Raw genomic sequence first — 144,179 nt, 5'->3', positions numbered from 1 at the left:
ATTCTGGCCAAATTTCTAAGATCATCCGATAAAGATCTCGTGTTACACATGGCGAGGAGTAAAGGAAGGATTTCTTGGAAGAACCACAACATTTTCTTATTCCCAGACTTTGTGAATTCGACAAGAGAGAAACATGATTGATTCAAGGAATGTAAGAAACTCTTACATCAACGGAAGGTCACTTTTGCACTGAAGTTTCCGGCCAAATTGCGAATAGAGACTAAGCAAGCATTGTTCTTCATAGAGACAATAGTAACAGCCAATTGGACCTGACTCACTGAACATTCACTTGACTGTCTGAGGAAGCTGGGTGCCTTTTTGTTTCTTGTTGTGTTGGTTTCGCCTAGCGGCTGGAGTTTGTTTTGTGGAATAAAACTCCTTCAAGAAACGTTTGCATTGACGGAATGCCAGAATCTCTTACATCAATGGAAGATCGCTTTTGCACTGATGTTCATGGCCAAATTGAGAATAGATTCTAAGGATGGCTGCAAAATATTACATAAAATATACATGCCCACAACAAGCAATGTCTTTCATAAAATCAATGGACTGAGGAAGTCATGGTGTGTTTCTCTTGTTGCAGCCAAGTGAGCTTGACTCAACGTACATTCACTTGACCGCACGAGGAAACTGGGCACCTGTTTTGTTTCTATTTGTGCTGGTTCCGCCAAGCGGTTTGAGTTTGTTTGTGGAATAACACTCCTTCATGGAATAACAGTCGTGGATGAATCTGCATGTTACTTGTGTTCATGCCTCCAAATGGCTGGAATTTGTTTTGTGGAGTATTTTTTTGCAGGACATTGTAATGATTAGGTAATCTGTTGGACTCATTAACAGCCAGCTCACTGTACATTCATTTGACTGTCCGAGGAAACTGAATACCTTCTTTTTGTCCTGTTCTGAAGGAGGCTGGAGTTTAATTTGTGGAGGAACAAACCTTCGAGATTGTGAATGAATCTACATGTACTTTATGTTTATTCTGCCTATTGGCTGGAGTTTGTTTTATAGATTGTTTCTGTTATGTAATTCTGTCTCACAAAATTTGTATAGAAACAACGGACTTGAGCAATCCGATGGCAAGTTTGTCACGGGGGCTCTCGTAGGCTGCATAGACTGTTTGAGTTTGGAGGGATGGATGAAATTTGGCACTGTCGTGCACAGGGTTAATGCGCACGTTTTTCTTTTTTCTGTTTGTTTGGTTCGGGGGAAGTTTGGGGTTTGACTGTTGGAGTAATGTTGTCTTATAATCATGCCAATAAAGTACTTTTAAATTGAAATTGAAAATTGAGAGTGAGAGAGAGAGAGAGGGAGAGGGAGAGGGAGAGGGAGAGGGAGAGAGAGCTCCTAACGGTAACAATTTACCACTTTTTACAGTGTTGAGATAGAGGGACACATTTTCATTTATAGATAAAGACCATTTTTAGAGAAATTATGTAGCTCGCTAATGCCTACTACCATGTTTTCCTTTGTCATGTACCGTCATGATGATGGTATGTCAAGATGTTACTGCTATCTGAATACTGTACCGAAGAATAGATGGAAACCCAGTTTTCTCAAGGTTGACCAGCCTTTGACACTGTCTGTAAATCATAAGTGCTGCATTAAGTGCTGTAGTGACATAAGACAATACAAAACCTGAAAGCATCTCTGTTTATACTAGTACTTTGTGGTCAACATTCTTTCACCCACAAAGGCCAAGATATTTATAAATACTGTATATTGTGTAGATTAAGACATGGTGGCCGCAAACAAGAAATCCTTTGCCTGAAAAAAAAAAATAATACACTCAATTAAGCATTTGTCATAAATGAGTGTACTTGAACGATTTATGGATTATCTTGGAACAGGTTTATATGTAAACTGATTGCATAAGTAAGCAGGTCATCGCTCATTACAGTAATCCCTGATCTTTGTTTGAGTCAGACAGAAACAAACAGGTTCAGCCAATCCAACTACTAATTTACAGGCTAAATATAGGTCAAAGGCCACCAACATCTAATTGGATACAGCATAGTGAACTACAGCAATCCGTAGACCACTTTCCAATAGGCAATAACTGACAATTAAGCTAATGTATTTTTCGTACAAGCACTTGATCCAAGACACAAATCCCTACTGGGCATTTCCATGACCACTTTAGCCCCATCTGTTCATCCAGCAAACCTCAGTCACGCAATTCTGCTTGATGTCTGCATGGGCTGTCCAAGGGCTGTTCACACGTACAAATAGTTTAAACATACATATCTGAGCACCGACCTCACATACCCAACACATTTGGATATGCACTCATAAATAGTTGTGATTTAAAGATTTTTGCATGTGAATTGGTTTCAATGTACAGTATATATGCCCAGATGTGAATTACTGTTCCCATTGAAATTTGCAGACATGGATTGTTCTGCATCTGTGTTATGAGTGCGAACAGAAGGCCAGACCTATAGGCACATTTGTCAAATTTTTTAAAGAAGAAAGTAGCAGTAAAAAGAGAGTGGTCCAGCCACTTAAGAGAGAGCTTGTATGCTTAAAATATAATGCTTTGAATACAAATACACTATATTATAATGAATTGTGAATAAAATATATTGAAGCATCTCTTTCATTTGGTCTTTAAAGACCTTACATCTGTCAGAATTGCACATATTTTGTGACTAAAAGCGTTAAGATTAGGTGTCAAACCAAAGCACCCGTATCTGAAATAAAGAGTTGATGAAGACATATGCAAGGTTAGGTACACAGCGCCCCCTTGCAGACAATGCTAAAGCATGGACTTAGATGCCTCATTACTGGAGAAGGCGATAGCTGCAGGCATTGCTCCAAAAAGGGGCGTGAGCTCCAAATCGCCATTAAAGATTATAGGGAGCCACTAACCCAACCCTTTCCCTAACCTTGACCGTGAATGGAAGTGACGCCCCCTTTTGAAGTTAGAGCAACTCACTTTTGGAGTATACGCCCTATTAGAACAACCCCGCCCCCACTTGGAGGTCTCCGGCCTGCAGCTGTACCTACTTGCGTTAGGCCTACTGAGCCTTTCTCCTCAAAATATGCACACACAAAACATCAAATGAGCAAAATACATTCTGACTCTCATGAACAATTTTGCATAAACATATAACGAATATTACATTTTTAAATGTATAAAGTTCATTCTAAAGTTAATTCTGTAAGTAGCCTATTTACTCATCCACACATTAAGGCATGGTTGTAAACACTCCATAAGATTTGTGGTCAGTTGTTATAATATATACATATATTTATGTTATATTCTTGAAGGAATTTCCCAGGTTTAATACAAGTTAACCTAAATCGACAGCATTTGTGGCATAATATTACTACATTACTTTATACATTTATTTTCACCTTTTATTTTCCCCAAAAAAAAAAAAAAAAAAAGAAGAAGCAAAAATTTGGGTTCCAGTGAAGAATTTATAATGGGAGTGAATGGGGTCAATCCGTAAACATAAAAATACTCACTATTAAAAGTAAAGTATAGTGACAAGATGTAAAAAATATTCACGTTCACAAGATTTATAACCTTTAATAACTTTAATAACACATACTAACCTTTTCTGTGTAAAGTTATAACCAATTTTACAACTTTGTTGCCAACACTAAAACCCTAAAATGACTGTAAAAATGACAATTTAATCAACTTTACAGCTCAAATAATACATGAGTTTTAACAGAAGAATTAATGTTAGTACTTTTATTAAATTTTGAAAGCTTGACATTTCTTACTTTAAACCCTTAAAATATTAGCCCCATTCACTTCCATTGTAAATGCCTCACTGTAACTTCAAATTTTTGCTTATTTTAAAGAAAAGATAATTTTGTGGTAATCAACATTATGCCACAAATGCGGTCGATTAAGCTCAACTTGTATTGAACCCGGAATATTCCTTTAAGCTCAGCAGTTGTGGCATGTTGATTAGCCTAACACAAAACATTTTCAACTCGTTCCTTTTTTATTTAAAAACAAGCAAAAAGACTACAATAAGGCACTAACAAAGAAAGAGAATGTGGCCAGTCCATAAACATTGAAATACACACTTTTTATTTACAAAACGTAAACATTTTAAGTGTTAACATGATTTTGAAGTGATAAAATCACTTACTATAAGTAAGTGTAAAGTTATATCCAATATTACAGTTTCGTCATGACGACACTGCTGGTGTCACATCTTGAGTAGGCTACTGGAACAATTCGATCAATAATGTAACCACTTTTTTATTTTTTTTTATTACGAGGACGAGTCTAAATTTGGAGTGGTAATCAACATAAAGCCACAAATGCTGTCGAGGGACATTCCTTAAAGTTATACAATTTTATTATTATTATTATTATTATTATTACTATTATTATTATTATTATCATCATCACAACGTTTCACAATCGTTTAAAATGTCAATGATGTCGGGGAATACTAATTATTTAATAAATTATAAAATAAATAAATAAATAAATGTATTGTTTCCTATGAAGTGTTTCTATCGGCTAATCTCATGCAATGTCTCATCACGCCTGTAGATGGCGGTGCTCAATAAAGTTTCATGTGATAACCCCTTTCTGAGAGCTCTGTCTTGACTTCAGTCTGTGTCTGCAGGAGAAACCTAATTATACCCATTCCTTTTGAAACCACAGCTCTTGACACGTTAATGTATCATCAAAACATTTTTCGCTCATTAATATGACTTGTTTGTGCTACTGCTTACTACTATCTTGTGTGGTTAACATACCTATTAGACAAGGCATTTGGATTAAGTCTGATTTTACATAAGGCAAAACTCACTTGCCAATTAGGTGGTGACTGCATAGGTGTTTTTGACAATTAAAAACAGCTTAACAAACAAACACTGCTGTGGCATGTGAGGCCAATGTAGAACAAACTCGTACGAGTAGGACTAATTCTTTTACAAACACGAGTTTGAGCAGATTGACTGTTTATGTGTGGAAAGGGTGAAATCAATGTTTATGAGGAGACATTTTAGTGGGGAACTCTAAGGAACTCAGAATTGCATCCTAAATGAGTTTTTGTTATTGTCTTCGCTCTTATTGTGTCACACCAATGGCGACCTAGTGCCTTTAGGCCGATTAACAGAAGATGGAAAAAGAAAGACACAAAGAAAGAGAAAAAAATAAGAAAAAGCGAAGTGTGAGGAGGGTAGGAACCATGTGGGAGAAAAAAAAGCTTGATCCAGATTGGAAAAGGTTTGTGAACAAACTGTAGAAAAAAAAAAAAAAAAAAAAAATATATATATATATATATATTTTTTTTTTTGTCATATAACCTGAAAATGTGCTACATGTGGTAACATCTAATTTACTGGTTTTATTCAAGTCAAATTTGTCTAAATCAACCTGAATACATTAAGTAACACAAATTAAAGTCATTTTTAAGTGTCAAATCTGGTAGAAATAGCTCCTTAAACTAATCGCTGCCTGCATTCACTTTTTAGAGTGCAGGCTGATAAGAATAATTTCAAATATATTTGATAGTTGACTTTCAGAGATATTTTAAATTCAGCATGATGTGTAAGATTCATACTCCTTTTTTTCACAGTTATTTTATGGTTGAATGGGACATTAGCTTTGACAATTATTTTGTTCTTGGTCGTTATCAAGTTGAAAACTGAAAAGACTCATGGGCCTACACATTTGATTGGTTACCTGCATGACTAAAGCATCATTCCACTGTCCTCAGGGGTCAGGATGTATTTTGTTAAAATGAGCATTATAGATAATTATAATTTTTATATGGATTAAGATAAAGCTATAGACCTTTTATTGCATGTCAAAGGAACCATCACCATGGTAACATTGCAAAACATCCTCAAATGTTGTCTACAAGATGCCTAACAGAGATGATGATTGCACAAGCACATACACACCTTCCTGTAAAGGTTTGTTCCTGTCAAGATTTGTTGTTGATCCTGTCTTGTGTTGTTTGGCAGTGGCACATTTTACGGCATTGTTTGTCTGACTCATTGTCTTCATCATGCTCATAGTTGTTGCAGTGTGTTTGTGTGTGTGGATCAGTGCGAGTGTGTTTTATTTGTGGGATTTAAAATGTTGTCTGAGCACTCTGAAAAAAAGTGTGATTTGATGGACAGTTGTTTGTCCACATTAGAAAACAACACTGCTTGTTTTACATGATCTCCCCCATCATTTTAAACAGCCACCTTCATTCCAACTAGCACAAAGGGAAAAACAACAGTCTCTCAAGAACATGTAACAATTCATAAGAGATGTTGATATTGTAAGATATTGCATTACTTGGCTCATATGAAAATGTACAACTTTAATTCCCACAGAGACCAACCAATCAACAAATAGAATTTTAATTCGATGTAATAGAGGCATCATATTCCAGCAAGCCACCGATCACAACACTTTTAAGAAAAGAAACATCTGTGATCCCATTTGGTTACTTATTCCATATTTCTTTATGCAATATCAGTTATGATTAGGTTTAGAGTTTGGGTAAGGAGTTAGGATTGGTTAAGTGTTACATTTAGGAAATAACGTAATAACATTGTTCGTTGGTTTGTATATTTTTCTCTGTGGGACGAAAAGCTGTACATTTTTGTCCAAGCCAATTTGTACGATTATTACCAGAGAATGCCGATAACATCGAAAGTAATTACGTCTTGTGACCAAACGTCAAGACGTCATGTTGTAAGAGATACTACAGCTTTGATGTTCTTGACATAACTCCCGTACCTGATTTAAATGCTTTGATCGTTTGAATGATTTGATTAAATTCTGTTCTGTTAATGACACAAAGTGATCATATGCCTTCTGGAGACTTGGAATATAATGAGTCGTATCAATTACTTTAACTGTGGTTTTATGGTCATTTTTTGTCCTTTTTCAAGCTTGACAGATTGGAAAAATCACCTTTTGTGTTGCACTTTGAAGCAAAATTAGGGTGAATAAATAATGACAACATTGACATTTTTAGATTAACTGATTCTTTAAGAAATTTTCATCATGTCATGTGGAAACATCTAAAGTTAGTTATTTTATTCTAGTTAAACTTATACTTTAAAATGATTGAATCAACCTGACTTTATTAGGTTACACCAATTAAAGTAATTTTTAGTGGTTAGATGAAGTAAAAAAAAAACTTCAAATGTGCAACTGCACATTTTTATAGTGAGAACTGATTTCTGAAGACTACTTGTTATGATGTTTCTTTCAAACTACACTTTTTAGAAATGTCCAGAAAGATTGATGTAAGGCACTGTGTATTTACAGCAGAACCAGTGTATATTTGTGTGTATGTGTATGTGTGTGTGTGCTGTGGTGGAACAGATTTCCCACTGTGCTAAATGACCTGTGACTGAAGCCTTCCATGTCAACCCTATGATTCACACTGAGCCCCCACGTCACTGTGCACACACATGCTCAAATGAAGTCGGCTTCCTACTGAAGCCATAACCCGGCCTATGAAAGCGTACACACATATCAGAAATATTGTGATTCCATGATGTAGCTCGCAGACATTTCCCTCAATGCATTCTGCACAATTCAATTTCAGCACAGACGTTTGAGAAAGAAGCCCTGCAATGCGTTGATCGAAATGATTACTATTTTGTGTCGCACCTCCAGTGTTTTGTTGTATTGGTACAGAAAGTGAAGGCGGACTCCAAACAAACAAACAGCAAAAGATTAAAGAAAAAAGATTAGCGTGCCAACGAGCCTCCAAGTGAGAAATGAGACATGTGACTGGTTCATTCTCAGTGACACAACAATCCGTAATAAATTCACAACATCAGATATTTTTTGTCCCCTCATTTACATCGAACAGAATCTTCTTCTTTTGGCTGCTCCCGTTAGGGATCGCCACAGTGGACCATCAGTGATATTTACATCAAACAGAATAATGTTGCCAATTCTGCTTTATTAAACTACACTCCACTTCTACATTAAACAGCAACATGTTTTTTTTTATTCAGTACCCTTTCCTCCTCTCTCACCATCTGTTAAATCATGGGGGAAGGGGGGGTGGGGGAGTTGGAAATTAACAAGTTTCCACATGTTGCAGGTGAAAGTGGCACAATTTTTAATTATACCTGGACTCGACTAATTCCAAATGCTTAATATAATAAATGGCAAATCAGCTCCTGGCTGCTCCCTGGATAATTGGGACTCACTGTACTCTGAGTTTCTTTAGCGTCTGCTACATTAATTAATGCTGCAATAAACCCAGCCACAATATGTTCTGTGTTTGTTCAAATTGATTCCCCTGGTAGTGTCTGTGAAAGGTGGGAAAGCACAGGATGATGAGGCTCCAACCTGAGCTTCATTAATTCAGCTCACAACCCACTCAGCCTGCCACTACTCCCGTTGAGCTCGCTGCCTTGCTTATATGTTTGTGCTGGGCGGTACAGTGATGTATAGAGCCAGCAATAGATCAGAGGATTAAGTGACAGAGCTAATGCCCTGGTTAAAGTGATGGCAAGTGCTTTGGATTAAGGAGTTACTTTTGCTCTCTGTGACAAGTATAACAGGAAACATATAAATTGTAACCTAGGCAGATTTGTCAGATGTCATTTCAATATGTTCCATCCAATGAAATCATACAGTGTAAGATTCCATAATGAATTACATGCAGAGTAGTGTATTAAAATAAAAAAAATGTAACCCTCTTTTGTGGTAAAAGCCAAAATACTTGCTCAATTTTTTTCTTAATATAGTCACATAAAAAAAATACCTTTGGAGATAACTATCAGCAGGTGGGAAAAATAAGATTTGTTACTGGACAATTCAGTGGAACTTAAAGCTTTTTTAGTGGAAAAGTTATTTATATATATTATATAAGTTGTGAAAAACAGGATCTGTGATGGAAATGAACAAAAAATGTCAAAGATGTCCTGTGGTTTTAAAATGGATAGTTCACCAAAAATGAATATTCTGTCATCATTTATTATCATCCATGTTGTTCCAAACCTGTATGACTTTCTTTCTTCCATGGAACATAAAAGGAGATGTTGGGCAGAAAGAATGATATGACCATTTACTTTAATTGTATGGAAAAATTATGCAATGAAAGTGAATGGGGACTGACGCTAATGGAAGTCCTGGAAGTTCGCACTTACGAGGTTGGAAATCGAAAATATGATTTGATGTGCATTCAAGTGATTTTACTCTGAAAGAACACACCCATTTTGCAATTTAATATTTCTTTCTCTCTTTTTTACTTACTACTGAAGGCAGGAAGCTTTTTTTTGCACCAATGCAACAAGATGAAGAGCAAAGCCACGCATTAATTGTGTAATAAATGCATTATCTACCTATTTTATCATTCTTGTGTGGCCATATATAATGATAAGAAATTTAGTTTTGTTGCAAATGATTAATGCTGCATAAACAAGCTAAACGGGTCTTATTCTCTGGCAAGTTTTATCGTTATCCTTCATTAACAATTCAAAAATTGTAAACAAACTGAACTGCACAGTCAAAAATCCTCAAGTAAAACTGAATTATTACAAATAACAACTGGCTTCCACCATGATTCCTAAATCAACACAAAGTCGTGGTTGCAAAGAAAACCCAGAGATTCCTATTCTTAATTACGACTTTTTGTCATAATGGTATTCATGTGCGTTCAACTCATAAATACGATCATTCCGACACGACTTGAATGCACCATATCATGTTTTTCATATGTTTGTAATAACATCAGGGTGAGTTAATGATGACAAAATAAACATTTTTGGATGATGCATTCCTTTAAATTACATTCTTGATAACATCTACATGATTTTATTACTGTTTGATTTTCAAGCCAGCAAAATTAAACAGTTTGTTGGATATTAACCATCCCCCTTTTCTTTTTCCTCTCTTTTTCTCACTCCCTTTCTTAATCAAGCAATTTTATCATCCCTCCTTCTCCCTCTCCCTCTCCCTCTCCCTCTCTCACACGCACGCACACTACACACACACACACACACACACACACACACACACACACACACACACACACACACAGACACACACACACACACACACACACACACACAGAGTTGTGTTTCCATGTTTTATGGGGACTTTCCATAGACACAATGGTTTTTATACTGTACAAACTTTATATTCTATCCCCTAAACCTAACCCTACCCCTAAACCTAACCCTCACAGAAAACTTTCTGCATTTTTACATTTTCAAAAAACATAATTTAGTATGATTTATAAGCTGTTTTCCTCATGGGGACCGACAAAATGTCCCCACAAGGTCAAAAATTTAGGGTTTTACTATCCTTATGGGGACATTTGGTACCCACAAAGTGATAAATACACACACACACACACACACACACACACACACACACACACACACACACACACACACACACACACACACCTAGAATAATGATTCAGATCTGTGGTAGAGTGTGTCCTTCTGTCTACCAGCAATATCTGCATTAATGGCCTCTCTTTCCCCTTCTCTTGTGTCTCTACCTCTTTTGGATCAATTTCAGCTCACCATTTTTTCTGGTTCTCTCTCTAAAGAAGACTGCACAGAGAAGCCTGTTGTACGCCCACACACAAAATCTCCTGTCTCTGCCCTTATGTGTTACAATAACAGATAATGGTTTAGAGAAGGGATTTCGAAAATGAATGGCTTTACATTCCATAAACATAAAAACGAGTTCTCTTTGTGTTTGTGTGTGTGTCTGTGTCTGTATGGGGAAATATGACGAAAGGGTATGTTAAACAGAAAACAGAGGGTGAGAGGGAGGGAAAGCAAGATGAGCTACTTTGTGTCAGAGTATATTATTAAGGTTTACCAATCTGATTTTCTTTCTTGCCCAAAATATCTCCAAATGCAACCAGCAGTCTTGTACTTCTTTAATTCCTGTTAATTTATCTTGTTATTTATCCACATTTTTTGGCACACCATAATAACACTGATGCCTCAGATCATCATTACATCTCTTTGTGATAATATCAGGAATTATGAGATAGTCTTCAAGATATTTTAGCAGCACGTTTACAGTCTTCTAAAAAGATTTCTTTCAGTGGATTTCCAAACACCATTATTGCATCAGTAGCAACAATGGTTGGAAACAACGAGCACATAATGGACTAAACACTATATAGGACTCAGTAAATTATTGTAATGTTAATATGTTACATGCTGATTAAATGAGAGATATCTGATTGATATGCAGCAAAAATTAGTGAGTTCCCCACTTTGTTTTGTTCTATTTTGTCCATATCAGAAAACCACTAGCTTAAAAAAACTTTTGTAGTGATGGAGCTAATGTCAGTTAATCAAATGTTATACAATTTAATCAAATGATATGCTTATTTGCTTTTATACACACATTTGCATAGTTAACAATAATCTGTGGGTTGTTTACAACTTACGAAATTCACATAACAGACTCAAAATGTATCATGATGTGGGATTAATAAATCAATAAATGTAGAAAGGGTTATGATTGAATTTCCTGATATTCTCTTCACATGCTGTATCATGCGAGATATTGACAACACATAAATGTTTCTCACAGCTTTATATATACACTCACTGAGCACTTTATTAGGAACACCTGTACTTATTCATGCTATTATCTAATAAGCCAATTGTGTGGAAGCAGTGCAATGCATAAAATCATGCAGATATGGATCAGGAGCTTCAGCTAAGGTTCACATCAACCATCAATGGGGAAAAATGTGATCTCATTGATTTAGACCATGGCATGATTGTTGGTGGCAGACTGGCTGGTTTAAGTAACTCCTGAACTCCAGGGATTTTCACACACAATAGTCTCAAGAGTTTACTCAGAATGGTGCCAAAACAAAAAACGTCCAGCGAGTTCAGAAATGCCTTGTTGATGAGAGATGTCAATGGAGAATGGCTTTAGAAACAGTTACTGGAAATTCAGAAAAGTTTTATGCAAAATTAGAGAAAATGGTTCACTTTCAGCAGTTAATTCTTTGGGACAGAATTAATATCTTCTGTTCCCTATCTGTCACTCACTCGAAGTTGTGTTGATGTAGTGATACTAGGGGTTGCTCTTGGGAGCTCCAAACTCCTCTGATCTTTGAGAAAAGGCCAATGGGAATTGGCGAGTGGAATTTGCATGCCACTCCCCCGGACATACGGGTATAATAGGAGCTGGCTTTCGTTGGTTTACCAACAGGGAAACTGTACCGTGGAAGATACATCACATGGGGTTACTCAAGGGCAACCAGTGCATGTGGAGCACCTACCACAGTACAGGGACTACTAGCACACGTACTGGGCCAGCATCACATTTCTCAGCTGAATTCGCCTGTAACAGGGCTAAGGAGGAAGGACATCCAGGGTCCATGGTCTCGTGAACTTGACTGGGGGGAAAAAGTATGCAAGTGGTACACCCTGCATACTTACCTGTTCGTACCTGACAACAAATGTGATGAAACCGGCTCAAAACGGAGATTGTAGAATGTCGGGAAGAACACCACTTAGGAAATAAACACCACTTCAAGGAATACAGGGGCCTCTTAGAGGGAGCCCTGGCCTGAGTGATTATGTCTACCACCAGTGGTAGACATACGGGTATAAAAGGAGCTGGTTCGCAACCACTCACTCAGATTTTTTCTTCAGAGCTGAGCGGTTGATTCACAAAGAGCTGAATTCCACTGCCGGTCCCTTCACCTCTGCTTGCTGTTGGATTCACGGCACATAACAGTGGTTTCTTCCCCTCATGCAATGATTGAGGGCTGTGCCCATGCTGATGCAGCATTCCTGGATGGATCATTCTCTCACTGCAAGAACATGACAGAACATGACCATGGCAACGTTTTGGTCATGGCTTTCCTTCTTCCGAGGGAAAGCCACTCCAGCTGCTCCCTGCCCGGTCATTCTACCTACGGGTATGAGGCCGCGTCGGTTAGCATTGGGAGCGATTTGGGGACCCCAATGGGAGTGGTTCAATCAGGTAATCCCCCACGGTCCTCCCATTCACTAGTATGCTTGTTTGCCCCAGTCGAGTTCTGGGATAAGACAGGCAACTCGCCCCACGGCTAGCTTGATGTCTCACTCCCCATCTCCCAGGTTGGCCTATTTGGTGACACCATCGAGGACTTTGCCCAGCAGTTCTCGGCGGACAAGAAGCAGACGGAGGCCAACCAACACATCCTGCCCCATCGCAGATCAAAGTCCAGGACCCTGTCTGCTTGTCGCCAGGGGCGTCCTCCTGCAGTGCCGACACCGGCACCGCTGAAGCCCGGGCCAGGTGTAAAGTTCCCACAGGAAGCTGACGCCTCCCATCTCACGGTTTGCCACCAAGAACCCTAGAAAGTCTACAAAGTGCTGCTGAGATGGGCAACCCAGGGACATGGAGACCCGCTACAAGTTTGGAGGTGGTGAACAGACCATTCCATCCCCCGGTGGAGGGCCGGGAGGAGAATCCTTTGTTTCTTTTGATTTCACCGCATGGCAGAGTGGCTGCGGTTCACACATTTTCAAAGAAAGTACGGTTTTCTCATTCTCTGGGTCACACATCCTGAGTTTACATCCATCGTTGTTATGATCGCAGGACACTGCAAATTCACGGCAGGCACGTCCAGCTGCAGCACACCCACCCCCAGGCGGTTGTGATGAGTCAAGAGGACAGTCTACCTCCTCCCCCGTCACTGTATGCAGAGCAAGGTATGTGCTTCTATGTTCCCCTCAGCACAGTCAAGAGCTCGGGAGGTGAGGCTCCTTGACGTGGCATCTCCTGTTCTGCCCCGCCGTGAGGCCACACCTGCAGACATGTCAGATGTGATTGTCCCCTTGGTACCCCTCACCTAGAGCTTGGAGGCATGGCTAGCATTCTCCAACCCGTCTTGATGGCTGGCCAGGACCATCAGACTGGGCTATGTACTTCTGTTCACACCCGCCCAGGTTCAGCGTCATCCACTTCACCTCAGGTGAAGGGCAAGAACGCCGCTGCCCTGAGTTCGCAGATCGTGACCCTTCTACAGAAGAATGCGATAGAACATGTCCCTCCATCTAGGATGAAGAAAGGGTTCTACAGCCCCTACTTCATCGTGCTAAAGAAAGGTGGTGGGTTGCGGCCAATCTTGGACCTACGAGTAATGAACCGGGATTTGCACAGTCTCCCGTTCAAGATGATTGGTGTGCGTCTGACATCAAGATTGGTTCACAGCAGTAGACCTGAAGGACATATACTTCCGCGTTTTGGTTTTACCTCGGCACAGGCCCTTTCTGTGATTCGCTTTCGAGGGCCAGGTGTACCAGGACAAGGTCCTCCCCTTCGGTCTGTCCCTGTCACCTCACGTCTTCATGAAAGTCACAGAGGCAGACCTTGCCCCGTTAAGGGAAGTGGGCATTCGCATCCCCAATTAGGCGGCTTACACTCGCGTTGCATGTAGCAACTTGCCTGCCGTCTCCTCTGGAGTCAGCAGCGACTCAAGTCGTTGCAAGCCACTCACATCCTGGTCGACCTCAACAGCGCAGCGGACACCCTGTCGTGGCAGGTCACGCTAAGGGGAGAGTGGAGGCTCCACACCAGGTGGTCCAGCTAATTTGGAGTTGAATCCTCCCACTGCACGCTCTGGCTGGCCGGGGGTGGTAGACATGATCACTCAGGCCAGGGCTCCCTCTACTAGGCCCCTGTATGCCTTGAAGTGGCGTTTGTTCGCTAAGTGGTGTTCTTCCCAATATTCTACAATCTCCGGGTTGAGCCGGTTTTGTCCCATGTGTTGTCAGGTGCGAACAGGTAAGTATACAGGGCAACTGGCCGGGTGTACCGCTTGTGTACAGCACCTTTCCCTTCCTGGAGGGAAGACGTGTGCTTTTTTCCCCCCAGTCGAGTTCATGAGACTGTGGACCCTGGATGTCCTTCCTCCTTTGCCCTCTGGCAGGCGAATTCGGCAGAGAAGACAGAGCCCAGTATGTGTGCTAGTAGTCCCTGTACTGGGGTAGGTGCTCCACATGCACTGGTTGACCTTGAGTAACGCAGTGTGATGTACCTTCCACAATACGGTTTCCCTGTTGGTAAACCTGTGTCTTTCTTGGGTAGAATTCCCTCTGCAACCTGTTTCCCTGTTTGTAGAGCTCTGTCTCTCCGGGTAGGACCTACTATGGGGACTCCCTCCAAATGAGATACTGCCGGTTGGTAAGTTCATGTGACGTATTTCCACACAATTACCTCCCCTACAGGCAGGGTGTGGTCTCTCCGGTGAACAACCCTGAGAGGCAGGGGACCGTACAACGCTTGTGGAGCATTGGGGGAGGTTACGTGAGGGCCGAGTGAACTTGCCTGCACCACCAATCCACGAAACACAGCTGAGCTAGTTGTGGCATTTTTTATAGGGAACCCTAGTGTCACTACATCGACACAACGTCGAGTGAGTGACAGATAGGGAACGTCTTGGTTACTGTCTTAACCTTCGTTCCCTAATGGAGAGAATGAAAACAACACTGAACTACCCGCTGAAATGGCCGGGACCCTGTCTGGGAAACCTGAATGAGTGGTTGTGAGCCAGCTCCTATTATACCTGTATGTCCGGGAGAGTGGCATGCAAATTCCACTCGTCAATTCCCATTGGCCTTTTCTCAAAAATCAGAGGTGTTGTCGACAACATTTGTGCCATAATGTTTATTACTATGAAAATGTATTTTGACTTATCCCTCCTTTTCTTAAGAAAATAAAATAAATCATGGTTGCACTTACAATGGATTGAATGCGGTCGATTCGTAAACATCAAAACACATACTGTTATACAAAAGTATAGCCACAAGACATAAACAACATGTGTGTTAACATGATTTTAGTGTGATAAAATAACTTACTAACTGTGGCAGCGGGAGCGTGGTCAGGCGCCCGTCCGGGAGGGACAGCGGTAAGGGCCCCTCCTCTTCTCAGGGAATTCCCTGAGGGGGATTTCCCTTTGGAGCAGTCACGGGACGAAACCCTTAAGCACGCCTTTGACCAAGTGAGAGCAATCGATGGTCAACAACTCCGGCCGGGCATCGCCCTTCCATACCCTTATTTCGCCATTATAAAAGATCGGTTATATAGAGTGACGCAGGATGCTCAAACAAAAGAAAATGTGACACTCTTTGATTCCACGGAGTTGCCGGGAAATGGTATTCCAGGCAGCTCATTATAATCCCATGGCGGGTCACCTAGGAGAAAGAAAGACACCACTCCATCTAATAGCCCATTTTTATTGGCCGGGCATTGGCGGCGACGTCCACAGGTGGTGTGCGGCGTGCCGCTAATGTCAGCTGGAAAAACCCACCGGCCACCCCATTGCGCCCCCTTCCCCTGATCGAGGTCCCCTTGGAAAAAATTGGGATGGACCTCGTCGGGCCATTAGAACGGACAGCACGCAGACATCGCTTTGTATTAGTCCTAGTGGATTATGCAATGCGATATCCGGAAGTAATGCCTCTGAGCAACATCTCAGCACGTAGTGTTGCAGGGGCACTCTTGAAAATAATCTCCCGGGTGGGGATTCCGAAAAAAATCCTCACCGATCAGGGCACAGCTGGGGGCCGTACTCTCGCAGGTGGTGGAGGGGGAGGAACGCCCGGTGCTGTACATCAGCCGTAAGCTCTCCTTGAGGGAAACAAAGTACAGCACCATGGAGAAGGAATGTCTGGCCATCAAGTGGGCAGTCCTCACGCTCCGATACTACCTGCTGGGGCGGGCCTTTACTCTCTGCTCAGATCACGCCCCACTCCAATGGCTCCACCGCATGAAGGACACTAACGCCAGGATCACCCGTTGGAATCTGGCCCTCCAGCCCTTTAAGTTCAAGGTGGTCCACAGACCGGGGTGCAGATGGCTGTCACTGACTTCTTCTCTAGAAATGGGGGGGGGGGGAGTGGTAGACAGGCCGGATGGCGCCCCGGCCTGAGTTGGGCGGTGGGGGTATGTGGCAGCGGGGGTGTGGTCAGGCGCCTGTCCGGGAGGGAAAGTGGTAAGTGCGCTTGCACCTGATCCCTTACACTAACCTTTTGTAACGGTGTTGCTGAAACAGGCAGAGACGATGATAACGAAGTGAAGATGAACCCAAGTGCAGTTTATTCTTAAAATGTGAAACCAGTATCCCTAACTATCAGTGTGAAAGGAAACAAAACAAGAAACCAAGGACCTAACTAATAATGACAAAACTAGACTAGACACACCATGAAATAACTATGACTAAGGCTAAGGCTAAGGCTAGACTGGACTGGAACAAAACTGCATGGTACATGTATACTGACTGGACTAAACTATGGCTTGACAACAAGGTTACATGTACACAGGCTAGACTAAACTATGGATGAACAACAAGGTTACACGTACAATACCTGACAAATGACACAGGCAAACATGAGGGTTTAAATACACAAGACATGGGTAACAAAGGCCAATAAACAAACAGAACTCTAAAACAAGATAACAAGACAATTAACTAAAACCAATGACAAACTAGAACTGAATCAAAACAATGAACCAATGAAAACAAGACACATGAACAAGAAGGGAAAACAGGAAATGACAAGACTAGGATACAGGAACTTAACAGGAAATTTCAAAATAAAAGTACACAAACTAAAAGTCAACTGAGAATATCACACCTTTTCTGTATAAATTTAGCTCCAATTAAACAACTTTGCTGCCATGACAATGTTTTAACAGAAGAATTAATGTAAGTGCTTTGTATAAAATTTCAAACCCTTCAAACCCTCCAAAATTGGCCCCATTCCTTTCCATTTTAAGTGCATCACTGTAACCTCAAATTTATTTTTATGCCACAATTGCTGTCGATTAAGTTTAACTTGTATTGAACTCGGAATATTCCTTTAAGGTAAATGTCATGTTTGTTCTTCAAAACTATTTTTTTCCACTGATTGCTAATGTAGACCTAGCATGCTAGCCCTTGACCAGAACTTTTGATGGATGTACCCAAATATTAAAGAATGTAAAGCCTGGTAAAATGTCACCAATGTACAAATTTACCTTCCCAGAAATATGGAAGTGCCCCAATAATGAACACTCATTAAAGCCACAACAATCAGTGGGACTTGAATCCTCCCGGACTGTGTCAGTGCATTTTTATACATGAATATATGTAAAGGCATCTGGAAGAGCCGAGAATATATGCGTGAAAGTGTTTGAGTGGTACTTGGGTGTGTGTGAGAGCTCGACAGAAGATAGAAATTTAATATGACTGAAAAACACTATTCAATGTGTTCCATTTGATTCCGCCTCTCTCAATCACACACGCAGTTTCACCCAGTTGTAAGGGTGCGTTTCTGGTGACATACAGTATGTGTGAAGCATATGTTACACAAACATTGTCAGTGTACCACCATTTTATCGGTAAACAACAAAGCTCAGTTTGGTCAATAAATGATCAGTGGGCGTGCCACAAAACTCAGGAAAGCCGCAGCGAGTCCCTCAGGAGTGCCCTGCTGCTTTTGAGGCTTTTGTTCAAGAAATTCTTCAATAAATAACTACTCTTTAATGAGCCTCATTTTTGGTGGTGATGCATTTCCAGACATTTGCAGCCAAATGTCTTTTGTTATTTACAGCAGCTATTTTCTTGCGTGCCTTGCGACGTCGATGTAAAATAACAGTAATTGCTGGATCGTTTGCAGGTTGTTTAGCTTGTGTACCGAGCCAGATGAGAACAGTTAATGAGCACAGCTTCCAGCGGCAATTAGTGAAGCAGTCGTGTACATCACAGATGATTTGCAATTAGCTAGCTACATATTATATACACTATGCCAGGAGTGTGTTAGGCGATTTTGGTGTGTTTTTGTTGGGGTGGGGGTGGTCGATTGGCAGGGGAGAAAGCAGAATGAAGGGGGCATAAGACGAGATGGTAGTGAATATTCACACCTATTTCTCAGGAGAGAATTGTGCTTGAGGGGATTAGGTCCCTCCTTCTTTATTCAATTTTACATTATGTTAATTGACATAATGTTGCATTTCAGAGACAAATATTATCCTTAGATTTGTTGCAATGTAAAGGCTATGAATATATAACAGTATTGCAGAGAATATGAATGTGTTCTGTAGTATCAAGCACTAATAATGTAGTTCTTATAGTTGGACCATTATAATAGCAATCTTTCAGTATCAAGGAAAATGCCTTCAAAGGGGTTAGATAATAACACTATCCTTTTTATTTCTGTGGCAGATTAGTGACACTTATTGTACATGGACATAATGTGTACTATTATGCAGTCCTATTCGAAGGCAAGTTGCTAAGTGATAAAGCATGGAGATGTATTCAGTCTCCTATAGAAAGGGCATATATGTAAAGAGAGCCAGTGTGTTCACGGTTTATAATAGTGCCATGCATAGGAGGGGGCGGGAAATCACTTTGGATGCTGTTTCTTGTGTGACATCATACAGCACACTCTGTGATATCTGGTAAGACTGTCAGGTCCTCTGACAGACACGCCAGATGGCTATGTATGTATTTAATGGCGTGGGTGTATGTGTGTGGGGATTATTTTATTGTTGCCACACTCCAGGATAGCAGCAACATTGACACCTTTTAGCTGCTAAAGTTCTAACCTTAAAGCATGTACATATTAGGAAGAATACAGCCGCAAAGATTTACATTTATCTTCTATATATGTGTATTTGTAACTACAAGCACACAGCTTATCTTTTCTGTGTTATCACATATCATTGAGGCACACAGCGAATTGCCATTGCCATGTTTATACCACAATCTGCTGTGATCTCAACTCATAACGTTTCATTATTTATCAGCTAAAATGGAACATTCAACATATACTGAGCACTCTGTGCAATTAATTTCTTATACGTATTTCATTACTTATATACTATATATCCCAGGAGCTTGCAGAGACACTGAGAGGAATATAATATTAAGGTCAGAAATATATATATTTTTTTACACTACATGGCAACTACGTATGTTAAGTTGGAAAGCATTATTGTACTGTATGTTGCCTACAGTATTACCATTAATTACCAAGACAGGCTCAGTGATTTCAAGCTAGGATTCTATTCCATTTTCTGACAGAAAACACATTGCTGTTTATTTGCCTGCTGGGTGCAGAGAAGGGTAGAAAGTGAAACTTGTGGAGTGTGTCAGGCATGTAAATACAGTTTCATATCTTTGTGACAGGACCTGTCAAAATGGCCACTGGCTGATAGGCTCTGGCACATTTCTGCCTTTTGTAGATTAATTAGACCACCAAATATGACATTGTAAGATGCTTACTGCGGAACCATGATGGAGAGCTTAACACATTTTATAATGGGATTTAATAAAGCTGTAAAGACGTGTTAGCTAATATACTACCAAAGAAAACATCATTAGTGTTTAAGATGACCTGACTTCTACAGTAGATCTTAGTTCTCCTGAACATACATTGCTCTCCATAAGGTTTCATAGAGCTTAAGCATGAGCAGTTCATTTATATTACAAGTTTATAAAATATGAGTGATTTGTTTAAATTTTAAGGGGTCACGACGTGCCTTTGTAAAATGATTATTAATATGCTCCATGAGGTTCACTTATTAACGTTTTTGGCACAAAAAACAGTCGTATGTAGAACATGATCATTTTCCACCATTATTCTAACACTCAGTCAGAAATTCTCGGTTTTGGTGCTGCTTCCCTTTAAGACTTGACAATAAATGCCCAATGTTGTGATTGGCTCTCTGTTCTTGACTGACCTGCTCTCTCTCTACTTGACATCTCACTGCTCACCACTACTGGCAGGCTATAGAAGTAATAATGTATATTAGGAATTAATATGTTGTTGTGGAGGTGGTCAGATGCAAATGTCTACCACTGTGTGATATCACAATGTGGAGGAAGTAAAGAACAAATTGATTTGGCAGCTTGGTTTCAACAAATGCTTGTTTTGAAGTGAGGGGAAAGTTTTCAGTTAGTTTTTATAGTACAATGACCTCTTATATGTCAATAGATCAAGGTAAATTTGATTCCTCATGTCATGACCCCTTCAATTGTGAGATGATCAAGAGTAAAGAGAGAAGGGACATTATCTTCATATTCGAATGTCTTATTAAAGACAGTGCACCAGATTATTTTTTGTCATACACATACAGTAAACTTTAAAAGTATTCATACTGATTCTTCCTAGTCTGAAATGTTTTTAGCAATATTTTTCATTCCTATACTCTAGAAAAAAAAAATTACATAATTATTTTTTCTGGACAAAACCCCCACCAGGGATCATTAAAGACAAAAGGGCATTCCAAAGAAGTTAGAGTTGCAAACTCTTTAAATAGAAGATTTGTGAGAGAAGCGATGAAGGAGCAGAGTTCAGTACTTAAGCATGGAGTAAAGGTGTATTAGTCAACAACTTCAAGGGCTCTGCATAACACTGGCCTGTATGGGAGTGTTCCACAAAAGAAGCCATTACTCAAAAAGACACATCCGAAGGCACAAATGCATAATGCTGACCAAGTTGAGAAGTGGGGAAAGAGTTTTTGGTTAGATGAGACTAAGATAATATTCTAACCGAGATGTGTGGAGCAAACACACCTCTAAAAAGCATCTTACCAGTCATGTGATGCCATGTGAGGTTCGGACATGTGAACGGCAAGCTCTGTGCACTTTGCTAGTTTTAACACTATTATTGTCATAAACCGGTAAGACAGTTCTAAGAAGACAATATTTCAAAGAATTAAAAATCCTCTGGAGACATTAAAAGACACTTACATGCTCAAACTGACGCCCCTGACAAGACCACGGACCAGGGAGCAGATTTGGTCTGTGAAGTGTGGGAAATAATGCGAGAATTGTTGAAATTGTAGGCAATGCTGACGAGGGTTGTTGCTGACTTGGAGGATCTTGCTGCAATATGTCAATTCATCACAGCCATGGAGACGAGATTCACTGAGGTAGTTACAAGAGTGGGGGACGTCGAGAAACGGATAGATTATCTTGAGTCATAGGAGAGGAAACTAGCGACCAAGGCTGGAGGATATGGAGAATCGTAGTCGGCAAAATAATGACCATATTTTTGGAATTCCTGAGGGAGCAGAGGGTCAGAATATGGTGGAATTCATGGTTGGGCTGTTTCCGAGTCTGCTCGACATAACAGGTATCCAGCTCAACGATCCGCTGAGGGAGACAGGCCCCGATCAATTCTGGACAAATTTCTGAGATCATCCGATAAAGATCTTGTGTTATGCTAGGTGAGGAGTAAAGGAAGGCTGTCTTGGAAAAACCAAAGTATTTTCTTGTTCCCAGACTTTGTGAATTTGACAAGAGAGAAACATGATCGATTCAAGGAATGCAAGAAACTCTTTTGCACTGATGTTCCTGACCAAATTGAGAACAGATACTATACTAAGAATGGCAGTAAAACATTTACATGCCCACAACAAGCATTGTCCTTCATAAAGTCAATGGAGTGAGTAAGTTATTTTTTGGTACTCACGTTGCAGCCAAGTGGGCCTGACCTACTGAACATTCACTTGACTGTTCGAGGAAATGAGCGCCTTTTTTGGTGTCTTTTTTTTGCTTATGCCTTCTACTGGCAGGAGTTTGTTTTGTGGAGTATTTCTTTCAGAACATTGGAGGGATTAGGTCTTTTACTGCACTAATGTAGCAGTTGAATGGGCCAGCTCACTGAACATTTTGTTTGACTGTTTGTTTTGTTCGGTGGGAAGTTCAGGGTTGGATTGTTGCTCTAATGTTGGAATGTGGTCTTTATCATTTTATTTTTGACATCTATTTTTCTCATATGTCAAAATGTCAAATGTTAATATGAGTGGATTGTCTCTCTCCACGTGGAATGTGAATGGGTTGGGGCACCCCATAAATAGAAGGAAGGCTATTTCTCGTCTTAAGCGTAAGAAATATGATATAGTGTTTCTTCAAGAAACACATCTTTCTCCACAGGAAGCTGAAATATTTGGGAAGATATGGGGTGGACAGTTTTTTTTTGTGCTGGCTCAAGTAAGAGCAGGGGAGTCATTTACACATTAATCATTGCTATTCACAATCACAAAAGTGACCGATTATGCTTTCAAAATGGCAAATTTCTCCAAAAGGTGAGGAGTTTGGATGCCTGAAATATATTTTGTTGAATTTTATAATATTCCACGACACACCTGACAATCTTTCACGGCACACTAGTGTGCCGCATCACAGTGGTTAGGAAACACTGCCCTAGAGCAACATTTACGTTTCAGGGGATGCTGTAAAAATCTTGGTCTTACAGATATTTGGAGACTTTTGAGCCCATCTGGTAGGGACTATAACATTTTCAGTCCATAAAATTTATTCTAGAATAGGGATGCACCGATACCACTTTTTCTCTTCCGATCCGATTAATATGTAAAGAAACACAAACCTCTAACTACACATTATTTCAAAATAAATGTATAGTTTATTAAGAAACACTTTATTATTAACTAGTAACTAGTAATTCCAGTATAAGTCATCAGTAAAAATAAGCTATTTTTGGTTTTGTTAAATTTTTTCAACTTGTATCTGGACATTAAAGGATTCAGATCACTTTTTTGTTCAAATTAGTTGTAATTTGACAACTCACTTTTCATTCACACAGTTTTTTTTGGAACCCATTCAACTTAAATATTATTATCATTTGTAAACAAATAATAATATATTATAATAGTAAACCATCACGCTTTTATTTTTGACATTCTAAACTCTTCAGGAAGTCCTGTAAGTGTGTCTGTTTGTAGGCTTGGTCTTAAAGACACACCCACCTGCTGGTGATGTCAAATGGAATGTGTTATGCCAGTTCAAAGAATGACCAAGTCATTTCCTAAACAAACAACTCCATTCACTTGCACTAATTTGCACAGTTTGTAGGGGGGCATAGGTGCAGAGCATAGGTGTTCAAACCCATGTGTTTTGGTGGTGTGTTAAGCTCAAAGAGTTTTGGTTGAAGGTTAAGTTTTATGCATGATGTATTGGACAATCAAATTTCGTTCTGCTCCAGAATCTGTGTTTTGGGCAAATGTCATCAATATGGAGAATAGGCATATAAAGAGTTGGGTCCTAACCAGCATCTTGATCGCCAGACTAATAGTTTTAAGGGGATGGAAGTCTGTTGGAGTGCCCCCATTTCAGGAGTGTTACTTGGAGATGGGGAGGATGGCGGATTTTGAGCAAAGTACAGCTAGAAGACTGGGGAATTTTTATTGTTTGTGGTGAAATGGGTTATGTATATGATTATTATATGTTTTATGTCTTGTTTTTGCTTTTTTGCGTGTCTATACTTGTGTGTGACCACGGTGGTGTTGTTGGGGATTGGGAAATGGGGGGTGGGGGGTGCTTAATAGTGGGGGTTAAGTATTGATTCTGTTTGTTCTTCTTTTCTTTGTTTAATATATGAATCAATATCAATGTTAATCACAAAAAAGCATCTTGCATCATGAAAAAAGCTGGCAGCATCATGCTGTGGTTACTTTCCGATAGTAGGGAATGGACATCTTGTTGTAATAGAAGGAAGAATTAAAGGTGAAAAATAAAGGGAAATACAGCAAATTAACCTGTTTAAGTCTGATGCTTGGTAGAATCGGGTTTCTCCCTGTTGCAATCCTACAAATAGTGCCAAATTAACATCAAGTTAAGAATGAAAAGTAATTGTCCTAGCAGGTTAATGCCCGGATTACAATCTATTTGAAAATCTTTCACTATTGGAAAACTAACCTACACAACTGGACTCAACTCAAACTGGAAGAATTGACCAAAATAACATTCAAACAGTGTTTGAAGCTGCTACATATCTCCAACAGACTTAAAGATAAATAAATAATTCTGAATTATAGTGCTTTGAAAAAGAATATTATAAAGGTAAAACTGTTCAATCTAGGATTTAAAATTCAGTAAAATGAGAGAATTGTACTTTGCAGGGCACTATATGTGGCTTATAGACATTCCTTGACATAATATTGTGACAGAAAGTCCTCTGGAGAGCTGGTACAAATGAAACACCATTTTCAAATATGCTTCTATTATATTCATGCATTTTTATTAGGGGCCCTTGCGAGTTATCTGCTAAACGTCTGAATACTTTTCCAAAGCAATGTATAATTATAAAATCTAAGGTCTAAACGTTTAATACAGTCAGCAGAGTTAATGTGTTATGCCAGTTCAAAGAATGACCAACTTCTTTCCTAAACAAGCAACTCCATTCACTTGCACTAAAGGGAACAGTTTGGTTGGGGGGGGGGGGGTTGGGACCTAGAGAAAGGCCAGAGCATGGGTGTTCAATTTACAGGTTTGAAACTGTAGGTTAATGCAGTCTCTCGGGAGTCTATTATCAAGTGTACTCACACATGCAACACTGACCACCATCCGCCCTAAATCCAGCCACACCCTGTACCCAATTAAGCCTGTCCCTGGCGACTGGGCAAGTGGAGGGCCTGCTAAGGTTGGCCCTGTGCTAACGAGATGGGTGACAAGCGAGTCATTAGCGGCTTGTGACTGTAGAACTAGTGATGTGAGCCATTAGGGGACAGTATCTGTCCCCTTCAAGTCCCAACTGAACACAGGCTATGCTTTCAAATTCCCTGCCTGCCTCCACAAGCCAATTAAAGTTGTTATTGGGAGACACAAAATAATTAAAGGTGCACTTTGTTGTTTTTTATTTGGGGTGCAGAGGGACTGGCCCCGGCAGTGTTGCAATATGTTTTCTGGTGTTTGCTTTTCAATTTCCCAGTTAAGTATCAAAAATAAGCCCTGGCCAGCATAACGAAGAGGCAATTTCTCATGCGAGGGTGTTGTAATCATATGAAGTATTTACATACTGCCACACTCATGTTTCGTCGTAATGTTATAAACACTAAACATAGGATTGTTAATAAATAGCCTTGTAAAAAGGAGGTGTAAGGTATATGTTCTGTCTAAGGCTCTTTCTTTGAAAACAAGTATGCACAGATTAACCCACTGAGAATAGAAATCAGATTTAATAGTTGTATTACACACCTTCGTGTGTATTGATTTAAAAAAGATGAAATGTTACATTGAGAAGTTGTTGACATACTGTATATACATATATATATAAAAAGCGTGGGCGGACTGGCCATAGAGTGAACTGGTACGTTTCCCAGTTGGTTGGCCCAAAACGGGGGCCAAGTAGCCAAACATATATAATTTATATTTATGTATATATATGTAAATGTCTTAGAGACTTCTCAATAGAACATTTCATCATTTAAAATCAGTTAGAAGCATGCTGTGTGCTTGTATCTAGATACATGCTTATGATACATTCAATACAAGCAGACCATTGCAATATTTATATGACTATAATAATAAAAAAGAAGGAAATTTAGAAGGAAAAAGATCTGTTGCAATAAAAAATATTTCTATATTCATGGAGCCAGAATGATGTTTATGTTGAGATCATATGACCACCCAAATACAACTTATTGTATATCAGTAACTCACCTATTAACGGACATGTTACCTAAAGGAATAAATAAATGATGGCAATGCCTACAATGCCATTGATAACGGAAAACGATTGCTTTTGAATGGTGCTGCATCCAAGTCCAAGAGAGCTGCCATATTGGGAAGTGCAACATAAAAAAATACAGACTGCAACTTTAAAGAAAGAAATTGCTTTTGTATTTGTAATCACAAGCAACATGACAGTTATTGAACTAATCCAGATAATGGCTACTTGTGAATAATGCATAGTGTTCAATCAAACTAAAATAATGGCATCACCATAGCCAGGGTTGGGAGGGTTATTTTTGAAATGTATTCCACTATAAACTACAGATTACAGAATGCTGTAAAATGTAATTTGTAATGTATTTCGTTAGATTACTGAAGGTCAGTACTGTAATCTAAATACTTTGGATTAATTCTTCAGCACTGGTAGATTTTTTCACTTGTTTTGACTATAAAAACTCTGCCAGTACAGTAAGACAAAATAGGCTACACATGTTAAAAATACATTCTCTGAAAAACTAAATATCTTATGCAGTGTTGTTTCTAAAACACAATAAATCAAATAGATCTTGTTTTAAGGATTTTTAGATATTTTTACAGGAAAAAAATGCAAAACTTATCACCAAGAATATGATTTTTGCCCTAATATCAAAGGTCTTACAAGAAAAAAGAAATTATGATCTAACGTGAATTTTCTTGCTAAAAAATATGATCGTGTCTGGTAACATTTGCATGTAAAATGTCTAGAAATAGCATTTTAGTTTAGCGTAAAGCTGACAATTTACACAAGATTTATTTCTATTTCTTCTGCTCCAAACTTACTTCAAACCTTCTTCTCTGTCTGCTCGTATGAATCATAAGAACAGTGTTTCACCACTGTTCAAATGCACTTTTGAACACATCATTTATATGTATAAATGTTTTCCATCTGAAAGGTCTAAATATTAAATGAAACAAATGACAATAAAATGCAAAGTAATCTCTTCAGTATCAAAATACTTTTTGAATGTAACTGTATTATAATTACCAATGATTCAAATTGTAACTGTAGTGGAAAACTGTATAAGTGTAGAGTTACTTATATTTTGTATTTTAAATACGTAATCCCACTACATGTATTCTGTTACTCCCCAATCCTGACCATAACAAAGTCACACATTTCCGCCACCAGGATATGCTTTTCACCAATCAATATGATTCAGTGACAGTACATGCTGCAGACACAATACTCAATAGAAAATATATGCAGACCCAACTCAAAACACTTTACTTCACACATCTATTGGGGTATTGGCATTTACATACCCTGTTATATATGATACCTATTGTTATTTGAATTTCACCCAGCAGAACTACAACATTCAGGACCTTTTTGCAGAGTCTTCAGAAGTGTCATTACAGAAAAGGCGCCGTCGCTGTGGGGATTTAAAATCGCTGCCAAAGTCACAATCACAATGAGTATAAAACAAACAGTATCAGCCAAAAAAATGAAGACTTTTTGCTCAAGTAGAATCTCCAGATATTTAATATGTGTCCCAGCTGACCACATACTAAATAAACAAGCTCTGTGCAAGAAAGTTTGTTTTGGAACAAGTTGTCAGTGCCAATCTCACTCAAAATAGCCACCCAAAAATGTTAACATAAATAAAAATGGTAGGAAATGAACCTTTTGCATTACCCAGCAAATAGTGCACAGTTTCATAGAAAATCATGCACCAAATTGCAAATCATTTAAATTGTAAGAGTTATGTTAGTTTTGATAATGTCTGCAGAAAAGATAATGAATGTTAACAAAAGGTCAGTGAATGAATGGCTAAATAAGATTGCGCATGCAGAGAGGGTGCACTGGCTGAAGAGGCCCACAAAAGATTGATGAGTGGCTCTTGTGAAACAAAGGTTTCACATCAGACATGCTTATTCTCCTTTGATGCACCCGCTTTAACCCTTTGATAGCCATAACAAGTTTATCTCAGATCTGTGTGCACCATTTATCTACAGCGTATTAGATGACAGGTGATATTCCACTGTATGTAACAGAGATAAACATTTGTTCTGAGATTCCACAAAGACAGACAGCCTGGTCATGTGATCAAAGCAGCAAGAGTAAACCTGATTCTAAAAGAAATCCAATACTTGTTATTTATTTATTTATTTATTTTTATTTTTTAAGGTTTGTGCATGGCCTGATATGAACTGAATATTTCCATTTGATTAACACATTTCTTCTGTGGAACACAAAAGGAGATTTTAGGCAGTATGTTAGTTTCAGTCACCATTTACTTTATCTACGATAAAGTGAAAAAGTCATTCTGCCAAACACAATTTACATTTTCACAGTTTTTTTTTTTATTAAAGTTAGCCTTTTGACAAAAATATCCTTTACGTTGAGTCAGTATTTCCTCATGTCTTATTAATTAAAGTAAAATATTTTTGTTGACGATAAAGTGCAAAATGACACATGTATCAAATTGTAACAGACAAAACTTTGTATCAAATGTATCAAAAATATTTAAAATGAATATGTTTAACCTTCTAAGAGCCAAGCGTGACTGCTGTGTGCATTTTCCATTTCTCTTTTTGATTTGTAACTAGTAGCACCTAATTAAAAATAAAATAAATATCTAAAAATGTATATATGTGAAAAAAAAAAAATTATAATCCACATATGTGAACTGTAGGACTATGTTATTGAAATTTGAAATAAAACCAAACTATCTAGTCAACTCTTTTTAAAATCAAATAGTTTATGTTTCCAGAATTGTTCGTTATTTATGTTTTTGATCAGATTTTCCATAAAGCTGCTTTGCAACAATGTGCATTGGGAAAAGCACAAATAAAAAAATTATTTGACTTTTATTTTCCAATGTTTTTTGTTCTACTTTGGCAACAAAATGTTCTCTCTTTGCACTATCAAAAAAAAAAAAAAAATGATTGCCAGTGCTGCAGTATTTTACCAATCAGAAATGAACATAAATTCTGTAAGTAATGGCCAGCATCATCCAGTCACTGCCAACCATGTTAAAATAAAATATATTCTAAATGTATGTACTGATTACCATTGTCCCATGTCTGCCAAACATGTTGAGTGGTCCAAATATAATCTGCAGTCTGAAACGGAACTTTTGGTCAGATTTTAGGAGTGAATGCACTTAGGAAATCTAAAGGATGAAACAGTGTGCTGTTTGTCTGCACTGGTCTCAGAACAGTTTTGTGATGATGCACAGTAAATATAGGATTTCTAATAAAAAAAACTAGCACTGTTGCCCACTATAGTGCACATGGTGTTTAACAGCATGCCGGTTCATGATATATCTCTCAAATGTAAAACATGGCATAGTGGATGAAACAAGAGTCTAATCTTTAGACTCAAACAGGTTTTAATGTAAAAACTTAAATAGGTTTCTTACCAGATATAGCTTTGTTGGTGTTTCTCCCAAAGACAAACTCCACCATGTAGTTTTGTCAAATTACTGTGTGTTTCAAAAGATTAAGCCTTTACCAACAGCCCAGAGTCTTCTAAACTGAGATCAGTTGGTTTAAATGAATTTAAATTTGGCCTTTTCTCAAGTTCAGAGGTAACCGAGGCCTTCAAGAAAGACCCCTAGTGCCATTACATTCGACACAACGTCGAGTGAGCGACAGATGGGGAACTCAAGTTAGTGTGTCGATTTTTTTCTCTTTTGAACATCAAAGAAAATCTATCTGCAGAAAATCAAATCTAATTTATAGATGGATTGTGTGAAACACATATTTAACCAGACCAAGCAACAACCCAAATCACAACATCAAATGCCCCAAAATGCTACACCTGACATCAACAGTATCAGTCAAATCCTCCATGTTACAAAAAGGCTCAATGCAGCAGTCACTTCACTCTCCATAATTATAAATATAGACATTTTCCCTGTCAGTCAGATCAGCACTGAGGATGTAATGGCCATTGAGTTAATTGCTGAGTGAGCCACAGCAAGAGAAAGCTTGTGTGAAAGAGAGAGAGAGAGAGAGAGAGAGAGAGAGAGAGAGAGAGAGAGAGAGAGAGAGAGAGAGAGAGAGAGAGCAGGGAAATAAACTGAAAACTGTCAATTCTGCCAAGCCCCTAATAATTTATTCTCAATTTTCGACCATGTTACTAAAACTTTTTCCCACTTATTACATAAATTGCAATTAGAAGTCATCATGACATGCTGCAGGGGGTCCTGACCTGTAACGACTCTTAATACAGAGAAACCTCATTAACTGTCAAGAGGTGCTTTGGCATATGCCAGTGACTGGCAGCGTTTTCTCGCTCTTTCAGCATGACATGCTCAGATTATCTTTTGATTTCCTGTCTTCTGTAATTTAGATTTATTTTAGGAATATTATTTTACAGGCTTATGAGTGGAATAATTTCTGTTCCTTTTGTCAAACGAGAAATTGCATGTCATGAAGAGTTTACAGAGTCGCACACGAATCGATGAGCATGGAAAGGTTAGTCACCTGGAATAGAAACAGTATGCATGATGTCTGGCACCTTAACAAAATACTGCGCAGCAGTTGATCCTTGTTTTGTATTTCACAAAGTAGCAAAGAGGGCAGAATCAATCACAAATTCACAAACAATGAAAAACATTGCCTTTTCGAGATGCAAAAAGAGATAATGAAGAACAATGACACTTTGCAAAAGAGGCTACTAAGAAGCTTTTATTTAATTTTATGCAATTAATTAACTCTGGCAAAAAAGAAGAAAAAAAAAGTTTAGTGTTCAGTGGCCAATTGCACCAGCTATACGTAAGTTACAACTTAGTCTAGTTGTGGCGTAAATGGGCACTGTCACAATTTAAGCACTAATAAATATTTGATTGTTGCACCATTAAACTTGGGTAGGACGTAACCCTATGTACAAACTAAATATTTACGGAAGCCTCAGATCAGGAGTTACGGTTGGAATAAAAAAACAGACTCACTTAATGACAGTAATGAGCTCATGTTTTAGTTGACAGGCTTCAGCCTTTCGACATACTGTATATGATGATGTTGTAGAACGCACGTTTACATTTACGGGAGAAAACATTATGTAAAAAACTTCCTTTTTCAGCATGAAACAATGCAAAGTGCAATTTCCTGTGTACTCCACCCGGTGTCAAGTTTCAACATAGGCCTATACGAAATAGATGAATAAAAAAAAAGACCTCCTTTTACTAATAATTTGAAAAACCGCCATTCAAAAAACCCACGGGAAGCTCGAAAATGCCACTCTCTTTCGGGATATAATGCTACAAACTGAACAGATCTAAATAGCTTAAAAAACATGTACTGTTTTGATGGAAGCTGACTATAACAAATGCTGTCACAATCAACAGAAAATTTGTTTGGGGACATTTTTCTGCTCTCTGCCAAAAGCAGAGGGCCTAATGTGACCCCCAAAAAAGCAATCCTAGTAATCCCTCTAATTGAAAAGAGTGATATTGGTGGCCGTCTGTACCTTGCTACAGCAGTGATGAACACACATAGTAGCGCTATGCGTGGGAGACGAGCATCAGCTGGCCTCTCTCCTAGCAACTACAAGTCCTTGAGCCCTTCTGTTTACAAAATGCCGGCACACACTGAGGTGCATTAACTCATTTGGCCCATCCTAATGTGTAAGTTTCAATCTAAATAAAATGTATTTAATGAGCCTCTCAACCCAGTCTGGGAAATGCTGCAACTTGTGTGCCCTTATTAGTGTGAACATTGGGCTGCACTGGTGACAGAGGACTCAGATTTCACATGCAAACACTACCTCTTCTCTAATCAGTTTAGCTAAGATAAAATGAACTACCTGCTTTGTCACCTACTGGGACAGTCTCACTACTGACTCCAAATACTTGACAGATTTATTTGCAGTCCCATACACTGACAGACAAAAACAACCCTTAATATACCATAGTAACCACAGATTCCTCTAAAATCCCATGGTTACTACAGTAGCATTTCTCGCTACTATATATATATATATAAAATCTATTTCTTTCAATGATAGCAACATGCTGAAAATCTATTAGAACACCTGAGCAACCGCCTCCATATGCAACATAGGTAACAACAAACTACCACATCCACAACACGCTAGCATTATGGCTTCACTCATATATTTCTCATAAATTGTAAATAAATAAATAAATATTAAATGCATAGTTCTCCCCAAAATTAAAATTCTGTCATCATTTACTCACCCTCATATACCATCATATATGTGTTTGACTTTCTTTCTTCTGCAGAACACAAAAAAAGATTTTTTAGAAAAGTTTCTCATCTCTGTAGGTCCATACAATGCAAGTGAATGTTGGCCAGAACTTTGAAACTCCAAAAATCCCCTAAAGGCAGCATAAAAGTAGTCCATACGACTCAGTCGATGCATAGTCGATGCGTAGTCCATACGATGCAGTCACTTTGTTTTTTTTTACAAATGTTAACTTCTATCAGGAAAACTCACAGACTTGGATGAAATTTGAATGAAAAACAGAAAGGTAATATCCCTTTTTGGTGTAGGCCCCGTCTGGATGTCCGAAGAAGTTGTACTCGGAACGTCTTATCCTGCCGGAGATAGGAGGCAGGGACGAGGAGCCTACCCCCGTCCAATACGGGACTCAACTGGTGGTGGTGGGGTGGTGGAGGTTGCCGTGTTAGCACACTGAAACAGCAATGTGATAGATTGTGAGCAGATGTATAAAGCAATGGCTTACATGCGATTGGCTGGGAATTAACCAGCTAATGGTGCAAAGATGTACAGCTACGAGTCTTCCCGGTAGAACTACGCTGCGGTTACATTTCTTGCGCTTTTACTTTATATCTGATGATGAAAAGACCAGGTGTAAATTCCCTCCAAGACTGATTCAAAAGAGACGCATTCCATTAGAAACTTGTCAAATGCATCTAGCTTTTCAAGCCTACATACAGTATGTAAACTTAAAGAGAAACATGGTCTGGTCAACATTCATTTGCATAGTGAGGACATACAGAGCTGAAATACTCTTCTAAAAATCTTATTTTGTGTTAAGTCATACACATCTGGGATGGTATGAGGGTGAGTAAAGGATGAGAGAATTTTTATTTTATGGGTATCCCTTTCAAATAAAAAAAGTTTGATAAAATTATATGTGTTGTTATAAATATAAAAAAAATGACAGAAAGATTATGAAAGCTTATTGAGTGTTGTATGCGTCTCCCGCAGTTGCACCATGTTAAAAAGAACTTCAAATTTTAAAAGCGCGTCTCGAGACAGCTGCATTCTGTCAGAAATGTTGCGCAAATACACGTATAGCTTTTCTTTCCCTGAGTTTAGTGCAAGAACACATTCGGTGTGAACGGCCCCTTGTTTGAAGGAGAGCCCATTTCAATGGTTTCACAGTAGCCTTGTACACAACAATATTTCGGCAGAAACTAAGGTGCATTTTTGTGTGTGATTGTGCCGACAATCCTTTATATGAATATTGACAGGTTTCAGAGTGGAAACACTTAATCCATATCATGACATGGAAAGTTTCACATCCCTGTTCGCCATTGCAGCATCATCGGTGCCTCGGCGATGAAGGAAACAGCCAGGAGGCGGTGTCTGATCAGAGCACAACATTAAACATATCTGACGTCTATATCTCCATCATCATCGCCTCTCAATGTCTAAATAACTATTTGCATTTCTGTGCCTCTTTATGCTATCGGTTTTTCCTTCAGATCCGCGTTTTTCGTCAGTTTACCCTCTTAGCGTCTTTAGGGATCAGAAGTTTTGCTCAGTTTGCGCAACCGGTGTGTGAACTCGTCGCGGCGTATTGACCGATCAAACAGCACGATCCGATCGCTGTCCAAACGTGATTGTGTTAACACCAGGGGATTCATATGAGCGTGCCTCCGGTGATCCGACCGCCGAGCCCCCTCCCGGGGTCGCAAGGCATATCCTTTCAAATCCAGATCGGGTTAAGCCGGGAACCCGTCCTGCTGGACTCCGGCGAGTTCAGCCTGGCGCAGGTCCGAGAGATGGCATGCTCTATCGTGGACCAGAAGGTAACAGTTTCCATATCCTGTTTCATTCATTACCATCCAAACGCCGTGGTTGTAATTGCTAAATAATGCAAGTAAATGTTCGGAGTCAGGATTAAGTTTGACTTGTTACTAAATCAATAGGGCGTTAATGCAACACTTAAAGGGATAGTCCCCCGTCCGTCCCCCCACCCCCCAAAAATGAAAAGTCATCATTCACTCACCTTTATGTTGTTTCAAATTGTCGAATTTCTGGCATGGAACACAGACTTTAGATTTTTGAATAAACTATTCCTTTAATCTCTCCTGCATCACAAAATGTCATTATCCTGAACTTTTGTCATGAATAGGCTATGAAGTATATATTTAATAATAAACATAATCTGTTTATGATGTTCATATTATCCCATACATATTTTCTATTTTGTTTTATGCAATTGTTGGTTAATACACTTACAGGTAGCCTACACAAGAAAGTCTGTTTGGCCAACATGATCAGAAAGTATTGAGACTTAATCTGAAAGCTGAATAAGATCCTCAAACTTTCAAGACACATTTGCAACAAGAGCAAATAATGATTTAATTTAATTTGTAATGAATCATTGTCAGACTATGATTTACTCCATAACCTCAAGCAGCAGAAACACACTGGATGTGTAGCATCACTAAGCATACTGCATTGTATTTTCCATTGACAGTGATGATGACACATGGTGATGCTGTGTGTACTTACTGAACCAGAGAAGGGCTTGTACCAGTATTAGCATTAGCACAGTCAGATTACTGCAGGCCTGTCTTTCTTACTCAATTGCATTCTTCAAATCACATCCAGCTGATCATATCCAGAATCTATAAGTTTAGTTTTTTTAATATTTAGAATATCATATCACAGTACAAGTTTACATGCTACACATCAATAAGGAATTATTTGACCTCCGCTTGATAAAAAGTGTCAAAAGTGGCCTTGATTGAAGACGTCATAATTAAACCCAAACAATTTTCATTATTGACATCCAAGACATCCAGTCTCAAAACTTTTTGAATAAATAAATACATTTTATTAGGATTTGCTGAAAAACAATATGGCCTGCATTGTTGCTATATAGAGTTGCACTATGGTTTTATGTCTTAAAATTGAATAATGTAGTATTACTATTACAAAATTACACTATATACATGGTTTATAACACACCAAATGCGGGTAGTTCATGCGCAGTGGTGGGTACTTTTGCTCATCAACTCGCCACTATGGCGGGCGACCTGTAAAATGTCATTTGTGTCTTCATAATTCAGTACAACCTGCAATGGTGGTAAAAAAGAAGTTTCTCTTCTGTGCTTGTCTACACTTTAGCCCCATTTGTATGTTGCAAAATTATCATTATGATAATCAGTGTTGGGTGTATCCGATGAAATAATCAGTAAAGTAATCTGATTACATTTTTAGTGAAGTAATTATTAATTTGTAGTGGATTACTTGTCTTGAGTAGCTTACCCAAAACTGCTGATAACAGTAATACTATGGTGTTATACTGTATGCTATATTACAAAATCACATAAAATTTAAATTGTATATATAAATATATAAATGTCTAGCTTTATCAATAGCTGTTAGCTAAATTTGGTGGATGATGACATCAGCTGTTTATAAAATAGACTGTATATTATAAATATGTTGACACAATTCAGTATTGATGTGATTCCAACACAATTGTCATTTTGATATATCGATGTGCTATTGTTTTATAATAATGGAATATATCCATTTTCTGTATAACCAAGTTATTGGTCTTTTTTCATTATCTTGAACATTGTCTAGTCTTCATTTCATGTGTTGTTGTTTACCTTGCTGAATAATTACAGATTAACATTGACATTAACCTGACTTTTAGTATAAAGAGAAGATCATTCAAATTATTTGAAAGTACGAAACAAGGTAGCTTGCAATTCGTCAGCGTTACCAGGCAAGATCAAGTCAGCTAAAATAACACAGATCAATCTTATGGCTCTATATTTCACATGCTTTACAGTTAAGTAAGCTTACCTGTCCAATAAGAAGGTCCCTCCAGGAATTAAATGCCGTGCCGATGTTCACTCTAGTTTTCACTCGCCCACGATCACGTTCCCGCTTAGCCAGATGGGATTCAGTATATGCATTTTTTTGTTTGTTTTTTTTGGCTTAATCTTAGTTTGTGTAGGAGTCGTTTTTGTTCTGGGAGCCGGACGTTTGCTGGATTCTGTCTCTAAGATAACTTTACCTAGTGTTGCAGACTGTCTGTTGTCGCTGTTGAATAGAGGTAGCACTGAGGCAAGGCTATCGGGAGTGCGCATAAACGTCACATCTTTCCAGGCAAAACCGACCCGCTCCCTTCGCATGAAAATCAGTCTACAGGCTTTAATAGGCAACCTAGGAAGTCTGGGAAGGGATCATTTTTTAAGTTGCGTTAAAAACCAAAAAATGACGAATATTACATGAAAAATGTTTCATATTGCACCTTTAAGATAATTAGGATTAGTGGGTACCACAAAAAATAAAATTTAAAAATACTTATAAGAAAATATTCAGAATATTCACAATTATCAAATTTAATAATTTAATAATCAACCATGGAAAACCCCCAAATCAGTAGACCACTTTTATGAATATGTCTGTGGTGGTTACGGCCCTGGATCCTTACAATAACAGTTGTGTTTTACTTTTTACAGTGTATAAAGTGTAAAAGTCATGTCATGCCACCACAAAGGAAAGGAAGCTACATTTTCATAAACTCTACCTCTACTGCAATAAGTGAGCATGTCACCAGTACGTAATAAAGTTTAAAAAGTTTCCTTTGAAGATTCATATTCAGTGATAACACAGACACATTGTCACCATCCTATAAAGTGCACATAAGATAGCACACACTTATAAATATCTTTTTGTTAAACACAGTTTTTGTTTTGTAAGCACCTGTGCTGTGACACATCACCAGAATGATAGTAGTTATTTTCTATAAATATGTGTGTGCCTTAAAAAGTTTGTGATGAGCCACAAGGTGTTGACAACAAAATAATTTCCCACCATTATCAAAAGTTTTTTTTTACTTTCCAAATCTTTTTTGTTCCCTTGCAGCTTCCTAGTTATAACAAGGTGTCACAAAGTCCAGAGGTTGCACTCTGTAGTGTTTTAAGAGATATAGGTGTGAAAGAGTAGTATTTTGATATGAATGTAACAACAAGTGTCATGTGATGGTTAACAAGAAACACCTTTTTATAGGCATGAGGATGTCAGTATGTGTTTTTGAAAATAGAAGTAAAGTATGAGTATAAATACATTTAGAAGGAAAAAATATGAACGGGAACAACAGATAATACCTGAGCTCCTTCAACAACTTGTATACATGTTCTCAGATAGAGAGGCTCTCTTGAGCATAACTTAAGCACTTAGAGCATTTATCACTTTAATTAGTCTGATGTGAGATGTTGAATAAATGTATATGAGATGAAGCTGACATTGCTGTGTAGACAGTCTCAAACAGTGCTCTGCTTACATCTGCTTATATTGTTTGGTTGCATGTGATGGAATGTGTTGGTGGTGTTGTTGGACTAGTGTTTAAAGATGCTATAAACACACTGTAGACGACATAGATGAAAGAAAAACCCACAATGTAACACAAAATGTGGGCGACCCAGAGAGGTCACTTGGGTTTTATTGTTATATAAGCGTGTGAGAACAAATTAATGAAAATAATCCTAACAATAGATCTGTTAATTTTCTGTCATCTGTCGAATTCCCATATGCTCAGAAATTGTAAGACTTTTTGTCCATGTCTATTAGCTTTGAAGCCATCTTTATGTGAGTGTTGCCATAATTAACCTTTAGCGTACTGTACATACCAGGTCATTCTCATGATGAAGACTTCATCGTAGCAACTCTTTGTCTGCATCATCAAAGCGTCATTGTCATGCCGTTCTCACTTCCGCAATATGTTTTATTATACTTATAAATATAAGTTTAGTTACATTATACTGTATTTTCATATTAATATTTTAGATTCCCTAACCAGAGATGCACTTATACTAATCGGTTAGGGATGTCAAAGTACCGGTACTTCTTTACCAAGATACCAGTCACGATACCATTGTTATTGCTGTACCGGTAGTACCGACTCAATTCGATACCCGCACGCTGTCTGTCATACAATAGCTTCTAAATGCCCACACACGAATTTGACAAAAAAAAAAAAAAAAAAGATAAGAATACACAATCAATTAATTTAAAATCGTGACATGTCCTAGTTTGATTATTAAACAACAAAAGGCTACAATCTTAGTCCGCAAGAGCTGCATGCTTTATAGTGAATGTGTGAGGCTGACTGCTTCTGTGTGTTGTATGAGATGACAGAGCAGAGCACTCACCCACTGTGAAGCATGCAGCACATGTAGAATATGTAGCATTTGCACTTTAATGATCACACTGTGCTATGTAGCAAACGGCTTATCCAGAGGTGTGAAGCTTTAGCCAAAAACAAACTTCAAAATCAAAACTCAAAATAATAGCTTAATTCAAAATAAGACAAAATATAGACACCTGAAATTGAAGACATTGTGACAGAAATATATTATAACTGTATAGTAACATTTATTATTCACTGTAGTAATAATTATAATAAATAAGAATAAGTAATACATTACAAGCAAAAGTGATTTTGTACTGAATACGTTTTGAAAAAATGCTATGGTATGTTGAAATGTAATTGTTCTATTTTCATTTGTTAAAAGTTTTAGGAAATAAAGTGATTAGACACTATTTTAATGATGAAATGAAATTAAACTTTAAAACATTGAATTCAGAAAGAAATTAAATTAAATGGAACACAGGATTTGGGCAAAAATAAATCAGATTTTACTAGAACCCTACTTCTCAATGCATACTTAATTGAGAAACACTTGAAAGAAACAAGCGTTTGTTTTAATTTATTATATACATTGAAATGGAACTTTTTAAATAGGGTAAAAGAGTGTGTTCAATAGCACATTACCATATTAGCTTATTTTTGCTGTTTGTTTTGATATACTGTATCGAGAACCATGAAATTTCACTGGTATCGGTACCGACTACTGAGTTTGGTAACAGACTAGGGTTGTCATGATACCATAATCATATCTTACGATACCATACCAGGTAAAGTATCATGATACCAAGTAGAATCATGATACCACATGATAGTGTGTTAATTCTTAACACAGTTTGTCACAGCAAAGATGGTTCTTATAGAAACCATTCCACTTTTTGCACCGGAAGTGGTGAAAATAACTTATTTATGAATTGGGAGAAGGGACAAATGGACTAACTTGTTACCTAATACATTCCTAGTTTCATGTAAAATAAAAAATATAAAAACAGCTTGTTCATTTGGCAATGGCTTTAAACTTTTATTCCATTATTTCTGTGATTATTTGATTGCTGGTAACATAAATATAAAGACATTGTAACGTTAAAAATACTTTTTTGAGCAGCTGTTTCATTTTAGACCTTTTTCACAGACAGTGATGACGCATTTCCGCCTTATTTAGCAGCAGAAATCTAGTCAACGTTTTTATATGATAATTTTTTTTAAATATTGAGTGTAAGCTTATAACATTATTCTTTGCGTTATATTACCCTGGAGTTAGTTTAAAAAAAATGAATTGCCACATCTGCTAGGGGTTTCTATTACAGCTGCTGAGAGAGTGACAATAAATTTGACATCTTCTCCCATCTGACTTGCTAAATCCACCGCTCACTAGTTTTTTTCTTCTTCTGGAAAGTCATTCAAATGTTATAGTGGACTTTTTCTTTTGCTCTTGGAGCAAATGGGTAATTGAAAATAATATTTGCTGTGGTCTCCCATTCACCACTGTCAAATTTTACCTTGCGATTGTTTAATTCCACGTTCCAAATCCCGCAGTGTACTGTATAAAAGGTCTATTACAACTGCTTAATTCCCTCTCTCCTGGTAAACAGCTGCATGAGTACAGATTACACACACACCGGTTTGATTGCACGGCTCAGGGACGTGCTCTAATCATAAGTGCATAGGTACGGGCACCATTCATTTGTACTCTGAAATAATTTTCAATGAGTGCAACGTTCGATTTGTCAGAGAAACTGTAAATCTATAAATGTTAAGTTAAAGCATTTAGGTTAAATTAAGGGGCACCATTAACCCGTGTGTATTCTGCAGAGGCAGTGGGATGTGTCCGAAGGTGTTTAATAAGGTTGCTGGTGTTTCTCCCTTTGGCTTAAAATCTCTGTCAACATTCACGGCAGATGGGTTATCCAGGTCTCATCAGGCAAAACCCAAAATAATTCGAAATCTCGTTATGTGAATTGTGTTGTGTAAAAAGCATCTCACTCTAAAGTTTTACTTACATCCATATTATACATTAGGAGACATGACTGCCAAATTAACACTCTGGGATTCAGACATGTATGTTTGGAACATGGGAAAACCACTCATTGAAAAATAAACAATACCATATAAGGGGTAAATCCTAAACAGCATTTTGCGCTCTTAAAGGGCACTGCGTGAATGGGACAGCAATCGAAAAGACTATATTTTTAATGTTATTGCAGACATAGGTCTGATTCAAATGAAGGTTTTAGCGAAAATAATGTTTACTACTACACATACCATATATTTGGGGCAGCTGTGGCTCAGGTGTTAGAGTGGGTTGGCCACTAATCGCAGGGTTGGCGGTTTGATTCCTGGCCCATATGACTCCACTTGCCAAAGTGTCCTTGGGCAAGACACTGAACCCCAAGTTGCTCCCAATGTCAGGCCAGCGCCTTGTATGGCAGCTCTGCCATCATTGGTGTGTGAGTGGTGTATGAAAGGGTGAATGAGTCACAGGGTATAAGCGCTTTGAAAACCGCTAAGTTTAAAAAAGCGCTATATAAGTGCAGACCATTTACATACAACATAACTTACAGTACTACCATTTAAAAAATACTGTAGCAGCGGCAGTATTTTGAAGCGTTAGCATCGCAAAACTACCTTAGCACTGGACTTTTTAAGCTGCAACTCAGACATTCTGAAACTTTGTGTCCCACAGAAATAAAACAATTAGCAGATTAGCAATACATAAATAAAGCAATGCACAAATGATGGCATCATTTTCAAATCATTTCAAATTAAAATGTAGCTTTGGATAAAGCAGTTGAATACGGCATCAGGGTGACATTAAATACATGGACGAAGGGCAACATTTTAGTAGTCCAGGCGATATAAATGGATATAAAAATTTTAAATGCAAAGTCTGTCTTTACAGGGAAAGTAATATTACCCAAAATATGTATGACATCATGCACAGCACAGGTTTTTGTTCAATCAAATGCTCTCTAGGATGAGAATTCCCCTCTACCTAATGTGACCTATAACCAGCTTGCAAGTAGCAAATTGTGGTTCACGACTAGGATGTAATTAATCCTATTACCTGTTATCAAAAAGTGACATGACATGTCCCACCCAAACTTCCTGTTTTAAAAGAAAATATGTCAAAATATGAAAGAAAACTGCTAAATGAGCAATTTCATGGGATCTTTAAAATGGCCTGAGCTGTTCCTATCGTAAGTTTGGCCTTGGAAATGCACATCAGTTTGTAAGAAATTAATTCAGTCACTTTGCTATTGTAGATTGCTACTTACAGTAAGTTAATGTCTGAGAGAATGTATGAATTACAGCAGAGGACAGCAAATGTCTCTTCTGCCTCAAGGATCAAGGAATCACTCAGGACTCACTTATGAAAGGTGGAGCAACACCACTTGACCATGAACAAACTAAAGAGTGTGGAAAAGTCACATAGTCACAATACAGAGTTCAAAGTTCTCTTAACAGGCCAACATGGTTATTATTAGTCTGTCGAGGCTGAGAAAACAGATTTATATCTGAAGATTGTTTTTATGGCAGAGCAGGATTGAGGGTTTTGACTGCAGACCTGTTACTCAATTTGGAGAAAGTTGTTACAGCAACTGCACTTGGATTAGCCTACTTGTGTAAGGGAAAGTTTCAAGAATGTGTTGTAGATTTTAGTGGTGAAAGGTTTCAATACATGAAAAAATGGCCTAATGCTCCTGAATCAAATTTTATGAATTACTTGAAGCAGGAATTAAAGTCCCCCTTTGGAACACAAAAGAAGTTAGGCAGCAGGTTAGTCTCAGTCACCATTCACTTTAATTGCTTGCTGTGCTCCTACAAAAAAAAGGGAATGGTGACGGAGGCTGTCATTCTGCCCAACATTAGGGTAAGTAGTAATTCTTTTGGGGGTTAACTATCTCTAGAGCCTCCCTGACTTGCAGAACAAACACTTGATATTTCTAACAGGAACATTGAGGGATTAGTTCTCAGCTATTTTATAAGAATTACCATATAAATTATTAAAATATGAACTGTATTAAGATCCCAGAGACAGACAGTGATATTTAGTATGTCAGAAGAAAATGCAGAAGATTTTCTCATTTCATATGTGCATAGATGTTTAATACAACCATTTATCCAAACAGATATTTCACTAGACGGCTTAATCAGTCCACAAGTTTACTGTAAGACACCTAAAAAAACAAAAAACAAAAACAGCAACAAAGGACAACATTGTGACCTGATCTTAAGAGGTAAAAGAAATGAAAACCCTCTCTACCATCTTTTCTTTCTCACATTGACAAAAGTCATTAGTGCTATCACAGGGTTGCCTAATAGACTGTGAATCCATTAGTGCTCTGGATTATCAGGCTTAATTAAAGTGATAGCGCCTTTGTTTGAAGTTTGCACCTTTTTGCCTTACCGCTCCTCATAGTGTTCATATTAATCAGCGGGGCTACTGCACTCTCCATGCTAAGTGCTAACCGATCCATGGCTCTGTCCATAGCATATATAGACATGACTGCCAGATGAGCATAGCTGATGATGACTGTGAGCTTGATGAGTGATTGCATGTCAGCCTAATGTATCCATCACAGGTTTGAAACAAATTAAAAAGGATCCTCGTTGTCGTGAAGCTAGGCTTAATGACACAAATTTGCTTTGGCTTGGTTTACAATGGAGTCTCCTTGTAAACAGGCATAAAATACAGCTGTATTCATTTTGTGAAGATGAAATGGGCTCTATTTTGCGCAGTCCTCCAAAAGACGTAGATTTCAATGCAATTATTTATTTACATTGTCCAAGATATTATATGTGAATTATTGATATTAGCTTATATGGTCATCTCACCAGCACTGGTCTTTCTGTGTGAGTCTTTCTAGTTGCTTGGCAACTGATTATGATTGCCTGTGAAGTACTTATCGGAGTGCCATTAAGATGATGAGAGCCATGTGTGGTGGGGTCATGCACACACACACACACACACACACACACACACACACACACACACACACACACACACACACACACACACACACGCACACTCCCACACTGGGGTAAAAGATGAGTGCTGCACATAGCCCATTGTCGAGCAGCTGTTATTGAGAGTTTTCAAAGAGCTTCTTTCATAATCAAAAGAGACATGACGGTGTGCATGTGTGTACGTGCATGTCTTCTTTTGAGGATTATAGCTTCATAGCCTATCATTCATCTAAATTTTTCAACAATGTGCACCACCAAGCACCCTTTTGTCTGTCAGCCAATCAGCTTGCAAGGTGGCTAAACGTGAACTGTGTGGCTTTATGAACTCATAATGAATTCGGAAACAGTAGGTTGACTTTTTCTGATCTAAACACTTTGCCAGACTTGTCTCACATTTATACTGGAAATAGTAGGTTGACTTTTCTTTAGCTTAAATCTGTGCATACCAAAACATTGCCAACATTGGCCAAAGCAGTAAATGGGCACGTGTGATCTCTATTTTATAGGTGATATGTCCACTGAGGGGCACCAAAAGGGAGTTGTGAAGCGAGTTGTTTTCAGAAGAGGAATGCATAGTTCATAAACTGTTACTCCCATCCCAAACACTAAACCTTAACCTAACCATTAGTGGAGTGAAAATGTCATGTTAGAGGGAAAAATGCAACCTCTGAAACTCGCCTGTCCCTGATAATGCAAATGTGTTTACTTCCTGATTTCAACACGGATCCCGAACCCAGGTCTCCTATGCTGCTGAAACAACGTGCCTCTGGTTGTGCCACAAGGGAAGGTAAACACCCTGGAGCAAATGCTTAAATGTCAATCCTAGGGTACTAGAACTCTCGGAAAACAATGTGCTGAATTTCTATGAAATCACGTTATCTGTGCTTACCGAAATTCTAAACACTGCCCCCAGTGGCCGAATCGGGAAGTGATTTTGAACATAAGGGCATGTGTGAGCTCCAGTTTCCGGGTAAAATAGCGCGCAAAAAGCGAGTTGTAAAGGATGTAATACAGTGAAGAAGAATGCATATTTGATTAATTTTACCCCAAAACCCAAACCTAAACCTTACCGTCAGTGGAGTAAAATTGTTTTCTTAGAGGGAAAATGGGACCGCCGAATCGCGCTCGTCACTGTTTATGCAAATGCAATTACTTCCCATTATCACTGCGGGATGACACCCCTGTTCTCCCACACGGAACACACTTCTGGTCACACTACAGGAGAAGGTAAACACCTGAACCGATGCAAAAATGTCTGATACGAAATGGCATGCTTGTCAGTAACTAGGCATAATGGGGCTGATGTCAGAATACTGTAACATTTGGAAGCAACATTCTGACTTCCCATGTGATCATGTGGATGTATGAGTCTGTCGCTTTGGGAAACCAATAATCTTGAAAAGCATTTCTCGGAAAAGCAAATGCTTTTTCATTTAATAGCATCGGAGAGATATAGACGCTTGTTAATTACTTTCAGTAATGAAGTAAACACTGCGTGTTGCAGTAATTGAAATGACTAACAATATGTAGTGTTTGTCTCAGTGTCAATGTCGTTTGCCAGGAGGTTAGATCATTTTCATGGATATTCATGCAGGTTTAGAAAACACAATTATGTCCTTAGGAAAACTGTTCCATGGTCTCTTCAGGCACAAACACAGTCACATTAATTATTTTTTTAGGTCTTTATATACATACTTGCATGATTAAAAACAGTAGATGTCCAATTTACCAGAGGTACATTCAAGAATACTTCATTTGTGTCATTCTTGAGTCACTGATGTTGAACCACAAAATATCAGTGAGTATTTTACAGATGAAGTGTCTAAGGCATGATGTGAAATATGATTAAAAGACATCAATGTTCAATAAAAAACTACATGTATTATTAATAATTATTCCATGGGTTTCTGGAAAACTCTATTCTGATTGGTCAATGGCATCAAATTGCAGTCTGATATTTTTGAATAACAACCACACATCTGGGATTAAGACATATTAGACCGGTCATCCGGGAATTGCTAGTCATCTTTCCTACTTCTCGGATCATTGTACGATCAGAGCTAGCTTATAAAATAACTTGATTTAACTCAAATCAATGTTTCATGTCCATTTATTTACTTAGAAAGAAGCCTTGTAATAAGCTGGATAATGAGCAGCCAGTCATTATTTACAAAATAGACATCAACAGAACTCCAAAGCAAAACCAGAGGGGGAATTAGTCTGTTCAGCAATTTCTTTCTTCTCACAAAAGTACATAATTGTTATGCAAATCAATATTTAGTGTCCATTTATTTATTTATTTGGTTAGTAGTCATGTAATAAGCAGGATAATGTACAGTCAGCTGGTTGCTCTCATGAAATAACCCCCTACAAGGTGATACAAGACCTGATAAACCTGTCAGGATTTATTTTGTGATAAAAGTGGCTGACTGTACATGATCTCTTACATACTGCATTATCAGACTTCATTGCATAATATAGTTAATTGTCTGAACTGTAAACTGTTTACAGTTGCCATGCAATGCAATAATAAAGAATGTAAAGTTACAAGTGTGTGTTTATTGACATTTTTACATTGGCTTTAAACACTGCTCATCCAATCAGAATTTAGGGCCGTAACTATCAACTTAATGATAAAGAATTTAGCACTTGTAGCGCTTTGTCTTACTAAAACAAAAACACATTTGTAAATCAAAAACAAATTATAAATGTTGCTAAATATTCTTTTGTCTTATATATGGGAATCTAACCCATGTATAAAACAATTAAAAGAAGTACAGTGACTGTAGAGGCACACGAAAGCTTTGCATACATATTGTTTGTGACTGTTGCACTGCATGCTGTGGAGGGAGTCTAGTTCACCTTATCTTAGGCTAAATATAAAAATTATGAAGTCAATTTTGAGGTGTACCACCCACTAAGCCTGTCATTTTATTTTAATGATCTGCTGTAGCACCTCAAAGCCCAACAGAACTCGCATTGCCTTCAGCCGAGTGCACTTTGCCACGGGTTAGTTAGTGGGCATGGAGGCACTGAGGAAAAGAGCTGTAAAATACTCACTAATAAAGTGTGAACATACAGCTATTAAGGTGACAATGAGAATCTTAGCAGTCCAAAAAGAGAGATGTAATTAGATACAGTGTGCAGTCTCGTGTTATAGTGTCACTCACCCAGACGATTCTCCACCGGATTAAGCACATTTTAATGTGAGAGTTTAATGTATATTTTTGAACTGAGACATATAGGGCTTTACTATCTCAATGATTAGCGGGCTATTGGTATAGATGGCTGGATATTCTCTTGTTCTTTTAATCCCATTCCTAAGCAAATTCTTGTAAAATTTATAAAATCCATAATTAGTGTAGATATGGATTTAATATTATGAGTCTTTGCGATTTCACATTTAAGCATTTGACAGAGTTTTATCCAAAGCGACTCCAAAACTTTTTATGTGCATCTCCTGGGAATTGATCCCATAACCTTTATGCTGCTTGTACCAGGAGCTACAGGAATACTACACTTTTATCCAAAGCGCCATAGAGTGCATGCAACCATGTATTTTATCAGTGTGCACATTTCCTGGGAATTAAACCCAGGAAAAGCTCATGTACTGTACCATGCGCTACAGGAACATTACACTTTTATTCAAAGTGACTTACATTGCATATACGCTATATGCTTAGTATGCACATTTCCTGGGAATCAAATTCATGGTCTAGAGACCCATGACATTGCTTGCACCATTCTCTAATAGCAAAACTACATTTATCCAAAGCAACTTACAGTGAATACAACTATACATTTGATCAGAATGTGCATATCCTGGGATTCGAACCCTTGACCTTTGCTTGCAACATGCTCTACCAGCTGAGCTACAGGAACACTTCACTTGAGTTTCTAAGGTAACATCACTGCTAAATTTTAAATATTGACCTGTTTTCGGATCTCAATATAATGTGTTGTTCCAGATAAAAGTAATTCGTTTTTTCCTGATTTCTGGAAAATGTTCCCTATCCAAATGATTTCCTGACCAAACCTAAACTGTAAATACTAATAGCTATCTCAAATTGTAAATATAAATATAAATACAAATAAAAATAGTTTACTAAACTTAAGCTTATTTTTTGCTCTTCTTACGTTTTTTAATTAATTTGCCGTAACTCTCTAAACCCTAAAGATGTCATTAATAAAAAACAATATTAAGTAGTCTTAATTAAACAGTACTTGAAATGTCACATTTTGGAATCATATCTCAAATATATACATTCTTTAAATTTTGGCTTTGAATACTACTTCAAATAATTGAACAGTATTCAATTATTCAAGTACAAAATTGCAGCTGTATGGAATACCCATAAGCACTTGTGCTTGAATAAATTAAATATGTTTAGTCAAAATAAGGGAACTTATTTAAAAAATAGTAATTATTATTTTTAGATGTATAAAGTTTGAATTCTTATGACTTTTGTTGTTGTTTTGTTGTATCTGGTTGATTGTGGTGATTTGTGTGAAGTCACCATAAGGGTGATTTGTGTTACCTCTTTTAAAATTAAAGCCATTCCTCTTTACTCAATTGTACTGTACAAAAGTGCAGTTTTATGTGAAGTCTGAGGAGAAGTGTGCTATATGGCTAACCGAGATTCCAGTAAAAATTTATTTTATTCTGTATACAATGTGCTATAACTCAATTTAAATAATAAATAAAAACAATAATACTTTATTGAGATAAGTTTACATGTAACTAGTTAACGTTACTTAACAAAATTAAGTTCTGTTTACTTCAGCTGAACTAAGTACGTTTATATATATATATATATATATATATATATATATATATATATATATATATATATATATATATAAAGCATGCAAATTGCCTTAATCTAAGTCAGATCAAATAGTTAGATTGTACACCAGATCATCATGAAAGTGGTCTATACAGCATCCATATCTTCGCAAAGCATGCCGACTGTTATTTCGTGTGGATGGGGTGTATAAATAGAGGAGCAATGCTCCAATTGTATTGATCAGTGGTTGTTACAGCACAGCCAGTGGCTACTAACCTGCAGACTACACATCACTTGAACAGACTGATTGACTGATGGTGGTTTTGGTTCATGCTGTCTAGGGACATTGACTGGTTCATGATTAAATGTAGTGTGTATTGTGTACTGGTAGATGCGCAAAGCCAGGCACACCATATTATAGTTAGCTGTAAAGCTCTGTGCATATAATTTCCCCTCACACATTGTTTTGGGCTGTGAGATGTCTTGTATATAAAAAAATTATTTTGTGTTATATAAAGTACATTTATTACTATGTGAGAATGCTGATAGATTCAGTTTGGCCAAATACTAGGTGCAACATTTGACTCATTTTCTGCACTGAATTGCTTCTTACATTGCAAAGAAACAAACCACCCTGCTCTACTAACTTTGGAACCATGTGAACAGCTATTATCTTATGCACATATAGTCTCTTGCTTAACTCATTACAAGACAAAATGTATTTGTCACTTTTACACACATGTCACAAAATAACCCCCAGCTTTGACTGCACTGCTCCCTGAAGTTAATGTGCTGCTTGAATTCTTTATGCACATCATAATCATTTTAATTTGTGTCAGGTGAAATCCAAAGTGTTCGAATACTTTTTTGAGTAGATGAAAAGAAAGTGTAAAACAGCTGATTTTGTTTTGTGAAGTGTCTGCCCGTCTGGCAGTCCGAGGGAGTTGTACTCAGAACCGTCATATCCTGCCAGAGATAGGAGGCAGGGGCGAGGAGCCTACCCCCATACGGGACAGGGCTCAACTGGTGGTGGTGGGGTGGTGGAGGTTGCCGTGTTAGCACACTGAAACAGCAATGTGATAGATTGTGAGCAGACATATAAAGCAATGGCTTACATGCGATTGGCTAGGAATTACCCAGCTAATGGTGTGATGATGAACAGCTGCTATTCTACCCGCTAGAACTACGCTGCACTTACATTTATTGTAATAAATGGTTGGTTCTAAATTGTATCTTTTATTTAGGAGAAATGCAAGTAAAAGCAGCTTATTAATGAATCAATAAAAGATTTTTGTGTGAAAATGTTTGAATGTAGGTTTTGCATACATATTTGTACATAAAACCCATGTGCTAATGTTTTTCACATATACATCTTGATTAAACACAGTTGTTTAATGAGACCTAATGTTCTTGTTTTGTGCATATAATAAACTAAAACTATAAACATATTGCAGAGATTTGTTTGTGATCATTCTAATTAGCATTTTACGAAACCTCCAGCCCTTACAGAAATCTGATATATGGCCGTATATGAACATATATAAAATGATAGCTTATATATTTGGGCATGTATGTATATTTAAAAATTCCACTGATTTGGGAAAATACACGTTAGGTACATTTATAAATATGTATGGCCATACAACCATTTTTGTAGTATTTTGAACTATAATATGTGACTTATTTATATCAGTGAAAGCCTTCTAGAACATGCATATTATTTATGCAATTGTCAGATTTCTGTATGGCAGGGTAACAATTTCTTGGTTAAATTATTCAAAATCATTCAGCATTACATATTCAGGGTTATTTAAAGAAGTATTACATGTACAAGTTTTAATTGTAATTGTTGTAATACAGTACGATATGTAATACAATACAAATTATGCATAGAACTAATATTATGCATGTATAACAATATGACAACAGGTTGATATCATTAGTTTGAATAATTAAAGGGCTAAGGCTCTTTAGCATGTCAAAATGGTTCTGGGAGAAAGGAACCGTGGCATAACGTTAAGAGCAGGGCATTGAGCCTGGTATGGCGTAGGCGAGAGGGGGTTGACAGAACAGATGATTCACTCCTTACAAACTGTCAGAGTGCTCTCTCGCTCTCTTTCTCTCTGCCTATCTATCGGCCCTCTTTGCTTTTTCTTCCAACATACCTGCCTCTTTACGCTCACAGAAGTGCTCACTCCACTCTGACAACCAGCTTCAGAAACCAGTTGTTTAAAGGGAAGACAACAACCAAATTGATGTTCTTCTCACCATCTAGCATGTCATCTATAAAACACATACAGAGAGATGGCAGAAAATGACAGTCATGAAAGACCATCAAGCCAGGTGGTCCAGGCAGCTCTCTCAGAGGCAATAATATCTAGTTATTGTCAGAGGATTCCACCGATCGGAGCCAGAAATCTCTAAAGGGTTAATGACAAGGATTGGTGTGTCTTCAGCTTTGATGGCCAGACATGCAGCAGATATATGTGCATCCATTTGTGCCAAACAAATGAATAGTGCTCAATCAGGAAAGAGCCTTGGGTGTCCGCTGCCATGACAACACACACTGTTACAGTGAGGCTGCTGTCATGGTGACCTCAAAAGCACACTTGCCTCTGTGTATCTTCATTGTGTAGCACTCATTAGAGCTAGACAAGAGGGGAAAGAATCTGCACAATTAAACAGCAAAATGGGGGAAAGAAAAAGCAAAAACAGATACTTTATCTTGCAAGAAGTGTCTATTTGAATCTGACAAATGTGTTGTTTTTGCTAAGCAGGCATAATGGTATTTGAATATTGGGAGGACAATCTGTATTTGTGCTTGATACTTTAAACCTAAAAAACCCAATAATGCACTGGTTTGATATTAGCAATTCTATTGACATTATGAATTGTCAAATGAGTTTGTATTTGAATAGCTACTATTTTCAAATTAATATTTTCCTTTGTCTTAATTTCAGAAAAGGCTTTTTTAATGAACATATTTTATTTTAGTTTATTAATTTTAGTTTAGGAATCAGTTGAGAAATCAACATAATGCCAGAGTTTGGATTTGATCTAAGACACATGAGGAAAAAGAATGCACCTGTATTCATACAGGAATCACAATCGCAGGAAACAACATATCTGCTTAATATCTGTTATTTTCTTGCTTCTTTTTCACAGACAAAAGGTAACAAGATTGTCATGACAACTGTTAAGTTTATGGCACTGAGGCAGCATTTAATTTACAAAGAACCAAAGCGGCCTCAGAGTCAGAACATTTCAATACACAAAAGCAAGAGGAAACAATTCAGTGTTTACTAAATTTACTTGGAATTTGCATGCTTGTGCATTGGTAGTAACATATGAAATGGTCTGAATTGTAAAGGTCAATGTCCTGCAAAAGGTCCTACAAAGACCTATATACTTTATAATGTAAATTTATAAGAGAATGAAGAGTGCTCTGTCGTACTTTACCAGCCATTGCAATTTTCAGTGCTTGTTGAAAACTAAAATTATATTTTATTTGAGTCTTTCAATCACAGTCTCTTATGCTAAAATAATAGTTCACCCAAAAATAAAAGTTATGCCATTTACTCACCCTCAAGTTATTCAAAATCTGTATGACTTTCTTTCTTCTATGGAACACATTGGAGATATTGGGCAATATGTTAGCCTCAGTCACCATTCGCTTTCATTGTATGTAAAAAAAAAACTGTGGTCCTCACAGCCACCACCATTGTGTCCTTGAGCAAGGCACTTAACTCCAGGTTGCTCCGGGGGGATTGTCCCCGTAATAAGGGCACTGTAAGTCGCTTTGGATAAAAGCATCTGCCAAATGCATAAATGTAAATGTAAACATTTATACATAAAAGATATAACAGATAAAAAAGAGAAATACACAATAGAGCAAAAAAGTTGTTCGAATATTTTACATACAGACATACAGTTATGTGCAGGTGATGTAATGTATTGAAGCAGACGTAGGATATGTTAAAGAATATAAAAGAAATATGGATACAAGTAGGAATGGATGGATTGAATATTGCACATGGTTTTATTGACCAAAGGAAAGTATTTTGGGGCAGTTTTAACTGTTCATTTGGTGGATGGCCTGAGGGAATAAACTGTTCCTGTGCCTAGCTGTTCTGGTGCTCCATGCTCTGCAGCGCCAGTCAGAGGGCAACAGTTCGAAGATGACGTGTGCTGGGTGAATGGGGTCAAAAGTGATTTTACCAGCCCTTTTTGTCACTCTGGATGTGTACAGTTTTAGCAGGGTTGGTAAGGGAGTGCCAATAATCCTCTCAGCAGTCCGAACTCTCCTTTTTCTGATGTCTGACTTGGTAGCTGAAACAAACAGTTATCAGAGCAGAGGACAGTATCCTCTAACTGTATCAGCAGAGCCCGTGGCAGTTGGAACTTCCTCAACTGGTGAAGGAAGTACAACCTCTGCTGGGCCTTTTTCAAAATTGAGTCAATGTGGGTCTCCCACTTCAGGTCCTGTGAGATGGTAGTGTCCAGAAACCTGAATGACTCTGTTTAGAATGGTGAGCGGGGTTAATGCTGGGGTGTTCCTCCTAAAGTCCACTATCATCTCCACTGTTTTGAGTGTGTTCAGCTCCAGGTTGTTTTGACTGCACCAGATGGCCAGCTGTTCAACTTCCCTTCTGTATGCAGACTCATCATCATCTTGGATGAGGCCGATGACTGTAGTGTCTTCTGCGAACTTCAGGAGCTTGACAGAGGGGTCCTTGGCAGTGCAGTCATTTGTGTAGAGGGAGAAGAGAAGTGGGGAGAGCACACATCCCTGGGGGGGACCTTTGAAGGTCCAACAATCACATAAAGGTTGCATAAAAGTAATCCGTATGACTCTAATGCTATACAATCACTTTGGGTGAGAAACAGATAAATATTTCGAATATTTTTTACGATAAATCTTCACTTTCACTTTCAGAATGGGAATGTCAATGTGGAGATATATAGTAATAAAGGACTTAAATATTGTCTGTTTCTCATCCACACCTATCATGTCACTTCTGAAGACATGGATTTTACCACTGGAGTCATATGGATTACTTTTATGCATCCTTTATGTGATTTGTGGAGCATCAAAGGTCTGGTCACCATTCACTTGCATTGAAAGGACCTACAGAGCTGAAATATACTTATAAAAATCTTGTTTTGTTTCTGCATAAGAATGAAAGACACATCTGTGATGGCATGAGGGTTAGTAAATGATGAGTATTCTATTAACCAAATAGTTTTTGGTTACTACAATAACCCTGCATTTAAGGTTGGAGCATTTTGGGAATCTGTGCTTCCAGTGGTATGCTTTTAAAACCTGAGTCTATCGCTTCAGTGAATTTTACTCAGTATAAGAATGATACGTTAACAACACATTTTGGTGCAGTGTACATCTTGTGTGGGCGTTCGGAGGTGAGCGCCTCTTCTGCTAAACAATGATAGAGTCATCTCTATTTTTGCCAAACCAATACTGTGGTTAAAAGGCAGCTTAAAACATTACCTCAGATCAGTTGCTCTATAGAGGTTCAGACTTTAAATGGCATGTTTTTCAATGAGAAGCTCAGACTTGTGAATACATTTGACATGGCTGTATAGTACCACTGGATTGGGAACAAAGAAAACAATGAGCATTCAGTCTGTTAACCTGTAGCCTTATAATGATCATATGCTTTCACAGTCTGTTAGCATCCAGATATATTGGATGGATACCTCAACTGCTTTCTAAACACACAGTTCTTATGTTAGTCAGTGGCTCTATTTAGAAATTGGATTCTCTCCACATTCTTTCATTTCCTATTGAGATTCATGCCATACTTTTTTCTGTGTGGCTGCCTCTTTAGAAACCTAATTTGGCTTTGCCATTTTAGAAATATCAGAATGCTTCATACATGATGTCAGCTGCATGGTTGCAAAACCAGAGAAGCACATTTATGAAATATGAAGAAAATTCATTCAGGAAGATAAAATGATTTGTGCACCAATGTCTTTGAATGCAGAGGGAGCATGCTCATTGAAAATGATTGCATACATTAAGCACATGCTTTTTAGTGGCAGCTCATAATATAACAAGCCATGCATTCATTTCATTATATCTACTGTATAGTAATATACTCCCCAAAAACCTATGGTGTTCTCCCTATAATAAAGATTAACCACAAATAGAATATTATTAAAATCTCATCAATTTCTCCTAGACAGCCAAGATATTAAATTAATACAGATTTTTTTCCCAGGCTTTATAGATTTTTCTCATCTCAACAATGTCTCAAACTTTGCTCATATTTGCCAAGATACCAACATCTGCAATCAAAAGTCTTCTTTTCATCTACAGTACTTCCAATACCAAATTATCTGAACTATGCTATCAACATTGATTTTATGAGTTATCCAATAATTCTTCTGAACTTTAAAAGAACAACTTTTGGGCCTTCATATGTGCTGTGTTTAATATTGGCAAATTTTGCATGCGCAGTATGCACTTACAGAATAATTTCAATGCAAATAAAAGTTCAAATACAAGTTCATTGTGGCAGATGAAGTAGAATTATTTGCATTTTCTTTGTTTGTGGGTTAATAAAGTCCAAATAGCTTAGATGTGAGTTCCATTTGTGAATTGTATAGGTTTGAATTGCCATCACATGCAGGCCTTCTCTGCAGTGTTGCTGCAACTCAACCCAGCAGGAATCAATAGGGAATGAGGCTAGTGAGCCATTTCCCCAGCAGTCTACACGGGTCAGTCAATATGTTGCTCTCTTCTTTTGACATTGAATTGATTGTGAGTCTGCAGTTCGTAAAACTGTTTAGGAGCAGTCCAAAAAAAAAAAAAAAGGAGGGGGTGATAAAAGTATTTAATGCAAAAATTAAATTTATTAGTAAGGTGACCAGAGAGCATAGGCGGAAATCGCGGGGAGTCGGGGGTCAGGACCCCCCATCTGAGGGTTGTCCCCCCCTAAAATATCATTAAAATATGTGTATTGTAAATAATATAATGATATATTCTTAATATAATACAAATGCAAACGGGGCAACAACAAAAAAAACCCTTGGTGTCCCCTTCAAAAATTGCTCATGAGAATTGTTATGTTTATTGTCTCCCCCAACATTTTGATGAAATTTTCGCCCCTGCCAGAGAGATTATAATGCTGTTTATGTGTTGCTTTAATTGCAGCTGCTTTAATAGAAGCTTAAATGTGCTTCAGATAAGAGATATTTTCTGTCGATTGAAAATGTAGGCAGGGCTTTTAGAAGTATTTTATGTCTGGCATGAGTAGACAAGCAGTGCCTTCATGGAAGATTTGTGAACTAAACTGCACACACCAAGTATTGTATTTCCTACATTCACTAACACCTGACTTTTTTTTTTTTAATTCGTCACAGTTCCCAGAATGTGGCTTCTATGGGATGTATGACAAGATTCTGCTTTTCCGTCATGATCCAATATCTGAGAACATTTTGCAGCTGGTGAGGTGTGCAGCTGAAATTATGGAGGGGGACCTGGTGGAAGTTGTCCTGTCAGGTAAGCGCTGCACTCTATATGCCCCTATACCCATCATCCTTTTATTTGTGGCATAAAAAATTGTTTTATAGTTAGAGCATAGTCAGTTAGAGTGTTTCTCGGTCTTGGTTCTGGAGGACCAAATGCTGGACAAGATAAAGGTCCCCAGTGTATAATGCACGATTTATTTATTTTTTGTCCCAAAACATTAAATAGCAAGCAAACAAACTGCCACAGCACTTTCCTAAACACCTTTTTGCCACTATGTACTGGAATAAAATCCTCAGGTCAACACATGCAATGTCTAAAGGTTGATTTTGAGATAATTTGATCTTTTAAAAATGTATGTAGCTGATGAGAATACCTGAAGGTATCACATTTAAAGAGAAAAAAAGGTTATTAAATCGAAAGTTTTTTAATAACTGTCCAATTAGTGAAAGGATAGTACTTGGGGTGGAAAAACTCCCTTATTGCAGGTAGATCATATTTATTATATTACAGTTTAAATCATCTTGCCTCTTCTTGCCAGACAGTGGAAGACGCCTATAGCATAGCTGAATGTCAAACCATACTTGTTTACAAGCCCTATTGGTGTGTAAGGGAAAAGTGCATGTCATTTCTAATTTTCTACAGGTTGGAATCACTAATACAGGGCTGATGAACACTGGCATCTTTTCCGTTTTTCTTTTGTCGTTTCACAATTGATCTAAAGATGTTGTGTTTTTTAACATGAGGTTTACTGTAATCCTACACTGGAGACTATTCAGACTTGCTTCACCGTATTCACGTTCAAAATAGCAGTCTGAACAGAGGTGTAAAACTCTCACAATATCTCATTATGGTGGACAGCAGAGTAGGCACATTAATTTAGAACTGTAATTGAAACTGACAGGAAATGCCAGTACATTAAACAGGTTTAACGCATGCATTCCAGCCAGTCAGAATCAAGTTTTCAAATAGACATTGATATAATTTAATTTATCAAGGCTAACTGGTAATACTTCTACAATAGAATCAGAAACTGAAAACTACTGCGTTTGAATCATGCTGCATTCATGTTCCTAGGTGTTAGTGTAAGTCAAAGACGACATAAATAAAAATGACTGAGTGCACCTTTTCAAGGGGTTTATGATTTGTTTTGTAGAATGCTCAAAGTGGGCTCACATTGACTGATCCTGTCACAATGGAGATTCATTTATTTACAGAATACTTATTAAATACATTTTCAAATGTGATAGAAATTAATAGAAAATTGTGTACCCTTAAGCATCATTGTAACACAGTTGAAGGATGGACAAGGAGGAGGCGAGAACCGACTTGTCAACATAAATTATATTTTAATGAGAAACTCAAAAACACATGAACAAACACACATGACGGACATGTCCGTAATTCTCTCTCTCTCGAACAATCGTCACCGGCCGCCTTTATCCCTCGCGCGCCTCATCAGGCTGATTGGGGACCGGGCGCGCGATATTCCGACCGGCCCCGCCCCCCTCCGCTCCACACTCATCTTAGTGTGTTTCTTAAAAAAATTGCATAAGTTGACAAATTTTGCGCTATAACTATTGCCCCTATATCTACACTATATCACTATAATCGCCACCTTTTTCTAAGAAAAGAGTATATATATATAAAATCAAAACAACCTTCAGTTATTATTTCTTTTCACACCATTTATTTTGCTCCATCAATGTTCAATCTTGATATACTTTGATCAGATAAAAGCAAAATATTCTTTAAGGGATAGTTCACCCAAAAATGAAAATTCTCTCATCATTTACTCACCCTTTCTTACTTCTGCTGAACACAAGCAAAGAAAAATATAGCAGCTCTGTAGGTCCATACACTGCAAAGGTGGCCATAACTCTGAAAAAGCACATAAAGGCAGCATAAAAGTGATCCATTTGACTCCAGTGCTTAAATCCATATCTTCAGAAGGTATATGATAGGTGTGTGTGAGAAACAGATCAATATTTAAATTGAACTTTTTTTACTATAAATGTCCACTTTTATTTCCACATTCTTCTTCTTTTGTCTTTGGCATTTCAAAATCTTTGTGCATATCGCCACATACTAACAAATGACATAAATATTGATCTCCTTCTCACCCACACCTACAATATCACTTCTGAAGACATGGATTTAACCACTGGAGTCATATGGGTGACTTTATGTGCTTTGTGGAGCTTCAAAGTTCTGGACTCCATTTACTTGCATTGTATGGACCTACAGAGCTGAGATATTTAAAGAAGTAAAGAAGATTTGTGTTCAGCAGAAGAAAGAAATTCATTCACATCTGGGATGACATGAGGGTGAGTAAATTATGAGATAATTTTTATTTTTGGGTGAACTGTCCCTTTAAGTGGTGATTTTAGCCCTATTGTAGCCAAAAATCTAGGCCTAAATATTTTTCCTCTCACATTAAAATGTCATTTTAATATAGTAAAAATATAATACAAGAATATAGTCAAATTAAAGTAGGATAGGACATTAATAATAACATCAATTCTGATTATTTTAATTGCAACGTAATCATAATAACTAAGTATGTAAATGCATTAATATGGTATTATCTGCATGCTGTTATAAACTAGGCTTACAATGCAATACTCAGTTTTATACAATATGTACAAGGGGTCCCTGATTTTTTTCTATCCACCATGGGGTCCTTGGCCTGAAAAACATAGAAAACCCTTGATGTATTTTAACTAGGTCTACTGTTGCATGTTGAGCAAATGTCAAATGTGACCAGGGTAAATTCTGGTCCCTCACACAGTATTCGCATACTGGGAATTTTTTAATTTTTATTCTGATTCTCATAACAAGACCCAAAATGGGTATGTCAGATATGGTAAACATCCAAAATGTACAGTGCTGGGGTCAAAATTGAGAAACACAGTATCTAACACAGTTAGATAAGAGTTTGTTACGATGCTTGGCAAAGTTTTTGCCAGACACCAGAGTGTGATTCCTGTGCCATTTCTGACTGTTTTCTGTCTCTTAGTCCTCTCATTTCCCACTCTGGAAAGTTGATGTGCATCCAAGTTTTGATTCAGCAACCGGTGTGAAAGCCGGAGTTGCTTTCCTGAGGAAGCGATGGAGGTATCGCATTTGACACTGCTAAAGTGTTTCTCCAAACACTTGGCAGGCCTTCCCCTACCTTCCTCCTGCTCTCTTCTCTGAGCTATGGCAGGCAATTGAGTGAAGTCTGTTCTGAAGATATAAAAGGGTGTGTGTGTCAACTTCTCTACCTCCCCCAGCCTCTATACCAGGACTGGTGTGTTTCAGTGTATGTGTGACACAATGAATCAGGTGATTAACACACCCAGATGCACACAGTCTCAAAATCAAGCCTTTGGGAGCCCAGTGTAACACTTCACAATGACACACTCGACCGCTGATTTTGCTGTAAACTATCACAGAAGAATTTTACAACTGTAATAAAAGCAAGGTCAGTGGTTATTAATTATGACACCCTGTGAGGGAGAGTGTGCAAATGACTTTTACAAATGTTCAGACTTATGCTTGCTGGATAACAAAATGTTGGGCAGATTCACACTGCTAAAAAAGCGGAAACACGTCATCACAGTCTGTGAAAAAGTTTTATTAACATCCACACAGAACACCTTAGCAACCACATAGCAATGCCATAGCAACAACCCAAAACACCTTATTAATCACCTTGCAAAGCTCTAGCAACCACACAGAACAACCTAGCAAACAGTTAGCAATGCCATAGAGACCACCTAGAGCACCCTAGCAACTACATAGCAATGTAGTAGCAACCACCTAGAACACCCTAGCGACTGCAATAACAGAAACCACCCTCAACGAGCATCGTGGTGGCTACATTTTCACTGACACGCACATGCATCACTCCAATTTTCTTGAGAAAATATAGAAATCTAGTTCTCTTTTAACTTCTTACTATCAGAGGACCATTAAATGAAAACTTAAAAGATTGATTTTTATTGCCATAGGGTAGTAAATGCACAGGTAGACTGATGTTTTGGAACTGGAGTATCTGAAAAAGACCCAATGAATGTTGATCCCTCAGATTAACACATTGAAAATGTCTCTTTAGTAATTAAAAAGAGCAGCATTTTGTGAAAATGACCTCTCCTGGGTCTCTACGCCGTCTGTCGCATCCTTAAAGACTGTTTAAAGTCTATTTTCTGCTGGATAAATTTAGAGTAACCAAGGGTTGACTCCAGTGAAGTGCACTGACAGGATGTTTGGCTGTGCCTAGCTCAACATAATTGCAACAGAGAAAGTACATGGATATAAAAACAGTATACAGAATATGTGAATATTAAGTAGAATGCACAAACTTTTGTGTGCCAACATGAAAGTTATTATTTCCTCTCTTATTTTTATAGTCCCAATATGGAGGTAATCTCACTTTACTACACTTTTTGTTGTTTGAAAGTGTCATTCTGCAATAAACTGCTTATTGTTGTCTGATAATCTCATTGCCTCAAACATACTTATCATTGTTTTATAATTTAATTGTACTGTACATTACTTACCACTGTCTGATAAGTCTACTATATGTTAAAAGAATGGTTTACCCAAAAATGATGTAATCGTTACTTACCCTCATGTCATTCTAAACCAGTATTCATTTTCCTTCTGAGAAACACTAAAGAAGAAATGTAATTTTTTTTTTCCAGTCGCTGATTTAAATACAATGGCAGTTGATAGTGACTCACATTAAAGCTTTTTAAAAAGCACCCAAAAGTGTAATAAAAGTAATCCATGTGATTTTTGCACCATTCCAAGTCTTCTGAAGCTATTCAATTACATTTGAATAGACCAACGCTTAAGATATTATTCACTCTCAAATCAAATAAAATATTGACCAACTCACGTAAATCCAATATGACGCCACTTCAATAACTTAATTTATACTCATCATGACATTTGGTCACAAGACAAAACCAATGTGGTTTGAGGCTATTGACGTGTCACCATATTGGATTTTGCTGTTTACAGTACAAATGATTTGAGAGTGATTTGTATGGCTTTAGAAGGCCTGAAATATGCTACACAAGTTGCATGGACTACTTTTATGATTTTTTTGAGTGCTTTTTTTAAAAGGATAGTTCACCCACTCATAATTTCCTCACTCATGCCATCCCAGATATATATGACTTTCTTTCTTCTTCTGAACACAACAAATATTTTTGGAAGAATACCTCAGCTCTGTAGGCCCATATAAAGCAGGTGAATGGTGGATAGAACTCTGAAGCTCCAAAGAGCACATAAAGGCAACATAAAAGTAATCCATATGACTCCAGTCAATCCATGTCTTCAGAAGGTGAGAAACAAATCAATATTTAAGTCTTTTTTTTTTTTAAAGTGAAACTAAACATTTATACTAAAAAATTACTTAAATATTAATCTGTTTCTCACCCACACCTATTTTATCGCTTCAGAAGACATGGATTAACTGCAGTCATATGGATTACTTTTATGCTGTCTTTATATGCTTCAGAGTTCTGGCCACCATTCACTTGCATTGTAAGGACCTACAGAGCTGAAATATTGTATTAAAATCTTTGTTTTTGTTCTGCAGAAGAAAGAAAGTCATACACATCTGGGATGGCATGAGGGTGAGTAAATGAGAGAATTTTCATTTTTGGTTGAACTATCCCTTTAAGATTTAAATTGAGTCACTATCAACTGCTATTGCGTTCAAATCATCTTTTAAAAGATCTCCTTTTGAGTTGTGAAGAAGAAGAAAGAAATTCTGAGGTTTGGAACAACATAAGAGCAAGTAAATGGTAACATAATTTTTATTTTAGAAGAGGAATCTTAGGTCAGAAAGTGTAAGGCCAGAGAACGTCCAATTTCCACTAGCAGTCAGGAAAACAACAACAATTGGAGAAACAAATATTTGCATTAAGTCAACTTGGGATGCCTTGTCAGCATCATACTCATTTTCCTGAAGCATTTAATGACAGTTTACAGGTAGTTCAACTTGCAAACATATCTTGGCCTTTAAACAAAAGGCAAAACAATAATTTGAATGAATTGAGGTAATTTAGCTGCATAATGGCTAATCAGAATGTATTCTGCATGAGCATGCTAGGGGATGCCATGTTGGAGAGCAGGCAACATGCGTGTGTTTAGGCAGGCAGTTCTCCCGCTGTGCTCGCCACTCAGCAGCTATTGGTCCTGTCAACATGCAGCCAACAACAGCCAATCAAAACACTCCAACTGTCCCAAAAGCTTCCTATTCATAGTACAATTTACAAATATAAATAAAGCTGAATTTGTTTATAAGATTTTTGGATACCAATTACATTTCTCCTTATTTCTGGATCTGTTCTATTAGATTATTGGCTGGTACACAGGTTATTTAACCTAAAAATGTGCTTCATGTGGTAAGATCAGAAAGTCAAAAATATTATTTAACATAACTTTATCATTTGGTTGCACCAACAAAACAAATTTGACCTGTTACACTGTAAAAAAAAATTGTTGATCAAACTTGATGCAGTAAGATCTTTGAGATCTCTTAATATTGTCCTCAGTAACATTGCTTTATTTAGTAAATTATATATTTTTGTTCTTGTAGAGAGAAATACAAATTTCTTGTTCTGCCAATTATCAATTCACAATATGAGAACTGTCATGTTGAATAAACTATTTCAATTAATTTTATACAAAGTTAACTGCAATTTTGGCCTTTAAAGAGAGAGGTGTCACGCAAGGCAGTATGTAGGATTGTTTGATGTAGACACACAATAGACCCTTAAATGTTAACACACAAACCTAAATAACAGTGACAATCAACAAACCTCATTGTTAAAAGATGAGCTATTATCATCGCCAAACAACGATTGACTAACAATGGCAAAAAACCAACAACATCAAAAATACAGCATAAAATATAGCTGCAAGCAGCAATTACCGGGGCCAAGCACACCAATAGCAAACATTTAGATTGAATATATAATTTCAGTGATGATTTTTAGCAGCAGGTGAAAAAAGGCATTCGTTTTTTACTTCTAGTGTTCTGTAATTGCTTTTAATTTTTGACCAACATGTGGTGCTGTCAAAATTTTTTTATGGTATTGTACAGGCTTGCTCAAAATGCCATAGTTTAAGTTTCATGTCAAAACCCCAAAGCGTTCAAGGGCCTCACATCCATTTTGTTGCGCTCGCAGTCAAATTCGTTGATGCGGGTGTACGAGAATGGTTTAGTTTATCATCACAAATTACATAACTTTTTTCATGAGTGTCTCTAGATGATACACACAGAATTTTTGCAAATCGGACTTACGTATATAGGAGTTTGAAAAAGTAGGTTTTCAAAGAAATTCAAAATGGCAGACAGAAAGTATGGCTGATCGTGGCAAATTGGGTATAATTGTAATTGGCATGATCCAAGGAATCTAAACAGAGCAATCACAGGAGGATAGGCCAAATTAATCAAACATAATAAGGATTTTTACACATTTTGTTATAACCACAAGGTGGTGCTGGCCCCAATCTTTATATGTACCTTCTGGGGATGGTACAGATGATGCGTACCAAATTTTGTGACGGTTCATCAATGCGTTTGTAAAATATTTTACGACAAAATTCGAAATGTCCGAAGTCCAAAATGGCCGTCATAGAACTATTGGATATCACTGGACTCGTTATACATGGAATATAAGATTAGTCTCGTGATTTTAGATCAAACTATTCCAAAGTTAAAGCATAAATAGCCATTATACATATTTCCTGACCACTAGGTGGCACTATGCTGAAACTCTGCATGTACCCTTAGGTCATGCTTGTGCAAAGCTACAGCCTCACTTCCATTTTGGCATGCTCGCTGTTGAATTCGTTGGTGCATTCTATGAAAATTATTTATTCTATCATCATGAATTCCATACATTTTTGTCACATTTTGCATGATGCGTGCAGTATTTCATGCATATCGGACATATTGATCTTGGAGGAATTAGAAAAAGTAGGGTTCTCAGAGAATTAAAAATGGTGGAAAATCTAGTTGCTGGAGATTGAAACCATAGAATGCATTCGACTCGGCATGAGTCAAGGAAGAATTTTCAATCTAGGCCTTATGGTTAAAATGTAATGAGCATAAATATAAGTACAACTTTGAACTGTAGGTTGGAGTTAGAGACTCCAAATTTGGTTCAGTTACATTTGAGATTGTCCTCTGTAAGTGTGCCAAATTTAATAACTTTACACCTATGGCTCTATTTGCTGCCATAAGAGAAAAAATCAATAACTGAAACAAAAGGTGCCTCAGCACCTTTGGTGCTTGGCCCCTAATAAAGTCAGCAAAAAGAAAAAATAAGCCAATAACACTGACCGTTTAAATTATTCATGATGCACTGCATGCTGGGAACTCCCAAATCAGCAACATTGTTCAGTAAGAAATTGTTCGTTCAGACAACTCTGTAATATCTGGAATATTGTTGGTCTAACGTGTTCCCTTCTGTCACTCTCTCCACGTTGTGTCAGAGAAGCGACACTAGGGGTCTCTCTTGAGCGCCGATATTCACCTCTGAACTATGAAAAAAGGCCAATGAGATTTGGCAACCAGTATTTGCATGTCCCGCCCCCGGACATACGGGTATTTAAGCGGCGCAAATACGGGAGTTCATTCAGAAAATTTCTTCGGAGCCGATGGTCGTGTTTGCAGACTGCTGCATTTTACACACCGAGTTCCTGCTATCCTCTGCTGCATGCTGTTGGATTCTACGGCGCACAATAGCGGCTTTCTCCTGTTTGCACGGCTGTGCACTTCCTGCCCCTGAGCGCATCGACAGTTGCAGATAAGAAAGATCTCTCACGAGTTCTTTCATTCATAAAAGAGTGATTTTATTTAAAAGAGTAATTTCCTCTAAAAGAGCAAAAAACAAAGTGGCGTTGAACGTCCTTTTAAGGACGCGTCTTTATAAAGATGCCTTTCTGCCCCTGTGTTGTTCCTGGATGCGGTAGAGTACTCTCCGCTTCCGACGGCCACAGGCGTTGTCTCATGTGTCTGGGCAGTGATCACACTGAGGCTGCCTTTGTGGATGTTTCATGTTCTCATTGCGAGAACATGACCATGACAACGTTGCGGTCACCGCGAAGGCCTACAGCGCTACCGGACGCGCCGCTTCCGCCCTGCATGCCATGGCTCTCCTGCAGGTCCACCAAGCCAAGGCACTTCGCAACATGCACGGGGGTGGCCCTGATCCCGACACGCTGCAGGAACTGCGCTCAGCGACCGACCTCGCCCTGAGAGCGACGAAGGTCACAGCGCAGGCACTTGGGCAGGCGATGGCCACTCTGGTGGTCCAGGAACGTCAGCAATGGCTGGACTTGGTTGAGATGCGTGAAGCTGACAAGACTCGCTTCCTCAATGCCCCTGTCTCCCAGTTCGGCCTCTTCGGCGACACCGTTGAGGACTTTGCCCAGCAGTTCTCCCTGGTGAAGAAGCAGACGGAGGCCATTTCGCACATCATGCCGCGCCGCAAGCTTGCCGCCACGGCCCAGGCCCCACCTGCTTGCCGAGGGCGTCCTCCCGCGGCCAGAAGACCTTCTGCTCCGCCCCAACCTGGGCCCAGCTCTAAGCCCCGGCGTCGAGCAAACCGCAGGAAGCGTACGCCCCCTGCCTCACGGACCCCTTCGAGGACCCGGAAGGCTCCCAAGCGTCCCTGAGACAGCGGACCCAGAGGACGAAAAGTTAGCTCCGGAGGTGGTAAGACCACTCCGTCCCCCGGTGGAGGGCCGGGAGGAGAATCTTTTGTTTTTTCATTTGCCGCACCCCCTGACGGGGGCTGCGGTACCCAAATTCTCAATAAAAGAGCTATTTCCTTTACCTCTGGGTCACATGGCCCGCAAATGCCGTTCTCACGGCACTTTGCTTTCAGGCATCAACAGTCTCGGCGCCCAGGATGCGGTGCTCCCACCCTCAGCCCCACGACTGTTCCCCGGCCGACCGGTTCAGACGAGTCCAGAGGACGCCAGCATCAGACCTCCTCCTCAGTCACGAACCCGTCCCCTGCCGGGTGCGCGGAACAAGGTAAGTGCTTTGAGTTTATTCTCAGCACCAGAGCCTCGGGACGCCACAGCGCCTCCCGACTCCGCATTACCTGTTCCGCACCGCTGCGAAGCCCCGCCGGGTATGTCCAAAATACTTGTCCCCTTGGTGCCCCTAGCACGGAGCTTAGAGGCATGGCTTTCACTGCCCAGCTCGTCACGGTGGCTGCACCGGACCATCCGACTCGGTTACGCAATTCAGTTTGCCAGGTCTCCGCCCCCCTTCGTGGGCGTTCGTTCCTCCGCAGTGCACGGCGAACATGCCCACTCCCTGCGCGAGGAAATCGCCTCCCATCTAATCAAGGACGCGATAGAGCCTGTCCCTCCGACTGAAACTAAGAAGGGTTTCTACAGCCCTTACTTCGTTGTACCCAAGAAAGGCAGCGGCATACGACCGATCTTGGACCTGCAAGTTTTCAATCGGACCTTGTCCAAACTCCCGTTCAAAATGCTTACCCAGAAACAAATTCTATCTGGCGTCCGGCATCTAGATTGGTTCGCAGCGGTAGACATGAAGGACGCGTACTTCCACGTCTCAATTCACCCTCGACATCGACCCTTTCTACGGTTCGCGTTCGACGGCCAGGCGTATCAGTACAAGGTCCTCCCCTTCGGCCTGTCTCTGTCCCCTCGCGTCTTCACGAAGGTCGCAGAGGCGGCTCTTGCCCCGCTACGAGGAGCGGGCATACGCATACCCAATTACCTCGACGATTGGCTCATTTTGGCCTCCTCGCAGGAATTACTATGCGCACACAGAGACCAGGTGCTCGAGCACCTTGGCCGTTTAGGGTTTCAGGTCAACTGGGAAAAGAGCAAGCTCACCCCGGTCCAGAGCATATCTTTTCTCAGTTTGGAGTTAGACTCAGTCTCAATGACAGCACGTCTCTCCAACGAGCGTGCTCAGTCAGTGCTGGAATGCCTCGCTTCTTTCGAACCAGGCACTGTGGTCCCTTTGAAACGTTTCCAATGGCTCCTGGGGCATATGGCATCCTCCGTGGCGGACGCGCCACTGGGGTTGATGCATATGAGACCACTTCAGCATTGGCTCCAGACTCGAGTCCCGAGACGAGCATGGCGCCACGGCACGCACGGCGTGGAAGTTACCCCCGCCTGCCGCCAAACCTTCAAACCCTGGACAGACCTCTGCTTTCTACAGGCAGGAGTACCCTTGCAGCAGGTGTCCCGCCGCGTTCTGGTTACAACCGATGCCTCCAAATTGGGTTGGGGCACCGTGTGCAACGGGCGTGCAGCCGCAGGCCAGTGGAACCGAGGCCCGCTGCGCTTTCACATCAACTGCCTAGAGCTGCTGGCCGTTTTTCTTGCCCTGAAGAAATTTCTTCCGTTGATTCGTGGCAAGCATGTCCCAGTCAGGACAGACAGCACCACGGTGGTGGCCTACATAAACCGCCAAGGCGGAGTACACTCCCTCCACATGTCACAGCTCGCCCGTTGTCTCCTCCTTTGGAGTCAGCAGCGACTGGAGTCACTGCGCGCCACTCACATCCCCGGCAACCTCAATGTGATAGCGGATGCGCTGTCAAGGCAAAACTTGCCCGGCGGAGAGTGGAGGCTCCACCCCCAATCGGTCCAGCTGATTTGGGACAGGTTCGGCAAGGCCCAGGTAGACCTGTTTGCCTCCCAGGAAACCTCCCACTGTCCGCTCTGGTATGCCCTCACAGAGGCTCCCCTTGGGACAGATGCTCTGGCGCACAGCTGGCCCGCGGGGCTGCGCAAGTACGCTTTTCCCCCAGTGAGCCTTCTTGCACAGGTGCTATGCAAGGTCAGGGAGGACAAGGAGCAAGTCACTCTGGTGGCCCCCTACTGGCCCAACCGGACGTGGTTTTCGGATCTCACGCCCCCCCTCCCTGGCGAATTCCCCTGAGGAAGGACCTTCTTTCTCAGGGACAGGGCACGCTCTGGCATCCACATCCAGACCTCTGGAATCTCCACATCTGGTCCCTGGACGGGACGCGGAGGATCTAGCCGGCCTACCTTCGGCCGTCATAGACACTATTAACCAAGCCAGAGCCCCTTCGACCAGGCATCTTTACGCCCTGAAGTGGCATCTGTTCGCGGACTGGTGTTCTTCCCGAGCCGAAGACCCGCAGAAGTGCGCAGTTAGGTCAGTGCTCGTGTTTCTTCAGGAGAGGCTGGAGAGGAGGCTGTCCCCCTCCACCCTCAAGGTGTATGTTGCCGCTATCGCGGCCCACCACGACACGGTAGACGGCAAGTCTCTTGGTAAGCACGACTTAATCATCAGGTTCCTAAAAGATGCCCGGAGGATGACTCCCTCCCGGCCTAACCTGTTTCCCTCCTGGGATCTCTCGGTCGTCCTTATGGGACTCCAGAGACCCCCCTTCGAGCCGCTTGACTCAGTTGGACTCAGGGCCCTCTCTCTCAAGACCGCCCTGCTGATCGCGCTCGCTTCCATCAAGAGGGTCGGGGACCTGCATGCGTTCTCTGTTAGTGACGCTTGCCTGGAGTTCGGTCCGGCGGACACTTTCGTGATCCTAAGACCGCGACCGGGCTATGTGCCCAAGGTTCCTACCACACCCTTCAGGGATCAGGTGGTGAACCTGCAAGCGCTGCCCCGGGAGGAGGCAGACCCAGCCCTTTCAATGCTGTGTCCAGTACGTGCCTTACGTATTTACCTGGACCGCACACAGAGCACCAGACGCTCTGAGCAGCTCTTCGTCTGCTTTGGGGGACAGCAGAAAGGGAATGCTGTCTCCAAGCAGAGACTCGCCCACTGGGTTGTCGACGCCATTTCCCTGGCTTATCACACCCAGGCCGTGCCCCCCCCCTTTTCGGGTCCGAGCCCACTCCACTAGGAGTGTTGCGTCCTCGTGGGCACTGGCTAGGGGCATTGCCCTATCAGACATTTGTAGAGCAGCGGGCTGGGCAACACCTAACACTTTTGCGAGATTCTACAATCTCCGAGTTGAGTCAGTATCGTCCCGTGTTCTCTCAGGTACCGAGCTCGTAGAACTCGGTGGCACGTCTACGATCTGACCGGGTGAATCGCTTGCACCCAGCGCCCTTCCCCCTAACCAGGGGAAACAGTGCGCCTTCTTTCCCAGGAGATCTCAGGTTTGGGACACTGGTTGACTCCTCCCTAGCCCTCGTGGGTCGCAGTTCTGTGGAGAACTCGCCGACCCAAACCACTGCGGGTAACACTAGCTACCCTGTACTGGTATAGGTGCCCCACAGGTAAGGCCTCCTGTTCGGACTCCCCCTGTGTGTAAAACCACGGTTCTGTCCCCTCACGAGAGTTGACTCCGTGTTTTCCTTAGGCAGTTACAGCTGCCTCGGGTGCCGTGCTGTATGCTTCCCCCCTCTGCGAGGCTGGATCTACCACCGCACTACTGTTCCGCATAAGACCTAAGTATAGGCCATGCGATGTATTTGCCACTCAAAATTTGCCTCCCCTCCCGGGTAGGTGTGGCCTCCGCAGGGTCTTCTCCGCCCTAATAAGGGCTAAGACCCCCTTCCCTCAATGCGTGTAAGGGCCCCGGCCGTAGTTGCTCTATGCGAGAAACATAGAGAGAAAAGAGGCCCAGCCAGGCTGGCCCATTCCCATCACCTTGTTCCCCCCTCCAGGGTAAAGATAAGGAATCCTGATGGCTTAAATGGGGCATTGGGGAAGGGTACGTGCAGCCTGATAGAGTTGGTCGTTCTGCACGTAGGAATACCTGCTCGCTCCTGTATCAGCGGATCACGTACACGGCTCAGCGCATGGCTCTTTTTAAGTGGACCCCTAGTGTCGCTTCTCTGACACAACGTGGAGAGAGCGACAGAAGGGGAACTTCTAGGTTACGTATGTAACCTCCGTTCCCCGATGGAGGAAAAGAGACGTTGTGTCTCCCCTGCCACGTCGCTGAGCAGAGCCCCTGTTGTGGCCGGACCATTTCCGGCTCCTCAGAAAAATCCTGAATGAACTCCCATATTTGCGCCGCTTAAATACCCGTATGTCCGGGGCGGGACATGCAAATACTGGTTGCCAACTCTCATTGGCCTTTTTTCATAGTTCAGAGGTGAATATCGGCGCTCAAGAGAGCCCCCTAGTGTCGCTTCTCTGACACAACGTCTCGTTCCCTCCATCGGGGAACGGAGGTTACATACGTAACCTAGACGTTTTTATGTAGATGCAATGTAATTCACATTTTGAGTTTCTGTGACTCAAAACCCCCCTAAAGCTGGATAAAATGCAATTAAATATTTTAAAGTGTAGATTAGGTAGAAATACCTCCTTAAAGAGCTCTACTTTTTACAGTGTACGATAAATTGATTATTTGTAATTAAAATGAACTAGTAAAGGCAAAAAAGTGAAAAAGAAATGGTGTCCAGTTACAGCACCTAAAATATACGCTTTCCTTTATTCATTCATATACGTTTCAAAACCTTGATGTTATGCACCAATTTCATATTTATTCTGATGGTTTATTATTATTTGAGGATGATTTTAATGTTCATGCTTTAAAATTTCACATCAAAGAAAGAGACTGATGCCATGTTTTCTCATTTTTCAGAGCTCTCAGACACCCAAAGTGAATGGGTAATTAATCAATCAGTGCTGATCACCAGCTCATATATTAACCCTGACAGACACATAGTCTGCCCATCTGATTAAAAGTAGGAAAGGCCAGAGAGACTGATGCCCAGACCTCGTGGCAGTTCTGTGGAGATGGTCAGAATGTGCTAGACTGGCCATTGATAGATCAGATTTGACCAACCCTCCTCCATCTGCAGCTCCAAACATTCACATGCCTTGCGAGAGCTCGGAAGAAAAGATATCTCCTGCTGCAACATTTGTTTTCATTTTTAATCATGGCATGTTTACTCATTGCTGCTGGGATTAAGAGAGAAGCTAATTCCCTCATGAAGTTGAAAGTCCAAATAATGCATAAGAAAAAAGTTTTTATTTATGTGGGTTGTTATGGGAAAACAAGTTTAACTATGATTTTAAGTTGTAAATTGGAAATGAAGTACTTCTATGACTCAGTTTAGCAACCACAATAACACACAAATAGCAGATGTCTCAGAGTTTAAGGCTGTCAAAACTTGACACCTCTATCTGGTATTACATGTCCTTAAATGAAGTACTTTACATTTATGTTTTTAACCAAAGCAAATTATTAAAGTGCACAAATTGTGTTAATTGCAAGTATCCGGACAGGTAGCTGAAAGTACACCACAGAGATTGTGGTTATAATCCTTGTACTGGCAAAACAACAAAACATTTAAAGGTTTATGGTTATTTGAAGTCAAATCTTGCTTTAATATTATAGCGCTTTAGCAAGGCACATTCACAATGTCGCTCCTAGGAGTGTCATGGCAGTCTATGCCATTCTTCATACTGTAACTCGTATTGGGACATATAAATCATATTCCTCATATAAATACAAAATATCAAATTGAATAATATTAACTACTATTAAGAATGTATAAATTATATTTAGAATTATATTTATACACAATATTTAGTTTATCCTTATGAGACAGTCATGAATTGTTGTCCTCTGCAGAGAACATTTGGCTTTTATATTCATCTGAGACAATACAGGCCACAGTTGCAAATCTTTGGTTATATTAAAGAGTACACCCTGGTCTTTTCAGAGATACCAGATATATGGGGTCTGGCCATGTTAACTACTCCTTGGTCTTTAACCCTTGTGTTGTGTTCTTTTGTGCTAACACTTTTTGAGATTTCGGTCAAAAATGACCAGCCCACTAAAATTGTTAATAAATCTTTTACATTATATATTTTCGCAAGATAGTGCATTAGATCTTTTTGCCAACTTCTATTTTAGTAATTACTTTTTTTTTTTTATAGGATTCATTTAACTGAGCTTATTCCGGGCTAGTGGAGGGCACTCCCTGCACAAAAGAATATGGATTTACAATGCATATAGTTGATCCTACCAATTCTTAAATAATGATTTTTAATTTGCTGACAAATTAGAATGGTTTTGCTCACATAATTAGTAAGTTTGTTTTCTCAACAATTATATTCAAAGTTGGTAAAAACATAAAAAAGTTGAGATATCCGTATGTTATATGTCATTGGAAAAGTCTCAATTAGTAAAATGCAATGAGCAAATTTGTTTCGCTCAGAGGTGAAATTGCAGTGAGTATTAGAGTATGAAATTCCCACTAAGACACAGAAATATAATAAACAGGAGTATCTTTTTGACATGTTTTTACTTACTGAAAAATATATATAACATATACAATGACATATCCTAACATACAGCGGACAATCCCAATTCAAACAATATAAGCAGATCTTGAAATATTCCTCAAAGAGTGTACATGGAAAGATGATGCACAAAAGGGTGTTCAGCACACGTTGTGTGTGTGTGTGTGTGTGTATCCACATATGTGCTCATCTAATTGGACACGTAATATTTCTGTAATTTTATGTCTAATCCATTCATTTCTAATGGCTGGTCACTTCAGACCGGGAACACCACAGTTGTAACAAAATGAAATAAAATCAATAAAATTTTATGAAAATTATCTAAATAAAAAGTTCAGATGCCTGTGTGAACAAAGTAATTGAATTCTATTCCAACTGGATGAAATAAAATACAGTTTTCTCATTAGTCACTTTTGACCAGAACACAATATAAGTGTTAAAAATGTGTGACAGCACAATTCAGCACATTTTATGGAAAGATTACCTTTATGTGTATAATTAAAAATGTACTGTTAGTATTTGATTGATAATTTTTACCAGCAGGAAACCGATGGAGTGCGTACTCCAGGTAGGGAATGAAGTTTTGCCCCAAGTGAAGGAGTTCAAGTACCTCGGGGTCTTGTTCTCGAGTGAGGGGACAATGGAGCGGGAGGTTGGCCGGAGAGTCGGGGCAGCAGGGGCGGTATTGCACTCGCTCTATCGCACCGTTGTCACGAAAAGAGAGCTGAGCCGAAGGCAAAGCTCTCGATCTACCGGTCAATTTTGTTCCTACCCTCACCTATGGTCATGAAGGTTGGGTCATGACCGAAAGAACTAGGTCGCGAGTACAAGCGGCCGAAATGGGCTTCCTCAGAAGGGTGGCGGGCTTCTCCCTTAGAGATAGGGTGAGGAGCTCAGTCATCCGTGAGGAGCTCGGAGTAGAGCCGCTGCTCGCTTTGCGTTGAAAGGAGTCAGTTGAGGTGGTTTGGGCATCTGGTAAGGATGCCCCCTGGCCGCCTCCCTAGGGAGGTGTTTCAGGCACGTCCAGCTGGGAGGAGGCCTCGGGGAAGACCCAGGAATAGGTGGAGAGATTACATCTCCACACTGGCCTGGGAACGCCTCGGGGTCGCCCAGTCAGAGCTGGTTAATGTGGCTCGGGATAGGGAAGTTTGGGGCCCCCTGCTGGAGCAGCTGCCCCCGCGACCCGACTTCGGATAAGCGGTTGAAGATGGATGGATGGATGGATGGATGATAATTTTTTCCTTGTAAAAAAAAAAATAAGAAAAACTGTAAGAGACATCCGGCCTCAGTAGAACACACATTCTCTGAGTAGAAACTCAGTGCACAACACATTCTCAATTGGAGATGGTCAGGTCTGTAGTCAGCCCAATCTAGCACCCGCAGTCTCTGCTTATTCAGCCAGTATGTGGTTTGAAGTTGTCCTGCTAAAAATTCTGGGACGTCCCTGGAAAAGACGGTGCTGGATGAGAGTATATGCTGCTCCAAAATTTGTACATATCTGTCTGCATTCATGGTTTTCTCACAGATGTGTGAGTTACTCATGCCATGGGCACTGACACACCCCTGGCCCTTACATACACTGGCCTTTGGACCTGATGCTGATAACAGCTTGGATTGTCCTTTTACTCTTTGGCCTGGAGAACACAATGGCTGTGTTTTTCAAAATCTATTTGAAATGTGGACTCATCAGACCAAACACAGTTCCACTGGTCTACTTTCCATCTAAGAGATCGAGCCCAGAGAAGCCAGCAGCACTTCTGGACAGCGTTGATGTAGGGCTACTGCTTTGCAAAGTAAAGTCTTAACTTGCCTCTGTGAATGCAGCGGCGAATGGTGTTCACCAACAAAGGTTTACTAAAGTAATCCCAAGCTCATGTGCATGATATTCATTACAGATGAATGCATTTTTTTAAGACAGTGATGTCTGAGGGATCAGAGATAACGTGCATTCAGAAGTGGTTTTTGTCTTGACCTTTATGCACAGAAATTTGGCCATATTCTTTGAATCTTTTAACAATATTGTGCACTGTAGAGGGTGAAATGCCCTAAATCCTTCCAATTTGTCCTTGGGGAACATTGTTCTCAAAGTGCTGGATTATTTGCTGAAGCATCTGTTAAGCAAAATGACAAGTCTCAAATTATACTTGTTCTTGTTGTAAGTACAAGGCTTATATACTATGACATAATTCACCTGTTCAACATGTCCTGTTTCACACTGCCTTGTCAATTTAACTTGTCAAATTGTTATTAGACTTAAATTGCCCCTGTCTCAACTTTTTTGGAACATGTTACAATCCTCTGATTTGAAATTACTGTACATAAAAAAACAAAGAAATTCACAAGGTAAAACATCATGTGTAGTTGTAGTGTATTCAAATTAGCAAATGGCGAATATAATTTACAAATAACTACTTTGTTTTAATTAGCATTTTTCATACTGTCCCAATTCTTTTGGAATTGGGGTTGTGTGTAAATATATATATATACTAAAAAAATATTTTTGCCCATTTTTAAGATGTATCAATTTCAATTGAATAACAAATTTCCATCTAATTGATTAGTCTTGAAGAAAATGTCATTAATAAAACTTGCATTTTGTAAGATTTGTACATTTTATTTGGTTAAAGATTAGGCAATTCAATTAGATGGAAATTTGTTATTCAATTGAAATGGATACATCTTAAAAATATGTTTCTCACACACACACACACACACACACACACACACACACACACACACACACACTCATGTAGTGTTTCCATGTTTTATGGGGACTTTCCATAGACATAATGGTTTTTATACTGTACAAACTTTATATTCTATCCCCTAAACCTAACCCAACCCCTAAACCTAACCCTCACAGAAAACTTTCTGCATTTTTACATTTTCAAAACACATAATTTAGTATGATTTATAAGCTGTTGTCCTCATGGGGACCGACAAAATGTCCCCACAAGGTCAAAAATTTCGGGTTTTACTATCCTTATGGGGACATTTGGTCCCCACAAAGTGATAAATACACGCTCAAACACACACACCTTCACGTTTTCCACATTTTGTTTTGTTACAGCCTTATTCCAAAATGGATTAAATTCATTCTTTTCCTCAAATCTACAAACAATACCCCATAATGACAACTTGAAAATTTGTTTGAAATCTTTGCAAATTTATTAAAAATAAAAAAAAACAAAGAAAATCACATGTACATAAGTATTCACAGCCTTTGCTCAATACTTTGTTGAAGCACCTTTGGCACCAATTACAGCCTCAAATATTTTTGTGTATGATACTACAAGCTTGGCACACATATTTGGGCAGTTTCTCCCATTCTTCTTTGCAGGACCTCTCAAGCTCAATCAGGTTGGATGGGGAGCGTCGGTGCACAGCCATTTTCAGATCTCTCCAGAGATGTTCAATCGGGTTCAAGTCTGGGCTCTGGCTGGACCACTCAAGGACATTCACAGAGTTGTCCCATAGTCAGTCCTTTGTTATCTTGTCTGTGTGCTTAGGGTCATCGCCTGTTGGAAGATGAACCTTCACCCCAGTCTGAGGTCCAGAGCGCTCTGGAACAGGTTGTCATCAAGGATGTCTCTGTATATTGCTGCATTCATCTTTCCCTCGATCCTGACTAGTCTGAAAAACACCCCACAGCATGATGCTGCCACCACCATGCTTCACTGTAGGGATGGTATTGGCCAGGTGATGAGCGGTGCCTGGTTTCCTCCAGACATGACGCTTGCCATTCAGGCCAAAGAGTTCAATATTTGTTTCATCAGACCAGACAAATTTGTTTTTCATTGTCAGAGTCCTTCAGGTTCCTTTTGGCAAACTCCAGGCGGCTTTTATGTGCCTTTTACTGAGGAGTGGCTTCCAGCTGGCCACTCTACTATACAGGCTTGATTGGTGGAGTGCTGCAGAGATGGTTGTTCTTCTGGAAGGTTCACCTCTCTCCACAGAGAAACGCTGGAGATCTGTCAGAGTGACCATCGGGTTCTTGGTTACCTCCCTGACTAAGGCCCTTCTCCCCCGATCGCTCAGTTTGGCCGGGCAGCCAGCTCTAGGAAGAGTCCTGGTGGTTCCAAACTTCTTCCATTTATGGATGATGGAGGCCACTGTGCTCATTGGGACCTTCAATGCTGCAGAAATTTGTCTGTACCCTTCCCCAGATCTGTGCCTCAGTCCAGTCCAGTCCAGTCCAGTCCAGTCCAGTCCAGTCCAGTCCAGTCCAGTCCAGTCCAGTCCAGTCCAGGAGGTCTACAGACAATACCGTGGACTTCATGGCTTGGTTAGTGCTCTGACATGCACAGTTAACTATGGGACCTTATATAGACAGGTGTGTGCCTTTCCAAATCATGTCCAATCAACTGAATTTACCACAGGTGGACTCCAATCAAGTTATAGAAACATCTCAAGGATGATCTGTGGAAACAGGATAAACCTGAGCTCAATTTTGAGTGGCATGGCAAAGGCTGTGAATACTAATGTACATGTGATTTTTTTATTTTTATTTTTTTTAATAAATTAAATATTTATTAATCTTTCTTTCACTTTGTCATTATGGGGTATTGTTTGTGGAATTTTGAGGAAAATAATGAATTTAATCCATTTTTGAATAAGGCTGTAACAACAAAATGTGGAAAAAGTGAAGCGCTGTGTATACTTTCCAGATGCACTGTGTATATATATATATATATATATATATATGGTATATACAGTTGAAGTGAGTGTGTGTGTATGTAGATGTATATGTATATGTATATGTATATATATATATACAAAGAAAGAGATATATGGAAATATATAGAAAGAGAGAGAGAGAGAGGTCAAAATTTTTAAACATGCAGAAAACTTTAGGAATCTCATTATTAAAACTTTTATGGCTCTAACATGGAGAGTGACTGCATTTGGTTTGCTGTAATTTGCTTTTAAAACTGATGATAAATTAGCATTTTGGTTATGTGTGTTCTGTTTTAAACCTGCAGCCTCAGCAACTGTGGAGGATTTTCAGATCAGACCTCATTCTCTGTTCGTTCACTCATATCGAGCTCCGGCGTTCTGCGATCACTGTGGAGAGATGCTGTGGGGTTTAGTGAGGCAGGGTCTGAAGTGTGAAGGTAACAATTTTTACTCAACATTTTATAAGAATTTTGTCTAATTTACATTAGAGACAGTAAAACACCAGCATGTGATTGTGCTGTCACTGTCTTTGTGTTAGGCTGTGGGCTGAACTACCACAAACGATGTGCCTTTAAAATCCCAAACAATTGCAGTGGCATCCGTAAACGGCGACTGTCTAATGTGTCCCTCACTGGTCTGACCAACACTCGCTCTGTGTCAGCTGAGCGATCTCCCAGCAACTCTGATGAGGCTTTATTGGTGAGTTTGATTATACATGGAAAATGCTGGACAAATTGTCTCTTTCAAAAGAGGGAACAGTTACACACAATATTTTGGCAGAAGCTCCCTTTCTCAGTCGTAACACTCTTGTTCAGAAAGCCATTCAACTATTCTAGTCAAGCAAAAGATATGCAACAAGCCCCTAATTCTTAACACTAGGTTTACAGGCAAGTTTCAGCACTTGAAATATAAAAATAAACTTAGAAATATATAATACAGACCACTGGAATCCTGTGGGTTACTGCAAAGCCTTTATGATTTCATATGATATTGATAATATATTTGGTGTAAACATCTATTTTTTCACCCTATAGTTTGCAGTTGCATGCTTTACCTGTTTATTAATAATACTTATTGTCTGTCTGTCTTTCTCTCTCTCCCTAACTTCCCCCACAACGCCACCCTTTCATTCCTACCCAGTCTCCTGTCAGTCCTAGCATGGAGGTAGGCACTAACTAATTCAGCTCTTACTAACTCTTATGATATTGTCTATCTCTCCACCTGTTTGATCATGTTGTACAAACAGTTATCACAGTTGGTAGAAAATGAAATAAAATGAAATAAAATGGACCTGAATGATCTCTGATTATCTTGAGGATTTTATTCTGGTCCATTAAACAAAGTATGGCTCTGGGACATTAGAGATATGCAGATATTGGGGACACCGGGTCTGGTTGTCATATGGGGAGTTGATAGATGGACTATATCTCAGTTAGTTTTTGAGTCAAAAGTGAAATTATACAAATGCTTGTTTTCTCTAGCAGTGATTTAATTTCAGTTTAAAGTTACTTTTTGTGTTAGTTCGCCAAAAAATCTCAACATTTACTCACTTTCATGCATCCCAGATGTGTATGACTTTCTTTCTTCTGCTAAACACAAACAAAGATTTTTACAAGAATATTTCAGCTCTGTAGGTCCAATGTGTACCAAAAAGTTAAAGCTCCAAAAAGCATATAAAGTCTGCATAAATGCAATCCACATGATGCCAGTGGTTAAAGCCTTATATTCAGAAGCCATTTGAAGGTGTTGGTGAGAAATAGATCAATATTAATTCTGCCTTTATGTGCTTTTAGAGCTTACAGCGATTAAATATTCTTCTAAAAATCATTGTTTGTGTTTAGCTGAAGAAAGAAAGTCATCTATATCTGGGATGGCATGAGGGTGAGTAAATGCTGAGAGAATTTTAATTTTTTGATGAACTACCCCTTTAAATTAGAATAATTTTTGAACAACTAAAATTCCAATATCATCATAGCTGTTGGTTCAGCCAAGGGTCAACTATATTATAAAGGTAGCTTTTAAACTGAAACTGTTCTCAGGACAAGAGTATTTTTTATATATGTTTGATCGGTTTGTCAGGTTTTTATTGGGGCAAGCTCCAATTCATTAGTTTCAAGATTTGTTGGCCAAAACAATTACTAAACAATTATATTTTTGTATCTTCTTTATGTTACTTTTACATTTAGCTGATGTTGTAAAGTTCTCACAAAAGCTTTTTTTACTGGCCAATAACAGCGGACATTTAGATTGCTTTTAGTTATGTGCCAATACAGAAACTGACTTTCAAAAATGAACATACCCTGAGAAATATTCACTGGAGGAAAAAGTGTATTTGTACTTTAAATGAACATAAGCACTGAGAACTGAGATGTAAGTTTATCTTACCTTCCACACTCTGAAAATCTGCTTAAGGCCATTGGTGTAGTGTACAACATGCAACAGGAAACTATTGATTATTTTCTTGCTTTAGAGCACATTGAAAATATTGATTATGCACACCTGCGTGATGTCAGATCTATTCACAACAGGTGGTAAGACATCTGCATCTTTGCCAAACAGCAGCACATTAAAGATCAGCTTGATGAGAAAGTTATTGATCTGAGTTTATGTAAAATCATCAAAGCTCAGCATATACAACAATCTCCCTCAGCGTGAACCTCGTAGAGCCGTCGTGTTTTTGTTCACCTAATCGAGAGCATTGTGGTACTGACTTTGGCGTGGGCTAATTCCCATGAACTTGGGAATGTTTTGTGTGCATTTCTCTGCCTTGTCTTACTAGTCTACATTAATTGTTTAGTGTTCCACAGCTATATAGTGTATCACATTTCTCTACATATATTGTCCACAGCAAAAAATACCGTCAGACATCTTTCCTGGAAGAGGGCGCTCCAACTCCCAGTCCTACATAGGTCGGCCAATAGAGTTAGACAAGATCCTGCTCTCTAAAGTGAAGGTGCCACACACGTTTGTCATCCATTCCTACACACGCCCCACAGTTTGCCAGCACTGCAAGAAGCTCCTCAAGGGCCTGTTCCGTCAGGGACTGCAGTGCAAAGGTAGGAGCTTATACTTAATATTTCAAGCTATAGTTGCATACTGATGAATTTTATGATGTTTTTTTCCAAACAATAATTGTTTTAATATGCATATGTTAAAGGAATGGTTCCCCCAAAAATGAAAGTTCTGTCATCATTTATTTAACCTCCTGTCATGTTATGCATTGTAACATTGTATTATTTATTTCTCATCACTGAAACACAATAGGAGGTGTAAGTCATCATGTCCAAGCTGATCTTTTTCTTGCAGTGAAAGTGGATGGTGATGCTGCAAAAGGGACAAATAAAGCACTGTAAAAGTGTCATAAGTGTACAGTATATTTCAAGTTTTCTGAAGCCATATGATAGCATTGTGTGTGGGCGGACTGAAATTAAAGCTGTTATTTATTGTTGACATTTACAGATCTTATTTGCGCTTGTGTTTAGTTGAAAAGAAATTAGCCTTTTGATGTTGCGCCAAGTTTGATGTAATTTGATGGCAAATGCCATTCGGATCAGAAACAGAACAGAAACAGGCATGGCAGAAAAACACATGGGAGAGACAAAATAAAAACAGAAAGCATAAATAACTACAAAGAGCATGGATGTCAGGATCCTGCCACTAAAGCGTAAGAAAAGCCCAAACAGAGATGGCATGATTCTGACAGACAGTATAAATCACCATTCAGTTTCCTTTGTATGGAAAACAGAAGCTCAGACATTCTGTCTAAGATTTCTTTTTGTGTTGCATGGAATAAAATAATACAGATTCAGAATGACATTAAGGTGAGAAAATGATGACAACATTTTCATTTTATTTCGTAAATGCTTCTCATTAAAATGAGCCTCCTCTAAATCTCCCCTTTGTCTTGTTTATGTGTAAAACATGTTTATTAACTCATCTTAATTGGTACTGAGACAAGTTAGACCCTGTTGTACAATGATTACTACAGTAATTACCTTGTCTAATAACCTTTGCAGCTTTTTCATATTATAATCCATACAACTAATTACACACATAACAATAAATACACAAATGTGGATAATATACCATCATATTCACTAGAATATCTCTGGCAGATAAGCAGTTTTGCATAATTTGCATAATGCAATGTGTTAAACAGAGAATGAAGCCGAGGGAATAGAAATGTTCAAAAATATTAAGTGCACAGTACATGCTATATAATGCCAACTATTTTGTAAAAGCAGTATGTGAAACAGTGTAAACTATGCAAGGCTAAATTATTCAAAAATTAGCATGCTAGATTTGTATGTGCTGGAATGATACATACAGTACAGATAATTTGCCTACTGTGCATAGTATACATACTGCAAAAATTTACTTAAAGGAATAGTTCACCCAAGAATGAAAATTCTCTCAACATTTACTCACCCGCATCCCATACCAGATGTGTATGACTTTCTTTCTTCTGTTGAACACAAACAACGTTTTTAGAAGAAAATCTCAGCTCTGTTGGTCCATCCAATGCAAGTGAATGGTGGCCGGATCTTTGAAGCTCCAAAAAAACACATAAAGGCAGCATAAAAGTAATTCATATGACTTCGGTGGGTAGAACCATATCTCCTGAAGTGATATGAAAGAGGTGGGTGAGAAACAGATAAAAAAGTATTTTTTTACTATATATCACCACTTTCACTACCACATTTAGTTTTTACCGATTTACATTATTTGCATGCATATTGCCACCTAAAGGGCAGGGAGGAAAATGTATAGTTAAAAAGGACTTAAATATTGATATGTTTCATACCCACATCTATCATATCACTTCAGAAGACATGAATTTAATCAATGGAGTTGTATGGATTAATTTTATGCTGCCTTTATATGCTTTTTGGAGCATTGGACCATTTACTTGCATTGTATGGACCTACAGAGCTGAGATATTCTTCTGAGATATTAAAAACCTTAATTTGTGTTCAGCAGAAGAAAGAAAGTCACACACATCTGGGATGGCATCTGGGTGAGTAAATGATGAGAGGGATAATTCACCCAAAAACAAAAACTATGTCAACATTCACCAACCTTCATGTTATTCAAAACCTGTATGACTTTCTTTCTATTTTGGAACACAAAAAAATCTGAATGTTGATCTCAGTCATCATTCACTTTCATTGTATGGGGAAAAGATGCAATGAAAGTAAATGAGACATTCTGCTTAACATCTCATTTTGTGTTCCCCTGGAAGAAAGATGGATTTGCAACATGCAACACGAGGGTGAGTGAATAATGAGTGTTTTCGGGTGAACTATCCCTTAATCCATTAGCTGCTTATTGAATGTATTGGGGCTTGGTTTGCTAAGTCTGCATTCTGATAACACCACAACTATCAGTCTAACAGATCCTATAATTTCTCTTGTTAACACGAGCACAGATATAAAGTAACACATTAGCAGCTTTTTATATATACGTAGTATCTGTGTAGTGTAAGAGAAATGCATGCCATGTGCTAAGCAGTAAGAAGTGGATTTGACTGGGCTGTCACAAACAGCTTTAATGTTCGTGTGTTCAATGTGCAAATTCTCAGCCTGTCAGCCACCGGCACAACAGGAACTCATATGTTTATGGGCCAGATTGGTAGTAAAATCTCTTACTCTGTCTTCCTTCTCCATTTTCTTTCCCCTCGCAACATCTCAGATTGCAAATTCAACTGCCATAAACGATGTGCACCAAAAGTGCCAAACAACTGCCTCGGAGAGGTGTCAAGAAACGGAGGCAAGTCTAACTTTAGCGTTTCTCTGTGATTCAATGATCAACACTGCATTTTCTCAACAAAAACAACAATATTTATCCCAAAGAGCATTGAAATGCCACCTGAATATCATACACCCTATATACGTGTGTGCTCAGATGAAAACACAGGGCAGATGTTGTAAGATTGAACCTGTTTGTTTATATTAGGCCAAATTAGTTAAGCCAAATGTGTTTAATAAAACAGATAGTTCTGACTCTATATTCCGTCACACTTTATTATAAGGTTCTATTCTTTAACAATAGTTAATGTATTAGGTATAATGAACTAACTGTATAATATTTATTAATCTTTCTTAATGTTAGTTAATAAAAATACAATTGATGATTTTAAAAATGTACTATTTTATGAAATTAACATGAACCAAGATTAATAAATACTGTTAAAGTATTGTTTATTGTTAGTTCATGTTAACTATAATATAAAAGTATAATTATCAATATATGTACTCTATACTTTTCTGTATGGACATTTTTAAATGTTCATTTTGAAGTTGTGCTTTCTAGGGTGTTAAAATGACAGCTTTTTAGCACATCACATGACTTGCTTTGTCTTGCTTTGCTTTCTTTTCTTATTCATTCCTCTCTTCTCTCCAAACCCTTTCTTCTTTTGGTTTGTAGATTTGTTGAGTCCTGGTGCTGAATCAGATGTGGTCATGGAGGAGGGCTGCGATGACCACGACGGGGAGAGACATGGTTCACTCATAGATGATATGGAGGAATCCCTAGTAGGTGACTCTGCTGGCCTTTTGGAAGCTGGACATGGTGAGCTTGGAGATTTCCAGGACCAAGACCCAGATGATTCCATCAGAATCATCAGGTAGATCCTCATCACTTCTAGAAGCACAATAAACCAAACCAACCAAAAGCACAATTAGTTGACATAAGTCCAAAATTCAATGAAGGTCACACACTTGTTGTCTCAGTCAATGACTGCATAGAACAAATTTGTTAAAAGCTGCAAAAATAATTACTACAGATTGACTTGTTTATTCTGAGTAGGTGACATGGACATTTAGACGAGATCCCTACAGTAAATACCTAAAATATTGACAAATACATAAAGTGCATTTCAAAACAGAAAAAAACACTAAAAACAACAGCAATTAAACACATTTATTTATTTTTAGTCTTGGTGTGTAACTGGTTATAATTTGGGTTAAAACATATTGTAATATCCCTATGAAGGTAGAGGGATAGTTCACCCAAAAATAGAAATCCTGTAATACTTAATCACCCTAATGTTGTTCCATGTTCTGACTAAAAGGAGATGTTAGGCAGAATTACTCTGTCATCATTGATTTTCATTCAATGAAAAAAAAAGTGCAATGAGAGTGAATGGTGACTGAGATTAATATTCTGCCTAACATTTCCTTTTGTGTTCTTTGGATGAAATAAATGGGTTTGGAACAACATGAGGGTGAGTAAATGATGACAGGATATACATTTTTGGGTGAACTCTCCCAGAAAGGAAATAAATAGTATGAGTATTCTAATGCTATGAACAAGTATTTGACCTGCAATTGACATTTTCCTAGAAGGTTTTGACATGTCAATTTGTTTTTAAGCCCTTCCACCAGCAACAACATCCCACTTATGCGGGTGGTTCAGTCTGTCAAACACACTAAGAGGAAAAGCAGCAATGTTATGAAAGAAGGCTGGCTTGTGCACTTCACCAGCAAAGACACACTGGTATGCGGTGTGTGTTTCTACCAGATAAACCATACAATAAAATATTAATTAAAGGGATAATTCACCCAAAAGGAAAATTCTTTCATCATTTACACAGCCTCATGTTATTCTAAACCCATATGGGCACAAAAGGAAATGGAACACAAAAGGAAATGTTGGGCAACATGTTAGCCTCGGTCACAAATCACTTTCATTGCATCTTTTTTTCATAAAATGAAAGTGATTTGTGAATGAGGCTGTCAGATAGTAGTAACATTCTGCCTAACATATCCTTTTGTGTGAAGAAAGTCATACTGGTGTATGACATATGACATGAATGTGATTAAATGATGACAAAATGTATACATTTTGAGTTAACTGTCCTTTTAACATGTGAATGGTCATGAGAACTTGCTAGGCTATGCCTAGAGTCAAGAATGTATTCTGAACAATAGGTAAGATAAGCAATAATTTCTGTTCTCTCCCTCTAGCGTAAGAGACATTACTGGCGACTGGACAGCAAGTGTATTACCCTCTTTCAGAATGACACTGGCAGCAAATACTATAAGGTAAGTTCGAGTAAACCATGAATTAAACGGCGAGATCACATACTCAACTTGAGGAACAACTGAAAATCATATCAACAAATCAATCTAGGAAGTGTTTAGAGGGTTCTTATTATTAATTTTGATAATTTTAATAGTTCATCTTGATAGGTTTCATGGATCCCTGCAAACATCAAATCCAGATACATGTCTCTGCAATATAATTCAGGTTTCAGTTTACAGATGAGACCTTTTAACCCTCTCCAACAGGAAATTCCCTTATCTGAGGTGCTGTCTTTGGAACCAGCTAAAACATTCAACCTTCTCCCTGAGGGTGCCAACCCCCATTGCTTTGAGATTGCCACGGCATCTCTGGTGTACTATGTTGGAGAGAATCTGGCCCGAGCCAACGGGGGAACATTGGGCTACGGAAGCAGTGTGCTTGTTAGCGGTGTGGGACAGGACGTGGCCCGCATGTGGGAGATGGCTATCCAGCATGCGCTTATGCCTGTAATTGCCAAGGGCATATCTCACGGCAGCCATCACAGCTACCACAGTATGAACTTCATGGTGAAACATTTATGGGCTCATAGCAGGGAATTCACTAAGCTGATAGCGTCATTTATGTGCACATGCTGTCTGCTTTGTTTTAGAACCCGATTCACAAATTATGCATTGAGCGATTCCTCATTTTGCGAGTCGGTTCTGAGTGATACTGTAGGTTGTGAAGGCAGCAGACTACCACGATCTGGCATAGTGATCCAAGTATTTTAATCGGCTCTTTAAAGGTGCACTAAGTAAATTTGTTTTTATGTTGCGTTGACACCTAGCAGCGTAGATGCTGCATCACACAATTTTGATTAATAATTGTGAATTGTGAAAGCAATTATGAAGATAAGTAATATTTGGCTGGTAATGTGATCTCAATATGGTGGTTCTCATTATGTGTGGAAAACCCACAAAAATTACCTGCCAAGCAGCAAGCGAAGGACTGCCCACACAGGGGTCAATTTTCTATTAGTCAACACTGCAATTTCATGTGTCAAAGGTCACCAAACTTTAACCACACAGGAAATTTTTGTACTAAAATTATTTGCCACCGGAGGTCCATCAGGCAGATTTCCATTGAGATGATTGTACAGTCTTTCACTAGTGAATTTGTTTTCTTTGCAAAGGTGAATGTGACCAAACCTTAAGACTAATATGATCTCAGGTGAGTGTGCATAATTGAAAACATTATTTCCAAAAATATTTATATTAGAGCTGTCAAAACTAACGTTTCAACGCATGCGATTAATTAAAAAGTTTAACGCATAATTTTTTCTTAATCGCGATTAACGTATTTACCATTGGTTGGAAGGGCAGAATCTTTGTGATGTGTCCGCACAGAGTCATTACACTGATGCACACACCACAAACACACATAGCAGTGATAAAGTGATGGGGAAAAGACTCTTAACACTATTTGATGTACATAACTGGCCTAGATGGAACTTATGACCAACATAAAGTATTTTTCAGCCTAAGTAAGATGCATTTAAATTCCCACAGAAGTCTTAACTATCACCAAAATGCAGAATGAGACGTTTTGTCAGCAAGAACTTTTCATGTGGAGTTCAAAGTGGCGCTTGACGCTGGCTTTGACGTTTTGACGCAAATCATGAACGCAGCTTCGCGATTGCTGTAACAAAGTGGATAGTCACATTCTGCTGGCTTATTATGGCCGGGCGGTGAAGGTGCACGGCCGATGCTGAATTAGCTGATTAGCGGGAGAGCGAGATAAAGGGGGGCCAGAGACGCCACATTGGATGTGTGTCTGTGTTTATGTTTGTATTAAGTTAAGTTTCTGATTAAACTTTATGTTTACTGTTCAGCCGGTTCCCGCTTCCTCCTTACCCAACCTTGAACAATTACAGTGGTGCCGAAACCCGAGAGGGAGGAGGGATGCGCTGTTGCAGAGACCTTGCCGCTGCTGTCTGCCAAAGGAGCAGCAATCAGCCTGGGGACAGAAGGGTCGCTGTCGGCCACCGAGAGCCGGAGGAACCACTGCTGTCCTTTGAGAAGGGGAGGAGCGGTTCTGTCCGCCAGGGGTCAGAGGGCTCACTGCTGTCTGCCAGGGAAGGAGTGAGCTGTCATCCGTAAGAGGATGGATGAGCAGTTGAGGACCGGGCGACAACGTGTCTGGGAACCATCGAGCAAGTTTTTCTCTCTCTCCTCTCTCTCTCTCTGTGTCTCCGAGCCACCCTTTCCCTCTCCCTATGCCTCCCCTCGACTCTCCCCCAGGTTCCCAGGAGGTGGGGTGGACCACCGGCTGACGGAACAGCCGGAAGGGCAGCGTTTCCCCTCCAGAGATGAGGGGCGGTAGGTCAGTCCGGTTTCACCCCTACCTGAATCGGGTGGGGGAGGAATGTGACGAGGAGGAGGGCATGGCTGGCGCTGAATCAGTTGATCAGCGGGAGAGCGAGATAAAGGAGGGACCGAGACGCCAGTTTGGGAGAGAGAGTGAGACAAACATGTGTGACTGTGTTTGTTTACTGTTCAGAGAGTTTAAGAGATTTAATGCCCATTAAAATGAATATGCAACCTACGGGGAGACTAGTTCTTTCAAATAGTCAAACTTCCATTTAGACTTTGTGAAACATTTAATGTGACTTGAATTGGTGGTATTTAGACCATTTCTATCTTTATACCATGGAAGGCTTTGTTTGGAAAATGGTTATAAAGAATTATATTGTTACATATTGTTTTTTTTTCTTTGCGATGAAGGAAATGATTGCATTTTGACAGAAAAATAAGTATATTTAGAAGATTAATCACGATTAACTATGAAAAATTATTCGATTAATCTCAATCAAACATTTTAATCGACTCACAGTACTCATTTATAATATAACATATTATTTCTTTATGTTTAAAAGTTTAGCAATTTGCAAAAAATTACTGTGTGCACCTTTAAAATGACGGAAGTACGCTCAACTGCACCACACATTTGATTTGTGCCCGGACCGGTTATAATACACTTTTCCATTATTTGATACTAATTCATCAATTGATGAAATACTGCTGCCATGTTCAATAGAGAATGTACATAAATATCTCTCTAAAATAAAATTCACTTTAATGCCTGCTTTCCGTGGACAGTATTAGCACAAAGTTAATTGCGCAAATAGGCATATAGCACTCAGTTTTGTGAACAAAGCGGAATCTAAAATAAGCCTAATTTACTGACAAAGGATTTGTGTTTTTGATGAAAAGACAATACATTTATTTATTTATTTACAGTATTTACAGCACAGTGCTATTTCAGCACAAAGGGGTCCATGCTCAAACTTGATTGTGGATGGTAAGTTAATAAGAAGCTCAAACTTGATTGTGGATGGTAAGTTAATAAGAACCTCAAACTTGATTGTGGATGGTAAGTTAATAAGAAGCTCAAACTTGATTGTGGATGGTAAGTTAATTAGAAGCAGGGTTTTGTGCTGAAATATTACATACAAAAGTGGCGCATCGGTTTGGTGAATTCGCCCCTTAGAATGATTTTAGGGGGAATACATAAACAGGTACAAAGTCAGTGCATTGGTAATATTGCTGTTTCTAGTTTTATCATAAGGCTTGGTGAAGTTTTATAGTGGGTGTCTGCCCGGAAACTGCAGGGCAAACAACTTTTTTCAAATGTCTTTTAGAAATATTGGCTAGAAAATTTATTGCTGATATAAAATATAGATCTGGATTGCTCATGACGTCATATCAGTGAAGCCACTGCGCCGCCATATTGCTATGCCAAAACATTCCAATGTCCCTATTGGCTTAATAGAAAATCATCTAATTTTAGTGAGTAAACATTAGTAATTTTATATCTGAAATCTGCATGTACATCCCTACCACGCAGACGTTCACATGTAATTATTTATTTAAAGTCCAGAATGTTTCCTGTTTCTTGAAAGCCCGAGTGAGTTATGTATATCTACTGTATATCAAACAGTATCCACCTCTAACAAACTTCATCAGCGAACAGATCAGCTGAATGTAAACAAGTTCACTGAAACTGAGGTAAGATACAAACAGACATTTTCAGACTTGAACATAGAAGTTTTTGTTACTTGTTACTTGTTTTATGTTTTCAATAAAAAGCGCCTTATTCTTGCGATCACTTGAATAAGAGCGTGCACTCTCTCTCATGCTATCACACACACAGCGGGCGCTGAGATTGAGGGAGACAGCAGAGCAAAAAAAATTGGTAAAAATTAAACTGATACGCTAGATTTAAATGGCAAACAAACATGTATTTATGACATGTATCCATGTATAACTACAATGAGCGCTTCAGTGTGAAAACAGGCCAATCCCAGGCATTTAAAGCAATTTAAAAATCTCGGCCTGACTTTTTTAAAGTCCTTTTTGGGGGTAAGGATTTATTGTCACCTTAAACAAGCAAATATTGCAGCTTTTCCTACTTACATTGCAACTTGTGGTCAGTTTTACTGCTACCTTTGGTGATCGTTGTGCTGTACTGATAGACTGAACACCGGAGCAGGTGAATGCTCTGACATTGCGATCCGCATATCTTCACCATTGTAACGAATATTATCCATAACAGCTAATAAAACATTAAACATGATTGTCACTAGAGGGCGAAATGCAGCTGTCGTATCCAGAGGTCGGAGACGGTGAAACGGGGGTCAGTCATTGATGCTCTATGGTAGTTTGGGCATATTAAAGTGGCTGCTCGAACACTTCCGGTGGCTTCACTCTTGCTGTCAGTTTACCATTGAGAGAGCAATCCAGTTCTATATACAGTATTCACCTTCAGCCCCGCCCCTTTTCATTGCTCCGCTCTTCAGAATTATGTAATCTAACTTCTTGTTTGTATTGAAGCTACTGAGAAGAGTTGATTAAAATGAATTACGTGTGAGAACATGGAAAGTATTTTTCACCAAGAGTTGATGGTGAGTCTACACCACCACTTTACTACGTGAAAATCCTTGTGAGGTGTTTTTTCTGTCACTGTAAAATTTTATTTTTTACCGAAACCCACAGAGGTCAATTGGACAGGACAGATCACATTCAGACAGCTATGACGCAGCCCTTTTTCAAAAGCGTTTAGTTGTTAAAAGTGTAATTCTGCTTAATTCTTCAGGGTTTCAACATGTTAATTTGTGTTAAAATGACTTAGTTGACATGAAATTTCAAACAGGACAGCTGATATTATTTTACATGCAAGTTTGAAGGACATTTAATGAAGTAATTTGTACTTTGGAAATTTAATTATTCACCCCACATTTTTAAGAGACTTAAATGTGATTAAAATAGTTGTAAACGCAATATAAATTAAAATGTACACTCTGTGTGTGTGTGTGTGTGTGTGTGTGTGTGTGTGTGTGTGTGTGTGTGTGTGTGTGTGTGTGTGTGTGTGTGTGTGTGTGTGTGTGTGTGTGTGTGGATAAATATAGCAGCACCCATTCCAGGTATAACACTCAAAAAATCTGCTCATTTTAATTGTAACACGATGGGTGAATGACACAAGAAGATGGTCAGAGGTGTCGTACAGAGATATTTTTAATGATTTTGTGTTGTTTCTTGGAGTTTAATGAGCACAGATGTATATCAGTACGCCCACAGTGTGAAGGTAAGATTTTGTGTATTTATGAATGAAGTATTCTTGTTTTAAAATCTTCCCGCTCTGCTTCCAGTGTTATGACATACCCTAGACACTTTAAAATACTCATGATAACTTTTGCAAACTCTACAACCTGTAAATCACATTGCTAGCTAATGACACTTAGACATCAACACCACATATATCTATATAGAACTGCAAGACCGGAAGATCAAACACCAAATTTTCCATATGGCTGCATGCTAGTTTCTTTGGTGCATAAGGTGAATACAGTATATCAGTGAAAGATATGCATTTAGTTTTTTATGGGTTTTTTTGGGGACATTTCAGACAAAACACTATTTTATGGATATGTATTACACAATAAGCAGATTGAACAGCATATTTGTATTGGTATTTTTTTAATTACACTTATGATCATCAATAAGACAAAAAAAATTATAATTTTTATGTACTTATAATGATAAATAGTATTCTTGGTGGTTTCATCCAAATAGAGACAAAAGTGTGTTTTCCACCTCTAGTTTGCTTTTCAGTTTTCTTTAAGATGATATCGTGTTTAATGTACTCCTGTAGTTTAAATGTATTCAAGTAGATTAAATAATAAAGGTGGAAATCTGAGGATATAGCCTGCAAAAGAGATTTAATGAGTCACGCTTCTGTCCCCCCAACAGAAGAGGTCTCCATTAGCATCTCTGTATCCAACTGCCAGATCCAGGAGAATGTGGTAAATATTTATGCTGTTGCATAGAGATTTTTTTCTTCTCGTATTTGAAGATGAATATATAATGTTTTTTAGTCTTCTTATATCAAGCTTTGTGTCTATGTTTAAGAGCTCAGTGTTACTGCCAGCTTGCCTATACCTGCAACCTTGAGTTCCAGTGTCATATAAACACACAATGCCTCTGTTGGAGATTATTTTGATTACCTGCTCGACCATGGGGTTGCCATGGTTACTTGAGTCTTTCTGACACAGTCCTAGTGAGACATGGAAATAGCTCTTTAGGCTACTGGTCTGAATTCAGGCATTGTTACAATACAAAATGAAAAGACTGGATCAGGAGAAATCTGAAGAATCAAGTAGTTCTTCTAAGCTTTGAGGGCAACCCATTTTGGCACATACTCTTACATTTTTATCTGTTTGTCTTACAGGATATTAGCACAGTGTATCAGATTTTCCCTGATGAAGTACTTGGCTCTGGGCAATTTGGCATTGTCTATGGAGGTAATATAACAGTTTATTTGCAAGGAGTTTTCTGACATTTCTGATGAGGAAATATTTTGGAGTCTATACTAAAAGTGTGCTGGTGTTGATGAATCTGAGATATAATATGTATTTTGCTATATTTATATAGCAAATTAACATATTTTTAAGATATACATATGTAGACCCATTCTGTCCCTCTATTCACATCCAATAATTAAATAAAAAGAATGCACGCCACAGTTAAGATATTTGTTTTTGGTAAATGCAGGAAAACACAGGAAAACAGGCAGGGATGTTGCCATCAAAATCATAGATAAGCTGCGCTTTCCCACCAAGCAGGAGAGCCAGCTGCGCAATGAGGTTGCCATTCTGCAGGTAAACACACAAATGACATACACAATACAAAGACTGTTGTGTTTTTAATGTTGTAATATATTAGTATGGTCCTCAAGAGAGGACATTTTTATTTTGAAATGGACAAAAATTGATTTAATATGAATATAGATGTAAATATAGATGTCATCTTATGCAGAACCTCCACCACCCTGGCATTGTCAACCTTGAGTGCATGTTTGAGACACCAGAGCGTGTCTTTGTTGTCATGGAAAAGCTCCATGGTGACATGTTGGAGATGATACTGTCAAGTGAGAAGGGGAGGCTGCCAGAACGCATCACCAAGTTTCTCGTTACGCAGGTACATCTCACAGGCACTGTACCTTGCCATTGACTCCAGTGTAAGGGGCTGTTATGGCGATAAAAAAAGCTAGACGCAGCAGAAAAAATAAACTGAATGTAGATATCTTAAGATGCATTTTTAAGTTCTTTTTTAACTTGACACAGAGTCTAAAAGATGCAAAACAGCTACGGACAAATACATCCATCTAGTACCTGTTTACATTGTAGATGGATTTAAAAATGCGCTCAATGAGACCAGCCCCTAACAATGGCAAATTTCACTTTAAAAACACATTTCAATATTTCAAGCTAAACCTAAATGGTACAGCTAGAGCTTTGTTTTTGGATGTTTTGTATGTTTATGTTCCACTCCTTTCCCAGATTCTTGTCGCTCTTCGTCACCTTCACTTCAAAAACATTGTTCACTGTGACCTCAAGCCTGAGAATGTTTTGTTAGCCTCGGCCGACTCCTTTCCACAAGTGAGTAAAATCCTAACAGAACACGAAACGACAACAAAAGAAAGGAAATATCTGAATGAATTGTGCCCAAACAAAACTAACATAAATGGATCTGTTTTTGTAAATGTACAAAAATAAAAGATGGTAATTATAACGTTCTCATGGTGTGTTCGAGGCACAAGGATGTTGTGTGTGTCTCTACATTCTAATGAAGGATTTCTAAATGATCCTCCCATTGTTTCTTCTATCTACTGCTCGAGCGGTCTTTGGAAGCTCTCAAGCAGAAAGATGACTCACTGTTTGAGCACAGGCAAACATTTCGCAGAATACCAAACAAATCACTTTGTGTCATTTATAAATATTCTCCAGAAATGATGAAAAGGTGGAAGCAGAACTAGAGTTGTCAATGTATGAGCTTGGTTCTTATGTGCTCAGGTGCTTGTTGCACTGCTTAAGCTAATGTTTTAAGGTGGAAAGTGTAGATCAGTAGGAGATACATTGCAACCGCATCCAACTGGGTGATAATTTCACTTGACTTTCCTTCAGACTGTGACAACTGATCATTAAAGAGTCTGTGCTTTTAAAAGCTAGCAAGAGAAAAAAGGATGTTATTATTTTGGTCTTTTGTTCATCTCAGTCCTAGCCTAGAGTAAAATAGCCAGTTCCTCCTGGTGTCTGCTTAATGTAATGCTCATTATTTATTGGTTTGTCTTCAGGTGAAGCTGTGTGATTTTGGTTTCGCACGTATTATTGGTGAGAAGTCTTTCAGGCGTTCGGTAGTAGGCACGCCGGCGTACCTCGCCCCAGAGGTGCTTCGGAACAAAGGCTACAACCGCTCGCTGGACATGTGGTCAGTGGGGGTCATCGTCTATGTTAGTCTCAGTGGAACTTTCCCCTTTAATGAGGATGAAGACATCCATGACCAAATCCAGAATGCTGATTTCATGTACCCACCCAACCCCTGGAAAACAGTGACCCCAGAAGGTATGTTTTGGGGTGAACCGGGAACTTGTGTGAGATTTAGTACAGTGGTTCTCAATAGTTGGGTCTGTTCTGATAGTGTTGTGGATTGCAGGAGAAATACAATACCTAATACAAATAAAATTAAGCAATAGAATTAAAAATAAAATGAATAAGAAACAAAAAATTTTGATGGCAATGATACTAGCTTCTTCTGTTGTTTACCAAATTTTGAATTAATCTATTCAGTAATGTTAATAATTTTCCATATTGATGGGGCTATGCAGTTCATGGTAATATTAATAATATTAACCCTTAAATGCATGCAAATTTCACCAAATACTCTTACACATCTGGGTCTTTAGAGACCTGGCACGCATATCTATTAAAAATGGATCTACAAAATGCCCAGATAGAAAACAATAAAAAATATATATTTTGATGTTTTATTTTTCATATATTAAAAAGAAAATGGAACTAATCAGGAAAATGTCAATAACAGGATTCATTACTTTCACACTGAAATTTTATTTCACTGGCTGTGAAACACATACTGAGCTACACATAAAATACAAATAATCTACACATAGATTTTTTCAGACACTTACTGAGTCTAAATAGATGCACAACTTACATAATTTCAGTAGCGCACTGAAATGACAATAGTGTGTTGAACTTGCTATAGTTTACTTCAATGTTGTTTCTTCATCAAATAGCAATGTCAAAAATAAATCAAGTCAATCACTGAAACAACAGTGCCACCTTGAGTAAGAAATATTAATAATTTATTTGTATGAATATAGTACTCATTTATCTTGTAATATAAAAAGAAAAAGATATCCTGTGATAGTAAACTTGTATAGATATGAAATTATGCAATAGTGCAATAATACACTATTACATCCCTAGGGTCTCTTATGACCCTATATTATATTATATTATATAAGAGATTGAGGAATACTAAAGTGTGGGCACAATTCCAAAAATGGATGAGGTACAGGGGGTGAAATGAGGGATGCGTTTTTTAAGGTTAAAGCGGAAGTATGTAATTTCTGCACCACTAGCGCCACCAAAAGAAATGTCAAAAATAAAAGTTTGTTTTCAAACATCTTTCTAAATATGCCCCATCTGCTGTGATCAAACAAACAGATAGTCCCGCCCCCAACTCACACCATTGGTCAATGTTGAGTCAATGTTATTGTGTCACTATGGACAGGATGCTCAAAACAATCAGAGGAAGTTTTATAGCGTCACAGAGACAGTGTTAACCGTTTTCTGGAAATTAACCTACAAATGACTTACAGTTGTCTCTGCATATTATTCTGGAATAAGATTAATTATTTTAGCACAGAAAAAGTTGCACTCTTCAGCTTTAAGGACATTTTTGATTATTTTTGCCATGATCTGTATTAATTTATGATGTGACACCTAGATTTATTTATGTATAGAAATACACTGCGATGCAAGTTAGTGAAACACTGAGTTATGCAATCTGTAGGAATAGTACTGACCTTCATTCTCATTACTTTAACTAAATTGTTGATGCCCTCACCTTTGACCCTGTTTATCTACTAATGCCCATTTTCTTGCTCATTAAAATAGCTAAAGAACCAGAGCAGAATTTACTTACTTAAGAACACAGGCAATTGGAACAAATTAATCACAAACAATTTTATTTATTTATATAGTTTGTTTGATATCCAGTATAGCCATTTTTAACAGTTACAGTCTGTTTTTAAAACTGTTTTAATTAAATTTGTTCCTGAAGTGAAAATAATTATGTTCCATAAAAAAAAAGTGAGCTTGCCTTGAAAGTGCTTTATAAACAGAAGTGGAAAAATATGGTTTAAATTAAGTATTTTTCATTGCAATGCAAATGCTATATATATCATAACATGCAGTATTTTAATACATGTTTTTATACAGAGTTTTCTAGAGGAATTGTTATTGGTTTGAACTTTAAGTGGAAATATTTTTTATCATTTTTGCATAATTGAATGAAAAACAAATTCCCTCTCTGACAGTATGTAATCTATATCAAGACGAGTCTTTATTGACTGATATTAAAATAAAAAATAAATAAAAAGATGTAGTGACCTTTGCGTGACTACCCCACTGCTAAGCTTATGGTAAACTGTGTTAATGTGGGAGAGAGATGTAAAAGAGAAAGAAGGGGAAAGAAAAGATAAAGGGAGGCAAGGGCGAGGGTTAAAGAAAGACATTGGTGAGAGCGTGCTCAATTTTTGTTGCGACCCATTCATGTGATTAATGCCAAACGATCCTTTGGACTAAAGCGTGGGGGCCTCAAGGTTAAGAAACTTTGGAAAGCCTCAGAAATCTGTGACCCTTGAAACAATGTTAACATGATGTTGGTTTTGCTCATTATCCCTCTGGACACGAAATCCTTCAGGTTTCCACCATGACCTGGTCACTGACAACCTGTTTTGTTGTTCTAGCAATTGACCTCATTAATAACCTCCTGCAAGTCAAAATGAGGAAGCGCTACAGCGTGGACAAGTCTCTCAGCCATCCCTGGTTACAGGTGAGAATGATAATCACTTTTATATGCGCTATGTAAAACAGAATGGGTGTCAATATGATATATACGTATACAAAACATTTTCTTGAAGTTGATTTGATTGAGTAAACTCGTTCCCTCAATTGAATTGAGTAATGTCGTCTCTAAACTTATTAAGATCAATTAACTTGGTGTTTATATAGAATGAACTTGAACTTAAATAGATGCAAGTAGACTTAACTCAGATTTGCTATTTAAATGTTGTTGTTTCTACTGTTCTTAACCATTTTAATTGAATTGATTCAATATTCGATCAAACAATAACACAACTCAAATAAGGATTTTATTTTAGGTCAGTGATAAAATAAACTTAATGCATATATATATATATATACCTGCATTTACTGCACATGCACAAAGAGAAGTAGAGTCAACAGGGTCCAACTTGACCAAATGTGACAAAAATGATAAATAATACAACAAAAGAGCTAAAACCTCTTCTTAATTACAATGATTGAAATGCCCCATAACTTTGACCAAGGAAACATAATTAAATAATGCAGGTGCAAAGCATTATGGGTATTCCACATAGCTTCAGTTTTGTACTCAAAAGTTTGAGTTATTAACACTTGAAGTTTTAAGTCTATGGATTTCTTAAGATAAATAAGTTCACTTAACTTAAATATTTGAGCTGTGAGCCCAAAACTTGACATTTCAAGTAATACATAACTATTTACTGTAATGACAACTTTAGGGGTGATAAATGGGGTTGCAATTGCAATTTTTTTTTATTGTTGTTCATGCAATGCTTTTGATCGCTGAAGATATATTTTTATGACAGGACTACCAAATGTGGCTGGACCTGCGGACTTTGGAGTGCAAAATGCGGGAGCGATATATCACCCATCAAAGCGATGATTTGCGCTGGGAACATTTTGCAGAGCAAAATGGCCTTCAATACCCAGCGCATTTAATCAACCCCCATGCTGAAGTAAGTGAAGAGGCGGAGTCTGAGGATGCTATGATGAGCATGCTCAGCGACAGAGTCAGTGTGCTTTAAACTAAAAATCTCACAACGGAAATCAAGCCAACTGTATACTACCAAATCAACACTGCAGACAACTGTAAATGCCTTGACAACTCCAAACAAAAGTACCGGTACTGCATAATGCCTGGTTAACACAATTTGATTGAACAATACGCAACAGATCAAGCACAAATTTCACTAAACACACAGTGCCTAAACCACAAAAGCCAACCTAGCCATACAAAACCATCATAGCCATATATATAACAAATCTGAACCCAAAATTTGTCCTCAAATCAAAGTTCACTTACCTTTTGATTTTACCAGCCACCTCTCACCTTTACAAGCCAATAAAATTCAGTATTATCTCTTTTTCCATTTTTGCCATTACCGGGCATTACACAGTGCAGAAACACTGTAGCAGTAGTATTGTTTGTATAACTCACTAAAAAGTCATAATATATGAGGAAGTCTTGGAAAATTATTCTGCTTAAGTTGGTTAATGATGACATCATATGATTTTGCGATGACATCAGTGTATCAGAGCACATTTACTGTATAGCTTTTGTGGTTTAGTGTTGATTTGCTTATGAATTTAGTGTGTGTGTGTGTGTGTGTGTGTGTGTGTGTGTGTGGTACTTTGAGAGGTTGGTTGTTTGAGTGTTCTGTGCAATTTCAAGACTGCAAAGCAACAATGCCTGTGGACTAAAGACATTTTCCTTTTGCTTTCATCAGAGATGTTGGAATAAAAGTACATTTGGTACGCATATAGTATTGTGTTCTCATCATGACAGATTTGTCAAGTGTGTTTCTTTAATGTTCCATTTAAGTGAAGATATGAAGAGTAAAATACTTCTCTGTATAATTATGTGCTCACCAGCAGTTCAGTCTAAAAAGGCTTATTAAATGTTTTTGCCATAAATATTGTGTTATTTTGTTAATTAGGTAATTAATTATGGGCTGGAATATGTGCAAGCCACTGGATGGCATTCTGGAAAGTGAAAGGTGAGTGATGAAGCAGCAAGCGGTAGGTATAAGCATATATTGTGGACTTTAGGGCTCTGTATGGGAACGTGCTTCTGGCAGAATGCTGCTGGTTTGTCATTATATCCAGTAGGTGTTATCTGCCGCCTGTCACGCATAGGCTACCCTTAAGAGTGGTTCCTAATCGACAGATGGCGCTGTATGTCTATGCAGCATTAAAGCCTGATTGTTTTTTTGTTTGTTTTTTTAATAGACGTAAAATGGAAATTAACAGACTTAAAAATAGTGGCTATCATGTTGTAAAAACATGTAGAAATTAAGGAATAGGCCTACAATACATCTTGCGTCATTCAGAGAAGCGCCATATTTAATTTTTGACAGGAATGAAAACAAGGCTGTGAGGAATAGAAGTAGCCTACAGTTGATAAAAATGGTTTTGCTGTCGAAACAATGAAAATACATCTTTTAAAAACATTCAGCAGACCTAAAAAAATATTCAGAAAACACGAGTTTTGAAAATGAGTTGTGATCTAGCACATTTATTCAATGTATGCAATTAAAGAGCGATATCTGTCACAGCCTCGTTTTCATTCCCGCCATAAATTAAATATGGCGCTGATATTTAGTAAGTAGGCCCACTAAATGTTTGTAGCTATAACTTTTGAGAAGTTTTAAATATTGAAGAAGATTTTCAAACAATTTCGAATTTTCAGAATCTGTCTCATAAAACCTTGAACTGTGATTGGAAACCAATTTATTTAGTTAGTTAGTTAGTTAGTTGCATATATTGCTTAGTTTTTAAGCAAACTTTAGTTTATACAGGCAATTATCGCATTTGTCAAAGACAATAACAAAAACAACATATAATGATATTTAGCATCATATTTGCATTCCCGTCCTTTCCCTATTTAATTCGCAAACACTCCATTCTGAAACACCAGTCGGTCTTTATGAATCATTTGCACAACGCCACCAGACTATTCTTGGACTTGGACAGATCTGAAGAGATGACGAGCTCATACTGAAAGAAAGGAAACAATCTTACAGATGGGCTGTCTATCGAGTTATGCATGATTTGAGTCTGTTTTTTCTCTCTCTCATCCAAACTCCTCCCAACAAAAGATGTAGAATAGCGCCAATGGTGCAGGTGTTACACGACTATAACTTTTAATTATAAAACTTAAAATAATGGATGTATAACGAGTAATATTTAATTTAAAATAAAAAATAATTAATTATTTTGAATTAGGTTTACACACTGTTAAATAGCCAGTTTTTTTTATCATATATTTTTTTAATAACAAATAATAATAATTATTATCATCAGTAATAATAACATTACAAAATAAACAGTGCAAAATGAAATAAAAATTCAAATATTATATTAATAAATGTTATTGGTGAGATTATTGTTAGAATTAGCACGTTCGTTTTTTTAAACGTCGTTATTGTGTAGTTTTATTCTGTTTTCAGTTCAGCCGTTTAAGCTTGTATTAGCTTGTAAGCTAAAGTATAATCATTAAAATAAATGTATCTATAGTCCTAATTTAGTGAAGGTGAGTAAGCCACATTAAAACTACATTTAACTTTAAACGAACATTAAAAAAAGATCTTGTCTACGAATTTAATTCGTAAAATATTTCAGTATTTTCTCTTCAACAAATGTAAATAGGCTATGCGCTTTTTATTGCATGAATTTCCCAGAAATAAAAGCAATTTAGAAACAAATACACTAACACAACGATATTTAATACAACTGTATTTCCTCCAAGAAGTAGACTACGCCATAGCAGATTTCTTATTAACACATTTATTTTCTTTTTTCTCTCCAATTCAAATGTAGCTTGCTGCAGTTGCACATGTTTTCGAGGGAATGTGTACTTGGAAAATAGTTTATATGCAAATGAGGAATCACAGCTTTGACAGAGAGTTACCATATGTTCTGCAAATGCATATTTTGGAGAAGAAGAAGAAAAAAAGGAAAGAAATGGAGATGCATCCTGAAAGAACTGTTGCCGTAGTAACTCATTCTGGCTTGCGTTGGCGCAGACAATTTCACCAAAAGGAAAACAAATATAATAGCATAGTTTCTCACGTCTGAATTATTTGGTTCTGTCAGACAAAACACGCAAATATTTTCCCGATTCCGTGTTGAGCAGCAAACATGTAACCAGGCGGTGTAAAAATTATCCGAATAAATGTCAAATGAGTCACAATTGAGTAGGCTTTGTTACTTCCTCTCTTTGTGGACGTTTCATCTCAAACGTTTCATCTTCATAGCGTATACCTTTTAATGATCTAAAAATAAATGCATTTATATTTTTAACGTGTTTTTGAAGCCAAATATTTAATAGTCTAGTTATTGCGGGTTTATATATATATATTCACTTTTTTATTGAGATATAAATTGTTGCTTGTATTTTTTAATAATATATTGTACCTTGAATCAGAAATGTGTCATTATATGAGTGATTTAAAGAGGCGCGAGAACAGATCTTGACTTAGTGTAAATAGCGCGTGGCAGGTATATCAGTCTGGAAAATGTGCACGTGCAGGTAGTTGTGTGATGCTGTGCGCGCACTGTAGCCTCCCCCAGGGGCGAAAATTTCATCAAAATGTTGGGGGGGACAATAAACAACAATTCTCAAGAGCAATTTTTGAAGGGGACACCAAGGTTTTTTTTGTTGTCGCCCCGTTTGCTTTTGTATTATTTTATTTCTTAAACAATTATTTTAATAATATATCATTATATTATTTACAATACACATATTTTAATGATATTAATGTCTCTTAAAAAAATAACAAAAATGTCTAATTATAGAGCCTATTCTTTAACATTAAAAAGAATAAGAGAATATAATTTCACCTCACTCAAAACTAAAACGTTGTTTACTTGAAAAAAGAAACTAAATTTACATCAATATTAATAAGCTGCTCACGACACATTAAATAAAATACGGATAAAATAGCCAAAATATAAAAAAGGACGTTATACAGTTATGTTATGATGATTGGCCTTGATCTAAATAACAAATGCAATGCTACCTATATGTCTACCTATAAAGAAAAAATATTACAAAGTAAATAAAAAAAAAATGCAATTGACCAGTTATTAAATTTGAGTTTCAAGAGATTTTAATACAGATTTTTGACAACAATATTTACATTGGGGCGCTAGGGGACGCTAAAACAGAACATGATTCAGATCAGATACAAGCTGTTTGACAAACATGACCAGGGGTAATATATGGAAAGAGTAGGCCTTTATCATTAATTAATTAATTAATTAATTAAGTAATTAATGCATGAAAATGAAATTAATTAATTAATTAAGTAATTAATGCATGAAAATGAATAATACAAATAAAACAATATCTTTTTTACGTAATGTAATATAATAATTCTTATTACAATAAAATATATCTGCATTAATCATTCATCTAAGACATACAGTATATGTTCATACATATAGTATATTACACAATTAATTTTGTGTCTAGTTATCAAATGAGATTTAATAAATAGAATGGGCCTATTTAAGTCATGTAAAATAATAATTATAATTACAATTCATTTAGAGTCTTTATGACATCAATGTCATTTTACATAATTTACTGTATTTGTGTCTAGTTAAAACTGAGCAATTTGTGAACTGAATGTTGTGATATTTTATTGGATGAATCCTGTAAAGCAAGCAAAGTTTAAGTCCTGTACCCTATTTCACACCTTTGGTGAAGTCCTCTGAAACTTTTCAGGGAAAGTACACAGCACTTCAACATTGTGCTCTCATGGAATGATTGTTAAAGCCCCATTACTTCGTTTGATCATTTTGCCTCAAAACTTTAATTTCACTTAAAATATATGCTCTTGTTCTGAATTTCTTCATTGGGAAGTTGTTCAGCTGACAAATTAGACTAGCTAAATATTATGATAACCTTTTCCATCCTAATTTGTACTGCAGCCTGCACACATGCTAGGTTCAACATCAATTACAGTGCAACATTTAAAGTGCATGCAGGTTCAGAGAAATGTCAGGGAGTTATTGAAGGGGGAATGTAGGAGTTTAGGTATTCGTGTCCAACTTTCCCCAATGTGCAACTCTGTGAATTCCTTACATAACTTAAATAGGCCCAACCCTAGGGATCTCATACTCAAAGCTTGAGCGTGGTGAAGATTTAGTTTAAAACCTGCTTATGCTTTCATGTTTTTGTTTGTCATTTCAGGCAGAGTTGTTTGGGCAATAGTGCAGAGAAGAGGCTCATGCTAATATTTGCACAGATCAGTTACCCAGCTGTGTTAAATGTTTTCTCTAGCTTAGCGAAAAACTAAAATAGAGCTATACCACCACATCCAAAGTGTTGCTAAATTAGGTTATTCTGGGTTGACAGATCCCACTGCCTGGACCACTGAGAAGTCCCTCTGTGGTGGGAATCCATTAGTTGGCACAGGCGCGCACGCACTTTCCTTGCATGCAAGGGTCTTATAGCGGAAGTGGAGTGATGGTCGGGTCCATTTCCGCCCACTGAAACCCATCCCCCAAGCAAATTACCACCCTTTCAGAGTAAAGGATGCAAAAGCTGTCAGACAGGGCATGCTCTGCTGGGATTGAGCCGATGCACAGGGATTCTCTGTGTGTTTTCATGCTATGTGGTGGAGATTAGTGGGATTACAGACTTGGCAGAGGGTGGTGGTGGGGAGATTAGAAGCCTTCCACTGCACAGCAGGGCAATTTTAGTACAGCTTCAACAGGTGAGGTTGGCCAGTCTTAAATGAAACATGAAATATCTCTGGTGTGCAGATGATTGTGGTACAGAAACCATATGCAAGGCCTACCTTTAGTATTAAAAAACAAACTATGCGTCTATGCAAGTCTGCATGTAAATATATGTCAACCACTGACAATTACAATGTTATTTAATTGCATTCTTTGACATTTTTCTCATATGCAATGGTAGGTTAATTCACTATAAATCTAACAATGCAATGCTGCAACTAATCCCGTTAAAAGAGAACTATAAATGCACTCCTTTGCATAAACATTTGCACCTGACCCTATTCCTTATTAGTGACAAGCTGCTTAGGCTAGTTAGGAGGATGTAATTATGTAATGTTTTTGGGTCTTGACATTAGATGGAATTAACTATGGCACGAGCCATATGGCACATATAGACTGTAGGAGCCAAATTGAGCTTTTGAGTTGATTTAATGTTTCTTTCTAGTGAATAGTGGTGTGTGTCTGTGGATGAATGAATGAGTGATTATATGTGACCACAGGTATGTCTACCGCCACCTAAAGGACTGTTGAGAGGCTGAAGGTGGAGCCCAAGGGGAAAGGCCTTAAAGACAGGAAGCCACAGTATCTGGGTATGGCTGAGAGGGCAAACAGTCTTTTGACCGTGTGGTGGTGTGCCCTATGGTTCCATGACGTGACAAGCCGTTTGTTACCATATAAGAGACTACTATCTTTGTTTTATTTGCTTTTGTGTAACATTCATACAAGTAACAATAAATGTTCATTGGACAAACTGGATCAACTTCTCACTCATCTATACAACTGCACGCGTCAAGCTATATCCAGCTCAGCCAACAGTAATAGCTTTCATGGAATAAAGGACAAAGAGGAAAAAGCTATTACATAGACTATTTACTCAGATACGCCTGATTGGAAAGTATTATGATGATAATACTCTACTAATTACGCCCAAAAAATAATACAATTAACCTTGTAGATTTACATCTGCAGTTTTCAGTTCCAAAGGCCTACTATTCTCCTTTGTTCAACAAGTATTCACACCTGATATATACAGATTTATTTTGAAGAAATAATGGCCATAGAAAGTGGACAACGTTTAGGCAGCAGGAGGACGCATTTCATAAAAGAGTTCTGAGATTTTTATACACCAAACTGTTCTCAGTGGACCTATGCTAATTCACATATATTATACACCCATAAATAACTACGAAAATATAATTTGCAGAGTTAAACATTATGGTTAGCTTTGGTGGTAAGTTAATGTAACTCACTTGAATCAACACAATCACACATTTAGATTTACCAGTCCTGTTGCTTTGTTTGGATTTCTTTGGATTTATTTCTTTAAAACTTGGACTGGTGTTTGGTGCAGCGTGGTTTGTTATATTGCTTTGTTTGGATTGACACACTTGCTAGATACATGGGGAGAAAAATCAATTTAGAATTAGCTATTTATCATCACAGATTATTTAAGGATAAAGTTTTAAACTTTAAGCATTAAACTACAATCTGTGCATCAGAAGCTACGTCACACAATGTATATAATTTCAATGCATTATTTTTGCATTGAATATTCTCATATGCCATGGTAAATTCATTCAAATAATACTTCAGCTGAGCGCATTTAAAGAGAAAGGCATTCATTTGCCTAAACATTTGCACCTTGACCCTTTTGTTATAAGTAACAAGCTTCTTAGTCTAGTTGTGAGCATGTAATTATGTAATGTTGTTGGGTCTTAATGTTAGTCAGAAGTAACTATGACACCATGAGTATATAAATGATGATAATACTAAAGTGATATTATCCTATCTTATAACATTTATTTTATTTGACCCTCATGTCTGCAAATTCTATACAATAATCAAAACAACTGAACATGTTGTCTTGGGCTATGATTCTCTTTTGTTCAACAAGAATGAACAAACATTTATATCTGACATGCATAGATGCATTTTGAGGAATACTGCACAAATTGGGTGAAGAAAATGGACAAGGATTCTATGCTTCTTTTTGAAATATAACACCAAAACAGTTTTGGCTGGATCGTTAAATATTTTGTGTTGATATATAGTACAAATGTTTCTTGCCAGTCAACTGTAAACTATAAACATATTTAGTAGATATAAACTATACACCCAAGATTAATTTTGAAACAAAGCAAGATGAAGAAGAAAAAAACACACACACAAAACAAAACCAGATAAAGGGCACAGCTATGCATCAATGGGCTTTAAATAGTGGTTTACAGGTTTGAATTGGCTTGCAAGAAATGCTATTGGCTATTTATCATCACAGACCATTTACAGGTAAAAGGCGAATTCATTCTTATTAAAAGATTGAAAGAAATCTGTTTTTAAAAAATGTGTCAGTTCAAGCGCTCAGTTTGTAAGCTAATTACATTTGATGTAGGTTGCAGTGAAGCTTGGCTTTGTAAAATAATACAAAATCAACTAATGTGCTAAACCTTGAGGTATTTTGACATGAATAATTACACTTTATAACACTCAGAATTTGGGTAATTTATAAGTGTTTATTTGCAGAAAGACATGGCCTTCCAGACTAAATAAGCGAATGCAGAAGGTAGAAGCTTTAAGGCAACATATGATCACTCCTGTTTATTTTTGGGTTGTTGGAGAACTGATGCATCTCCAGAAATGTTGCAGACAAACTTGCAAACACGTGCAAATGTCTCTAATGACGTAATTTACACACGTTGCATATTTTTTTAACAGCATATCATTTATTTATATTTAGAACACATTGATAAAAAGCTAGCAGGCACAGTGTATAAATGTTTGTATTATGTAAACTAATCACAGCAACTTTTCATACTTTTTATGCATATTGCATAAACGCAGACAGGTGAATTAGTGAATAATTTTTGAAATGTACAGCATGAAAAAATGGTGATGATTTTACAATTGTGCTCCTCTCACAGAAAATGTATCCATTGCTTTTGCAGGTATCATGTGACAGTTTCAATAGCTGGATGCCATTTGGCATTCTACATGTTACTGGCTATGTGTAGTCTTTCTGCAATGACTGACAGCTAGTCTTTTTTCCAGTCTTTGTTCTGTCAGGTTTGTTGAAAGTCTAAAAGTTCTAAAACCTCTATTTGATAATTTGGCACATCAAGGAGTTGGGATATGGAGGCAGTACTTCATTTCTTTTCTACTCTCTGTAAAGTTTTCTCTCAGTGCCCTTTTGTCATTCACTGTCCGCAGTTAAAACAATGCACCTGACAAGCAATCCAATCATTCAGACCAAATTAGACATCATTTTTCACAGAGACAAAAAGCCTTTCTTTCTAGGCTCAAAATGTCTAACTCATTTTTAGCTTTTGTTGGATTGGTCAGTGTGTGGTTTTTATCTTAAAGCCCCACAGACTATAGTGTTTCCACACCTAAAAAGCTTTGCTTTACACAGTATAGTTGCATTCATATAGAAACAATCAGACAAAGGAAAATATTGTATCCTCCTGGTTTCTTGCATTATGTTCTTGAAGGATGGTCATTTCTGATCAAATCAAGCAAAGTTTTTTATTTATTACAGATGTACACTAAGGCCCTCAACAACAATTTCTGGTCACAAATAATCTTGTTGGGGCAGCATGAAAACAGTAAATACTCAAAGATTCATTAAACAGTTATCAAATCTGCCACTTTATTCCTACAAATGTACAACACAAAACTCTTTATGTTACAAGCAACATGAATGCCCTCTCTTCCCTTTAGCATATTTTCGCAAAAGGACAAAGATCTTGAAAGTCATAATGAAGGGTATGTGCAGTGGTTGATTTGCAGAATTAGAAAATGTGCAAGCATCTCTCCAGACACTGGCTGTTTTAATGAGTAAATATTAACAGTAATGGCATGCAATTTCTTATGGTTGTGCTCACCTTGCTCTTGGTTATTCACTCCAGTGACACTAGCTTTGTTTAGCTGAAGCTGTGCCTTACATCACCTTGGTAACCATAATCATAAAAGCCCCCTCCTTAGCGTGAAGCAGAAAATTAGAGTCCAAGCTTTAATAAGGGGTCTTATGACAAACCAATGTTCTAAGGGATAAAATGTGAGGACATCTTTTCCTCTTTCTCTCTCTGCAGATATGAACATCATTTTAATAGTATTGAGAGAAATTCAAAAACTGTCCATTAGTGAGATCCAAGGATAGCTCAAATTTGATAAAAGAAAATAAAAAAGTCTGTTGATTGTTTTCTCTCTCTCTCTGTCTCTCTTCCCCTTTCTCCTCCTCCCTCTTTCTGGTTTTTGCCTTTGCAATATGCAATATAGTCCATATCTCCATAATAAGTGGAATATTAATTGAAAAGGACATGATTTCATTCTTTAATACACCTGCCCAGCTGAGCAGAGGAGAGTCATCTGGCAGTACATCAGGGAATACTGGTGGCAGGTCTGTCTTTGCTCTCTGTTATATTAGATAAGGTGAGAAAATTAGACTTTTTGCATCTGTGCTCTTAACATGCAAACGATCTCTGCTGAAGTTCTATATGACAATGTGCCAACTGAAGTGTCCCACGAGAAAATAGCATCATCTCTGTTATGTCTTTAAAGGTGTTTTAAGGACTTTTTTTCACATCTCAGTCCTAAGCAACTCCCGTTATACTGCGTGAGAGACTTATTTTGATATTTCCCAAAGGCCAACAGCCTACAGATACAGAACCATGCAACGACAGCAAAGGTTAATTGAAACGAAGAAATTATTTTTGGTTACTAAATATCATGGCTGTCATACATGCGCCCATACCTTCTTCCTTTAATTGTCTTTCCAACCAGTCTCCAGTGGATAAAAATGTCAGATGGGTTTCATACTGGACTCTCAGTTTGACCAGAGCTCCCCTGAAAACCATCACAGTCTCCCAATCAATGTGTGATGTATTCACTAACTTTATTCTTCTCTGTGGCATTATGAGCGAGCCACACAGTGTGAGGCCAAGTGCTTGCCAAGAAAGAAGAGGAGCGAAAGGAGGAGGAAGAGAGCAAAGTTTACTTTCCACTTCAGTAGCTTTGTAAAGGACTGAAGATGAAAGGTGCTATTTGGTTAGAGGGACAAACTGAACTGATTATGCAATGAATAGAGCTCTTCATAGCCCTGTACACAGCTCAACACTTCTCTTAATGGGACAATTGTATTTCACATAAGAAGTTTATAGGCATTGGATCCAGCTGGGCATGCACACAGAATAAATGTTTATTACTGTCAAAAAAGAATTGTTGATCAAACTTTAAAAAATCAAGGTAACATGATGCAGTAAGATTTTTGAGATCTCTCAACAACTGTTTAATAACTGTCCTCAGTAACATTGCTTTGTTTAGTCAATTCAAATTCTTGTTTAGAGAATTACACATTTCTTGTGCAGCCAACTATCAATTCACAATATGAGAATTTTCATTTGGTGCCATTTAAATTATTTTTACATGAAGTTATCTGCAATCATTTCTTTGAAGAGAGGTATGTCTAGCAAGGCAAGGCCATATGTAAAATATGTTCACACAACAGACCTCAGCCCTTAACACACAAACCTTACTAACAGTGACAATCATCAAACCTCATTAAGTTAAAAGATGAGCTCTTAACATTACCACAAATCAATTGACTAACATTGCCAACCAAAAAATAACAACAATAACAGCATAAATAATATCAGTAAACAGCACAAAAAAAAGTTAACCGTGTTGCAATGCATGCTGGAAACTCGCAAATCATGAAAATTGTTTAACGTGAAAGTGTTCGTTCAGACAACTCTGTTAGGCTTGTTGGGACAACATTGGGGGAATGTGGTCTAACATGTGTTGTTATGTAGATGAAAGTAATTCACCTTTCATAGTATCTGTCACTTGAATTACTCACGTAGTTGTATCCGGAAATGCATTTGCTTTAACACCTTCGAATATGGGCAGAATCTGTCCCTACACACCTCCAAATGTTGGTTTCAGTGATCCAATGGCGATCTGATCAAAATATTTTTTGGGGTGCATTTACTGCTAGCATTTATTGTGGTCAAGTTCTATCTGATAGTGTTTTCTGAAACTCATGTTAATGCAAGGTGTAAATGACGCCAGTTGTTCAGTGATAAAAACAACACAAGTCCCTCATGCACTCAAGAATGTGCAACAGACGTCAGGATTTTTACTGTAAAATTACTTCAATTTTGGGTTATTTTAAAGTTAGTTACTATCACCTGCAGTTGTTTTGTAAAGAGGAACTGGTAGATTTATTTATATATCTTCTTTTGTATGCCTTCAGTAAGAGTAAATAAAATAAATTATGACAGAATTTTCATTTATGGGTGAACTATTCCTTTAAATAATGACCAGCCTATGTATGAACTTATTAGCAAGCACCTTTCTATATATCCTACTCTCCGTCCGTCTGTCCATCTATCTGTCTGTCTATCTGTCTATCTATCTATCTATCTATCTATCTATCTATCTATCTATCTATCTATCTATCTATCTATCTATCTATCTGTCTGTCTGTCTGTCTGTCCGTCCGTCCGTCCGTCCGCCTCTCGCTCTCTCTCTCTCTCTCTCTCTCTCTCTCTCTCTCTGTCTGTCTGTCTGTCTGTCTGTCTGTCTGTCTGTCTGTTTGTCGTGGCTATGTATGCTGGTTGGTAAAGTTGTGCTTAGTATTTACATGAAACACATTCTTTTTCCACCATGCGTCACAAATAGTTTGCCTTCCTGACATCAGTCTTGGCATAAATACTCTAATTAGAAAGTCACATGAAGTGAGCCACTGTGTTTCCAGCTTTAAGCACTGTCACATGGCTGAAAAATAGCTGCTGTTTGCACAGTGTGACTGGGGGAGTTTACCTGTATTTCAGAATATTAAACACCTTTTCAAACCGCTGCTTTGACAAGTTCCTTGGCTGGCGCCCTGGCTGAAATGCCCGTGGCAGTAGCTGTGTATAAACAGGATTCATTTATTAATAAATATTTGTCTCACCGCACAATACATTTTAGACTAAGAATCAGAAGCGTCGCTAGACTTTAGCGACATTCGGGGCTTAGCCAACCCGATCTGAGTTAGCTCACAAGAATCTTTCCTTCCATGACATGGCCTGAAATTTGGCGCGGGACTGCGGGTATAGCGCACACTTTTGTTCACTTTACAATCCAGCTGCGAATTATTAAAATAAATAAATACAGATGAACAAATCAAATAAATAAACGTATTTTTGCATCAAACTGTAATTCCAGAATATGAGCGAGTTAATCCGCTCTGTCTCTCCCTCATTCCCACACAGCTGTCAGCAGCAGTGAGGAAGCGCTTTGTCAATATTAGTCACTGAATGTTCGCTGTCCTTTTCTGCATATCGCTGCGCCGTTTTGTGGTCATTTTGCGGCTCATTTTAACCTTATCGCGGCCCATTCAGCAGGTGCTCGGTTCTCCCAATGGCCATTCCGCCACTGATCGGCCCCAAAGTGCGTCGGCCCACCGTGAAAATGCCAGGTTTGCCAGATTAACACTCCAGCTCTGCATACATCACAATCTTCATTTGAATTTCGATGAACATCACTTAATTCATGCCGCCAGTTGTGCAGATGTTGCAGAGTCAGTGGAGAATGCCGGAAACACGCGCCATAAACGTGCACAGATGGGCACTACACTTATTGCTCTGCATCAGTTCAGTATCGTGCTACCATGCTAAATTACCTGATCCTTCTCTCCTTTTATTCAAAATCTACTACTGTCCTAGTGAGTAACACCTGTACCTGTGCTATAGCCAGGGGTTGGGGAGTAACAAAATACATGTAACAGGATTACGTATTTAAAAAATAAGTAACTATATTCCACTACAGTTACAGATTAAATCATTGGTAATTATAATATAGTTACATTCAAAAAGTATTTTGATTACAGAAGAGATTACTTAGCATTTTATTGTCATTTGTTTCATTTAATATTTAGTCCTTTCAGATGGAAAACATTTATAGCCTACATATAAATGATGCGATCCAAAGTGCATTTGAAGAGCAGTGAAACACTTTCTTATGATGTGTCACATTCATACGAGCAGACAGAGAAGAAAGTTTGAAGTAAGTTTGGATCAGAAGAAATAGAAATAAACCTTGTGTAAATTGTCAGCTTTACACTAAGCTAAACTGCTATTTCAAGCCATTTTACATGCACATGTTACCAGACACGATCATATTTTTTTATCAAGAAAATTCACGTTAGATCATAATTAGTTTTTTTTTAGTAAGAACTTTGATATTAGGGCAAAAATCATATTCTTGATAATAATTTTTGTATTGTTTTTCTGTAAAAATGTCAAAAAAATCATTAAAATAAGATCAATTAAATTTTTGTATTTGTTTTTAGAAACAACACTGCATAAGATATTTAGTTTTTTCAGAGAATGTATTTTTAACATGTGTATTTTGTCTAACTGTACTGACAGAGTTTTTATAGTCAAAACAAGTGAAAAAAACCAGTGCTGAAGAAGTAATCCAAAGTATTTAGAATATGTAATTGGCCTTGAGTAATCTAATGGAATACATTACAAATGACATTTTACAGCATTCTGTAATCTGTAGTGGAATACATTTCAAAAGTAACCCTCCCAACACTGACTATAGCCTACTTCTTTGCCCATCAGTTCATGCACCTGTCTGTTTGAAAAGCCTCCTCACCAGCTAGAAGCAAAAGGTGCAGGAGGAATGGATGTTTATATTATTAAGTTAATCGGGTCTGAGAGAACGCAAAATATCATGTAACCAAATGCTACAATGTAGTTAATAATAATATTAACAAAAATAATATCTGGATAAATAGCTTTGATGTTAAATAAAACATTATTAATGACACAATAATAATTTTACATTAACCACTTTTAGTGCATTAATCACATCTCTGACTCATTTTCGTTGTAAAATGTTTATTTTTCCATTGTTTTATTCAATTGGTATGAAGAAGTTTTTTTTAATTTTCCGATCTACTGGCATAACAATCGCACACCATACAAATGATCCTTGTTAAAGGTAATTGTTACTGATGTACCTTCTTCATTCGTATTGATCAATGCTGAATCCATTTTGGTTGATTCACCGTTGTTTGAAATTGCTGCTAATGTATGCGCTTGCTGATTTAACCTGAGAAGAGTTCATCTTAGGGTGCTAGAAGGGGTGCACTGAATAAGTTGACTGTCACTGGTGCATGCATTCAAATCTACTTGGTGTATAGATTTATAAAAACAAATGAAGATTAGAAATGAGGCTTATAGTTTATATATTTAGAAATAAGGCTTGCATAATCAAACCCCTCTGAAAGAAGAAATCTCCCAGCCACTCGAGACATTTCGTGTCTTTTGAAATCGAGCACGAAGGCAAAAAGTAAAAATGCGTCATTTACATTTGAAGCCAGAATTGCAGCCTGCCTTGTTGCTTTTGTACCCTGATGTTATGAACATTAGGCTAAGCCTTACTTTTTTCTATTTCTTTTTTCATCACAAAAACAATAATCTTGTGGCTATTGACAAAAGATCCGGGGCTTCGGCCCTATCAGCAGGGTCTAGCTACGTGCCTGCTAAGAATCAGATGCTAGAAGGCTCAATACTCTAAATGCAGTACTTGAAATATTTATAAAAAAATTATCCACAATCCTTTCTTCAACATTTTTTTCATTTTATTTTTTTAACCAGCCAGGAGACACAGGACACCAACGTTTCAGCCTCACGGCCTTCCTCAGGGTGAAATTCAAATGTATTGGAATTCACTTTCAGTTTTGGCTGAGCTTTCAGTGGCTGAGCTAAATACATGAATATGTACACACACACTTTAGTGCGCTTAACTGAAAAGTATCAAATGCTTTAATTCTCACAGGCATCTCAATATGTCTATACCTGTGTCTGTACCATCCTTGAACCTGAAATATATCGTACCTGACAATTTGTATAATATCTGGCATCAAACATAATGTGACCTGTCATGCAGTTACTACATGTTTACAAATATCCCAATGGCTAAGGTTTCCTTGCTCAGCATGTTTACACTAGAGATCCAACAGTATTAATCTCCGGTCACTGAAAGGAATCTGAATAGACAGCTTGCATGTAAGTAAGTGTAAACAAACCTACAGTGGTCTCGTGCTTTTACAATAAGTCCTGAGGACAAGAACTGTCAGACACTATCTGGAACTGTCCCATTTTCATTGAGACCTCTGCGCTAGTATTAGGTACGTTTCTGTGGTATGGCACACTATGTTATGCAATGGTAGGAAACCTTTTTAGTTATATTTTAACTTTTGTTATCACTTATTTAATGCATTGTAGGGGAGACTGGGGCTAGTTGTCTCACAGGGAAGTTGTCACAAGTGCAATACGTGAATCAAAAGTCAATTCTGAGTCAATTTTAATTTAGAATGATTTTTGTGAATCCTCTTCACCAAACTTGAATTTTAGTATCATCACGAGTGACACAATAAACCATACTGGCATACATTAAGGTAAGGATAAACTTTATAATTAAACTTTTTTTCCAGCCAAAAGGTTGATCTGTGTTATCAGATATCTTTCATAAATGTCAGTTGTCAAATGCGTGGTATAAATGTATACAACTGATCATTTATACAATCGTGACAACTTTACCGTTATATAGTGACAACATGCTCTGCTATACAGTAGTTCAATGTGTGTTCAAAGAAATGATAAAAAGTATATATTTTTTTACTGTGGAAAAAGTGTGGAAATGTTGGATTTCTTTTTATCTTTATCTTTTTTGTAGCCAATACTATAAAGGTATGTGCATATAAAGATATTGCTTTCCAATAATAAACATTTTGCGAGAAACTTTCACTTGAATGAATAGAGTGACAACTATAGTCTCCCCTATAACATTCTGCATGCTGAGCTAAATTTTAATGAAGAGAAATTTGGACAATTTTATAAAGAGATGTTGGGATCAAAGGTCACATTAGGTGAAGTGTATTTCTGCAGTATTTGCTGATGAGCAAGTAAAGGGGTATTTTATATTAAAAAATTATTCAGCTTTTTTATTTATCATTATAAAACAATTAACAACTAAAAATTATCCCCACAAATACAGCTTGATAAATCCTGTGAAACTGTCTGCTTATGATAAAAGAGCATTAGTTGCTTTTTTCCATTTCAACAGCAACATGAAAGAAACAGCATGAAATTTCAGGACACTCATAAACTATGTAGACATTTGAAATAATTGCAGCTGGATAACTGCTATTTTCAGTATTTCACTGGCTCTCTGTCTTTGAGGTTTTAGCCAATCAGCTCATCAATATGGTGCTTCATATAGACTGACCAGTGTTTAAACTTTTACAAGACAGTTTATGTGTGCGCGAGAGTCTATGTGTAATATGGGATGCTTGTGTGTCTATGTTTGGTTGGGTACTAGGGGCTCAAATAACTTAAAATATATACAGTATATATATAGTAAATAAATAATAGTTTATTTTACAACACAGAGTTTCATTTAAATATGTCTTGAAATATAAATAATATAAATAACATTACAATTTAAAATGTAAGAATTTGCTCCATTTTGATACATGAGTTGAAATTTGAAATGGCCACATGATGTTTATTTGAATTTGAATTGAAGTGACAGCGAGAGGAATTTACTGAATTGCAATTGAACGAATTTGAATAGTCACAATTTTGTAGAAACCTTTTTAAAATGAATATTTGAAGTCATGATTGAACATACTTTCTTCATTATTACATATCTAGCCAACACTTGAGCATTTTACTTTCCCGTGCTGGTATTTCTTGAGCATTATCCACATTCTGTGTATTTTAATGATTGATGATATTGCCTGTTTTTTAAATTATATTATTTTATTACTGTATATATACACACACACACACACTATGTATTATATTATATTCTTATTAGGCCGCAATTAAATACCCCTTAACTTGTCAAATGTAAGCCATCTAACAAGAAAGAGAACTACCTAGGTGTTTTGACAGAGCATTACATACATATACATATTTTACAAATAAAATATGCATTTGATCGCTTGCAAATTTCACTCCACAAAATAACAATCTCAAGGATTAAGCTTCAAACACAATGAAAGACAAAATAGCCACACATCTATGATGGACTTCTGATATGCAACATTAACTCCATGACTACCACAAAGTACTGTGTCTGGCCTGATTCAATCCCCCATTCCTTTATAATTCTTTGAGATTTTACTTTAATAAATAACAGATTGAATCTTCAAGCAAAAATTCTATAAGAGGACACAATCACCAACTGCACCTCAGCTGACCTCATCTTACCTCTAATGAAAAAACTCTAATCAACTCAAGGGTTTTAAATGGTTTCTTCTGAGCCATTTCTGTGCTACGTGAGCATATCCACCATTAACTCATCCGCTCCTCTTTGCTATTAAGTTAACACCTTGGCCCCTTTTAAAGAGATCTGATAAAATCCACTGCCTATGTCTTTTTCAGATGCACTATCCTTTTCTGACAGAAGAATTTTCCTAACCTAAATATCTAATTTGCGACCATTTTTGCTAAATAATTACAACCACTCTCATAAGCAATTATAGTTAGCATTATTATTTTGTATAAATAAGTATTCCACTTATGGCTCTTATTACCATAACAGATGAACAGTAATAGATGCATCACGATTTACTAAATAATAAAGTTCTGATATTGCTTTTGAGAAAGCAAACCCACAGCACAAACACAAAACAAGTATATAATCAATCTTCTCCTTTTAGCACCTTAACAAAAATAAACAGTCCTGTGCGAATAGCTGAAACAGATACTCAGTCACCAAATGCAACATTAGGTGTGCACAAGTGAGGGTGACATGTCAGAAAAGTTTATTTTGAAGAAGAGGCCTACACATTCCTTCTCAGCTCTATCATCACATATTTTCCTAGTATACTCCTAAATTCACTGAAAGGTAGGATTAATCCCAAATTTAAAAGCCTTCTCTTAGCAGAAATCTATACAATTTGTTTACCAAACAAATGACTAGAACTCATAATTAGGTCTAAGTAATTTTAGTCTTATCTTTATTAGTTATTTAAACTGTTCGTCGTTCAAACACCTTCTGTGGTCATCAATTTGTTAGTATTCTTTATAAGTTACCAATTTGAAAAATATAAATCTGAATAAGTAAACAGCACTAAGGTGTCAAAATTGCACTCATTGCATTTCTCTTTCACAGTTGGGTTTGTTTGAGGGGCTGCTATGTGGCCTTTTGCAGCGGCCCACATAATAATTATTTGTGTTTGTGTTCCACACCTATCTGTAAGAGCATTTTGGAACAAACAGGTATTTACGGTTCATATTAACCCGGCGTGCACCACAGCGTTTGTACCCTGGGAAAGGCCCATCTCCCAGAGGGCTTGCTGGGCCAATCTGGTGGTGTTGTTCCTAATCCTGGGAATCCTTATCCACATTGTGCACACAGTGAGAAAGGTAATCTGGACGGATGGTCTCCATGAATCACCGCCACATTAAGAGCCTCAGTCCTCTCATTATCCCACACCACATTTCCCCCAGGGGGCCAGTACTGTGCCTGCCTCACCACATACAGCCACTCATTACCAATCTGCCAGCAGAGGCCCGGCTCAGCCAGAGTCCCTGGTCTTGCACAGGTAAGGGGCCTGGTTCCTTTCTCCACCTCCATACAACATTTATAGACTTAAGGGTGAACAGAAACAGCATGCCTTTCAAAGGCACTTCAGGTGTCACCATCCAGAATCCACCAGCAAAGCTCCTCCCCTCACATTTGCTGTCAGCCAACAACACAGAGGCGGATGGGAGAGAAGTGGGAGAGACAGGAATAATGGTGCGGTAAGTGTTTGCCTTGCTCACACATATTCTCTCATGAGAATTTATATTCCCACAATTTCAAGATACTGATATTGGTGGGAGAGTTTGGGCTAAACGGCACTCTACCAATTAGGTTTTTTCTCAAGGATGTTTCCCGAGTCAGAGACGACTGTCATGGCATAACCAAATATAACGTCTTTGAAAATAAAATTATGAAGTCTCTTCCTGCAAAAAAAATTAATATATATATATATATATATATATATATATATACTAATATACTTTTTCTGAGTTTGTATTCAAATTAATGATAAAGATTGTAGCTGGTCTCAACAAGCTATTTTCAAACATTCAGATCTAACAATTAAAAAAAAAAGGTAAACATGAATTCAGAACAATTGAAATAATGATTATCCTTGTAATTCAATGTAATTTGTGCACATAAATAAACATCACTCTAATACAGAATGTTGTTATATATATTGAAAATAGATTATCAACCTCAAATTTAAATCTATAGAGCTTCAGTAGCGACAAAAACATTTGTTGGATTTTGAGGATAAAAGTGTTTTAGAAACACTTAAAGCAGAAGGCACATTCATAATCATAACCTTAAAAGAATAATTCATCCAAAAATAAAATTTCTGTCAGAATTTACTCCAAACCTGAATGACTTTCTTTGTTCTGTATATACAAACTAATATTCTAGTCCGTCTTTTCAATACAATGGCAGTTCATAGTGACTAACTTTAAAGCTTAAAAAGGACCCAAATGTATCATGAAAGCAGTCTAAGGAACTCACACGTCATATTCCAAGTCATCTGAAGTTATACGATACCCGAATATGTAAGTAATTTTTCAATGAAAACCTTGACATCTGCTGTGTGTTCATGAGCAGTATGAGAGAAGCTCGTTCAAAATGGCATCCATGCTCGTGCAAAAAATAGCTTTCTTTAGTCAATCATGAAAAGATTTACATTTTTATGTGCACTATTCCTTTAATACAAATAAGTAGAACTAATGGGTTCTGCACTATGTGTTCTTCACTGAATTTAGCAGAGATGCATTTGAGATGCTTGGGATTCATGTTTGTTTCCAAACACATGGCATTGTTCAGGTGAAACTAGATACCGACATGCCAGCTGAGTAAATGCGTGGGTTTTGCAGCTGCCACTAATCCAATGTCTTCTGTTCCAAAGCTGAGTTTACCTGCATGGTCACCACTCATTTTCTACAACAGCCTCTGCAGATACTTTGTCACTTCATCTGACACAAAGGCATGCATGGCTTTCCCAGGCCCTCACTGCTCCAATCCAACACTCCCTTGAGTGCTTTTTATAAAGTTCACTTAAGCTCTTCTGTCTACTCTACACTGCATTACTTAGCAGCACATACAAGAGGACACTCAAACTAAATGAAATATCCCTGACAATCTCACCCGAAGAAACTACAACAGACTCAGCCAACATGAAATATGTAAGATTGATTTTATTAGATCGGAGAAAGTTCTGATTTAAATTTAATAGAGAAATTTGATTGAGTACAGTGCAGAGCCAAAGCATCCTCAGCCATCTGAAAGGCAGAAAATTCTTATAATTACAAGTGATTACTCAAACTCTTCAGATCATCCCATGAAACATGAACGAATGGCCAGCCTAAAGGTGTTCGTTGCTCGTCAAATGAGATTAAAGGGATTGTTACAGCTAAAAATGTAAATTCTCTCATCATTTACTCTCCCTCATGCCATCCCAGACGTGTATGACTTTCTTTCATCTGCTGAACACAAAGATTTTTAGAAGAATTTCTCATCTCTGTAGGTCAATACAATGATAAGTGAACGGTGGCCAGAATTTTGAAGGTCAAAAAAATATATAAAAGTAATTACATAACTACTTAAATGCATATCTTCAAACGTGGTATGATAAGCATGGGTGAGAAACAGATCAATATTTAAGTCCTTTCTTGTACTTTAAATGTCCACTTTCTTCTTATTTTGTTTTTGGCAATTCACATTATTTGTGCATATCATCATCTACTGGGCAGGGAGGAGAATATATAGTAAAAAAGGACTTAAATATTGATCTGTTACTCACCTACACCTATCATATCATTTCTGAAGACATTAATTTAACCACACACATTTTGATTACTTTTATGCTGCATTTATATGCTTTTTGATCCTTCAACGTTCTGGCCACCATTCACCTGCACTGTATGGACCTACAGAGCTGAGATATTCCTCTAAAAATCTTTGTTTGTATTCAGCAGAAGAAAGAAATTTATACATATCTGGGAGCATGAGTAAATTATGAAATAACTTTACTATTTGGGTGAACTATCCCTTTAAAAGTATTGCTCACATCAACCACATATAACAGGATACCTAAGAGTTTACAATGACAATCTCTCATCAGGTTATTATGCTATTAATTTAAATGAATAAGCTGTCTGATGAACTCATGCTACTGTTAAACACTACCTTCTCAGGGTCTAGAAGTCTCAGGGGATATGTCCGCCACAGAGTGGACTACTGATGTGTTTGAGCCAGCTGCTTACATATTACATGAATTTCATGATATCTTATGCTTAAAAATAACAAGACCACTTTATGTTGTAGAGTTAAACAGCAGGTATAAAATTGCTGACCCTAAAATGTAAGCATTAGTCTTTTCAATGTGAAACTACATGCTTATACTTTAATTTTAATCTGCACAGTTAACCAGGTGCCTTTATAAACCTCAGCGTATATGTATATATATATATCGGTCTTCTATCTTGCTATGGTTCAGTCTCATTAATTCCTTCTAATAAATTGTATTGAAGAGTAAGATTAGCAATTTTTTCTCCATCAATTTACCAACTAATGTATAAAGTGCCAAGTGCTCATTTTGTCAAATAGTATTACGTTGTCAGCGATAAACATGCATCAGGGCAAAACAAGTATCTTAATTCCTTGACTGACAGATGGCTGTCAAATCAGATGGGAGCGATAAGTGCCTAGCCATTTTGAAAAAACAACTTCCTCTTCATGACCTCTTGAACCTTGACCTATAACCTGACTCTTGTTCCGTTTTCTTAGCTCACAGAGGGGATTCTCCACAGGTGCAGGACCAAGAGGTCACAGAAGTGACCACCAATTGATGCCCCTCCCAAACAAGCATAGAGCAACAGGGATCTGACCTGTGGGCTTTGTCTATGTTCCATGTCACATGTGAGCAAGAAGGTTGGTGAGATTGAATGACTACAAGGAGAAAACAGCCCAAACCCAAGCAAACATCCAAGCTACTACCTTGCACTAATGCAAAAGTGAATGCGTAATAATCTATTCAACGAAATAAACAAACACTGTTCAACACTGTTTATTCTGCATCAGAAATAATTACTGCCCATTTACTTTATATTGTGTAGGATGACTTAATTTGAATTGTTAGCTTCTCAGTTCATATGTTTGCTTTCATTTTTTACTGCACTTATACTCTACTCCATAATCTATGGAATCTTATCTGTGCAGTTCTATATTCACTTACTCTCTCACACACCCACTTACACATTCACTTAAGCGTGTATGCGTTCACACAGTCAAGTCAAGATGCTTAGACTCGTTGTCTTTAGATTTCTCTTGCGTCTAAACTACCAATACATCATCTGATAGCTAATACATGGTTTGTGAGTGATCTGTATATTCTTGGGTCTTAAGACTGCAGCAGTATGTGTGTCTCCAGCAACCATTTTTCCCTGCATGTGACACTTGCATTCCAGCACTCACCTCCGACTTACGCACAAAAAGTCCCTCCCCATGGTGGACCTCGGAAAGATACAGAAAGATGAGAAAGAATGTAACATATCTACAGCAACGTCATTACTAGAAAGTAGAATGTTGTTTCACAGTCACAAAATTTCTTCTTTACTCATGTTGACACAACTGAAATAGGTAGCTTGACTACTCAGTTCCTTGATCTGACAAGTCGGTATTTAATTCTTGGGGGTATTTCCTTGCGTCTTTCAGCTGGTAATGTACAAAAACTGGAAAATGCCACATTGGATGGTTGAATTTATTGTTGGCCAAAATTGTCTAGATTGGTAGGTGGGTTGTAGTGTGTTTTTTAGAAAATGTATTTTTACACACAAGAGCGTAGATTTGGCTTGGGGGGCAGCATGAATTATTTACAGGTTTCCATTGATCATGGTATAAATTTGGGGGGTCACTGCTCAATCAAGGTGTTGCTTACCTGATCAAGTGGTATATTCAAAGCCTCCATCCCCCTTCAGTGAGACAAATGAATGAGTGCATGTTAAAACAGGCATGTTCAAGTCATTTAAGATGTGTAAGCCACACTTCAACCATATCAAAGCAAATAACAACAATTATTTCTCTTTCAAAACCCGGCGATTATTTGTACTTATAGAGGTGTAATGAATAATAGCAGTTTACTAGAGGAGGGGAGGGCTCTCTCTCCCACCAGAGAGGAAGAATGAATTAATAGGCATCACACCACTCAGCACAGTGCGTGGTAGAGGAACAGCATGATTACAGTATGCTATCAAGAAAATTAGTTGTTTCATTTGAGTATATCCCCAGCATGCTGAAGCAACATAACAACTTGCTTTTGTTTACAGAATGCTTCATTATGTAAAGACAAGCTCAAGATTCCAAACACCTGCTACCACCAAATCACATATTCAATTATTGTGCTTGCTTAAGATCATCCAAATATTTTGTCCACTTACCAAGAGCAAAAACAGTACTAAAGTGATTATGGCTGTGGAGCAGTGTAGCAGCAAACCTTAGAAAAATTGACTCGTGTATATCTCCAGAGGTCGTCTAGTGGTTAGAGGTCAAAACCCGTAGTCATTTTTCACCCAAAAATTACTTCGATGAGTAATGTGACACTTTGTCGACAAGGTTTTTAGATAATTGTCCCAACAAAATACTGTTTTTAAGTTACTCCCGGACAGCACAAGAAATATTGTCAGGATTTTATTCTATAAAATCATTTTAGGGTTCACCTCACATTTCTCTTCCACAGGGCCATTATTCATGTATTCTAGAAATAAGCATAACCCTATAATGTACTGAAAAGTAATTAAATTAACTGAAAGTCAATCACTGTAATCTGATTACAAGAATTTAAAATATAATGCATTACACTACTTTTCTGACTAAAAAGTTATTAGATTACAGTAACAAATTATTTTGTAATTGTTTTACTTCCAACACTGATGGAGAACTAAGTGGCCATTCAGACCAATTGCTGAACTAAAACATCTAGACTCAGTGCAAATTTAGAAAACCATGCAGGTATCTTGTTTTCAAAAGTTATTTTGTCACCTTATATTAAATTATACTAATTTGTCACCTAGTCTTAAAAAACACGGCGCTGCTGTTGGAGACACTAAAAACAGTAAGATGTGGAGCAACCAGAAATCTTCAACAAAGTTGAGCCTACAAGCTTAGCCTAAAATAACATAACACAGTGGTCCCTTAGACATTCTGGTGAGGAGACAAGAGGCCTTTTTTAATGGATGTCTATGAAGGAGATGCTGCATTTCACTGAGTAAACTGCTTGTAACAGATAAAGGACGGTCAAGGAGGAGGCATGAACTGGCTGAATAGTAAACCAAGTTTAATAAGAAACTCAACATAAAACAAACAAAAACAGACACATGCAACGTGGCCGAGTATATCTCTCTCTCGAACTGGCACCTCTGGCTCCTCTTTATTTCACTTTCCCTCTGATCAGCTGATTCAGCACCTGATCAGTGCATTATCACAGCCTGGCCACACCCTCCTCCTCATCACAGTCCTCCTCCACCCAATTCAGGCTGGGGCTCCACCAGTTTGACCAACCTCTCTGCCCGTTCTGTCAGCCGGTGGTCCACCCCACGAGGGAAAGGAAAGTGCAAGCAGAGACACAGAGAGACAGCAAGAGAGGAGAGAAAGAGACACGAACTTGCTCGCCGGCTCCCGGACACGCTGTCACCCGGTCCCCAACCGCTCCTCTGCCCTGTGGCAGACGCCAGCTTGCTTCTCCCCAAGCAGATTTCAGCGAGTCCTCTGGCCGCTGGCAGAAGGAACTGCTCCTCCCTTTCTTCCTCCGGCTCTCGCGGCCGGCAGTGACCCCTCCATCCCGAGGCAGATGGCCGCGGCTGCTCCACTAGAGGATGGCAGTGGCGAGGACTCCGTGACAGTGCACCCCTCCTCCCTCCAGTGTTTTGGCACCACTGTAACAGATAAAGGACGGGCAAGGAGGAGGTGGGAACCGGCTGAACAGTACACATAAAGTTTAATAAGAAACTCAATATAAAACAAACATAAACAAATACAGACAAACATGCAATGAGGCCGCACTCTCGAACTAGCGCCTCTGACTCCCCTTTGTCTTGTTCTCCAGCTGATCAGCTGATTCAGTGCCGGTCATGCACCATCACGGCCCGGTCATGCCCTTCTCCTTGTAACACTGCTTTTGTGAGGAAACAGCTCATTTAATGAATTGACCACCTGTATACTAATCTTCAACATATTTTACAAAAAAACATTACATTTGAATTAACTATTGTCATGTTTACTACGATAAAATCGCTGTTTGTGACAGATAGGTGTCAGTTTACGACTTTCCCCATTCGCTTGTATGGGCTGTGTCTCGTTTCGAAGGCTGCATGCTAGGTAGGACGCGTCCTCTGAAGGCTTCAGTATACCGAGTGTCCTCCTTTAAACGAGACAGCCTTCATAGGACAAACGGAAACTAATGGTTGCTATGACAGCCCACCACTCTTTATCAAGCGTGAGCACTTTGAGTGAGAAGGGAAACAAAGCCCCTTTAGAAGGGAATGTATGAGGTACATTTTAGGAGAGTTATAATGATTTAGAGAGAAAAGAAAATAGATTTAACAGGTGTACTTTTAGTCTAATACTTTATTTTAATTATATATAAATATAATTATACATATTATATACTCTGCACCCATCTGCTGAGGTACTTCAACTTCAACGTTTGAACATCATATTTAGGGGCAAATTGGCATTATTTTTTTAGACATTTCTGTTGAAGCAAAGAATTGTGGGTTGTGAGTGCCCACGAAAGATACACCTCATGCATTCTCCGAATTACCGTGATAGAAGGTCGCAATCGAAGGCTGTATTCGAAGTGTCCTACTCGCTTTTATGAAACGAGACAGCCTCTGTGAAGTATTAGATTTTAGATTGCTATTGTCATTTAGCAAAATACAATTGCAGAGCCAATGAAATGCGACCTCCAGAGGACGCACCCTCCCAAATGAGACACAGCATGGCCAACCCACAATTCTTTGCTTCAATAGAAATGTCTAAAAAAAAATAATGCCAAATTGCCGATAAATATGATGTTCAAAAGCAAGGAATGTTAATACCCAAGTTGAAGTACCTCAGAAGATGGGTGCAGAGTATATAATATGTATAATTATATAAATATATAATTAAAATAAAGTATTAGACTAAAATTACACCTGTCAAATCTATTTTCTTTTCTCTTTCCATCTATATAACTCTCCTAAAATTGACCTAATACATTCCCTTCTAAAGGGAATTTGTTGCCGTCTCCCTCAAAGCGCTGTTAAAGAGTGGCGAGCTGTCATAGCAACCATGTTTAGTTCCGTTTCAAATTGTCCTATGGAGGCCGTCTCCTTTAAACAAGATTTGTTTAAAAGAGGACGCTCGGTATACTGCAGCCTTCAAAGGACGCGTCCTACCTTGCACGCAGCCTTCGAAACGAGATATAGCTGGGTGATTCTCACGAAATTAGACATATGAGGTGTCATGAAACATTTTGATGATAAAAGTAAATGCTATCAAAATAAGAAGGATACAGTTATAAACATCTCTTCATGTACTATTTTGCACATGATTTCAAATGACATCATAAATACCAATTTTGTTGTTTTTTCCACATTTAAGGGGACATTTTTCATTACCGCAACGTGTCCATGACTGGATTTGTGTTCTTTGAGATGGAAATATTTATAATTAAAAAATATAAAAAATAAAAAGCTTCAGTGCATGTTATACTATAAACATTTACAGTAAAGAAACATGTGGTATTTGTTGATCATTGGTAAATGTAGTGACAATAATAAGGAATATAAATGTGTCCAAGACCAATTTTCTCATCCTCCATAACAATTTTCAATCATTGTTTAAGTCCTCAAGGAACTAACATTTTCAAGAAATTTTGTTGGAAGGGACATAATTGACTGTGACACTCAAGATGGCTACCAGGTAAGCAGTTCTTATTTTTTCTCTCCAAATAAAAGTTAAAATTTTGTTTGTCATAGTACCTACACAACTTTTTAGTTCTCATTACTGAAACATGAGTTTGTGAAGTTTTAAAAAATGTTGCCGTTTTAATTTTTTGGTTACTATATACCCCATTATGGTCTAAATATAAAAAGAGAGGGAAAGTTTAGCTAACCCTCATTTAGCTTCCACAGTTAGCAAGAATGTTTAAGGTCGCTCATCCTCCGCAACACCATTATCATTCACCGCAACAATTGAAGGCCTGTTGCGGTGGAGATACTCAATGTTTCGGTAATGAGAAACAGACTTATGAAGGAGGGACATGCACTATAACTCTTGCTCATTTCAATATAACTTGATATTTGCCTTAAACACTTCTTGAACAAATTGCGTAAACCTTGCAGAAATGTCACCTCCTCTGCTAGACATTTCTGCATTTTACCTGACATATGGGCAAAACATAAAAAACGCTCATGAATGAGTTACAGTTGGGGGAAAACGTGATTGGTACAAAGTAGAGATGCACCGATTGCAATTTTCTTGGCCGATTTCGATTTCTTGCAAGTGTGACCTGCCGATACCGATTTATTCCGATTTTCTTTCTAAGAACTATTATTGACCACATATACAAACAAAATCTACCTTGCTTCAATGCTAAATTTTATTTTCAGAATAAAATAAATTATTAAACATTACAATTTCCCCCAAACTGCACTAAGTTACAGGATCTTCTCTCACTTAAACAACTCTCAAAATAAAGTGTTCTGTGACTGGAAAGGGGTAGAAATAACAATTAACTGCAAATGAGTTGCTTTATATAACAGATGTCATTTTCCACTATTTTTATAAATGGACATTTTTCTCTTTATTACTCATCTAACAAAACAATTCCAAAGATCTGAAAAACTGAAGTGTCCAATACGCTCAACTTACGTTAGATGTACAAATATCAGGTGTAAAACAGAGCACTGCTTCAGGAATGGCTTGCATACCTGTCAACACTCCCGTTTATGACCACAATCTGGCAACCTACAACCCATTTGCACTGTTGATATCTGCGCAGGTAGTAGACGCGGGATGTTAAATCAAGCATCACTGGTAGATGGGAGAGGAAGACTCAGCTGGTTTCGGTGAAAAAACTAAATATACATGTAAATTTAACAACAGCTGGATGGAAGAATTGAATTTCATATCCCGAAGCCATATCGACAATGCCCACGCCTTTTGTAATGTGTGTCGCATTGATTTTAATATCGGACACGGTGGGAATAATTACGTTAAATCACAACGGCACAATTTGTATGTATTTAGCCTGCCTCTGCCATCCAGCACCCCCCTTCCCCTCTCCCGGATTTGTGTACCCAAATGTTGACAGATAACAGGCTGCATGTGTGACATGACACGAGATTAAACAACTCGGGCAACGCGACGTCGGAAAGTACCTCATAATCTGTATCGAGGAAATGTATCAGATTTCTGAACCCTTTGTCCTCAACTATGGAGAACAGCTGGTCATCCAGGGCCATGAATTGAATAATTTTCCTTGTAATTACTTTGGTCTTTTCGCTGCTCATTCCAAGGAATGATAGGAGAGGCTGCTGACTTGTGGCTGGCTCTGAGCCCTGGCTAGCTTTAGCCGCTTTCACTTTTTAGCTTCTTTTTTTAAAATGGGCATTTTCAGCTGGGTGATGGTGTTATAAGTGTCTAATTAGGTTTGTTGTTCCGAAAGTTATTGTGGTGGTTCCCCCACGGTTTACTTTGGCCTTACAATTATTACACATTTCGAACTTTATATATACTTCACTCACACAGTGAAGATCTCCCACGCCAATGACATGTTTACATGCGGCTGTGACATTATTGCCTGCGCCACTGGCAACAAAACGGACCAGCTTGGAATCGGTAAGACGTGAGGCTGACCGGCCGGTTACCGGTCCGGGCCGAGCATGCGGAAAATCGGCTAATTCCGGTCCCTGGCCGGTCGATCGGTGCATCTCTAGTACAAAGGAGTCGTTCCAGTTGTTTGTTTTAGTTGTTTGACCAACTCATAAATAGAGTTGCTGCTATTCAAGTTCTTCACATGAAATTATTCTCAGAAAAAGGTTGTGTGGTTGAATGTCAGGACCAAAGTGTTTTAGCTAAACTAAAATCTTTTACAAGAGCACATGATGCTGTTACATTTAAATGTTTCTCAGGACCACATGATAATATGTTACATTGAAAAAGTTCTCATGAACTCATGATTATATGTTATACTAGAATGATAATATTTATACTAATGGTTGTATATTTGTTAGTACTACAGTGTAGGCTACATGACATGATTCTTTATGAGCATAACATTGTAACTTATATACACAACACTTGTTAACACAAGGCATGGTACTGTGATGATTACGATAAATGAGAAAATGAAACTCTGTTCGTGAAATAAATACTATTTTAAAAATTGTATGCGTTTTAAATATGTAAAATAGGGTTAGGCATCAAACCCCTTTGTCAACAGTTGATGTGTGAGCTAAATCTCATTTCCGAAACATTGATCCTCATTACCGAAATGGCAGTTTCATTACCGCAACATGTATCTATTTTACAAATTAAGTAATAATTAGATAATCATATTTTGTTTTAAAATGTATATACATATTACACAACACTACTTATTTAAGGTCTGCTACATAACAAATGTGTATGTTATATTTAGTAAAACAATTAAATAAAAGAAATTGTAAATCATCACGCATGTTTCTGTAATGAGAGAAAATAAGGAAATTACAAAAAATAATAAATATGAAAAAGTAATCTCTCCAGAGTTTTACATAGCTTTGAGCACGAGTAATAAAAGTCTACTTTAACATTAGCCAAAAATACAAATTTTTAACCATGTATTTAATGTAATGTCATGTTGTGGTGATGATAATTTTTTATGGACTTCATCTAAAAATGTAAATAATTATATAGGAAATATTTTTTTAAATCTTGTAAAAATAATGGTTATAGTAAGTTCAGACCTTAATCTTATATGTGCAAAAAGAAAATTGGCTTTAAGGGCATTTTAAAAATTCTGATGCTGGACACCTTCTAAATCTGGATTTCATGAGAATCACCCAGCTGGGTGGTTCTTCAACTACAGGCACTTTTAGCCTTGTGAACTTGAGGGGAAAAAAGTGTTCAAATCAAAATTTTCACAATGTAACAGTTAAATATAACTAGTCTAGTTTAATGATCCATAAGAGAACACACTTACATTATAAGACAAATTGGTGTTTTTTGACATGTTTTCCGATCCGCACTGAACAAATGTCATTTCCATCACATGTAAATATTTGATTATTATTTACAAATATTATGATATACATAATTTCTTAACAGTGTAAGACCACTTTCACACATAGTTTTACCAGTTTATACCTATATTGCAATTACCATAGATTTGTGGATTAAGTAAATTAATTGTCATGAGGCCCAAACACAAAGCTTACATCCACCACAACCTGAAATATAATATTGGATTGGTTAGATACATTTCAGAAAAATAACTACTTGTGTTATTACATTAAGTGGACCATTAGCCCATAAACTATGCAGAAGTTTTTAATGAGTGATTAGAGTTTTGTAAATATTTTCAAAAAACATAGAAGGTGGTGGAAATGACTGGGTGGTGTGGAAATGACAATGAATGGACGTCCATGTAGAAAAACAGAAGACATTTATTTGAAACCTTCTGAAGCAGACAATTCCAACAAATCTTTAGTCTCATTAGTCTGTTTGGTTCCATAACCAGATGCACATTTACAGTCTTACTGTAAACAACTTTAACCACAAATAGTCACATGAAAAATGTAAGTTACACATAACTTGTGATTGTAAAATTGTAACATTATAACATTCTAATTGGTTAGATGAACAGTTTTGAATTTTGGAATTCTTAAAAAAAAAAAAAAACTAAACTTTAGTCATGCCAATGCATTGTAACATGAACTATAAAGCATCTTGAGCATGCACACACTGTGTGTGAGTGAGTTTGGTATTGTAAAATTCTAATCAGTCTCTTAGATGAACACTGTTCTGAAGAGAACATTTAAAAGACACCTTAAACTATATCATAACATGAACTGTAAAGCATCTTGATCACAAGGGCTGTGTGTGCATGAGAGATTGAGAGAGAGAGAGAGAGAGAGAGAGAGAGAGGTAAGCATGGAGGTTTGTCCAGAGGGCAATTATGGTGACCAGACGATATGTGTGTGAGAGATAATGTGCATGAAAGTGAGGTAGTGTGTGTGTGTGAGAGAGAGACAGTTTATGAGAGAGGGAGTGAGTGTGTGTGTGTGTGTGAGAGAGAGAGAGAGAGAGAGAGAGAGGAGAGAGAGAGTGGCAATGTGATTCAAGGCCAAATCTTGCAGATTTCTTTCCAAACTTCCGTCTTAATCTCCTTGTGCCGTTTTGTCACTGGTACGGGCTCAGGGATGTGGCCTATTATATCCATGGGTTGGTACCAGATGACATCATCTCTCAGTGGCCAATAAAAGCGATTGATCCCAATACCGGTCATTGTTTTCACTTGAGCACCACTGTATAACTCAACATCCTGAATAATACCTGGGTACACATCTCCATCATACACCACTGCACACCACTGACCGATAAAACCCTCATGCAAGTCCAAAATTGGTTGCAGACCTCCATCTTGGGATGTGACAGGAAGTGTACTGGTTGTGGGGGTAGCTTCATCGCATGGCTGAAACCTGACCGTTTCTGGTGTGAAACAGTTGCAATCGTTGGGTGCAGAGCAAAAACAACTAAGAATCCTCCATGACATCTGGCTTGGAGAATGAGAGGTGATCTGCAATAAGATTAAAAAAGTCTGTTAGAGCATTCAATTAGTCATAACTTGTGTTAAGAAACAACAGCAAGACCATAAAATGTATAAAGAAACAACAGCGAGACCATACCTGATGAATTTTCATCGTGCCACGAATTGTCTGTAATTCAGATGGAACGTGAACATCCATTGGTACCTCTCGACCTTCTGCAGAGCCTTCCCAAGCTTAGCATTGCTTTTATACAATGCTGCATAAACTTTTGAACGGTTTCTTAGAACCTTTTTCCTTCCCCTTTGTTTTTGACTTAAACGTTGGGATGAGGGTGGTGTGGCAGGTGGATCAACATCATGTTCTGGCTGCACAAAATCTGGAGAGTTTGGTGGTGTAGTGGTAGAAAGGTAGGCCTGTACCTTATGAGCTTTGTTCATCTTCTCCCGATAATTCCTTTGATTTGTTCTCCATTGTCTCCTTCTTTTGCGTTGTTCTCGCTTTGACAAATCTGCAATTGGCTTTACAACCCCTCTTTCTTTTTTCCTCATGTATCTCTCCCTGTCTCTCTTCAGTCGCTCTTCATATTTGACAGGGTCCTCTTTTAGTCTGTCCCTATAGGACTGAGACCTTTCAGCAGTTGACTTCCACGGCATCTTAAAAATAGATGAAAAGGCATTTCAACAAATATATATTTGAATAAATACATTAGCATTGTAAATTTCAATAAATAAAATATACATATGTAGCCACACAATCTATGAATTGCAACTTGTAAGCATAAATGTCATTTCCACCTCACCTTTGTCATTTCCACCCAAGAAGGTAATGTGCTGGAAATGACGGTGGTGGAAATGACAATCCTGCAGTATTTTGTAAAAAAATACAAGCTAGTATTACAGATTAGCTATGAATTGATAGCTAGCATTGCATGCATGCAAAATACATCTATTTATGTTAAAAAATCTATTTATTTACAAACTCAGTTGATGTTACGCCATGTTTGGAAATGACATACAATAAAAATATTTTCATTTCAAGCAATATTTACCTTGAGTTTTCTTCTTCAAGTTGGTGAAGAAATTCAAAATCTCCTCCATGTCAGACATGTGCTGTGATGTCATTGTTCATCTCCATAGAAACTACCCAAACAATCTTTCAAAAAAACTTTTTAAAGGGACATTACAGCGTTGTGGTGGAAATGACGGCAATACTGTGGGACAACTAAATTTTGTATATAAAATCACATTAATAGTTGTCTGACCTTAAATACCACAATTATGTTTTGATTATTTTACTGATACTTTATTCAGTCATATTTTAAAAAAATAGATAAATAATTTTTTTACACTTCTTTTTCATTATTGAAGATCAGAAGTCTGGGTGTGGGACAAGCACAAAACAGCAATATTTGCATCTATAATGATTTTAAAAAGGTGAAAAAATCATCGTAGACTACCGGTAAAAAGTTCCTAACGTACTTTCATTGTAAAGTTAACTATGAAAGTGTGAATTTTTCAAAATTAAATGTTTTTTATAAAATATGATCAAAGGACATGAAAGTGCCCATAGGCTAAGAATTGCCCAGCTGTGGTATCCGCAAACGGTGAATTACTGTCGTAACCAGTGGTCGTAACACGCTAGATTACTTTAACTTTACGCTCCATCCGTTAAAAACGCGGAGGTTGTTATCTCGGTATTGAAGATATCTGGGCGCAACGCAACGGTCGAAGACTTCCGTCCAGCGCGCTCTTTGACACATAAAAACTATTAAATGTATTTATTTATATATAAAATCAATAATAAAAAAAAACTTTTCGCTGTGAACGGACCCAAACTGCCTTTGAAAACGCTTCTACAACGAGTTCCCGCTCTTGAGCAAGATCATGATAAAACAGAAGTGCGTCTTTGTTTTCAAATAAATGTGTGTTCTGTGTGAATTATCCAGATATGTTCATAATATGATGGTCTTGTCCGATGATGACATACGAAATAAGAACGTAATTTTCTCGTCCAAACCCAAATATTATGCGACATCATAAAAATCAATTGGTGTTGGTTTCAAAAACACATTGGTGTTGGTTTCTTTGTTTTTAAATCAAGCTTCTTCATTCAGAGAGAACAAGGTGCTCATCAATCAATGTGCCCATGTCAACTGGTGACAGGGTTTCACATTAACTGATCGGCTAATATTGTTATTCCGTCTACAGATTGGATGTAGCGTCATGTGAACTGTGCAATGTGTTGGCCAGCCACACGTGGATCAGGATTTCTATTGCCCTGTCTGCCTGTAGCAAAGTTTTTAATTGTTCCACCTTGCAAGAATAAAATTGTTAATGAAGTGGGTTACATCTGTGTGCAGTCTTTTTCTATGCGTGTTCAGTTGGTTCAGTAGTTCTGTGGTAATGGAGCTTGACTAAAATGGTTTCAGCAGATTATCAAATTGCCTATTGCATTGTTTTCAGTGCTAAGAGGCTGCAGGGGGAAAGTGGCAGATGACATGACACAAAACTATTCCATAGAATAACTGGCCATGGGAATGTATTTTTGATTGCCTTTATTTAAGCAAGACCTTTTTGATGGGCTTGTCAGCTGTCATTGACATCTTTTAAAGTCTGCACAAATATAGCTTGAATGGTCTGCAGTCTGGTACAAATGGTTACACTGTTAGACACATTAACATAATGCATACCAAAATGACAAACTATGTCATCAAATTATAAAAATGACTGTGTAGTAAACCGTTTGACAATGGGTAATTTTGGCTACTTGTTTTTCTGATCTTATGATGCTGAGCTACATTAATGTCACTATATTTAGACCCAAGCATACTGAGCAATTCCACACTAATAACAAACAAACTCAGTATGGCTTTGTTAATGTTGGCAGGGTGTTAATTCAATTACTGATGGATTTTTATGATGTTGCATAATATTTTGGTTTGGATGAGATAATGATGTTCATATTTCATTCAATGTCATAATCGGACAAGACCATCATATTATGAATGTAAGGCACAAGTTAACAGGAAAAGGAATTCCCTCGTGAGTTTCTATAGAATTATTTATCTTGCGTACTTCTGCCCTTCGATCTAATAATACAATATTTTTTATATGTACAGTGATGTCAGCATCATTTAGTAAGTTTCCATTTAATGGAGTGCAAAATTCAGGAACACGATTTTCAAAATCAACTAATCTGCCACCAGTCTTTCACATCTGGTGTAAAATGGAAGAAGTCACCAGTTAACAAGAAAACCAGTTGAACCGTAACACCTGTTCTACATTGCGTTATTGTGAGTGGCGTCAACACAGCGTGCAATCTTCACATTAATTTCGCTTACTTCGTATAGACTCAATATGGGGTTTGCGGAGGAGGCCAGTTTTTTTTTTTTAACTGTGCTATTGTGTAGAGATGGAGGGCACCATCGAGAGATCTGCCAAGGTTGCCTTGTGTGTTTTTTGACTGACAGGAGGCCTGCGGAAACGGGCTGAGATTGGGGGAAAGACATTGCAATGGGAACTACTCAAGATTTGAATTGCCTTCTCCACTCCAATCAGCTTGGTGCAAGTTAAATGAAGTGCCTTTCCCTCTCCCCCTCCATCCCTCTAACTCCCCTTCTACAGAAAGAGCCCATGCAGGAGGCTGACAGTGCTACAATCAGTTTGCCATTCAGCACTGCCCCTATTTTAACTTGTATGTCTGGAAATGGCATTGATTGTTAACTCAGACCTTGGCAATTAGAGCGAAGAGAAATATTTGAAATTGTCAAAGAGTTTCAAATGGAGACTTGCAAGTGTTTTAAAGACAGTGCAGTTAAGCATTTAGGAAAGGCAAACACTGTATTTGTTTTCATCCGTCCTGTTTGTGCAATCACATGGAGGCTCTGCATTGTTTTCAAGTTTGATGATGAAGTCTCACCAAAATAAATGATGTGACTGGGGGTGTCTTAAAGATGATGAAACGTGTGTCTTGCCTGTGTTGAGGGGGATTGTGTGGGTGCCTGCGACTGAGTCTGGTATTAGAAGATGTGCAAGGAAAATGGACTACTTAAATAAATACTTCCCATCGATTGCACACATAAACACATGCAAATGCATTGACGCTCTACAATAGATAACTCAGGCTCAGTGTAGGAACAGGAGGTGCTGACTGAAGTATTTGTTTAAATGAATCGGCACTATGAAAAAACAGATGCAGCAATTAGGAGCCCCATTGCCGCGCACCGGAGACATGACAAGAGTACATGACAGTGGCTTTCACCCTCACACCCCCTTGTCTTCAACATGAGTCCTCTAACAATCCCTGTCAAGAAAACTCTTTGAGAAGTGCTTGCACCAGACAATGGCTCTTCACCCTTATTTTGTGCTCTAAGTAGTGCTGCAGAATGCTGGAAGGAGCTGAAAACAGGCAGTAATGTGAGAAAGACAGGCAGCCATTGTGGGAAGTGTGAAAACCAGAAGGACCTCTTTTCAGAGGCTCGCCTGAAAGTGCTATGAAGACCTTTAGTCCTTTGCTCTCCCTGAATCCCCAATTAGACAAACATTAACATCAATTAAGCCTTTATAGGACACAGGTTCCATATAATTACCTTAATGGGTTGATGCTTTCTTTAGCAGCAATTTCTTAAACAAACTTGAGCCTTTGTGTGACGGGCTAAGAAAATTTTCAGCAGGGAGTATTTGCTTTTGTCAGGCTTTCTAAAGAGACAGACGAATTGTTCTATTTAACAACAAACACCTTCAGAGAGGAGCCTCAAGCAGCCCCAGTTCCCACCACATCTGACTCGAATGTTCCAAGCTGATTATCCAGCGGAGACAAAAAATCTGACCAGCCGGGAGAGCGAGGACACATGCAGTGAGGGGTAGCACACAAAAGGGCCTAGTGAGCCCAGCCCAGCTATGTGAGCAGAGCACCAGAGAAAGAGCCCCTCCACTTGAATTAGCTCTCTATTTAATGTCCCAAAGAACCAGATCCGTTCCCTGTCTGAGAAACAAAGGGGAAGAATTATAAAAACAGGATCTCTCTCTTCATAAAACAAGGCAAATTCTCATTGACCAATCATAAAGGAGGTGCAGTTAATTAAACACAGACCCTATTTTGTTTGTCCCCTTCCTGTCCCGCTGCCTATTATCTATTATCTAATGAGGCAGGTTCTGGTTAGATTAAAAAAAATAATATATCAGTCATAACCTTTTTGATAGAACTAATAGAAAGGAATTCCCACAAACACATTTATTGAATTATAAATATCATAGAAATGCAAGTATACTCAAATGTACTTCTGGTAGAGAAAGGACCGCTTTGACAAGGTGTTCTTGAAGGAGAATCAGTAGTGCAAATAACGCTTATCAAGTGTATTTTATTCTACGGGCACTCAGTGTCTCTAAAGCATGATGATTTTTTTATTCTGCTATACTTAACATTCACTTTTGATAGATCAGCCCATGACGTTTTAGCACTATAAAATTATATTTTTTTATCACCACGATCACTGATCTGGAAAACTGAAACAATATACTTTTATTTTGGACATACAAGCTTGGTGCTTGTGAAACAGGTGTGGGTGTATGATCAATCATTAATGAGAGTGGGATATTAGATGGCAATTGGCCTCTAGAGGGCAATGGTTCCATAGCCCACTCAGTCAACCAACACCAGGCATCACATTTACAGTATCTGCCCCTAATATGACAAGGGCTAAATATGTAAATATGCTATTTGGCATCTATAATTGGACATACCTTTAAAAACCCTGTCTAAATATGGAAAGGCGTGTTAACCATCACAGATAAATTAGGTTCTCAGCAATATAAGAATGTCTAGATGTACATTAGCATATAGATATTTGGAGCAAGCAAATGATTCTCATTTTCATTGAAAATAAACTGCGAGCCTTTATAATAATTTTGATGTGTGTGAAACCTTGCTAATGGGAAGTTATTCATTATTTCGCCTCCAGTCTTCAAAAATCACAGTCCAGAGGGTGGTTTTGTTATTTGTCTAACACCTTAACAGTTGATGGAGTTGTAGAATGAAACACAAAACTGCAAGTATAGAAACACACACACACATACATATATATATATATATAAACTAGCTTTTTTTCCAGAGCAACAAGAATTAAATGTGGATATTTGCGTTTAAGAACCCTTGATGATACACAAATATTTTTTATTTCTTTTTGTAATATAATCTTTTATAAAAAATAGACATTTCCAGTTTCTGTAAACTTTTGAAAAAATGCATTTGACAAAACAAAACTGAAGCCAAAAATACTCTTTTGCACTACTTCTGCCATCACACATACTGCTGGGGCTTTGTTTATGATCATCTCTGTGTGTTCTGAGATTAGCACGAGTTTGGACACAATCTGAGAAGCATTCAGCACACAATTATGTCTTTGTACAGTGCCGTTGCCGTGACTAAGAATTTCTTAATTCAAAACAAAAGCTTTTCAGCCAAAATTGTGACATTGCAGGCAATAAAAAATATAGCATATTTTGCAATGTAAAATAAAACAGAGCTACTGGTCTGAAAAACAAACATATTAAAAATTATGCTGGGAATATAAAATATTTTACATTCTTAATTTTAAAATCTTACATAGAGGAAAGGGAAACAAAGTATATATTATTTAGCTAGAAGTTCAGGATGGAGCACTTCATGATCTTTCAGAATCTTGATGAAAGTACATTGTTCTGTACTTTTGTCCAATATGTCCAATTGTCCAATAATGCCATTTATATTTATTTTCAAACTCTGCTGCTGCTCTGAAGGTTTTTGGAAACATTAAATTCACTTTAGGTTTCAAATTCAATTTTATTTCTTCATTTTGCTCTTTTTCTCAATTATTACATTTATCTAGGTGTAGTTATATATTTGATAGCTATACAATGATTGGCACACAGCAATACAGTCTTTGTAAAAGCAACAAATGTCACACTTGAAACTTGAAATATTTCGACCAACAGGAGTTTATTATACTAGCACTAATCATTCATTGCCTGTTTTTTTTTTTTTTTTAAATATTGTTCACGTTTGTTAAAAATCATGTAGCAATTAATGTATATTTTATTACGATAATGAGTGTACTACTTCTGGAGTGGTAAAGCTGGTGGTAACAGGTTAGGTGAATTGACAGGTCAATTGGAAATCCCAGCATGATCAGTCCATTTATTCAGTCTCACAGCAAATAGCATTTTTAAATCTGTAAAATAAGATCGTAATAATTACCCACTGCCATATTATCTCAACTAATCTGTGTGAATTTATGCCTTAATTCAACATGCCCTTTTGTTCTTACCAGTAAATTGGGGATGGAAATGGATGTGGTTATTAGCTCTTGCTCAATTATTACTTAAATAATTGCATCGAGAGAATAATCAGCAGTTAAATAGCTTTATCTAATGGATTTTTCTGGTTACATGAGTTCTTCTGCTTTTGCATGTGGCATCCCCAGCCCCCCATGCTTTAGCCCTGGAACATGCTCTAAATCACAGCTTGTCCAATCAAACCTGCTTTGGGCAAGCTGCAGTATTACTTTCCTACAGTGTTAGTCTAACAAATGAATACACATGCACTTAGATTACAAACACACTTTCATTCATGTTAAAATCTCCCGGATAATATTCATTTGCAGCCCATCTCTTTCCCAGTCGGATACACAGGGTGATAATAGCCACCACCTTTAAAAGTCATGCTCCAAGGCTTAATCTTTACGAGCTGTAAGTGGCTACATGTCCTACAAATGCGCTGAGGTGATTTTATCTAGGAGAAGAATGCCACTTGTGTTCAGCTGCTAAAGTAGTTAGAGAGACTGGAATTACAGGGAGAAACAATCGTCAGCTCTGTGTCTGTGCTTCTCCACTCCACTCAGTGGCAAAGCCTGTGATTGGAGCCGTTTAATCAATGTGTTTTAGATACATTCAAATGTTTAATGAGGAATGGCTGGATATCACACTTCATAGCTGTTGTACAATGTACCAAACATGTACTATTTCTATTAACACATTTGGACAATTTACACCAACATTTGTAGAAATGAAAAGATAGTATTCAACCTACACATTTGGAAAGTGATGACTAAATTCTGTCATCATTTACTCACCCTCATGTTGTTCCAAATCAATTTGACTTTCTTTTTGTCTGCAGAACACAAAAGTATATATTTTAAAGTATGTAGTTATCACTGATTCCCATGCAATAGCAGTTAATAGTGACTCACTTTAAAGCTTAAAAGCACTCAAAAGTTTCATAAAGGTAGTCCATGATGATATGTGCATATATGATTTGTCATATTCAAAGACTTCTGAAGGCATACAATCATATATCATATATATATATATATATATATATATATATATATATATATATATATATATATATATATATATATATATTTTTTTTTTTTTATTTATTTTTTTTAATGTAAATCAGTGATCATGACATACAGTCTTAGAGGTTTGGAACGAGAGTAAGTAACAGAATTAATTTTTTTTTGGGTGAACTACCCCTCATTATTTTTCATCAGCTTAGGAAAAGCATATGGATATTAATATGTACCCGATGACAAAATACATTTTTCAATGCTCTTCCTATCTAGTCAAAGGGATGATTGATGTCGCCTCATTTCTGTTGGTGACCGAGTTAATACGCAACATAAATAAAGCTTGAAAACAGTTCCTGTCCACATTTGCTCAACTAAATAAACACATCAGCACAATCTGTCAAGTCCTCAAATAGTCATCGTGGTTGACTTGCCAAAAAAAGGTTGGAAGCGAGGTGCTCTTTTTTTGCCGAGTATCGGGCGTGCTTCTTTAGGAAGTGTTCAAACATGGCACCTCACTATCTCCATTCACACCCTCTCCTCCTCATCACCTGAACTGTCTGATGCCTGTCAATCTGGAGCCGTGGGAGGATTTGAAAGACGGCTATGAATTGTGGTGGCGTTGATGGGGAAGGGATGGAGAATAGCACACCAGTGGTGCCAGCAAGAGAAATGGTGCGGATTCCTCATTCCACCCCATCAGCACTCAGGGCAGTGTGAGGCTCTTTTAAAAGACCAGATTGACTACCTCTGCTCCCCCTCTTGAATGAAACCTCAGCCCTGAGCAGATGTCATAGATGGTAGCCAGAGACGAGGCCGGTCGCGAGGTGTGAGGCTTTGTGACAGGTCCGCTGCTAAAGGACTAGACACAGCAGGGTTTTTAGCACATCCAGTGGATAGTTGAAGTCCCTCAGAAATGGATGGAAGGGCTTTCGGGGGGTTTCAATGTGAGAACCCCACCGGCTTCATTTAGCCAATGTTTACAGATCTATCCTGGGCTGCAGGAGAGCAGTTCAGCATCGTGTCAAAATGACGATCAGTTTTCAGAATTGGCACTGGCGGGATGGACAGAGAGTTACTTGGAGGTTAAGAAAACGATCCGTTTCCAAACAGACCAAGGGTAACCCAAAAGTCTGACGCTTAATGCGGATAATCTTGTGAATAAACAAACCTCAGCGAGTGTCCCCTTCTGAGCTGTAGTCTTACACTTACCTTGCCAAAACTTACACTGTCTCATGTATCCTTAAGAAAATAAAGCTCTAAAAAATTTGTTAAAATAGACTAAAATTGACCACAACTGAAACTCTTAATATGAGCATGTGTGCCTCTCTGGAGATTGTCTGGTGGGCGACTTACAAGCGGAAAGCATTCAACATGGCACATCGTTTTACCAACTGATGGCAGGGACAGAATGTCTGTTATCATTTGTGTATTCATGGTCGATTCTGTGAATGTAAGGGCTGAGAGCAAACGGAACGCTGTGTGATGGATGTGTGTACTAACGATCATTTGCTTTCATATCAGAGTTTACTAATCACTTGAGGTGATGGGACTCAGAATTATTGCACTCCATCTGGAGTTCGACAACAGCAGATTTTTGCTGCCTGCATGTTAGGACTACTATCTTAAAGGATTGGTGCATTATGGATCTTTGTGAATGTTTGCGTGTGTTTGTGTGCGTGTTCCTTGTGGAATAACGTACCCCCCCGAGGTGCTCCATCTCAGACAATACCTATCCATATCCATTTTCTGGTGCATCAAGAGGCCCAGATGGTTTACTATTCAATACTCTACCAAGCAGATGGACCTGCAATGTACTTCAGTGGTCTCAATTATACTGTATATGCTCACGACTACCAAGAAGGAAACCAGAACCAGAGAAGTTTAGGACCATGATTTCTGATATTGGCCACCATCCAAGCTTGGAGACCTCAGTGATGTTAGTGTGTTCTAATGCTGTGTGTAATTAATAGAAAAATGTACACCCCACAGGTGCTGGTTTTCTTTATTGAAATGACGCAAAAAATGTTTGCCAACAGAGATATTTTGTAAATTCAAAGAATTTGCATATTTTTTTAGCAATCCAAGAATAGGCCCATCTAGTGCTCTGAAATGACTCAACAATCTATAAGTGGTACTGAAGAAAAACCAACCTAATAAAGTTGAAATGCTGTTAAAAGAAAAACCCAGAATGCTCTGTGCGGTACTTCACAACCATTATATTTTGGACAGGCTTGCTCTAGCCTTGTGGACATAATAAAGGGTATCTATGTTTTTGTTATGTTTGGTTCTCAGCTTCTTCAAGTGTAAATACTGGCCAAGCTGATGTAAACACTTTCTGTTTTAATAGAGACTGGACAGGCACCATCTAATTGGCCACTGTTGATGGACAATCCCCAAACGGAGAAACCTGAGAGACATGTGGAGACTTTTCTCCCCCCTCATGTTCAGACACTGTGACTGTTTGTCTACTGTATTTGTTGAGGTAAGATTCTTCATCCGATTAAAAGATAATCCTAATAAATGAAGGTTTTTCTTTTTGTTAAATAGATTTGCTTGTAGTAGTGTTCAAAATCCATGTGTAATTTCGAGCATCACTCTGCAGTTTTATTTTGATAAGAACATAATGATGCCACAGTGACAGCTTTTTAAACATATAATTAAAAGCTGTATTTTGTGCTCTCCCTTAAACATAGTTAACAGTTGTACCTTTTCTATCAGCTAAGCAATTAAACCATGTCATGTTAAAAATACAGGCATACTTCCCCAAAATGGACAGCCTATGCAAGACAAATAAGTGTTAGCATTGCTACTTATTGTTACATTTGAGTAGACTTGTCAAGGCTCGTTTTCTTCAAGACTTGAAATTTCACAGTAAAATCCTGTCAAATGTAACTTCAGTATTTTTGGTTAAACAAATTCTCAGATGGGCTTCGCTTTGACGACACAAAAAGTATTCCATCATAAATTAATTTTAAGGAATAAATATGGTCTACGCAGCTGTCAGATACTTAAAAAAGTATTTCATTATTTTATTCCTCTTTAAACACACTAGAGTTTAGTAAATTCCAAAAACAGCTTTGGTTCTAGCTGCAATTGCAAACAGTTGACGGGTCAGTGGACTCTCTGCGCTAACCTCTTGAAGGCAGGCATCAGGCACTGTGTAATTAGATGGCTGTAATTACTACTATGCCATTTCAAATGTCCAGCATTCCTGCATTATAATCAAAATGCAACAAACACCCAAATCCACATGGAGAGGTCAGTGTGCAATTACTAAAAAGAGAAGAACTTCTAATGACAAATGAAATGTTTTTCATGCTTTGACTAGTTATTCTTGTCATTTTCTGCATTATGGTGAGGGAACATAATTTCTTGACTTTTTGTCATACAGTTTGGCCAGCTAATCTGAGTTTAGCTGATCAACTAAATGATGTACAACCTCTAAATAAATCAACCTCTGCCGTCTAATACGCTCATTTCTCCTCAAATGACCGTGTGAGTGGTACCTGTCACTGAGTGTGATCCTGTATGCCTCAGTTAGGAATTCTCCCTGAGACACTTTATAAGGATTGTTCTCCTAAAATGTAACATTTCTTACATCATTTACTCACCTTTATGTTGTTCCACAACCCTATGGATTTCTGTTCTCTGTGGAACACAAAAGATGTTAGGCAGAATGTTAGACTTAGTCACCATTCACGTTCATTGCATCTTGTTTTCCTTAAAATGAAAGAGAATGGTAACTGAGGCGATCATTTTGCTAAGCATCTCCTTTTGTGTTCCACGAACAAAGAAAAGTCATGTGGGTTTGGAACAACATTATGGTGAGAAAATTATAGCGGAATAATCTCTTTAGTGAAACTGTGGACTGATCTAAATTAATGAGCTGTAGATTGTTATATTCTTTTATATTGTGACATGAAAGAACATGAAAGAGTGTGAAATCTTTTTAGTTAGAATCTCTCTTTTAACTGAAACATGCTCTTAAAATATGATTGGACGTGGCATGAATACATTTAGCAAATTACTGTCTTTTTTGTTTTACCACTTTTATGTTGTTGTTATTTGTTGTCTCTTTCAATTATTGAGCATGAAGTGATTGTTCAGAGCTCATCTTTTTACTCAATGTGTTTAACAAAAAATGTCCAACTTTAACTCTCAAAGAGAAAATAAATGAACCAACGGATATTGTAATTAATATTGTAAATTATTTCCCCCAGCTAACGATTGTAAACATCTGGTTTATGAACAAGTGCTCTTAACATTTTTCCTAAGTTTAACCCCTAACCTGAGCCTCAAAGCTTAGATCCCTCATACACTTTCACGCTCACGTTATTTCACATGCTGCAAGTGAAAGTGGAGATTTATAGTAAAAAAAGGATTAAAATATTGATGTTTGTCACCCAAATTAATTTTGTCATGGAAATTTTTTAGCTTTATAAGGGCAACTTTTTTTCTAACCATATAAAACATAAATGTGTCTCATTCATTTAGTTTAATCAGTTTATTAATACAAATTCAGATTAATTAAAGGAATATTTCTGGTTCAATACAAGTTAAGCTCAATCGATAGCATTTGTGGCATAATGTTCATTACCACAAAAAATATTTTGACTTACAGTGAGGCACTTACTATGGAAGTGAATGGGGACCAATCCGTAAATGATCAAATACTCACTGTTTCAAAGTATAGCCACAAGTCATAAACAATATGCATGTTAACTGGATTTTATTGTGATAAAAATAGCTTTCTAACCTTTTCTGTGGCCATGACAATGTAATGTCAATAAACCCTAAAAATACTGTAAAAATGCAACAACATTACAGCTCAAATAATACATGAGTTTTAACAGAAGAATCCATGTACACTAATAAACTTCACATTTCTGCCTTTAAACTGTATCTTTGGTTTTACTTTTTTAAAGAAAGGAGGGATGTTTCGAAATTATTTTGTTGTGGTTATCAACATTATGCAAATCCTGTTGATTGAGCTTAACTTGTATTGAACCCTAAATATTACTTTAATACAAGTTTCAAGAATTCTCAAAATTGAAAATGAATTACCTCTTTCTCTTTATTTAATGTGATTATACTGTATGTATATACTGGACGATAATAAAATATTAATATGTCTCTATCAGATATTTTAAAAAAACAGAATAATGTTTTGCCCCCACCCTTTGAATTTCAGGTGCATTTATGCCACGAACCCCCCTTAATTTCTGACCCTGATATTCAGTGTAGACTTAAATAAGATCAAGTTGATTGAACTAAGAAACTGTATTTAAATAGATACTCTGCTCATTTAACAAGTTAAATCATGTCATTTGTGTGCTCGGTTTAAACAACTATCACAAGTTTCACTGTTTTTTTAAGCTGAATCAATTTTTTATTATAGTGTAGAAAGCATTGTATTGTTGCAACAGAAATATATATTAGATTTTATAAACTAGATTCAGATTATGCAAAATATTAGGATGTTTTCCAACAGCAGGCATAAGCTTTGTGACACCAAAATTTAGCTGAGCCTTAGTCATTCGTATGACTGCATAGCTCACCATTACGTCTGCACCATTACAAGTGTTTGCTGAATGAGCTCCTGCATCTGATTCCAGCTATGACTTCCTCATCAAGCGTCTGCTTCAGCACACACATCAGCACCCTGCTGTACCATTGTGGTCTGTATTCTCACATCCACACTAGCCATTCCTTCTACATTTGGGCCATTACAATGGTGGCCCAGCATGTTTTCGCTTCAATTCAGCTCAGCC

At 38.0% G+C, this 144,179-nt stretch overlaps 1 protein-coding gene across 1 annotated transcript; it reads left to right on the top strand.

Annotated features, from left to right (window-relative positions):
* The first annotated feature begins 34,103 nt into the window (after positions 1 to 34,103).
* LOC127656984 (serine/threonine-protein kinase D1-like) lies at positions 34,104 to 98,234 on the top strand. The gene is made up of 19 exons (XM_052145590.1): positions 34,104 to 34,412; positions 55,918 to 56,056; positions 77,273 to 77,404; positions 77,506 to 77,666; positions 78,108 to 78,131; positions 79,816 to 80,023; positions 82,659 to 82,736; positions 83,394 to 83,592; positions 84,341 to 84,464; positions 84,935 to 85,012; positions 85,259 to 85,544; positions 91,280 to 91,332; positions 91,758 to 91,830; positions 92,081 to 92,187; positions 92,345 to 92,506; positions 92,869 to 92,967; positions 93,663 to 93,930; positions 96,363 to 96,448; positions 97,266 to 98,234. Exons 1-19 carry the CDS (start codon positions 34,248 to 34,250, stop codon positions 97,482 to 97,484), a joined length of 2,661 nt encoding a protein of 886 aa, XP_052001550.1. The 5' UTR covers positions 34,104 to 34,247; the 3' UTR covers positions 97,485 to 98,234.
* Positions 98,235 to 144,179: the final 45,945 nt, after the last annotated feature.

This window comes from Xyrauchen texanus, chromosome 16 (genome assembly GCF_025860055.1).
Source record: "Xyrauchen texanus isolate HMW12.3.18 chromosome 16, RBS_HiC_50CHRs, whole genome shotgun sequence".
NCBI lineage: Eukaryota > Metazoa > Chordata > Actinopteri > Cypriniformes > Catostomidae > Xyrauchen > Xyrauchen texanus.
Note: the sequence above shows the minus strand (reverse complement) of the source record. Positions and strands in the feature narration are given on the sequence as shown.

Excerpts from the sequence above, each read along its gene's own strand:
- LOC127656984 (XM_052145590.1), top strand. The coding sequence starts at position 34,248 with ATGAGCGTGCCTCCGGTGATCCGACCGCCGAGCCCCCTCCCGGGGTCG. Across the intron at positions 34,413-55,917 it reads GCTCTATCGTGGACCAGAAG|TTCCCAGAATGTGGCTTCTA; the intron begins GTAACAGTTTCC and ends AATTCGTCACAG. Across the intron at positions 80,024-82,658 it reads TCAGGGACTGCAGTGCAAAG|ATTGCAAATTCAACTGCCAT; the intron begins GTAGGAGCTTAT and ends GCAACATCTCAG.